The 144,179-nt window shown below is 41.3% G+C and overlaps 2 protein-coding genes across 6 annotated transcripts in view; one reads left to right on the top strand and one right to left on the bottom strand.

Moving 5' to 3' along the window:
* The window catches only part of arr (low-density lipoprotein receptor-related protein 6), a 172,474-nt gene extending 148,230 nt beyond the window's left edge, over positions 1-24,244 (top strand). The window contains exons 21-23 of one of the 2 annotated variants that reach the window (XM_053790208.2): positions 5,352-5,551; positions 5,823-5,923; positions 22,167-24,244. In XM_053790208.2, coding sequence (XP_053646183.1) covers positions 5,352-5,551; positions 5,823-5,923; positions 22,167-23,179 — 1,314 coding nt within the window. In that variant the 3' untranslated portion in view covers positions 23,180-24,244. The remainder of the gene's footprint in view (positions 1-5,351; positions 5,552-5,822; positions 5,924-22,166) is intronic. The other variant, XM_053790209.2, reaches the window with a different exon arrangement.
* Positions 24,245-61,158: 36,914 nt separating this feature from the next.
* On the bottom strand, positions 61,159-118,048 carry mRpS34 (mitochondrial ribosomal protein S34). 4 transcript variants are annotated; one of them, XM_070097622.1, is made up of 5 exons: positions 117,924-118,048; positions 117,138-117,380; positions 77,947-78,094; positions 67,193-67,405; positions 61,159-61,420 (listed from the first exon to the last, which is right to left on the bottom strand). In XM_070097622.1, exons 3-5 carry the CDS (start codon positions 78,046-78,048, stop codon positions 61,256-61,258), a joined length of 480 nt encoding a protein of 159 aa, XP_069953723.1. In that variant the 5' UTR covers positions 78,049-78,094; positions 117,138-117,380; positions 117,924-118,048; the 3' UTR covers positions 61,159-61,255. The 4 variants fall into 4 exon arrangements, with proteins under 4 accessions (XP_069953723.1, XP_069953722.1, XP_069953721.1 ...); XM_070097621.1 differs by having other exon boundaries at positions 117,234-117,380; XM_070097620.1 differs by lacking the exons at positions 117,138-117,380; positions 117,924-118,048 and adding an exon at positions 109,385-109,518.
* Positions 118,049-144,179: the final 26,131 nt, after the last annotated feature.

Genomic DNA, 144,179 nt, shown 5'->3' with positions numbered 1-144,179 from the left:
CTATACTCTTAAGTCTAGTATAGATGCAAGTGGAGCTTCACAGCTCCTCTGACTCAGAATAAAAGTTATTCTGAGAATAACAGTTATTCCGGCAACTCAGAATAAAAGTTATTCAAGTTATTCTGAGTCGCCACTATCAGCTGTGGGAGTTTACACCTTGTTTCTCCACCGTGAAAAAGAAAGTAAAATACTGTAAATTAGGTATAGTATTATAAAATTACTATACAGTATAGTACAGTGGACCCCCGGTTAACGATATTTTTTCACTCCAGAAGTATGTTCAGGTGCCAGTACTGACCGAATTTGTTCCCATAAGGAATATTGTGAAGTAGATTAGTCCATTTCAGACCCCCAAACATACACGTACAAACGCACTTACATAAATACACTTACATAATTGGTCGCATTCGGAGGTGATCGTTATGCGGGGGTCCACTGTATTATATTGTAGTATTACACATTACAGTACCCATATTCTTAGTGTCTGTTTGTCTTCTGCATCAGCAGAACAGATCTGCTAGTTCAGAAAACCGGATGATTGTAAAAAACTAATTTTATAATTTGGAAGCTTTGGATACTTAGCAATGTCATACACCCTGTCTCCCTGTTAGTCTTAACTACCTGTTCAGCAAGTGTATATCTGACATTTTCTTCTCTTTTTCTCAAACATACAAGGTAGCAAGTGAATTTATAAACTTCCATTTGTCTTAATAATCTTTTTCCTGTAATGCATATTTTCCAATTTAGAATGTCTAGTGTGAAAAATAATTGTGGGGGCCAATGGTCCCTGAAGTCATCACTAGAAACAAAGACTTCAATGAAATTACTAGAGACCATGATTTGACAGGTTCTGTATAGTGGGTGTAGATATGTATAATAAGAATTTCATGATCAGTAGTCTTATACAACCAGAGGATGAATAAAATAGGTGAGGATGGGAGCTGAAAATCTTAGGCGAACAGGTTAGTTTGGACAGGACAGCTTGATTATATTTTCGAGGATTGAATTAGATAAAATATATTACTTGATTTATAAGTAAAATTTAGCAGCAATCACAGACATCTGACATCTCATTTGGCACATATAATTGCAACATTTTCTAATGCCAGTTATACCATATACAGTGGACCCCCGCATAGCGAACTTAATCCGTGCAAGAGGGCTGGTCGTTATGCGAAATGTTCGCTATGCGAATTAATTTTCCCCATAAGAAATAATGGAAATAAAATTAATCCGTGCAAGACACCCAAAAGTATGAAAAAAAATTTTTTTTACCACAAAAAAATGTTAATTTTAGTACACACAAACTGAAAAAGGCATGCACAATTACATGACACTTACTTTTATTGAAGATCTGGTGATGATTGATGGGATGGGAGGAGGGGAGAGAGAGTGTTAGTGTTTAGAAGGGGAATCCCCTTCCATTAGGACTTGAGGTAGCAAGTCCTTTTCTGGGGTTACTTCCCTTCTTCTTTTAATGCCACTAGGACCAGCTTCAGAGTCACTGGACTTCTTTCGCACAACTTATCTGTCCATAGTGGCCTGTACCTCTCGTTCCTTTATGATTTGTCTAAAGTGGTTCACAACAGTGTCATTGTAACAGTCACCAGCACGGCTTGCAATAGCTGTGTGAGGGTGATTTTCATCAAAAAAGGTTTGCACTTCAAGCCATTTTGCACACATTTCCTTAATCTTTGAAGTAGGCAATTCCTTCAATTTCTCTCTCCCCTCCTTTGAACCAGTTTCCCCAGGTCTGGCCTCTTGCTCTTGAAGTTGATCTATCAGCTCATCAGTGGTTAGTTCTTCATTGTCCTCCTCCACCAACTCTTCCACATCCTCCCCACTAACCTCCAACCCCAAGGACTTCCCCAATTCCACAATTGATTCCTCAACTGGTATACTACTCCTCTCAGGGTTACCCTCAAACCCTTCAAAATCCCTTTTGTCTACACATTCTGGCCACAGTTTCTTCCAAGCAGAGTTCAAGGTTCTCTTAGTCACTCCCTCCCAAGCCTTACCTATAAGGTTTACACAACTGAGGATATTAAAGTGATCCTTCCAAAACTCTTTTAGAGTCAATCCAGTGTCTGTGGTCACTTCAAAGCACTTTTGAAACAGAGCTTTTGTGTACAGTTTCTTGAAGTTGGAAATGACCTGCTGGTCCATGGGCTGCAGGAGAGGAGTGGTATTAGGAGGCAAAAACTTCACCTTAATGAAGCTCATGTCCCCATAAAGTCGCTCTGCCACGTCTGTAGGATGACCAGGGGCATTGTCTAACACCAGGAGGCACTTAAGGTCTAATTTCTTTTCAGTTAGGTAATCTTTCACATTGGGGGCAAATGCATGGTGTAACCAGTTATAGAAAAATTCCCTAGTGACCCATGCCTTACTGTTTGCCCTCCACAGCACACACAAATTATCCTTGAGGACATTCTTTTGCCTGAACGCTCTGGGAGTTTCAGAGTGATACACTAATAAAGGCTTAACTTTGCAATCACCACTAGCATTGGCACACATCAACAAAGTAAGCCTGTCTTTCATAGGCTTATGTCCTGGGAGTGCCTTTTCCTCCTGAGTAATGTAGGTCCTGCTTGGCATTTTCTTCCAGAACAGGCCTGTTTCATCACAATTAAACACTTGTTCAGGTTCCAGTCCTTCAGTTTCTATGTACTCCTTGAATTCATGCACATATTTTTCAGCCGCTTTGTGGTCCGAACTGGCAGCCTCACCATGCCGTATCACACTATGGATGCCACTACGCTTCTTAAATCTCTCAAACCAACCTTTGCTGGCCTTAAATTCACTCACATCATCACTAGTTGCAGGCATTTTTTTAATTAAATCGTCATGCAACTTCCTAGCCTTTTCACATATGATCGCTTGAGAGACGCTATCTCCTGCTAGCTGTTTTTCATTTATCCACACCAATAACAGTCTCTCAACATCTTCCATCACTTGCGATCTTTGTTTCGAAAACACAGTTAAACCTTTGGCAACAACAGCTTCCTTGATTGCTGTTTTCTTGCCCACAATAGAAGCGATGGTTGATTTTGGTTTCTTGTACAACCTGACCAGGTCGGTGATACGTACTCCACTTTCATACTTATCAATGATCTCTTTCTTAATTTCAATGGGTATTCTTACCCTTTGAGGTGTAGGGTTGGCACTAGAAGCTTTCTTGGGGCCCATGGTCACTTATTTTCCACAAACAGCACCGAAAACACTGTAATAATACGAAATATTCCGAGTGTATGCTTGAATGTTACCGCGGAGGCTAGCTGGTAAACAATGGGACGGGCGGCACATGTGAGGCTGGCTGAGGGCCCACATTGGACGCGTCTCGGACGAAGGTCGCTGAGCGGGTTTTTGTCCACTATGCGGGGCAAAATTTTAGCGAACAAAGCGTTCGCTATGCGGATTGTTCGCTATGCAAGGCGTTCGCTATGCGGGGGTCCACTGTATACTAAACTCCAAAAAAAAAAAAAAAAAAAAAAAACCCTACTCAGTGATCAGTCCTCACACCCCATTAAGATAACTGCTGTTGTCTAAAAGAACATGAAAGGAAATAACTACTGGATTTTTTTCACCTATTTCGATTGGAAGTAGGAACCGGCATGGAGAAGAGTAGGTCTTATTTGTTGACATCCTGGTAACCTGATCACAAGTATGTCAACACCCAACTGTTCTTAATAGTGTTAGTTTCAAGTATGTCAACACCCAACTGTTCTTAATAGTGTTAGTTTCAAGTATGTCAACACCCAACTGTTCTTAATAGTATTAGTTTCTCAAAAAAAAAAAAAAAAAAAAAAGTGTGATTTTACTAGTGGGAGCTATATTGTGATATCTAGTTATATATTTATGTAGGTTTTATTCATAAATCAGCAAATACTGGAATATTTGAGGCATGTAAACACTTGACAAGGTCTCTTAAATAATCTCCCAAATTAGAAATAACTAATTATTGGCACCCTGTTACACTTCCAGAATGTTAACTTTTATTTCCACTGTTTCTAATCTGTTCTTCTGAAATGCTTACTGGATAACTAAATTGATGTAAAATATTGATACTTATTGAGGAGGTTAAATGCAAACGAGAAAGATTTCTATACATTACTCCAAATGAAACAGGACCATAGTACAGTGGACCCTCGACTAACGCTATTAATCCGTTCCTGAGAGCTCATCGTTAGTCAGAATTATTGTTAGTCAAGTTAATTTTCCCCATAAGAAATAATGGAAATCAAATTAATCCATGTAGGACACCCCAAAGTATGAAAAAAAATTGTTTTTACCACATGAAATATTAATTTCAATACACACAAACTGAAGAAGACATGCACAGTTACATGACACTTACTTTTATTGAAGATCTGGTGATGATTGATGGGATGGGAGGAGGGGAGAGTGTTGATGGTCTTAGTGTTTAGAAGGGGAATCCCCTTCCATTAGGACTTGAGGTGGCAGGTCCTTTTCCGAGGTTACTTCCCTTTCCTTTAAATCTCTCAAACCAACCTTTGCTGGCCTTAAATTCACTCACATCACCACTAGTTTCTGGCGTTTTTTTTTTTTTAATTAAATCGTCATGCAACTTCCTAGCCTTTTCACATATGATCACTTTAGAGATGTTATCTCCTGCTATCTGTTTTTCGTTTATCCACACCAATAACAGTCTCTCAACATCTTCGAGTACTTGCGATCTCAGTTTCGAAAACATAGTTGCACCTTTGGCAAGAACAGCTTCCTTGATTGCCGTTTTCTTGCCCATAATAGTAGCGATGGTTGATTGGGGTTTTATGTACAACCTGGCCAGCTCGGAGACACGCACTCCACTTTCATACTTAGCAATGATCTCTTTCTTCATATCCATAGTAATTCTCACCCTTTTTGCTGTAGGGTTGGCACTAGAAGCTTTCTTGGGGCCCATGGTGACTTATTTTGCAGGTGCAATCGCTAAAAAGACTGAGATAATATGAAATGTTCCGATTGTATGCTTGGAAGCGACCGCAGTGGCTGGCTGGCTTGTAAACACTGGCCAGAAGTGGACGCGTCTCAGACGGAACGAATAGTGTTGGTCGAGTTTTTTAGCGCTAGTCGAGGCAAAATTTTTGCATTAAAATGTATCGCTAGTCGGATTTATCGTTAATCGATGCCATCGTTGGTCGAGGGTCCACTGTATTGAAGATGTTGGACAGTTTAAATGCAGTAATTTATCTTGTTAATAGATGATGAGAGGTCATCCTTGCCACAATGGGAGTGAGTGTATTATCGTTAATCGATGCCATCGTTGGTCGAGGGTTCACTGTATTGATGATGTTGGACAGTTTAAATGCAGTAATTTATCTTGTTAATAGATGATGAGAGGTCATCCTTGCCACAATGGGAGTGAGTGTAGTCACCTGTGTCTTGAGAGAGATCAGCAACAGCGGTGTGCATGCCCTGAAGGCAAGACTCTGGCAGATGACTTGAAGACGTGCATCAACCCTCCTAGCTGTCAACCTGAAGAGTTTCGCTGCCACTCAGGATCAGTTGATTGCATTCCACTTAAATGGCGGTACGTGCTGCTTCTAATATATACCTGTGCTACATTGATAAAGATAGGTTGCATGAAGTTATTTTAGCACAAATAGGACCAAAAGTAAGCTTGTAGGGTTAAGTTGAGCATAGTAGCGCAAGATAGTCTAAAAGATCTTATATTAATAATTAACAAATGGTTACAGTGTATAGTACAGTATTGTATTATCAGCAAGTAGTTTTATTTAGTAAACTTTGTTGACCGTTTACATTTCTCTTTGATATAACTTTTGTTTATCATTTCTTTTCAGATGTGATGGACAGTCAGAGTGTGAGGACAAGAGTGATGAGCTGAATTGTCCTCTGCCACCTTGTCAGTCTCAGTTTCGCTGTAAAAATAGTCAGTGCATTGGTAAGTGGTTTAATATTTTTAAGCCTGTAGGTGATATGCCTTGCAATATGTATAGCTAAAATTTGTCACTGTTATTCTAAATGCAGCCTGTTACTAATACAACCTAATGCTCGACTTACGAACATCTGGGTTACGAACATTCTCTCCTAAGAACATGGTAATCTCAAACCAGTTAATTTCTTCAAGCTGATTTGCTATACAAACCTTAAAAAAAAAAAAATTGCCAAATTCATTGATATGTTGTATACATTTGTTTCGTGCATGTGTGGGGGAGATCATGTTTGGTAGAGATTGATCAAGAACTATAGATTTGATAATTTCAATTTTATTAAATTTGTATTCTATGTACTTAACAATTCACAAACAGGTGAAATTATTTACAAATATTTATATTGTACATATTAACTGTTTTCTATTTATTCAATAAATGCATTGATATTTTGTTTATATTTATTCATGTGTGGAGAGCTCATATTTGGTAAAGTTTGGACAAGAACTGTATATCTAATAATTTCAGTTTTGTTAAAGCTGAATTATCAGTATTTTTCCTGTAGAGATCTGTTTGCTGATAGTTATGTAGCTCACTTGAGCAGTTGACAGCTGAGTTGTATGTTTATCAGCATGAAACCTCTCAGATATGTACAGTAGACCCCCAGTTTTCATAATTAATCCATTCCAAAAGGTTAGCTGAAATTGAAATGGCTGAGAACCGAAGTAATATTCTCAGTAGTACCAGTTACCAGTAACCAGTTATAAACATTGCATGTTTGTATGCTATGTAATTTTTTTTTTTTTAACAAGTCAGCTGTCTCCCACCGAGGCAGGGTGACCCAAAAAGAAAGAAAATCCCCAAAAAGAAAATACTTTCAGCACCATTCAACACTTTCACCTCATTCACATATAATCACTGTTTTTGCAGAGGTGCTCAGAATACAACAGTTTAGAAACATATACGTAATAAAGATATACAGCATATCCCTCCAAACTGCCAATATCCCAAACCCCTCCTTTAAAGTGCAGGCATTGTACTTCCCATTTCCAGGACTCAAGTCCGGCTATATAAAAATAACCAGTTTCCCTGAATCCCTTCACTAAATATTACCCTGCTCACACTCCAACAGCTCGTCAGATCCCAAATACCATTTTGTCTCCATTCACTCCTATCTAACACGCTCACGCATGCTTGCTGGAAGTCCAAGCCCCTTGCCCACGAAACCTCCTTTACCCCCATCCTCCAACCTTTTTGAAGATGACCCCTACCATGCCTTCCTTCCCCTACAGATTTATACACTATGTCATTCTACTTTGACCCATTCTCTCTAAATGACCAAACCACCTCAACAACCCCTCTTGAGCCCTCTGACTAATACTTTTTTTTAACTCCACACCTTCTCCTAATTTCTGCACTCCGAATTTTCTGAATAATATTTACAACACACATTGCCCTTAGACAGGAGATATCCACTGCCTCCAACCGCCTCCTCGCTGCAGCATTTACAACCCAAGCTTCACACCCATATAAGTGTTAGTACTATTGTACTTTCATACATTCCCTTCCTTGCCTCCATAGATAATGTTTTTTGTCTCCACATATACCTCAATGCACCACTCGCTTTTTTTCCTTCAATTCTATGATTAACCTCATCCTTCATAAATCCATCCGCTGACACGTCAACTCCCAAATTTCTGAAAACATTCAGTTCTTCCATACTTCCCAATTTGATATCCAATTTTTCTTTAGCTAAATCATTTGATACCCTCATCACCTTACTCTTTTCTATGTTCACTTTTACACACACACCCAAACTCGTCCACTAACCTTTGCAATTTTTCTTTAGAATCTCCCGTAAACACAGTATCATCATCTAAAAGTAACTGTGTCAATTCCCATTTTGTATTTGATTCCCCATAATTTAATCCCACCCTTCTCCCGAACACCCTAGCATTTACTTATTTTACAACCCCATCTATAAATATATTAAACAACGATGGTGACATTACACATTCGTGTCTAAGACCTTCTTTTACCGGGAAGTAGTCTCCCTCTCTTCTACACACCCTAACCTGAGGCTCACTATCCTCATAAAAACTCTTTACAGCATTTAGTAACTTACTACCTATTTCATATACTTGCAGCATCTGCCACATTGCTCCCCTATCTACTCTATCATATACCTTTTCTAAATCCTTAAATGCAATAAAAACTTCCCTACCTTTATCTAAATATTGTTCACATATATGCTTCAATGTAAACACTTGATCTACGCATCCCCTACCCACTCTGAAACCTCCTTGGTCATCCACAATCCTACATTCTGTCTTACCTCTACTTCTTTCAATAATAACCCTACCGTACACTTTTCCTGGTATACTCAGTAAACTTATTCCTCTATAATTTTTACAATCTCTTTTGTCCCCCTTCCCTTTATATAAAAGGACTATACATGCTCTCTGCCAATCCCTAGGTACCTTCCCCTCTTTCATACATTTATTAAACAAAAATACCAACCATTCCAGCACTATATCCCCCCTGCCTTTAACATCCTGTCATGATCCCATCAGTTCCAGCTGCTTTACCCCCTTTCAAACTACATAATGCCTCACGCACCTCCCCCACACTCGCATCCTGCTCTTCTTCACTCCTAAAAGATGGTATACCTCCCTGGCCAAGGCATGAAATTACCGCCTCCTTTTCTTCAACATTTAAAAGTTCCTCAAAATATTCTCGCCATCTACCCAATACCTCCATCTCCCTTTCTACTAACTCCCCTACTCTGTTTTTAACTGACAAATCCATTCGTTCCCTAGGCTTTCTTAACTTATTTAACTCACTCCCAAAATTTTTCTTATTTTCATAAAATTTATTGACAATGCCTCTCCTACTCTATCATCTGCTCTCCTTTTGCACTCTCTCACCACTCTCTTCACCTTTCTTTTACTCTCCATATACTCTACTCTTCTTATAACACTTCTGCTTTGTAAAAACCTCTCATAAGCTACCTTTTTCTTTTTTATCACACCCTTTACTTCATCATTCCATCAATCACTCCTCTTTCCTCCTGCACCCACCCTCCTATAACCACAAACTTCTGCCCCACGTTCAAATACTGCATTTTTAAAACTATTCCAACCCTCTTCACCCCCCCCCCCCACTCATACTTGCACCAGCTCTCCTTTCTGCCAATAGTTGCTTATATCTCACCCGAACTTCCTCCTCCCTTAGTTTATACACTTTCATCTCCCTCTTACTTCTTGTTGCCATTTTCCTCTTGTCCCATCTACCTCTAACTCTAACTGTAGCTACAACTAAATAATGATCCGATATATCAGTTGCCCCTCTATAAACGTGAACATCCTGGATCCTATCCTTCAATCTTTTATCCACCAATACATAATCTAACAAACTACTTTCATTACGTGCTATATCGTACCTTGTATATTTATTTATCCTCTTTTTCATAAAATATGTATTACTTATTACCAAACCTCTTTCTACACATAGCTAAATTAAAGGCTCTCCATTTCATTTACCCCTGGCACCCCAAATTTACCTACTACTCCCTCCACAACATTTTTACCCACTTTAGCATTGAAATCCCCAACCACAAGTATTTGCACACTTGGTTCAAAACTCCCCTTGCATTCACTCAACATTTCCCAAAATCTCTGTCTCCTCTACACTTCTCTCTTTTCCAGGTGCACATACGCTTACTATAACCCACTTTTCACATCCAACCTTTATTTTACTCTACATAATCCTTGAATTAATACATTTATAGTCCCTCTTTTCCTGCCATAGCTTATCCTTCAACATTATTGCTACTCCTTCTTTAGCTCTAACTCTCTTTGAAACCCCTGACCTAATCCTATTTATTTCTCCCCACTGAAACTCTCCCACCCCTTTCAGCTTTGTTTCACTTAGTCAGGACATCCAGCTTTTTCTCATTCATAACATCCACAATCATCTCTTTCTTATCATTCGTACAACATCCACGCACATTCAGACATCCCACTTTGACAATTTTATTCTTATTCTTTTTAGTAATTATTACAGGAAAAGGGGATACTAGCCCATTGTTCCCGGCATTTTAGTTGACTTTTACAACACGCATGGCTTACGGAGGAAATATTCTTGTTCCACTTCCCCATGGATATAAAAGGAAAAGTAATAAGAACAAAAACTATTAAGATAAAATCAAAGAAATCTCAGATGAGTGTGTATAAATAAACATGTACATGTATGTGTAGTGTGACCTAAGTGCAAGTAGAAGTAGCAAGACGTACCTGTAATGTTGCATATTTATGAGACAGACAAAAGACACCAGCAGTCCTACCATCATGTTAAACAATTACAGGCTTTCGTTTTACACTCACTTGGCAGGATGGTAGTACCTCCCTGGGTGGTTGCTGTCTACCAACCTACTACCTGTGTAATGTGTTATATAATTTTGAAGAAAATTTTATAGTATATGGATTAATGAAAATGTCTATATTAACCTTAAATAAGACATTTAATGTGCCCTTGAGTGATTATTATTAAACATACATAGTAGTAGATAGTTGGTAGTAGGTTGGTAGACAGCAACCATTCGTGGAGGTACTACCGTCCTAGCAATTGAGTGTACAAAGGAAGCCTGTATTTGTTTTACAAGATGGTAGGATTGTTGGTATCTTTTTTCTGTCTCGTAAACATGCAAAATTTCAGGTACGTCTTGCTACTCCTACTTACACTTAGGTCACACTACACATATATGTACATGTTTATGTATACAAACTCACCTGAGTTTTCTTTGATTTTATCTTAACCCTTTCAGGGTCCAGAGGCCAAATTTCAAAGGATGCACCAGTGTCCAAGAATTTTCAAAAAATAATTTTGTTATTTTTTTCTTATGAAATTGTAGAGAATCCTTTTCTGAAGGTAATAAAACAAAAAGTATGAAATTTGATGGAAAATTGGCGAAATTATGCTCTCGCGAATTTTAAAGTGTCAGCGATATTTACGCATCGGCGATTTTGCGAACTTTGACTCCCATTTTAGGCCAATTACATTATTCAAGTCGACCAAATTCTTAGCTATTTCACTAGTATTACTTCTATTCTATCAATTGAGCACAAGAATTCACCAAGTCAACTGTTTCAACTACAAAATAAAGTGATCGGAAATTGGTAATTTGGCCAATTTAATGCAAAGTTCAAAATATTCCAATTTCAAAATAAGGTCCAGAATAAACAAAGCAGGCATTCCTGGCACTTAACTAACATTTCATCTGTTCATTAGTTACGTTTTCAGGTTTTACTAATGAATTACATTTTTATTTTTTATTCACATAATGAATTTTTATTCAAACCAAAAAATAGAAGATTTGCTGTTATGCATTGGTGAACATATATTAGACCCACCAGCAGGCGTATATTAGACGTGTGAGGTCATTTGTTTACTCTTGAACATCAGCAAAAATTTAACATTTCCACTACTTTGAGCTTAGTTTCAAGCCATTTCCAGTAACAAAGCCAATCAAAATCATCTCTATTTCTGTAATATATCTTCCATTCTATCAAACGAGACCAAGAAAGGAGAGATACTTGAGGTAGATACTTGAAGTGATGTATTGGAAAAGATGTTGGAAGCATGTTTGGCAATAGAGTTGGTGGGGAGGACTATATATCTCTTCTTGGCAGTGTCTTCTCTGGGTGTGTTGAAGATGTTTAATGCCTGCCGTCTGCAGTCTCTGATGAAGTGACGAGGATAGTGGAGTTTAGAAAATACTTGTTCAATTATAGGGCATTCTTCCTCAAGAAACTCATTGCTGCAGATTCTGAGTGCACGCAGGAAGAAGCCTATAATTACACCACATTTAGTTTTGGTGTCGTGGTGAGAGTAGAAGTGGAGAAGATCGTTTTGGTTGGTTGGTTTTCAATAGACTTTAAAATGAAGTTTATTGTCAGCTTTGCAGAGAAAAACATTAAGGAAAGGAAGAGTGTTGTCGACTTCTTCTTCAAGTGTGAACTGGATTGAGGGTTCGACCTGGTTGAGCTTGTCTTGGAGAGCTTGAACGTTGAAGCGCCTGGGAGTTATGAGGAGAGTGTCGTCAACATAACGGAGCCAGGTGACAGTCGAAGGAATAATGGTGGAGAAACGCTCGGCTTCCAGATGTTTCATGTATAAGTTCGACAGGACGGCACTGAGTGGGGAGCCCATGGGTAGACCAAAAGTCTGTTGAAAGAGGTGATTTTCGAAAGAGAAACATGTAAAGCCGACACATAGTTCAACGAGGTCGATGAAATCGCTGGCTGGAATAGGAAGATCAAGTGAATCGTCAATTTTTCTGCGCAGATCTATGGCTTGTGTAGTAGGTACTTTGGTGAATAGGGAAGTTACGTCAAGGCTGGAAAGTTTCTTGTTCCTGATGTTGATGTTGCGAATGCAACGTAACTTCCCAACCAACCAACCAAAACGATCTTCTCCACTTCTACTCTCACCACGACACCAAAACTAAACGTTGTGTAATTATAGGCTTCTTCCTGCGCGCACTCAGAATCTGCAGCAATGAGTTTCTTGAGGAAGAATGCACTATAATTGAACAAGTATTTTCTGAACTCCACTATCCTTGTCACTTCATCAGAGACTGCAGACAGCGGGCATTAAACATCTTCAACACACCCAGAGAAGACACTGCCGAGAAGAGATACATAGTCCTCCCCACCAACTCCATTGCCAAACATGTTTCCAACATCTTTTCCAATACATCACTTCAAGTATCTACCTCCACAACCACGACCATCAAGGACATCACCAGTAGTAGACAGGACAAGCTTCCATCCTCTGCAGGGGTATACATAATCCCTTATAATGACTGCAACAAATTATACGTGGTGCGAAACATCAAGAGACCTCCAAGCACGTATTTCAGAACACCAATACGCAAGCAGGACTGACGATACAAGGAATGCCTGTGTACAACATTGCAATTCACACAACCATTTAATTAACTACAGAAACTCAAGACTTATCGCCACAGAAGACAACACTCAATACCGAAGAATCCTGGAATCATCGCTTATCTCTATAACCAACAATTTCAACCAGAACAATGGCTTCTATAACATAGCTGAACCACTTGCCAAGAAACTTCTTCATCGATATCCCACATAAGAACATAGAACACTGCAGAAGGTCTACTCATAACTTGTCCAATACCCCTGCCAAGCTACCCAAGACTCTATAACCCCACCCGGCAGATCATCAGATGCAGCATTCTCCACCTGACCTCAACATTCTGAACCTGACTATAAATACTCCTGTTCCTTCCACCCCAGGTAGATCTGTTTGTGACTTGAAAAAGCCCACTGTGTGGGTGAAACGTTGTCAATAAAGGATCACATTAAACTGCATATGTGTTTGTTTCCAGGGTTATTATTGAAAGAATTAGAGGTAAGACATAGTGTAGGGTTGCAGATGAGCAAGGAGGCTTTAGAGTGGGTAAGGGCTGTGTAGATGTGAAGAATATATGTGAACAATACGTATTTAGATAAAGGTAGGGAAGTTTTCATTGCATTTATGGATTTAGAAAAGGCTTATGGTAGAGTGGATAGGGGAGCAATGTGGTAGCTGTTGCAAGTGTATAGAATACGTAGTTTTTATGAGGATAGTGAGGCACAGGTTAGGGTGTGTAGGAGAGAGGGAGATTACTTCTCGGTAAAAATAGGTCTTAGACAGAGATGTGTAATGTCACCATGGTTGTTTAATGTATTTATAGATGGGGTTGTAAAAGAAGTAAATGCTAGGGTGTTGGGGAGAGGGGTGGGATTAAATTATGGGGAATCAAATACAAAATGGGAGTTGACACAGTTACTTTTTAGTGATTATACTGTGCTTATGAGAGATTCTTAAGAAAAGTTGCAAAGGTTAGTGAATGAGTTTGGGAGGGTATATAAAGGTAGAAAGTTGAAAGTGAACATAGATAAGAGTAAGGTGATGAGAGCATCAAATGATTTAGATAAAGAAAAATTGGAAAGAGGGAGTATGGAAGAAGCAAATGTTTTCAGATATTTGGGAGCTGACTTGTCAGTGGATGGGTTTATGAAGGATGAGGTTAACCATAGAATTGATGAAGGAAAAAGGTGAGCGCTGCGTTGAGGTATTGGAGGGGACAAAAAACGTCATCCATGGAGGCAAAGAAGGGAATGTATAAGAGTATAGTGGTACCAACACACTTATATGGGTATGAAGCATGGGCTGCAGATGCTACAGCAAGGAGGCAGCTGGAAGCAGTGGAGATGTCCTGTCCAAGGGCAATGTGTGGTGTAAATATTATGCAGAAAATTTTGTGTGTGAAAATTAGGAAGTGTGGAGTTAATAAAAGTATTAGGCAGAGGGCTGAAGAGGGGTTGTTGAGGTGGTTTGATCATTAAGAGAGAATGGATCAAAGTAGAATGATTTGAAGAATGTATAAATCTGTTGGGGAAGGAAAGTGTGGTAGGAGTCATCCTCGAGAAGGTTGGAGGGAGGGGGTAAAGGAGGTTTTGTGGGTGAGGGGCTTGGATTTTCAGCAAGCATGCGTGAGTTGTTAGATAGGATTGAATGGAGACAGATGGTTTTGGGGACCTGACGAGCTGTTGGAGTGTGAGCAGGGTAATATTTAGTGAATGGATTCAGGGAAACCGGTGATTTTTATATGGCCAGACTTGAGTACTGGAAACAGGAAGCACAATGCCTGCACTTTAAAGGAGGAGTTTGGGGTATTGGCAGTTTGGAGGGACTTCTGAACTGTCGTATCTGAGCGCCTTTACAAAGACAGTGATTATATATGAATGAGGTGAAAAGGGTTGAATGATGAAAGTATTTTCTTTATGGGGATTTTTCTCTTTGAGTCACCCTGCCTCAGTGGGAGATGACCGACGTGTTGAAAAAAAAAAATAGCAAATAAACATTGCATGTTTATATGCTGTGTAATGTGTTCTTTATATAATTTTGAAGAAAATATCATAGATGGATTAATGAAAATGTCTATATTAACCCCTTGACTGTCGCAACCCCAAATCCTGAGGTGTCTCCTGGTGTCGCAAAATCCTCCCCCCCCCATTATTTTTTCTATGAAATGATAGAGAATCTTTTCCCTATTGTAATGACACCAAAAGAACGAAATTTGATGGAAAACTGACGGAATTACGCTCTCGTGAAGTTAGTGACCTCAGCGATATTTATGAATCGGCGATTTCCCCCACTTTGAGCCCTATTTTGGCTAATTCCAATGTTCCAGTTGACCAAACTCATAGCTATTTCTTTAGAACTCCATTTTTTCTATCGATTGAGTACAAGAAACTGCCCATTTACTGATTTCAACTACCCAGTAACGTGGTCAGAAATTTGCAATTTGGCCAATTTCACGAAAATTAAAAAATATGACAATTTCAAAATAGGGTCCAGAATGAACAATGCAAACATTCCTGGCTCTAAAATAACATTTTCTTTGTTCATCAGTCACGTCTCCAAGCTCCTTTGATATTACTCTTGCTTTCTATTTTGAATTTTTATTCAAACAAAAAATAGAAGATTTACTGTTATGCAGACTACTGCAATATTGTAATAATTGTATAAATAATGTCAACCCATTCATGACTGCATATTAGAATGGTTAGTTTCACATTTATTAGAAAATGACATCATTTGTTTTCTTTTGAACATCAAAAATCAAACATTTCCCCTTACTTTGAGCTCCATTTGAAAGTTCTTTTCATAGTAAAACCAATCAAAATCACCTCTGTTTCTATAATATGTTTTCCATTCTGTCAAATGAGACCAAGAAAATGAAAATACAACCATGAATACTGTACGAAAATAGACCACAAAGTCAGCATTTTAATTTAAAAAAATGGTCGGAGTTTTTTTTTATCATCATGCACTGCGTGCTGCAGGATTTTTTATATGGTGCACACTGACCACACAGACCCATTGTCTCACATGTGGGCCTGCCAGCTTTCTCCTGCTTGATTTGAAGCTGCTAGAATTTATAAGTATATATACGCCAAACACGGTGGCTCGTAAGACGTAGATATATGACCGAAAGAGTCAAAGGGTTAATGTAAAATAAGACATTTTAATGTGCCCAAGAGTGATTATTTTATTATTACATATTAGTATTATTACTATGGCATTAAGACTAGAGGACACTCTTAGTGAACAAGTAACAAAGGCATGTTTATATGCTATGTAATGTGTTTCTTATATAATTTTGATGAAAATATCATAGATGGATTAATGAAAATGTCTATATTAATGTAAAATAAGACATTAATGTGCCCAAGAGTGAGTCCCGAATGTACGAGCGGCCCAGGCATATGCGTCTGGTACCAACAATTTCCGAGTGGATGTATGAAACCCAGGGGGAAATTTCACTGAAAAAAGTGCTCGAAATCTGAATTGTACGATTTCTTCACCGGCTGAAAACCTGGGGTCCACTGTATGTGTATTCATATTATGCAATCATATTGTTCTTTGTGCAAATATCTTATGTCTAATGGTGACAAGGAAAATTTTTATTTCTTTTTTATTATTAACACATTGGCAGTTTCCCACTAAGCAGGGTGGTCTAAATAAGAAAAACTTTCATCATTCACTCCATCACTGTCTTGCCAGAAGCGTGCTTACACTAATTATAAAACTGCAACACTAACACTCCTCCTTCAGAGTGCAGGGACTGTACTTCCCATCTCCAGGACTCGAGTCCAGCCTGCCAGTTTCTCTGAATCCTTTCACAAATGTTACCTTACTCACCCTCCAAAAGCATGTCAAGTCCTAAAAACCATTTGTCTCCATTTGCTCCTATCTAACACGCTCATGCATGCTTGCTGGAAGTCCAAGCCCCTCACACACAAAACCTCCTTTACCCCGTCCCTCCAACCTTTCCTAGGCCGACCCCTACCCCGCCTTCCCTCCACTACAGATTTATACACTCGCGAAGTCATTCATTCTATTTTGTTATACCTAAAATTTTCTTTCTCTTGCATGTTGATTTAGAAATGGTAGAGATGTTTTATGTAGCTCAGCGAACAGTAGACTGCTGCGTGTTGTCTGCACAGCTGACACCATCATGTTTCACCAGTTTTATCATTTATAATAGTGAAAATGAAGCACAGTGGACCCCTGCCTTACGAATGCATCGCGTTACGTTAAATCCGCCATACGAAGCATTTAAACGCAAAAATTTTGCCTTGCGTCACGATAAAAAACTCGCCTCACGTGATTCGTCCGGGGCGCATCCCACGTGTGGGCTCAGCGCCAGTGTTTACAAGCCAGTCAGTGCGGTCGCATCTATGCATACATTCGGCACATTTCACATTATCACAGTGTTTTTAGTGCTTGTAACTGCAAAATAAGTCACCATGGACTCCAAGAAAGCTTCTAGTGCCATCCCTGTGGTAAAAAGAGTGAGAATTAGTATGGAATTGAAAAAAAGAGATTAAGGAAATGTGTGCAAAGTGGGTTGAACTGCAAACCTTTACGGATGAAACACAGCTACTGCAAGCCGTGTTGGCAACCTGTACAATGACAATGTTATGGCCCATTTTAGGAAAGTCTTGAAGGAACGGGAGATACAGAGCTCTACGGACAGATTTGTTGTGCGATAGAGGTCCAGTGACTCTCAAGCTGGTCCTAGTGCCATTAAAAGAAGAAGGGAAGTAACCCCGGAGAAGGACTTGCTACCTCAAGTCCTAATGGAAGGGGATTCCCCTTCTAAACAATAACTTCCACACTCTCCCCTCCTCCCATTCCATCAATCATCACCAGATCTTCAATAAAGATAAGTGTCATGCATTCTATTCTTAGTAGAGTAGTAATTGTGCATGTCTTCTTCAGTTTGTGTGTATTAAAATTAATATTTCATGTGGTAAAAAAAAAATTTTTTTTTCATACTTTGGGGTGCCAGGAATGGATTAATTTGATTTCCATTATTTCTTATGGGGAAAATTAATTCGGCTAACGATAATTTTGGCTTAAGATGAGCTCTCAGGAATGGATTAATATTGTAAGGCAGGGGTCCACTGTATTTATCATACCTTAAATTCCTTGTTTTATTGTTTGGTGATAAAGAAATGTTTGGAAAGGTTGTATGACAAGTGAGCAGTAGACAGGTGTGTGTGCTTTGTTTATCATCTGACACCATACATACATTTGATCAGCTGACCCACCAAACATTTCACTATACAATTTTCTTGCTTATAATTATAATAGATACAAGGAAGTACAGTGGTACCTTGACTTACGAGTGCCCCAACTTATGAGTTTTCCAAGTTACGAGCCGTCGCTCATTCGATTTTTTGCTTTGAGTTGTGAGCCAAAATTCGAGTTACGAGCGAGCTTCAGATATGCTGCCGCTCACAGGAGATGTAAATATTATGACTACTAAGCAGTAGTCATATTGCCATCAGCTTATACTCAACACCACTATATAATTTTCTCATAATAGATACAAGCAAGTATTTTATCATACCTTAAGTTCCATGGCCTATCCTCTCTGTCTCCCGAGGCATGGGTGTGAAGCTTGGGTTGTGAATGTTGCAGTGAGAAGGGTGGAGGCAGTGGAGATGTCATGTCTGAGGGTAATATGTGATGTAAATATTATGCAGAGAACTTGTAGCTTGGAGTTGAGAAGGAAGTGTGGAGTTACTAGAAGTATTATGCAGAGGGTTGAGGAGGGGCTGGTGAAGTGGTTTGGACATTTAGAGAGGTTGGAGCAAAATTGGATGACTTGGAGCTTTTTTAAATCTGTATTGGAGGGAGGGAGTAGAGGCAAATGGTTTTTGGGACTTGGCAAGCTGTTGGAGTGTGAGCAAGGTAACATTTTATGAAAGGATTAAGGGAAACCAGTTAGCCAGACTTAAGTCCTGGAGGTGGGATGTACAGTGCCTACACTGGGAAGGAGGGGTGGGAATATTTGCAATTTGGAGGGGCATCTGAACAGTAGTATCTTCATGCCTCTGGCAAGACAGTGATAGAGTGAATGGTGGTGAAAGTGTTTCTTTTTCAGGTCACCCTACCTTGGTGGGAGATGGCCAGTGTATTAAAAAAAATTAACATTCTAATGAAAACATTTTAAGTAAATATGCATTATGAGAGGCCTCTGTGTGAGGTTGGGTGGAGGGGTTGTTGTTTTTATTTATTTTGTGTGTGCATTTATTATTATTTATTTTATATATATACATGTTAACCTCCAGGGTTTGTTACCTGGACCTCAGCAATGAGAGTGGCTACTCTCACCGCTGGGCAACGTGACCAGTGCATCTTTATGTTGTGTATCTTTATACGTATATGCTTCTAAACTGTTGTATTCTGAGCACCTCTGCAAAAACAGTGATAATGTGTGAGTGTGGTGAAAGTGTTGAATGATGATGAAAGTATTTTCTTTTTGGGGATTTTCTTTCTTTTTTGGGTCACCCTGCCTCGGTGGGAGACGGCCGACTTGTTGAAAATAAATAAATATATATATATATATATATATATATATATACTATATATATATATATATACACACACACACACACACACACACACACACACACACACACACACACACACACACACACGGGCAACAGTAACAACGGGAAGACCAGAACAAGCCCCTGGTTCACCCGACGGTGTAAGGAAGCAAAAACAAAGTGCAATAGAGAATGGAAAAAGTACAGAAGGCAGAGAACACACGAAAATAGGGAGATCAGTCGCAGAGCCAGGAATGAGTACGCACAGGTAAGGAGGGAGGCCCAGCGACAGTATGAAAATGACATAGCATCGAGAATCAAGACAGACCCGAAACTGTTGTATAGCCACATCAGGAGGAAGACAACAGTCAAAGACCAGGTGATCAGATTAAGGACAGAAGGTGGAGAACTCACAAGAAATGATCAGGAGGTATGTGAGGAGATTTAAGGAAGTTTTTACAGTAGAGACAGGAAGGGCTGTGGGAAGACAGAACAGAAGGGAACATCAAGAGGGAATATACCAACAAGTGTTGGATGACATACGAACAACTGAGGAGGAGGTGAAGAAGCTCTTAAGTGACCTTGACACCTCAAAGGCGATGGGACCGGACAACATCTCCCCATGGGTCCTTAGAGAAGGAGCAGAGATGCTGTGTGTGCCTCTAACCACAATCTTAACACATCCCTTGAAACTGGGCAACTACCTGAGAAATGGAAGACAGCTAATGTAGTCCCCATATTTAAGAAAGGAAACAGAAACGAGGCACTAAACTACAGACCTGTGTCTCTGACATGTATTGTGTGCAAAGTCATGGAGAAGATTATCAGGAGGAGAGTGGTCGAACACCTGGAAAGGAACAAGATTATAAATGAAAACCAGCATGGGTTCATGGAAGGCAAATCTTGTATCACAAACCTCCTGGAGTTTTATGACAAGGTAACAGAAGTAAGACATGAGAGAGAGGGTTGGGTAGATTGCGTTTTCCTAGACTGCAGGAAGGCCTTTGACACAGTTCCCCACAAGAGATTAGTGCAGAAGCTGGAGGATCAGGCACACGTAAAAGGAAGGGCACTGCAATGGATAAGGGAATACCTGACAGGGAGGCAGCAACGAGTCATGGTACGTGAAGAGGTATCACAGTGGGCGCCTGTTACGAGCGGGGTCCCACAGGGGTCAGTTCTAGGACCAGTGCTATTTTTGATATATGTGAACGACATGATGGAAGGAATAGACTCTGAAGTGTCCCTGTTCGCAGATGACGTGAAGTTGATGAGAAGAATTAAATCGGACGAGGATGAGGCAGGACTGCAAAGAGACCTGGAGAGGCTGGACATGTGGTCCAGTAACTGGCTTCTCGAATTCAATCCAGCCAAATGCAAAGTCATGAAGATTGGGGAGGGGCAAAGAAGACCGCAGACAGAGTATAGGCTAGGTGGACAAAGACTACAGACCTCACTCAGGGAGAAAGACCTTGGGGTGACCATAACACCGAGCACATCACCGGAGGCACACATCAACCAAATAACCGCTGCAGCATACGGGCGCCTGGCAAACCTGAGAATAGCGTTCCGATACCTTAATAAGGAATCGTTCAAGACACTGTACACTGTGTATGTTAGGCCCATACTGGAGTATGCAGCACCAGTCTGGAACCCACACCTGGTCAAGCACGTCAAGAAGTTAGAGAAAGTACAAAGGTTTGCAACAAGGCTAGTCCCAGAGCTCAAGGGAATGTCGTACGAGGAAAGGTTAAGGGAAATCGGACTGACGACACTGGAGGACAGAAGGGTCAGGGGAGACATGATAACGACATACAAGATACTGCGGGGAATAGACAAGGTGGACAGAGATAGGATGTTCCAGAGAGGGGACACAGGGACAACTGGAACCTGAAGACTCAGACGAGTCACAGGGACGTTAGGAAGTATTTCTTCAGTCATAGAGTTGTCAGCAAGTGGAATAGCCTAGCAAGTGAAGTAGTGGAGGCAGGAACCATACATAGTTTTAAGAAGAGGTATGACAAAGCTCAGGAAGCAGAGAGAGAGAGGATCCAGTAGCGATCAGTGAAGAGGCGGGGCCAGGAGCTGAGTCTCGACCCCTGCAACCACAATTAGGTGAATTAGGTGAGTACACACACACACACACACACACACACACACACACACACACACACACACACACACACACACACACATACACACATACACATGTTGTGCCATATAGGTAAAACTTGCAATTTTGGCTTAAATTTGTGTATGCAGTAATTTTGCAAAAATCATTCTGAACCTAATGAAAAAAATATATTTCACTGTTTGTTTATTAAATTATTGTAAACTTATTTAAAATATATTTAGTTGGATTAGGCTAAATTAAATTGTGCTTGTTATAATAAGGTTAGGTAAGTATACACAAATAAGCCACACACACAAGAGAGGAGCTTACGACGACATTTCGGTCCGACTTGGACCATTTACAAAGTCCATTTATGGTCCAAGTCAGACCGAAACGTCGTCGTAAGCTCCTCTCTTCTATGTGCAGATTATTTGTGTATTGTTCCAGTCAGGGTATTGTGCCTTTTTTTTGTTATTTAAGGTTAGGTAAGTTTTCTAAGATTCTTTTGGTACAAAATTATTAATTTTTACGTTAACATAAATGGAAAAAAGAAAGGACTTAATTTTAAAAGAGTTCTTACTAATTGACCAGTTTTACCTATACAGCATGACATACATAGATTTCTTTTTTCTTCTTCTTTTTTTTTTTTTTCAGAAAAATCTCAGATTTGTGATGGTAAAAGACAGTGCAGTGATGGAAGTGATGAAGTAGGGTGCTGTGGTGAGGGTCAAGTTATGTGCGTGTCAACAGGACAGTGTGTGGATACTGCTGTGCACTGTACTGGAGGTCGTCGCCCATGTCCTGATAACCCTGATCATGCCCTATGCTCCACCTGGGTGACAGATCCTCCAGATGTAAATGGAGCTGCCAGTAAAGCTCCATATATTGTGGGAGTAGTGGTATCTGTGGTAGTGCTAGTGTGTGTCGTGGCCTTGGTGGTATATTATCAACGGAGACCATCTCTCTTGGATGATCATGAACTAGAACCTCATCCCAAGCCATCTCAACCCAGACAGTATAAGATAGTGATGACTTCTTGGGGTAAAAGTTACTCATCAGTTCCAGGTGAACCTCCACAGAGAGATCCCCACTTGACCATTGGTGTTGGTGGTCCCTCAGTACCTGGGATGTGTAGAGGCATAATTAATCGGGGTGCAGTGGCCAGAGGGATGTTTGATCCTGCTCCAGTAACAGGGGCATCATCATCTTCCTCTTCTATGACTCACTATCCCAGAGAAACACTTAATCCTCCGCCCACTCCTGTAGCAGAGAATAGAGGTCGGTGTCAGGAAACCCACTGTTGCTGCAATTTACACCACATCCCATCCTCAAATTTCCATTCCTACCGCCACTATAAGGCTCGTAACAGGCCACCCCCTCCTACCCCATGCTCTACAGATGTTTGTGATTCAGACATTTACTCGTCGGCAGTGTCCCCACGTAGAACCCATTGTTACACTCCAGGTTCTACCACATATTACTCCTCCCCACCCATGACAGATTATGATTCAGATCCACACCCACCGCCTCCCACCCCACAAATGCAATATATGTGTGACCTCACGTCCTGTCCCCCTACTTCTTGTCCACCCTCACCATCCACGGAACGTTCCTACTGCACTCGTGCCCCGTGCCCTCCTCCACCCTCCCCAATAGCATCTGACTGAAGCGCCTCATTTGTAGTTTGTACTTGTAAATAAAAACTGCTTCACAGTCACTGTTAAAGCAATTTATATTGTTATACCTGTTTAATGTCCTCATTTAGTTTCTATGGAGTTGTTACCTTCACTCAGGGGAATTGTTAGACAAGCCTCCTGTTTGATTGACTGAGTCAGGGAGCATAAACTGTAATTTTTATTATAAATCATTCATTTAATAAGTACATGGAAAGTACAAAGCAATTAACATATGTAGTTCAGTTACTGCTGCTTGCCTTTTAAATGTGATACTTGGCTTCCACCTGGCAGCCTGGATGGATTGCCAGTTTGTAACTTTGAGAGCAAAAAGTTAGGTGTCAGGTGCAAATTATTGGCATGGCAAGGAAAGGGTCATTGTGGTGGAGGTTCTTCACTGCCATGTTATTTACATTGTCATTTAAAATTTCAGAATTTTTTTTGGCAAACTTGTAATTTCCTCTCCCAGGATCCTTCCCTGCCCTTGGGTCATATTTTTTTAACTGTGGACAATTTGGGAAATGGATGCTTCATACAGTCTGGCTTTATAGAATGTATAACTTTTTATTAAAGAATAATACCATTGACAAATCCTGAATTTCAGAAGTCTGGCGTCTTTGGAGCCAGGAATCTCGGCAGCACCAGACCCGTCATTCCCATAATTGTAATACCCACCTTTTGTATGCATGGTGCACTCTCCAGCAGTGTTTTGTATCCATACCCATCTGCTCACTTTTGTAAGACAAATACCACAAGTGGCTTATATTTTGTATTATTTCTTTCATGTAATATTTTAACTTAAGAAGCATGGCTGGAATGCATTATCAGTTAAACTATCATTTTGTAGTTTTTTTCACACACACACACACACACACACACACACACACACACACACACACATGGGGCCAGGAGCTTGGACTTGACCCCTGCAACCTCAACTAGGTGAGTACACACACTCACTCTCACACACTCTGTCTGTCTCTCTCTCAACGTACCAGCCGTATCCCACTGAGGTGGGGTGGCCCAAAAGAAAAAATGAAAGATATACATATATTACACATGCATATATACATTATGCAAATCACAAACAGGCGATCTTAACTGTGCAAGACAAGCTATGGGGGTCTGGGCAGATTTTCAGCTCAAGTACTTTTACACATTTCCGTGTGTCATCAGGAGCTATGCAGTGTTGCAAGTAGGGCAGTGCAATGACATCAGCTGTAGATGGTGTCACTGTACTGCCCTACTCTGAGAAAACCTCCCCTCATTTCTCCTGTTGCTACTCTTGCAACATTGTATAGGTCCTGATGATGCACAATGTTGCAAGAGAAATGAGGGGGAGGTTTTCTCAGAGTAGTGCAGTGCAGTGACACCATCTACAGCTGGTGTCATTGCACTGCTGTACTCTGAGAAAACTTCCCTCTTGCAACATTGCATAGCTCCTGATGACGCACGGAGACATGTGAAAGTACTCGAGCTGAAGATTTCCATCCCCCCATGGATTGCCTCGCATATATACATTAGTAATGAAATGGGCATGTGACCCTAGTCATAGAGGATGATGATAAAGTAAATGAGGCTCCATGTTTCTGTGTTCCTTTTGATGAATTAACATTTTTTAATTATTATTAAATAAGGGTGCAGTAGTGAATTTTATGAATGTGTAATTAAGATTGCCATTGAGAATGCATGGATGATAGTTTTTCCAGTAGGAAACTTTAACTACTTGAAGTGTCATTTTCTTGTCTTTCACTTGGTCCGATCATTGTATGTGGTCACCGCACCTTACATGCTCCCCAGGAAATTACTGTATTTTACAATTCCAAAAAATATGTACTATATTAATATTTGTACATTGCATCTTCTTGACCCTTAAACTGTGGCAGAATTTTGGAAAATTTAAAATTCTTTTCTTACCATTTTAAAGTTTTTCAGAGTAGAAAAGGACAAAAAACAATTGGTTTAAAACTTTTTGATTTATTGAATGTTAAAATTAATGGAAAATGCCACAGCTACATCATCGTAATTTCCTTTTTTACTTTTTAGTTTTCGTTTTTTTACTTTTTAAGTAAATATCTATACTTTTTCAGAATTTTTGCTTGTTTTGAAGTGTGTGAGGCTACATACAACATTTTATAATGAGTAGTAATAATTGATTTTTCAAGTTGATTTGGTACTAGAAGCGGGTAGAACACGTTCATTATATCCACAGTTTCAGTATTCACTATAAATTTCTGCCAATAAATATGTTGTCTTATTTTTAATGATTGTTTTAGTGTTTCAACACTTAGTACAGGGAACTATTATACTACAATTATTATAAGGTGGAATATTCTTGAGAAGATGGAGATCGGTACAGTAGTGCATCACACAACTTACAATATGCATCTTGACTGGTAAGGCAACTGGTGGTGTCAGTGATGCTGGTGGTCTCACATGTAGTGTTGGCAGGGTATCTAGAGGTGTCACATGTGTTAACAAAGTGGTATCTGGGCCACTGGGGATACCTGTGTGGCATGTTTACACTTCATATAAAATTTAAATTACTGGTTTTCACTGTCACCAAATCAACACTTCCCAGCCAGCCACTGTAAGAATAGCTTGCTGAGGCATGTTGCCCTCCACCGCCCATTGCTCACCCAACACAACAGCTAGTGATTTTTTCGTTAGCCTGGAGAGGTGCCTGGCAACCCAAACAAATGACTGAGAGAGAAAATCATAGTAATCAGCAAATTTGAAGGCAGGAAAAAGTTGGGGGTAATGGATACATCATACTCATTCATCATTTAAGTCAGACACGGTTTAAGGGTTAAATGAAGACTTTTGAGCATTATATAGTATGTGTGTGGATTGTAAGTGGCATTATTGAAGCCGTAATTTTGATAAATATAATAAGACTTGAGTTAGATGGGAAGATGTGTACCTAGAGAGAATAGGCATGACACTCCCAGAAGTGATATTACATAGTAATGAATTTTACTAGTGACATTATATTTTTCACTTCTGCTTCATTTGTTCACAAGGCTAGAAGAGAAGGGTGTATAGGATGGCTAGTTTTGAACAACTAGCAATCACTTGCCATCAGCAGCATGAAGGTCAGGCAGTCTTGCCATCAGCAGCATGAAGGTCAATCAGTCTTGCCATCAGCTGGATGAAGGTTAGTCAGCCTTGCCATCAGCAGGATGAAGGTCAGTCAGCCTTGCCATCAGCAGGATGGTGAGTCTTGAATGTGTTGAGGTTGAGTGCTGTCTTATATGTATTGACTGCCTCACATTGGGTTACCCAGTAATTACATACCTATTCTAGGGCAAGTACCTTCATTCTCATGAAGGGTTCATGATCCAAGGAATCAGGGCTGCCTTCCCTAGTTAATAATGTAGTTACACACAAATATTGTTTTATTATTGTAGATGTGCTCAACCTATGAGGGTCAATGCCTGCAAAATGGGAGATTATCATGTTTGATCCCAGAATGGGGAGGGTGGCATCAGTTCCTTGGAGGAAAAGCCCATAGCCAGTATCATGGCAGCCTCTACTGGGTTGTTACCCAGCCTTCCAGCATTAACGACAACACCTGCAACCTTCACACTCAACTTCACATGAATGAAAACTGACCTTCACCAATGTCTTAGATGAGCATTTTGATTACTGCAACCAAGGATATGTCCACAATTTAGGGCTAGTTATATGTTCATCTTTTTATTATGTACAATTGTTTACAATTAGAAATTGTCTTTTAAGAATTTTGTTTGAATTGTTTAGTACTAAATACACAAGAAACCTCCATATTACAGCTAAGAATGTAATTCTAATTGTTTTGGTATACTTTGCTATTATCATGAGACAGTAGTACCAAAACCCAGTTGCCTTAGGTGTTATGAGCTGCAAATGTAGTGTGCAGTCTGTATTATAAGTTAATTTATGTGCCATAATCAATATTTATTTTATCTCTGTACTTAAGGTTTCCTATCACTGTGTATGTGCATGCATGCATGTCCATACATGCATTGTGTGTGTGTGTATTGTGTACACACACACAAGTTTTATCGGTAGTATGAGGCAAACTTAATGTTTCAAGTTTCGTAAACACTATGCAAATAATCACTGTTTTTTCATTGTTCAATTTTTATTTTACTTAAATACCAAATTGTTTTAAGTATTTTACGATACTGTGTTGAGTTGACTCTTACTATCGGCAATGTCTCATAAAAAACGTGTTTCAAAATCTTTACTCCTCTTCTTTGTAGATAACCCATGCAATCAGCTTTCACACACTTAGACAATCACTGGAGGCCTTCTTTGTGTGAAAATGATTACGATAATGGATGCAAGCTCAGAGTGTAACCTGTTAAGATAGATACTTTGGTATACATTGAATAGAAAAATATAGATAATTTGTGACCTAAGCTTTGTTGTGAATATGTTGATTGAATGACATATTACCAGGAGGAAGTGGCAGCTCAGAGGGTGTTGCTATGTTAATATATCCTTTATAGTGTTGGGTAGCTTTTTATCTCCTAAGAACTTTTATCAGCTACACATTGAAGCTACCTCATTATCTTGTAGATAAGGCTGTCACAAAACTTTACTTAAAAATATCCGAATGAACTGGACTGCTATCTTCTTAAATGCTGTAATTTGTGTTATAAGCCATACATGTATGTGGCTATATATGTTAGGCCAAAGGAATAAAATATACAAAGAAATTAATGGTTTCTCATTGGCATACACTTGACCCCATAATTTACCATTAAGGAAGTAGGTTTAGTATGAATTGTTCAATGATGCATGCCTGGGCATGCATGCACTTGCAGAAGTAGAGTTCTAGCTCTTGGCCCTGCCCCTCTACTGGGAGGTATATACTTGTGAAACCAGTTATGGTACAGATATCCATGTGTAAGATTTTCTTGTTATGGGTATCTTGTATGCAATGTTTCAAGTGGCAGCAGTAGACAACAATGAGAGCCAAAGCAGATCAATAACATTATCTTCTTAAGACAATACCAAAGTACAGTTCTCATGTTACTGTTTATTAGCAGACTCTACCCTAGTGCACATATCAGGTTTGATTTTAACTGATGAAGGGTATTTTAACTATGAATTTATGTGGGTGTACTAAATGACCTCATTTTCTATTTTTGTGTATATAATACAGAACAGGCCAGAGCAGGTATGGCAGGACAGGACAAGCTAGAGCAGACAGGGCAGGACAGGATAGGGTTGGGTAAGCAGAGATTGGTAAAGAGTTTAAGATTCAAAATTTACTCTTGCAGCAGTCTTCTAACCCCCTTCCTCCCTACACACTTCTGGAACAGGTACCGTCTCCCTCCCTTCCACCCTCCCATTCTCCATCACTCCATTTAAGATGTTTTTATCAATCTTTTATTTAGGCTAAGACCCACCCAACAATCATACCTCAGCTTTTTCATTGCAACTCAAAACTAAATTCCTTTATAAAGGGTAAATCTTAACTCAAGCCCATTGTAACTCAAAGGACCACAGTACTGTAATGAGTACCTGTGTGAATCATTTTTATTTGAGGTAGTCTGTGAATGGTTAGGATGCATGCGAGTGCAAATCATTATCAAGAATGATAACTAAAAAGGCACAATACCGTGACTGGAACGATACACAGATAACCCGCATATAGAAAAGTGGAGCTTATGATGACATTTCGGTCCAACTTGGACCATTTACTAAGTCACACTAACGAAAAGGAGAGGAGGGAGTATACAGTGGACCCTCAGTTAACGCTGCCATCAGATAGTGATAAAATCGGATACCGATGCGTTTTTGCGTCAAAATATTGGCTCCGCTAACGATGAAAAACTCAGTTAAGGACATTCGTCCCGAACATGTCTGCACGGCCTGAGCCCATGTACAAGGTAGTGTGCCATTGTTTACAAGCCAGTGAAGACGTTTCCACGCGTACATGCAATATATTTTGTATTATTCCATTGTTTTTAGTGCTTGTAACTGCTAAATAAGCCACCATGGGCCCAAGAAAGCTTCTAGTGCCAGCCCTGTGGTAAAGAGGGAAAGAAGCACAATAGAATTCAAGAAAAAACTTGTGGCAAAGTACCAAAGTGGAGGAGGAAGAGAATGTGCCTTCTGCAGTGATTCAACGATATGTACAATACTAAATCAGCAGGTATTGATAAAGGCTATGGTGCCAGCCAGCGATAAAGTGTAGAATTAACAGTGTAGCAAGTAAGTGATAGAAAAATGACACGAAAGTAACTCTCCAATGTTGTTGGATGTGTATAGGGCCACTGAACATACGCTGCCCTGCTACCTTCCACCACCCTAAACCTCTGCCAGCATCTCCTCCATCAAACTAAGTAATTAAACTAACATCTCCTCCAAGGAGAAGAATTCTGTTCCACTTCCCCATGGAGATAAGAGGAAATAAACAAGAACAAGAACTAGAAAGAAAATAGCAGAAAACCCAGAGGAGTGTGTATATATATGCATGTGTAGTGTGACCTAAGTGTAAGTAGAAGTAGCAAGACGTACCTGAAATCTTGCATGTTTATGAGACAGAAAAAAGGACACCAGCAATCCTACCATCATGTAAAACAATTACAGGGTTTCGTTTTACACTCAATAAAAGTAAATATAAAAGGACGCCAATGGAAATACGTCACTCTGACTATTTTGGGTTATCCTAGGTACTTTACACATATGCTGCTATGTATGATAATCTATGTATGTAATTGTATTTGTGTATACCTGAGTAAACTTACTTATTTATAATTAAATGTAAATATTTATTTATAAATTACATACATTGTGTGTATAGGGGTGGTGGGTTCTGCTGCTGCCTCGCCACCACCACTGTGTACGGCTTCTCTGAGTGGCCCTTATAAACCTTGCAACAACAACAACACTTACTCCTCACATACATTATGACATATTTTATTCATTCTAGAGTATATACAGGTCTCCCTCAACATTCGCGTGCTTCACACATTCGCGAATTCCCAACCGCCAAATGATATATAAGTGTACCGCCACGAGTCCTTACTACCCTCCCTCCGACCCCTGCAACTGGCAGCCAGCCCTCCCACCACTGTGTGGTGAGTGTTTTGTTTGTTTATTATTTGCTATTAAACTACTGTATAAATAATGTAAACCCATCCATGACTGCATATTAGAATGGCTATTCAGACAGGTATTGGAAGGTGACATGTGTTTACTCTTGAACACAGCAAAGAATCAAACATTTCTGCTACTGCTAATAATAATATTAATATAATAATAATAAATATGATAGAATTGAAGAAGGAAATTGTACAAAAATACGAGGGTTGAAGCAGTGGTGGAGGAAGTGGTTGACACATCGTCAGTGTGGCTTTGTTTATGCTGGAGTGAGTATTAGTCTCCGTGCTCTTCCAAACATTTCACAATAATTCATTGTATTTGGTGCTTGTAGATTGAGTGTGACTGGAGTGGTTGAGGCAGTTATAGATGCAGTGGGTGAGGCAGTGATTGAGACAGTGATATTTACTAACATATATGTTATAAATAATAATAGTACATTATGAATAACATTTATTATTATTTTTTTTTTTTTTTCAACAAGTCGGTCGTCTCCCACCGAGGCAGGGTGACCCAAAAAAAGAAAGAAAATCCCCAAAAAGAAAATACTTTCATCATCATTCAACACTTTCACCACACTCACACATTTTCACTGCTTTTGCAGAGGTGCCCAGAATACAACAGTTTAGAAGCATATACGTATAAAGATACACAACATATCCCTCCAAACTGCCAATATCCCAAACCACTCCTTTAAAGTGCAGGCATTGTACTTCCCATTAGTAGGTAGTAGGTTGGTAGACAGCAGCCACCCAGGGAGGTACTACCGTCCTGCCAAGTGAGTGTAAAATGAAAGCCTGTAATTGTTTTACATGATGGTAGGATTGCTGGTGTCTTTTGTCTGTCTCATAAATATGCAAGATTACAAGTACGTCTTGCTACTTCTACTTACACTTAGGTCACACTACACATACATGTACACGTTTATTTATACACACTCATCTGAGTTTTCTTTGATTTTATCTTAATAGTTCTTGGTCTTATTACTTTTCCTTTTATATCCATGGGGAAGTGGAATAAGAATCTTTCCTCCGTAAGCCATGCGCGTTGTAAAAGTCAACTAAAATGCCGGGAACAATGGGCTAGTAACCCCTTTTCCTGTAAAGATTACAAATGGGAGACGACCGACTTGTTGAAAAAAAAAAAAAAAAAAAAATGTACTATTATTATTTATAACATATATGTTAGTAAATACCACTGCCTCTACCACTGCCTCACCCACTGCCTCTATAACTGCCTCTACCACTCCAGTCACACTCAATCTACAAGCACCAAATACAATGAATTATTGTGAAATGTTTGGAAGAGCACAGAGACTAATACTCGCTCCAGCATAAACAAAGCCACACTGACGATGTGTCAACCACTTCCTCCACCACTGCTTCAAAACTCGTATTTTTGTACAATTTCCTTCTTCAATTCTATCGTATTTATTATTATTATTATTATTAGCAGTAGCACAAATGTTTGATTCTTTGCTGTGTTCAAGAGTAAACACATGATGTCACCTTCCAATACCTGTCCGAATAGCCATTCTAATATGCAGTCATAAATGGGTTGACATTATTTATACTGTAGTTTAATAGCAAATAATGAACCAACAAAACACTCACCACATAGTGGTGAGAGGGCTGGCTGCCAGTTGTGGGGGGTAGTAGGGACTCACAGTGGTATTTAATAACATACATGTTATTAAGCCATAACGTATGTATTTAGTACAGTTTACGACGTTTTCATGTATTTTATGATTGTTCATGGTTCGACAAGTTAAGGAAGCAGTATTGTATTATATTTCCCTACAATATATTGGGGCACCAAACATTCGCGAGGCTCTTGATCCCCTAACCCTCGTGAATGTTGAGGGAGACCTGTATATCTTGTTTCTATGTTATTAACCCTTAAACTGTCCAAATGTAGACCTACGTTTTTTTAACATTTTAAAGAATGTAAAAAAATGTAGATCTTTATTTTTTTTTTTTACATTTTAAAACGTGTAAAAAAAACTTTTATCTACATTGTTTTTTTATTTGAAAATATGTAAAAAAACGTAGATCTACTTTTGGAGCACTACGGATTTGAACGTCGATCTGTTGGGACAGTTTAAGGGTTAATATTGTTTATTATGTCATATTAGATGAATTGTGATAGATAAATAAGCCATAGAGTTTATAATAGCGTCATATTGACGTACTATTTTGTCATGCCTCTTGACAGCAGGAACGGATTAATTGGATTTCCATTATTTCTTATGGGGAAAATTAAATCGGATGACGATAAAATTGGTTAATGACAAGGTCTCTGGAATGGATTAATATCATTAACTGAGGGTCCACTGTACAGTGGACCCCCGGTTAACGATTTTAATCCGTGCAAGAGGGATAATTGTTATGCGAAATAATCGTTATGCGAATGAATTTTCCCCATAAGAAATAATGGAAATAAAATTAATCCGTGCAAGACGCCCAAAAGTATGAAAAAAATTTTTTTTTACCACATGAAATGTTAATTTTAATACACACAAACTGAAAAAGGCATGCACAATTACATGACACTTACTTTTATTGAAGATCTGGTGATGATTGATGGGATGGGAGGAGGGGAGAGCATTATCTTCTTACTGTTTAGAAGGGGAATCCCCTTCCATTACGACTTGAGGTAGCAAGTCCTTTTCCGGGGTTACTTCCCTTCTTCTTTTAATGCCACTAGGACCAGCTTGAGAGTCACTGGACCTCTGTCGCACAACAAATCTGTCCATAGAGCTCTGTACCTCCCGTTCCTTTACGATTTGTCTAAAATGGGCCACAACATTGTCATTGAAATAGTCACCAGCACGGCTTGCAACAGCTGTGTCAGGGTGATTTTCATCTATAAAGGTTTGCAGTTCAACCCACTGTGCACACATTTCCTTAATCTTTGAAGTAGGCACAATGGATTCCACAACTGGCATAGGCTTCTCAGGGTTAGCCCCAAACCCTTCAAAATCTTTCTTAATTTCCATACTAATTCTCACCCTTTTTACCACAGGGTTGGCACTAGAAGCTTTCTTGGGGCCCATGGTCACTTATTTTCCAGAAACAGCACCGAAAACACTGTAATAATACGAAATATTCCGAGTGTATGCTTGGATGTTACCGCGGAGGCTGGCTGGTAAACAATGGGACGGCCGGCACATGTGAGGCTGGCTGAGGGCACATTGGACGCGTCTCGGACGAAAATCGGTAAGCGGGTTTTTAATCGGTATGCGCGGCAAAAATTTTGCGATAAAAGTAATCGGTATGCGGAAAAATCGCTATGTGATGCCATCGTTATGCGGGGGTCCACTGTATATAGGCCAGGAAGTGGTAGTGGTCCCTCCACTACCACCTCCTGGCCTAAACATACTCCCTCCTCCTCTCCTTTTCATTAGTGTGACTTCGTAAATGGCCCAAGTTGGACCGAAATGTTGTCGTAAGCTCCTCTCTTCTATATGCAGGTTATTTGTGTATCGTGAATGATATTATGGTCTTTAGCTTTCTATATTATTAATAAAGATTTTGTTATTTATTATTTTTTTTACCTTAACAGCCATTTCCTGCTGAGGTTGAATGACCCAAAGGAGCAAACATTCACCATCATTAATTTAATAACTGACTTGCCAGAAGTACACTGACATCACAATTTGGATTACTCTCTTGACTGCAACTTCTCCAGAGTGCAGGCACTGCCCTTTCCACCTCCAGGACTCAATTACAGTTACCTTGCTCACACTCCAACAGCATGTCCATTAAAAACCACTTTGTCTTATTCACTCTCCGACAAGCTCACACAAGCCTGCTGGACACTCAAGCCCCTAAAACTCAAAGCCTCTTTTATCCCCCTCCCTCCAAATGTTCCTGGGATGACCCCTAACTTTCCTGCCTTTCAACCCAAATTTATACACATTGTCACCCTATCCCTCATCTCTTTAAATGCCAAAACTTCTTTATCCCTCTTAACTAAATTGAGGGTGACCCCACACTGCCTTTAAACATTTTCACTGTATCCTGTGTAGATCTGTCATTGATGTCAGTGTCACTCATGTAGATCTGTTAAGTTAGCTCCCTCAAATGGGCCTGTGCAGTGCATGAAGGAAAAAGCAAAGCTGGCCTTGTGTTTGGTTTAAAATAGCAACTTTGAGGTGTTTTCCATTTTTTCTTTCTCGGTAGCAATGGATAGAAGAGAAGACATACTAGTAAAATAGATATGATATTGGTTGGTTTCAGATGGGAAGTAGCTTCAACAGATGTAAATACCAACCTTTTACACAATTTTTTTTCCTTTCCATCACCCCATCTTGTCTGGATATTCATCATGGTATCCAAACAAAGTGCAGGTAAGACTGGGAAAATTAAGCATGAAACTATGCTTATTTAACCCTTTCAGGGTCCGTGCCGTAGATCTACGGCTTTACGTTGAGGGTCCAAACCGTAGATCTACGCCATGAGCTCAGCTCACTGATAAGCTGTGAGTGGTAAATTTGGGCCCAGTTATGAAAGAATACATCTGTGGTATGTGTGCAGCACACAGTGTATTATGAGAGAAAAAACTGAGACCATGATTTTCGATTAAAACAGCATATTTACAGTGTTTTTTCCAATTGTATTTGCGATTTCTTGGTCTCATTTGATAGAATGGAAGATATAGAAATAAGAGATGATTTTGATTGGTTTTAGTACTGGAAATGGCTTGAAACTGAGCTCAAGTAATGGAAATGTTAAATTTATGCCAATGTTTAAGAGTAAACAAACAACCTCACACATCTAATATACGCCAGCTGGTGGGTCTAATATGCATTCACAAATGTGGTGGTGATATTTATACAATTATTACAATATTGCATAACAGTAAATCTACTTTTTGGTTTGAATAAAAATTCATTATGTGAATAAAAAATCAAAATGGAATTCATCTGTAAAGTCTGAAAACATAACTAATGAGCAGACGAAATGTTAGTGCCAGGAATGCCTGCATTATTTATTCTGGATCCTATTTTGAAAACGGAATATTTTGAACTTTGTGTTAAATTGGCCAAATTACCAATTTCCGATCACTTTATTTTGTAGTTGAAACAGTTGACTGGGTGATTTCTTGTGCTCAATCGATAGAATAGAAGTAATACTAGTGAAATAGCTAAGAATTTGGTCAACTGGAATAATGTAATTGGCCTAAAATGGGAGTCAAAGTTGGCAAAATCGCCGATTCGTAAATATCGCTGACACATCAAAATTCACAAGAGCATAATTTTATCAATTATCGTACTTTTTGTTTTATTATCTTCAGTAAAAGATTCTCTACCATTTCATAAGAATTTTTTTTTTTGAAAATTCTTGGACCTTGGTGCACACTTTGAAATTTGGCTTCTGGACCCTGAAAGGGTTAAAATAAATTAGAGGTAATCAAGATGCTGAATGGTGGTGTCATGGAAATAGCATGATTGTTAAGCATTAGAAAATCAACAATTTTGTTCAGTCCAAGTCAGTGAGACAAGGCTTGTGCAATGAGTAACTCTCATTGTGACAGTGAAAAGAATGAGCAATAGGTTATTACAACTAAATAAAGTTTACTAAATGTATGGATTGAAAAAGCAAACAAAGTTGATCCACTTGATAGCTTTAATATTAGGGAAAAAACCCTATCATGCTATAAACTGTGAGAAGGAAGGTCAGCCCAAAAACAAGTGGTAATGTAGTGCTGGATGGTTTAACACTGGTGCAGAACCTAGTATCCTCTAGGGCACTAAGTGTGGCCTTTTTAATGAAATTTTTTTCTTGAAGTTTTTTATATGCCGTAGGGCCTTGCTTTACAGTGGTCTGCTAATACAGACATTTCAAATTATGACCAAAACTTGCTATACAGCTCCCCCTGCCTAACTTTGTAATGTCACTGCACCCACCCAGTTTGTTTACATTCTCTATGAGCACCACGTCTCTCCATTATGTCGAAACTTTCCAAAATTTCAAGTGTTTTAAAGTTATTTCATGTTTTATATACAGTCTCTCCTCACTTAGCGATGTACTCGTTTGCTGATTACTCGGACTTAAAATGAGCTCTCTGATCATTATCTACATACCTAAATAATGCATATTAGAGCAGATTTCCTCTATTCTGTTTATTACAATATACAGTACACTGGGATGCTTGAATGACAAGAAACAGATGATTGCTGATGTTATGAATGAAAAGAAGTTGGATGTCCTGGCCCTAAGTGAAACAAAGCTGAAGGGGGTAGGGGAATTTCGGTGGGGGGAAATAAATGGGATTAAATCTGGAGTATCTGAGAGAGTTAGAGCATAGGAAGGGGTAGCAGTAATGTTGAAGGATCAGTTATGGAAGGAGAAAATAGAATATGAATGTGTAAATTCAAGAATTATGTGGATTAAAGTAAAGGTTGGATGCGAAAAGTGGGTCATAATAAGCGTGTATGCACCTGGAGAAGAGAGGAATGTAGAGGAGAGAGAGAGATTTTGGGAGATGTTAAGTGAATGTATAGGAGCCTTTGAACCAAGTGAGAGAGTAATTGTGGTAGGGGACCTGAATGCTAAAGTAGGAGAAACTTTTAGAGAGGGTGTGGTAGGTAAGTTTGGGGTCCCAGCCAGGTGTAAATGATAATGGGAGCCCTTTGATTGAACTTTGTATAGTAAAGGGTTTAGTTATAGGTAATACATATTTTAAGAGAAAGATGATAAATAAATATACAAGATATGATGTTGGGCGAAATGACAGTAGTTTGTTGGATTATGTATTGGTAGATAAAAGACTGTTGAGTAGACTTCAGGATGTACATGTTTATAGAGGGGCCACAGATATATCATCACTTTTTAGTTGTAGCTACACTGACAGTAAAAGGTAGATGGGATACAAGGAGAATAGAAGCATCAGGGAAGAGAGAGGTGAAGGTTTATAAACTAAAAGAGGAGGCAGTGAGGGTAAGACATAAACAGCTATTGGAGGATAGATGGGCTAATGAGAGCATAGGCAATGGGGTCGAAGAGGTATGGGGTAGGTTTAAAAATGTAGTGCTAGAGTGTTCAGCAGAAGTTTGTGGTTACAGGAAAGTGGGTGCGGGAGGGAAGAGGAGCGATTGGTGGAATGATGATGTAAAGAGAGGAGTAAGGGAGAAAAAGTTAGCATATGAGAAGTTTTTACAAAGTAGAAGTGATGCAAGGAGGGAAGAGTATATGGAGAAAAAGAGAGGTTAACCCTTAAATGGTCCAAATGTATATATACGTTTTTTCAACATTTGAAAGTATGTAAAAAAATGTAGATCTTCTTTTTTGTTGTAAATTTAAAAATGTGTAAAAAAAACTTTTATCTACATTTTTTTTGTTATTTTTGAAAATGTACGTAAAAAACATAGATCTGCTTTTGGAGCACTACGGATTTGAACGTCGATCTGATTGGACCGTTTAAGGGTTAAGCAATGTAAAAAGAGAGCAAATGAGAGAGTGGGTGAGATGTTATCAACAACTTTTGTTGAAAATAAGAAAAAGTTTTGGAGTGAGATAAACAAGTTAAGGAAGCCTAGAGAACAAATGGATTTGTCAGTTAAAAATAGGAGAGGAGAGTTATTAAATGGAGAGTTAGAGGTATTGGGAAGATGGAGGGAATATTTTGAGGAATTGTTAAATGTTGATGAAGATAGGGAAGCTGTGATTTCATGTACAGTGGACCCCCGCATAACGATCACCTCCGAATGCGACCAATTATGTAAGTGCGTTTGTACGTGTATGTTTGTTGGTCTGAAATGGACTAATCTACTTCACAATATTCCTTATGGGAACAAATTCGGTCAGTACTGGCACCTGAACATACTTCTGGAGTGAAAAAATATCGTTAACCGGGGGTCCACTGGATAGGGCAAGGAGGATTAACATCTTGTAGGAGTGAGGAAGAGCCAGTTGTGAGTGTGGGGGAAGTTCGTGAGGCAGTAGGTAAAATGAAAGGGGGTAAGGCAGCTGGGATAAAGATAGAAATGTTAAAAGCAGGTGGGGATATAGTTTTGGAGTGGTTGGTGCAATTATTTAATAAATGTATGGAAGAGGGTAAGGTACCTAGGGATTGGCAGAGAGCATGCATAGTTCCTTTGTGTAAAGGCAAAGGGGACAAAAGAGAGTGCAAAAATTATAGGGGGATAAGTCTGTTGAGTATACCTGGTAAAGTGTATGGTAGAGTTATTATTGAAAGAATTAAGATTAAGACGGAGAATAGGATAGCAGATGAACAAGGAGGCTTTAGGAAAGGTAGGGGGTGTGTGGACCAGGTGTTTACAGTGAAACATATAATTTTTTTTATTTTTTTTTATTATCACACTGGCCGATTCCCACCAAGGCAGGGTGGCCCAAAAAAGAAAAACTTTCACCATCATTCACTCCATCACTGTCTTGCCAGAAGGGTGCTTTACACTACAGTTTTTAAACTGCAACATTAACACCCCTCCTTCAGAGTGCAGGCACTGTACTTCCCATCTCCAGGACTCAAGTCCGGCCTGCCGGTTTCCCTGAATCCCTTCATAAATGTTACTTTGCTCACACTCCAACAGCACGTCAAGTATTAAAAACCATTTGTCTCCATTCACTCCTATCAAACACGCTCACGCATGCCTGCTGGAAGTCCAAGCCCCTCGCACACAAAACCTCCTTTACCCCCTCCCTCCAACCCTTCCTAGGCCGACCCCTACCCCGCCTTCCTTCCACTACAGACTGATACACTCTTGAAGTTATTCTGTTTCGCTCCATTCTCTCTACATGTCCGAACCACCTCAACAACCCTTCCTCAGCCCTCTGGACAACAGTTTTGGTAATCCCGCACCTCCTCCTAACTTCCAAACTACGAATTCTCTGCATTATATTCACACCACACATTGCCCTCAGACATGACATCTCCACTGCCTCCAGCCTTCTCCTCGCTGCAACATTCATCACCCATGCTTCACACCCATATAAGAGCGTTGGTAAAACTATACTCTCATACATTCCCCTCTTTGCCTCCAAGGACAAAGTTCTCTGTCTCCACAGACTCCTAAGTGCACCACTCACTCTTTTTCCCTCATCAATTCTATGATTCACCTCATCTTTCATAGACCCATCCGCTGACACGTCCACTCCCAAATATCTGAATACGTTCACCTCCTCCATACTCTCTCCCTCCAATCTGATATTCAATCTTTCATCACCTAATCTTTTTGTTATCCTCATAACCTTACTCTTTCCTGTATTCACCTTTAATTTTCTTCTTCTGCACACCCTACCAAATTCATCCACCAATCTCTGCAGCTTCTCTTCAGAATCTCCCAAGAGCACAGTGTCATCAGCAAAGAGCAGCTGTGACAACTCCCACCCTGTGTGTGATTCTTTATCTTTTAACTCCACGCCTCTTGCCAAGACCCTCGCATTTACTTCTCTTACAACCCCATCTATAAATATATTAAACAACCACGGTGACATCACACATCCTTGTCTAAGGCCTACTTTTACTGGGAAAAAATTTCCCTCTTTTCTACATACTCTAACTTGAGCCTCACTATCCTCGTAAAAACTCTTCACTGCTTTCAGTAACCTACCTCCTACACCATACACTTGCAACATCTGCCACATTGCCCCCCTATCCACCCTGTCATACGCCTTTTCCAAATCCATAAATGCCACAAAGATCTCTTTAGCCTTATCTAAATACTGTTCACTTATATGTTTCACTGTAAACACCTGGTCCACACACCCCCTACCTTTCCTAAAGCCTCCTTGTTCATCTGCTATCCTATTCTCCGTCTTACTCTTAATTCTTTCAATTATAACTCTACCATACACTTTACCAGGTACACTCAACAGACTTATCCCCCTATAATTTTTGCACTCTCTTTTATCCCCTTTGCCTTTATACAAAGGAACTATATATAAGTGAACAGTATTTAGATAAGGCTAAAGAGGTCTTTGTGGCATTTATGGATTTGGAAAAGGCGTATGACAGGGTGGATAGGGGGGCAATGTGGCAGGTTACTGAAAGCAGTGAAGAGTTTTTACGAGGATAGTGATGCTCAAGTTAGAGTATGTAGGAAAGAGGGAAATTATTTCCCAGTGAAAGTAGGCCTTAGACAAGGATGTGTGATGTCACCGTGGTTGTTTAATATATTTATAGATGGGGTTGTAAGAGAAGTAAATGTGAGGGTCTTGGCAAGAGGCGTGGAGTTAAAAGATAATCATAAATAAAGTGGGAGTTGTCACAGTTGCTCTTTGCTGGTGACACCGTGCTCTTGGGAGATTCTGAAGAGAAGTTGCAGAGATTGGTGGATGAATTTGGTAGGGTGTGCAAAAGAAGAAAATTAAAAGTGAATACAGGAAAGAGTATAACAAAAAGATTAGAGGGAGAGAGTATGGAGGAGGTGAACGTATTCAGATATTTGGGAGTGGACGTGTCAGCGGATGGGTCTATGAAAGATGAGGTGAATCATAGAATTGATGAGGGGAAAAGGGTGAGTGGTGCACTTAGGAGTCTGTGGAGACAAAGATCTTTGTCCTTGGAGGCAAATGTATGAGAGTACAGTTTTACCAACGCTCTTATATGGGTGTGAAGCATGGGTGATGAATGTTGCAGTGAGGAGAAGGCTGGAGGCAGTGGAGATGTCATGTCTGAGGGCAATGTGTGGTGTGAATATAATGCAGAGAATTCGTAGTTAGGAGGAGGTGCAGGATTACCAAAACTGTTGTCCAGAGGGCTGAGGAAGGGTTGTTGAGGTGGTTTGGACATGTAGAGAGAATGGAGCAAAACAGAATGACTTCAAGAGTGTATCAGTCTGTAGTGGAAGGAAGGCGGGGTAGGGGTCGGCCTAGGAAAAGTTGGAGGGAAGGGGTAAAGGAGGTTTTGTGTGCGAGGGGCTTGGACTTCCAGCAGGCATGCGTGAGCGTGTTTGATAGGAGTGAATGGAGACAAATGGTTTTTAATACTTGACGTGCTGTTGGAGTGTGAGCAAAGTAACATTTATGAAGGGGTTCAGGGAAACCGGCAGGCAGGACTTGAGTCCTGGAGATGGGAGGTACAGTGCGTGTACTCTGAAGGAGGGGTGTTAATGTTGCAGTTTAAAAACTGTAGTGTAAAGCACCCTTCTGGCAAGACAGTGATGGAGTGAATGATGGTGAAAGTTTTTTCTTTTTCGGACCACCCTGCCTTGGTGGGAATCGGCCAGTGTGATAATAATAAAAAAACAGTACACTATGGTATAAACATTTAAAAATGTACTAAAAATGTCATAAATGGTGTAAAGGTGACATTAAAGCAATATCAGAGATTCAAATTCAAATTTTATTCTCTGTAAGTATTACAATGCTGAGTTTACAGAATTTGGTTATTGTGTGGTTTACATGTAGTAAAATAATAATTACAGAGTGTACCACTAGAACGCCTAGCATGGCTAGGCATTTCGGGCAGACTTATATTAAATCTTAGGTTTAAAATGTTACAGAATTATGAGATAAGTTGGTATTATGGCTAAGTGACTAAATACTAGTTGTGAGTTTAGCAATGTGAATGCTTTTGTTTTGGCACTATACATAGTTTCAGTATTGGAGTATCACAGGCCAACTTTTGACTAGTTAAGATTCATTATTTTGAGATTGAGATTGAGATTTCTGTTTATTTATTTATTTACAATTTGAGCACACATACAGAGGTACAAAAAAATACAGATAAGAGCAGCATGCCAAAGCCACTTATACTATGCATAGCATTACGGGCTGGCTTAAAATTAACTTAGCAATGATGAAATCAGTGATAAAACATTAATGTAAACAGATTACTATAAAGCACAAGTGAGTATTACAAAGACAGGTCATATGGTTGCATGCATTGTTGTACATTCAGTCATATGGAGTATTCTGTTAGGTAGTGTATTTAAAAAATAATAGTTAGATTGGGTTTTAGGTTTAACATTTATGTGATATAATTGTGAGAAACATTTAAGATATACAATTTATAAAGTTCAGTTATTCAGTATTTATTTGGTTTTGGGTGAGTAAGTGATCTTTGAGAAGAGACTTGAATTTATAAACAGGTAGTGTTTCTTTTATATTTACAGGTAATGAATTCCAGATTTTAGGGCCTTTTATGTGCATTGAGTTTTTGCATAGTGTGAGATGGACACGAGGAACATCAAAGAGTGATCTGTGCCTTGTGTTATGGTCATGTGTTCTGTTGAGGTTGGCAAGATGTTTGAGGGGAGGGTTAATATCAGAGTTAAGTGTTCTATGTATGTAATAGGTGCAGTAATAAGTATGGATGTTTTGTATGGTGAGTAGGTTTAGTGTATTGAATATTGGTGGAGTGTGCTGCCTGTAGTGAGAATCTGTTATCATTCTAACTGCAGCCTTTTGTTGGGTAATTAGTGGTCTGAGATGGTTAATTGTTGTTAAGCCCCATGCACAAATTCCATAGGTGAGATAGGGGTAAATAAGAGAGTGATATAGGGCCAGGAGGGCTGACTGTGGAGCATAGTACCGTATCTTCGATAGTATGCCTACAGTCTTGGAAATTTTCTTAGAAATTTGTTGTATATGTGTATGAAATTTGAGTCTATTATCAAGGTGGATTCCTAAGAATTTTCCCTCTGTTAGCTTTGTGATAGGTGATCCATTTATCATTATGTTAAGAGGGACATCTGTAGCTCTGTTACCAAACTGAATGAAGTAGGTTTTGTCAATGTTTAGTGTAAGTTTGTTAGTCCTCATCCAGGTAGATATTTTCTGTAATTCGGTATTTACAGTATTGGCTAGCGTGACTGGGCTCGGGTGGGAGAAGACGTATGTAGTGTCATCTGCAAATAGTGTGGGTTTGAGTAATTGCGAAGCATTTGGTAGGTCATTTATGTATAGGAGAAAGAGAAGAGGGCCAAGGACACTTCCCTGTGGGACACCAACTGTAATTGGTTGTGCAGAAGAGTTTGCCCCATTTGCGTACACATATTGGCTTCTGTTGCTGAGGTATGACTTGAGGTAGTTGAGGGAGTGCCCTCTTATACCATAGTGTGACAATTTTACGTGGAGCAAGTCATGGTCAACTGTATCAAAAGCTTTACGTAAGTCAATGAAGATCCCCAGTGGGACTTCTTTTTTCTCTGTTGCAGTGTATATATGTTCTAGCATGTGTATAATAGCATCATTAGTATTTTTATTAGGCCTGAATCCAAATTGGCAGGGGTTGAGTATGTTTTGGGAGATAAGGTAGGAGTAGATTCGTTTATGAATTAATTTTTCAAAGATTTTTGAGAGAGGGTGTAAGTTGGATATTGGCCTATAGTTATTCAACTCTGTTTGGTCTCCTCCTTTGTGAATCGGGGTGACCCTTGCTATTTTGAGTACTGTAGGGAAGGTGGAGGATTCAATGGATTTGTTAAAGAGTGTTGCAATGATTGGTGATAGCACTTGTGACACTTTTTTGTATATAAAGGGTGGTAAGGTATTTAAATCTCCTGCCTTGTTTTTTAGTGCGTTGATAATAAGGGAGACTTCGTATGGGTTAGTCGGAGCTAGGAACAGTGTGTTCGGGTAGTTGCCGGTGAGGTAGTCATTTGGTGGGGTATCTGAGCTTGGGATTTTATTGGCAAGGTTTTGTCCTATAGTGGAGAAGAAATCATTGAGTCTGTTTGCTGTTTCAGTTGGTGGGAGTTGGGGTTCATCTGATTTTGCTAATTTTATTTCGCTATTTCGTGATATCTTTTTTGTTCCCAGAATTTCTGATAGGGTTTTCCAGGTCTTTTTTATATCACCTCGTAAGTTGGATAATCTGTTCTCATAATACAATTTTTTTGCCCTTCTTATCAGGCTGGTTAGGATTGACGAGTAACGTTTTGTTTGGTCTCTGGTTATGTGACCCATTCTGTACTGTTTTTAATATTGGTGTTTTGTATTTATGGATTTGAGAATGCTGGGTGTTAGCCAGGGACTGTTCAGTCTCTTAGCTGTCATCTGTTTAGTTTTTTTAAGGCAGTGCTTGTTATAGAGGTATTGGGTCTTTTTTAGAAAATTATTAATACATTCGTCAATATCTGTATAGATTTCTAGCTCAGTGTGCCAGTCAATGTTTGCTACTGCTGTTGTGAAGTTATTAATGGCTGCCTCATTGTGAAGTCTGAAGGTGACTTTAGTAGTGTCTTGGGGTAGTTTACCAAGAGTTGTTATGAGGAAAGTAGGGTAGTGGTCTGTGGTATTATCTGTAATTATGCCTGATTTTAAAGGGGATATGGTGTTGGTCCAGATGTGGTCAAGTAGGGAAACACTAGTCTCTGTAACTCTTGTAGGTTTTGTTACTGTTGGTAGCAACATACAGTTACTCATTGTGTTTGTGAATTCAGTAACGTGTGGGTCCTGGTCTTGCAGGAGATTTATATTGAAGTCACCTGAGAGTAGTAAGTGATCTTTGTTCATGCGTGCATCAGTTATCACACTTCCTAGGTTTTGACTAAATTGGCTAATGTTTGATTGTGGAACTCTGTAGATGTTTATCAATGTGAGAGGTTTTTGTAGGTACATATGTATTTGGATTTGAATTTGGCTATTATATATTCCCCATGTTCATCCCTTGTGCAAGTATTAGTGATACATTCTAGTTGGTCTGAGTAGTATATGGCTGTGCCACCCCCTTGTTGGTCTGGCCTACAGTTGTGTATGGCTGTGTAACCAGGAATGGCATAGACAGCTGTACTATCAGGCTTTAGCCAGGTTTCAGTTAGTGTAATGATGGACATATTGGCATGTAAGGAATTTAGTAATGCTATGAGGTCATCGTAATGCTTGCTTAAAGATCTGATATTGTAGTTAAAGATAGTTATGTTGTTGTTGGCACTGAGAAGTGCCTTTGATTGTTCTGCAGTGTAGTAATTACAGTAACTGTTTGATTCATTTAAGTCATTAAATAAGAGGTTGGTATCAGGATCAATGCTTGTAATCATAAGATTTGTAGTGAATCTATAGTTAGAATTAAGTATAAAACAAAGTAAATAGTCTTAAGCTAAAAAATAGCACCTGAATTATTTAACAAATGTAAAATAATGAGCTAAGGTAGTTTTTTTTTTTTTTAACCTAAAATAAAGGAGACAATATAAAAGGGACTAATACAAATAAAGTGATGATCAAATAATGGAGCTTGGGAATATGATAGTAGGTAGTACTATAAAGGTAATTCTTTAAAGTTAGAATTATAGTATAAAATTATAATATAAAAGGGACTAATATAAGTTGTGGTGAACAATAAAGTGATAATCAAATAAATGAGCTTTGGAATATAATGGCAAAATTGTGAACTTATTCTACTTTAGCACCTGAGAATAGCACCTTGATTATTTTAACAATTGTGAATATATAAACTAGGGTAGTTATATAAAGCTAAAATAAAGGAGAAAATATATAAGGGACTAAAATTAAGTAATGGTAAACAAAGTTAAATGGACAGATGGTCACTATGAAATAATATTGGTTTAGGAGTAAGATTTGATTTGTAATATTAAATAAATTGAGCAGTTTATTGCACAATAAAAAGTAAAAAAAAAAAAAAAAAATGGGTGAGTGAGTGCAAGTGTGAACCACCAGGTGGTATTCGTATTATTAGTTGACAGGGTGTATCAGGGAGATAAGATGTTTTCTGATGGTAGTTTTGAAGGTGATGAATGTGTCTGCAGTTTTGGAATTTTCAGGTAGGGTGTTCCAGATTTTAGGGCCTTTGACATACATTGAATTTTTGTAAAGATTTAGTCGGACACGGGGAATGTCATAGAGATGTTTGTGTCTGTGGGTTCTGTAACAACTATCAAGAAAGTGTTTTAGGTCAAGGTTAATATTGGAATTTAAGGTCCTGTAGATGTAGATTGCACAGTAGTAAGTGTGGATGTACTGAACAGGGAGTAAGTTTAGATCTATGAGGAGTGGGGGGGGGTGTTGCCAGGGATGGGATTTAGTGATTATTCTTACTGCGGCTTTTTGTTGGGTTATTATTGGCTTTAGGTGTGTTGCTGCAGTTGAACCCCAAGCACAGATAGCATAGGTGAGGTATGGATATATAAGTGAATGGTATAGTGTGAGAAGGGCAGTTTGCGGCACGTAGTATCGTATCTTGGAGAGGATCCCAACCGTTTTGGATACTTTTTTGGTTATGGGTGCTGAAGTTCAGGTTGTTGTCGAGGTATAGGCCTAGGAATTTGCCCTCATTATGCCTGGTAATTAGAGTGTTGTCGATCTTAATGTTAATTTGCGCATCTCCTGCTCTGCTACCAAACATAATATAGTAGGTTTTGTCAACGTTAAGCGTAAGTTTATTGGCTGTCATCCAAGTCGATATTTTGATCAGCTCATTAACAATGGTGTTGAGGGTTGCAAGATTAGGGTGAGAGATGACATAAGTTGTGTCGTCAGCAAAGAGAATGGGGTTCAGGTGTCAAGATACGTTTGGAAGATCATTGATGTATATGAGGAAGAGCAGGGGACCAAGGACACTTCCCTGCGGAACTCCAGTATCAAGTGGCTGTGTTGTTGATGCTGTGTCTTTAATGGTGACATACTGATACCTATTAGTAAGGTAAGATTTGAAATATGCAAGCGCATGGCCTCTTATACCATAATGGTCAAGTTTGTGGAGTAGGATGCCATGGTCTACTGTGTCAAAAGCTTTTCTTAGGGCAATAAAAATTCCTAGTGGATATTCCTTATTTTCCAATGCTGTGTAAAGCAGATCTAGCATTTTTATAATTGCATCGTTAGTGCTTTTATTTTTCCTGAATCCAAATTGGCAGGGGTTGAGTATGTTTTGTGACGTTATAAATGAATATAGTGTCCTGTGCACGAGTTTCTCAAAGATTTTGGATAGCAATGGTAAGTTTGATATTGGCCTATAGTTTTTTAAATCTGTAGGGTCACCACCTTTATGTATTGGTGTAACCTTTGCCGTCTTGAGTAGTTTCGGGAAGGTGCTAGCTTCTAGTGACTTGTTAAAAAGCAATGAGATAGCATGTGAGAGGACATGGGCCACTCTCTTGTACAATAATGGTGGGACATGAGACAGATTCCCTGAGTTATTTTTAAGTGACTTTATAATCTCGGTGACTTCCGTGGGCTCAGTCGGAGGAAGATAGAAGGAATTTGGGAAATTCCCATCTAGGTAGTCCCCGGCATGGGCATTGGTACGTGGAATTTTATTGGCGGGATTAGAACCTATGGTTGAGAAGAAGTCGTTTATCTTGTTAGCTGTGTCGGTGGGTTGCAGTGGTGTTTCATTAGGACAATATTGTTGTTTTTTTCAGTTTGTGGGTCCCTAGAATCTGAGAGAGTGTTTTCCAGGTCTTTTTTTATATCTCCTCTTGTGTCAGTGAATCTACTGGAGTAGTATAGTTGTTTGGCTTTCTTTATTACTTTGGTGAGGACTGATGAATAGTGTTTAAGAATATCTTTGTGTATTAAGCTCTGTCTATATTATGGTTGACATAAACCCACTACCATTATAATACACTCCTCATATAGCGACGAATTCGTTTATCAATGCGGTATTAGAAACGTAACTCCGTCATGAAGTGAGGAGAGGCTGTATACTCTGATAATTATATTTATGTGGACCTGTACCTAAATAAACTTAGTGTTGGCATTCAGGTTCACATTAAAATCATTAAGAGTGTCTTATTAGTCTTGAGGATGCCATATTAATAATAATAATCACTCTGAGGCACATTAAATGTTGTATATTACGTTAATTTTTTATTATCACACTGGCCGATTCCCACCAAGGCAGGGTGGCCCAAAAAAGAAAAACTTTCACCATCATTCACTCCATCACTGTTTTGCCAGAAGGGTGCTTTACACTACAGTTTTTAAACTGCAACGTTAACACCCCTCCTTCAGAGTGCAGGCACTGTACTTCCCATCTCCAGGACTCAAGTCCGGCCTGCCGGTTTCCCTGAACCCCTTCATAAATGTTACTTTGCTCACACTCCAACAGCACGTCAAGTATTAAAAACCATTTGTCTCCATTCACTCCTATCAAACACGCTCACGCATGCCTGCTGGAAGTCCAAGCCCCTTGCACACAAAACCTCCTTTACCCCCTCCCTCCAACCTTTCCTAGGCCGACCCCTACCCCACCTTCCTTCCACTACAGACTGATACACTCTTGGTCACTCTGTTTCGCTCCATTCTCTCTACATGTCCGAACCACCTCAACAACCCTTCCTCAGCCCTCTGGACAACAGTTTTGGTAATCCCGCACCACCTCCTAACTTCCAAACTACGAATTCTCTGCATTATATTCACACCACACATTGCCCTTAGACATGACATCTCCATTGCCTCCAGCCTTCTCCTCGCTGCAACGTTCATCACCAATGCTTCACACCCATATAAGAGCGTTGGTAAAACTATACTCTCATACATTCCCCTCTTTGCTTCCAAGGACAAAGTTCTTTGTCTCCACAGACTCCTAAGTGCACCACTCACCCTTTTCCCCTCATCAATTCTATGATTCACCTCATCTTTCATAGACCCATCCGCTGACACGTCCACTCCCAAGTATCTGAATACATTCACCTCCTCCAATCTTTCATCACCTAATCTTTTTGTTATCCTCATAACCTTATTCTTTCCTGTATTCACTTCTAATTTTCTTCTTTTGCACACCCTACCAAATTCATCCACCAATCTCTGCAACTTCTCTTCAGAACCTCCCAAGAGCACAGTGTCATCAGCAAAGAGCAATTGTGACAACTCCCACTTTATGTGTGATTCTTTATCTTTTAACTCTACGCCTCTAGTTGCTGGAATAATTAGTTTAAAGTTCAGTATGGTACCTGGAAACCTAAAATTTTCTCTTCCCTAATCAGTTTGGTTTTCATAATAATTCTTCTACCATTGACTCCTTAACCTGCTTAGATAAGCTCATGAAGTCTATGCAAGCATCACCTTCAAGTTTATGCATATGCTTCTCCCTTGCACTTCCAGGATTGCTCACATTCCCTTATGGGTGCCATGGTAAGTATTGAGAGATGAGATGATGAAAATGTAAGAAATCGGTCCAATAACATGCTCACATAAAACTTTCTTACAAGCTGGTCAGAATCACTTAGATAAAAGTTGGATTAATTTTGGCCTGTGTAGGCTCCTTTAAAGATTTACTGGAAAAATTTAAATACAGCCTCTCCTCACTTAACGATGGAGTTCCATTCCTAAGACCACGTCAGTAAATAAATTTGTCACTAAGCAAGGAGCATACTATGATGGTAACCATATTTGATATTGTTTTAATGTCACCTTTGCACCATTTATAACATTTTAGTATACAGTGGACCCCCATGAATTCATGGCTGTTTCCTTAGAACCTAACCAATATTTGTTCACAGAAATTCCTGCAAATTTGCAGAATTTTTTTTTTTAAAGCTAAATATAATTTACCTCTTCAAGGGGGGCTCCTTGGCGTGGTGAAGAGGCTCTTGGTCTGAGGAATTAGACCTATCGGTCTTCTTCCTCAGACCGAACCTAATTACCCCCCAATCTCCCCTCCCCTATCCCATCCTCCCCTTTTTCCTTTATTCCTCCTCCTCCCCACTCCTCCCTTTTGCCCTTCCTCTTTTTGTCCTTTGGGATTTCTCCCACAGGCGCGCTAGTTCCTAGGTAGGAGAAAGGATACCGGGGTCCATCCCATTCCGTTGAGGTTCTTAGCGGTGGCGTAGTTTGCCGTGGAATCTGGATTGCCTGGGGATGTCCCGATCCCTCTCCGGTATCCCGGAGTAGCTTTGGGTGTCTTTCGGGCGACGAGTGTATCTCTGGAAGCCACCTTTCGGATTCCGGGGGTGGTGGCCGAAGGAGGTATGCTTTGTGGCGGATATCCGGCCGCCCTCTCTTTTGTCCACCGAGGTAGCTCGGCAGATGTGAGGTTGCTATCCCGGATTGTTAGTTTACTAGCATGATGGGTAGGGTATGGCACGGGTTCCATGCTGCATCTGCGCTACTTGCGGTGCTGAGGTCCTCTTGGGCGCGGAGGGAGATTTCTGGCCCTTTCATTCCTCCTAGGACCTATCCCTCCCCGGTCCCCCCTTTTTTTTTTCTTTTTTTTTATTTTTATTTTCTTTTCTTCTTTCTTTTTTTTCTTAAAAACAAAAAGAAAGAAGTAACCTAACCATGGCAGCCCTAGTCCATGAACCTGGTACCCCCGGGCCCCTTCTTGATACCGCACCCCGTTCTGACCCCGCCTCATCTTTGGACCACTCTTCAGACATTCCTCATGCCTCTGTACCTATTGCCGGTGCTGTTTCCTCACCCGCTTCAGGTACTGAGGCCTCGACTGACTCCTTCGATTTATCGGACCTTCGCTCTCCTCTGACTATGCTTCCGGCCTCTCCCTCTACGGTGCGGCAATTTTCAAATCGCCGACCCGTTCCACGTCGGACCAACTCTGGTCCCACGCCTAAACGCCAACGACAATTACCTGCTGATGATACTTCTCCACCTTCTCGTTCTTCTCAGAAACGATCGACACGTCCTTCACTACCTTTCCACGCTCAGTTTCAGACTGAACAGTGGACTAAATTCTTCACTTTACGACCAACTTCCTCTACTGCCTATCTTTCTGACCATAGTATTGGCAAGGCACTCCTACGCCATGTTGGTAAAGATATTTCTTTTCATGCTCTTAAGAGCGGTACGCGCATCATTACCGTACAGAATGCTACCCAGGCTCATGAGCTCTCTCGTCTTTCCCATATCGATACTGTTCCTGTCACTCTTGAAAAACATCATTCCCTCAATTCTTGTAGTGGTACCGTCATTCTGCCCCATACCATAGTTCAACAAAATTTCCAGACATGTGGCACTGACATTCTAGAACAGCTGGAACTCCAAGATCTCCCAATCCTCAAGGTAGACACTTACGTTCTTCCTGCCCGTGGGCGGAGACGATACCCTAGCAATGTGGCTCGTTTAACTTTTGACAGCCGAGAACTCCCATCCTCAGTTTATATAGCAGGACATCGGTTACAAGTTCGAAAGGTGATCCCTACACCACAACAGTGTAGAAATTGCTGGCGATTTGGCCATCCAGCGAAATATTGCAGATCTATCGCCGAATGCCCAGTCTGTGGTGCCGATGACCATTCTAATACGTCTTGCAATCGATCTCCCTCTTGCCTTAATTGTCATGAGGCTCACCCTTCGTACTCTCGCCGTTGTCAGGTCTATTTAAACGAGCGGGAAATCCGTTACCTCAAAGAGACAGAAGGTCTCCCTTATGCCATGGCAGTTTCTCATCTCTGCCTCCAAGGGAGACTCCCACGTGTTTCTTATTCCCGTGTTTCAAAACGTCCCCCCACTTCTAGTATCCCATCTTCTACACCCACCTCTGTGGTTACCTCTCCCATAATCACTCCTGTATCTAATCCTTTTGCTGTCCTCGGCTCAGACATCCCTACTTCAACGCCTCAGTCTAATCTCGCTTCTTCGAGTTCTCTCTCACAAGCCTCAGTATCGACGAGACCTCGTACGACACCTCCTCCCAATCGTCCCTCTACTTCTCAAAAGTCAAAAAAAGGTCCGGTAACACCTCCTACCCATCTTCCACCTCCTCATTTTACCCTCCCTGTCTCTGTCCCTAGTTCTTCCCCTCTCACTGGCTCAGTTACAAGTGCAGAGGTTCACCCTCCTCCTCGTAATGTACCTTCCTCCCCTGTTCCCTCCCAAGTTTCTTCCTCTTCTGCCACCTCCCAGGTTCCTGCCTCTTCTGTCCCCTGCCACGCTTCTCCAGTTCCCTCCACCCTTTCGCCCCCCCCTACCTTGGTACAGTCCAATACAGTTCCAATCTTTACTCATCCTCCCCCTACCATTCCCAATATTGTCTCCCATACGACATCTCTGAATTCCGAAACACTTGAAGCAATCTCTGAATATATTGCAGAGACCAAACCATCAATGGACACTGATCCACCTTCCGCTCTTTCTCTCTCCTCTGCTCCATCTGCGCAACTCCTTTCTTCACAGCGCACCGTTCCTTCGCTGCTTGAACATTTTCCACTGCCTCCGCATGTGGACTTTTCTAACCCTTCTAGTCCGTAGGAACCCTTACCTGCGGATTTCAAGTATCTTTATCATTGCCAATCATGGCCTATTTACAGTGGAATATACGCGGCCTCAGGGGTAATCGGGGTGAGCTTCAGATGTTACTCTCCCAGTTTGCCCCTGTTGGTGTTTGCTTACAGGAACCAAAATTACACTCTGCTGTTATTTCTCACATCTCGGGCTATAATTTATTGTATTCTTCAGATCCTTTTCCTGATGGGACCTTTAATGAAAGTGCCCTTCTTCTCCGCACTGATATTCCGTACCATCAGCTATTTGTTCATACTTCGCTGCATTACACAGCAGCCCGTATCCACTTACATAGGTGGTATACGCTCTGTTCTTTATATCTCTCTCCTTCTCGGGCATTATCTATTCCGGATTTTGCCTTCCTTGTTTCGTCATTACCGCCACCGATTCTGTTACTTGGTGATTTTAATGCCCACCATTTCCTCTGGGGGGGGTCTCACTGTGATTCCCGTGGAATTCAGTTAGAGGCTTTTCTTGCCACCCACCCCCTCCATGTTTTAAATACAGGTACTCACACCCATTTTGATCCTCGGACTCATACTCTCTCTTGCATCGATCTCTCAGTTTGCTCTTCCTCCGCCGCATTAGACTTCACTTGGTCTGTTCTCCCGGACTTACATGACAGTGATCATTTCCCAATCATTCTTACTTCCCCTTCATATTCGCCACCTCTTCGCACCCCACGCTGGCAATTTAATCGGGCAAATTGGAACCTTTACTCACACCTAACTGTTTTTAAAGAGGTTCCTTCTTCGTCCTCCATCGATGAGCTTTTACACCTCTTCTCGTCCTCCGTTTTCACCGCAGCTTCTCATTCTATACCCCAAACTTCGGGCAGGCATCCTCAGAAATGCGTGCCTTGGTGGTCTGCTTGTGCTCGTGCAGTACGTTTGAAACGCGCTGCATGGGGCAGGTACCGGTACAATAGAACCACAGAGCGACTCCTTGATTTTAAACAGAAGCGTGCGATCGCTCGCCGTGTCATCCGTGACGCTAAACGCACTTGCTGGCGAGATTATGTCTCCACCATCACCTCTGCTTCCTCTATGAGTGCAGTCTGGAAAAAAGTACGAAAACTGAGTGGTAAATATTCTCCTGACCCGGCTCCTGTTCTGCGGGTTGCCGGTGTTGATATAGCAAACCCACTAGATGTTGCCAATGAAATTGGCAATCATCTGGTCCGTATTTCTCAGGGACTCCATCTATGCCCCTCATTTCTTTCCTCAAAGTCTGCCAGAGAGTTAGCACCCTTGGACGTTTCTTCTCTCAGAGACGAACAGTATAATGTGCCTTTTACACTTCAAGAACTGGAGGCAACACTCTCAGCTTGTCGATCATCGGCAGCTGGGCCCGACGACATTCATATTCGTATGCTACAACATTTACATCAGTCAACCCTTGCAGTCCTATTACGCCTTTACAATCTTATTTGGTCACAAGGAGTTCTTCCACAGCTGTGGAAATCCGCCATTGTTCTCCCTTTCCGCAAACCAGGCACTACGGGACATGAAACCTCCCACTATCGTCCCATTGCTCTTACCAGTGCAGTTTGCAAAGTAATGGAACGCTTAGTAAATAGACGTTTAGTGTGGTATTTAGAGACACACAACAGTCTCTCCACTCGTCAATATGGCTTTCGTAAGGGACGTTCTACCATAGACCCCTTACTACGCTTGGATATGTATGTTCATAATGCCTTTGCGAATAACCACTCAGTTATTGCCATATTTTTTGACCTTGAGAAGGCATATGACACAACTTGGAGGTATAATATTTTAGCCCAAGCCCACTCCTTAGGCCTTCAAGGCAATCTACCATCCTTCCTTAAGAACTTTTTAACTGACAGGCATTTCCGTGTTCGGGTTAATAATGTGCTCTCCCCGGACTTTATCCAAGCTGAAGGTGTCCCCCAGGGATGTGTTCTGAGCACAACACTTTTTCTCCTTGCTATTAATGATTTGGCCTCTAGTCTTCCATCAAATATTTGGTCATCACTCTATGTTGATGACTTCGCTATTGCCTGTACAGGCGCTGACTGTCACCTCCTTACAGTTTCTCTCCAACATGCAGTCGACCGTGTTTCCAATTGGGCCACCACACGTGGGTTTAAATTTTCCAGCACTAAAACCCACCAAATCACTTTCACTAGACGCTCTGTCATCTCCGATTATCCTTTGTACCTCTATGGCTCCCGTATCCCTGAACGCGATACAGTCAAGTTTCTGGGCCTCCTCTTTGATCGTAGGTTATCCTGGAAACCTCACATTACCTCTCTGAAGGCAACTTGTCACAGCCGGTTGAACCTTCTTAAAACCCTTGCTCATCTTTCGTGGGGAGCTGATCGTCGAACCCTCCTTCGCCTACATTCCACCCTTATTTTATCGAAACTTGATTATGGTGACCAGATCTATTCAGCGGCATCTCCTGCTACTCTCTCTAGCCTTAACCCCATTCATCACCAAGGATTACGTTTATGCCTTGGTGCTTTCCGCTCTTCCCCTGTCGAGAGCCTCTATGCAGAAGCGAACGTTCCATCCTTATCCGATCGCCGTGATGCCCATTGCCTGCGCTACTATGTACGCTCTCATGATCTCCGCAATCCTTCCATTTATAGAATGGTCACCGATATTAGTAGACATTCTTTATTTGTTCGCCGCCCCTGTTTACTCCGTCCCTTCTCTCTTCGCCTTCATTCGCTCTTGTCTTCTCTTCAACTACCACCTTTCTATGTACATGTAGCATCTCACTTTTCCCTACCCCCCTGGGAAGTTCCAGCTGTTCGAGTCTGTTCTTTCTCCCTCCCTTGCTCGAAAGCCCAACTGTCTACGGTCGATTCCCGCTCTCTTTTTCTTGACCACTTTCACTCTCATTCTCATGCCATTGCTGTGTACACAGATGGCTCTAAGTCTTCTGACGGCGTAGGATTCGCAGCAGTGTTTCCGGACAGCGTCGTACAAGGGCATTTACTATCTTCGGCTAGTATTTTTACTGCTGAATTATATGCCATCCTTACAGCACTTATCCGTATTGCATCTATGCCTGTGTCATCATTTGTGGTTGTCTCAGACTCCCTTAGTGCTTTACAGGCTATACAAAAATTTGATACACCTCACCCCTTAGCCCTCCGTATCTAACTTTGGCTACGCCGCATCTTTACCAAGCATAAAGATATTGTTTTTTGTTGGGTCCCTGGTCATGTTGACGTACAGGGCAATGAACAGGCAGACACTGCTGCGCGGTCAGCAGTACATGACCTACCAGTTTCTTATAGAGGTATTCCATTTACGGACTATTTTGCTGCAATATCTTCCCACCTTCACACCCGTTGGCAACAACGTTGGTCTACTATGCTCGGCAACAAACTTCAGTCTATTAAACCGAGTATAGGTTACTGGCCGTCTTCTTATCACCAGTGTCGAGGTTGGGAGACTACTCTCTCCCGTCTTCGCATTGGCCATACTCGTCTTACTCATGGATATCTCATGGAGAGCCGTCTTGCTCCTCTCTGTGAGAATTGCCAAGCTCCATTATCAGTCAGCCACATTCTGTTGGACTGCCCACTTTATCAACGAGCACGCAGAATTTACCTCTGTCGTCGTCTTCGCTCCGCTGCTCTCTCTTTACCTTCCCTTCTCGCTGATGGACCCACCTTTCATCCGGACTCTCTCATTGACTTTTTGACAACGACTGACTTACTTCACAAATTCTGATACCTTCAGCCCTTTCTACTTCAATCTCTTGCTACCCTCTACCCCAGTACTATCCCCTGCCCCGCTGTTTTCTGTAACCTGCTGATCATCCCCCCTCCCTTCTGCCATCCAATTCCCTTGCTTCCTTCCCTACCCTGCAGCGCTGTATAGCCCTTGTGGCTTAGCGTTTCTTTTTGATTATAATAATAATAATAAATATAATTTAATAACATAAATATTAACGTAAACTCTGCAAAATTTCCACATAAAATATACAGTGGAACCTCGGCTTACAAACTTAATCCGTTCCCTGACCTTGTTCGTATGCTCAGTCAATTTTCCTCATTTAAATGCCATTAATTTGTTTCCAGTGGAATTCCTGCTGTCTGGATGCACGACAAAATAATGCTAATATTAAATCAGTGACTTATTTATCTATCACAATTCATCTGATATGACATAATATAAATCACATAGAAACCTGATATACACTCTAGAATGAATAAAATGTCATTACGTATGTGGCGAAAGTGGTCGCTCCCGCAATGAATATCTCCCCTTCAGAGGTGTTATAAGAGAAAATGGAGTTTGTGAGGATAACTGCATAAGATCACTACTTTCATAAGGAAAATAACTGGTGTACGTACCTTGGAGAAAAAATGCTGGCGGAAAAGATAGGCATGTGCTGTCAAGAGTTCATTTTGTCCTTTTTCTGTCGCTACACTTTATTACTGACCTTAACTGGTATGTACAATTTTTATTTCACTTCATTTTAGTATTGTACATATCGTATGCTGGTCCTCCCTGGCTAAGTCCTTAACCCTCGCACTTAGAGTGTGTTTATCTATAATTTCCTGCTTCAATTCCATGGAAATCATCCTCTTTTTCTTCTCAGCACTCTCCTTTGGACCCATGGTAAGAAAAAAGAAATTTGGCAAAATAATTTCATGAAACTTAAGGAAAATATGAGACTTTCTTCCACCGCGAGGTAAACTCTGTCAGCACATGTGCACTGCTCAGCATTGTTTTGGTACTCTATTATTATGTTTATGTATTATAATACAGTGGCACCTCGGCTTATGAACTTAATCCGTCCCATAACCTTGTTTGTATGCCGAGTCAATTTTCCTTATTTAAATGGCATTAATCTGTTCCAGCGGAATTCCTGCTCTCGGGAGGCATGACAAAATACACCTACCATCCGACTTATGACCGTGTTTTTTATGCCAAATTTCTGGGAAATAAACAACTATTTGTGTTGTACACAGTATTTATCCTAAACCTTATAGTATAAAATACAATACTAACAACATAAAAAGGAAAGTAAAACATGAAATACCAAAATAAAACAATGTCATTACAAAAATGTTTGTTGATATTCAGTAGTAAAGTTCGACTTATGACCGAACTCGATGGTAGGTGTACTTCAATATGACATTAATATCAACTCTATTTCTTATTTATCGATCACAATTCATCTAATTTCACCATCACTCAAGGAATGCACAACAGGTGCATCATTGTCAATGTTCAGCATTAACTTTATTAGCACACAGTCAAGATGAGTAAATAGAATTGATTGCTTGGGTACATTTATTCTTTTAGTGGGTTGGATTTGTGAAGGACCTGCTTAGTATGGGCCAACAGGCCACCTGCAGTATATTATTATTAATTTAGGGAACTGGAGCACAGATTAAGAGTCCCTCACTTGAGGGGGGTAGGCTACTTTATTCCAAAACATAGTAGAGTTCTGTTCCAGTCTGAAATAGGCGACAGTTATATACTGTCGGAAGGGAGAATGTATTCACGTTCCTCTTGGATACAACAATTCTCACTTAGTTGTCCAAGGTGTTTTCTCTTCTGTACCAAGATACCATTGTGTTAGTTCCCCTGTGCTATATAATATACTGTATTGTCATTTGGGGGTCTAGAATGGATTATAATTATTATTCTGTATGGGAAAAATTGCTTTAGTAGTCTGACATTGGAATGAATTAAATTTGGACATATATACCCCCCCCCCCTCACACCAGAAAAAAAAAAAAAACATTTATGGCATTTACAAAAAAGTCCCCAGTGTTGATTTCATGGCATTTATCTACATTAAATTTGATCACCTATTATTGCTCAATTTATCCTTATAGGTTTAGTACTCTTTTTTATTATAATCCTATTGAGATGTAGTCTTTATTATGCCAAAGATTTTTTGCAAACATGTTTATTCTTTCAGGTTGGGCAAGTACAGATCCTTTCTATGAGGACATTTTTTTTTTTTCTTTTACTACAACAAGTTTTTCTCAGTCCCTAATCCATTTTAAGTTTATCCTTCGTATATTTTGAAGTTTTCAAATTACTTTTATTGGGGGAACTATTTATTTATAGATGATACAGAGAAGTACAATTATTAAAGTGCAATATGCCAAAGCCCCTTGTATGCAGAGCATTATGGGCAGGCTTAAAATTAACTAAGTAATGATGTATTCAGTGGTAAAAACATTATTGTAAACAGGTAACAATTTAGCACAAATGAGTATTATAAAGACAGGTCATATGGTCATTTACTGTGCATTCAGTATTCTGTTAGGTAATGTAATTAAAAAATAACAAAGTTTGATTGGGTCACAGGTTAGACATTTATGAGATACAATTATTCAGTTGTGGGTGAGTAAGTGATTTTTGAGAAGAGACTTGAATTTATAAACAGACAGTATTTCTTTTATATTCACAGGTAATGAATTCTAGATTTTAGGGCCTTTTATGTACATTGAGTGAGATGGATACGAGGAACATCAAAGAGTCATCTGTGCCTTGTGTTATGGGAGGGTTTATATCAGATTTAAGTGTTCTATGTATGTAGTAGGTGCAGTAATAAGTATGGATGTTTTGTAGGTTTAGAGTTTTGGTGGAGTGTGCTGCCTGTAGTGGGAATTTGTTATTCTGACTGCAGCCTTTTGTTGGGTAATTAGTCGTCTAAGATGGTTTGTTGAGCCCTATGCACAAATTCCATAGGTGAGGTAGGGGTAAATGAGTGATATAGGGCCAGGAGGGCTGACTGTGGAACATAGTACTCTATCTTTGATAGTATGCCTACGGTCTTGGAAATTTGTTGTATTTGTGTTTGAAATTTGAGTCTATTATCAAGGTGGATTCCTAAGAATTTTCCCTCTGAGCTTTGTGATCCGTTTATCATTATTTTAAGAGGGACATCTGTAGCTCTGTTAATGAATTAGGTTTTGTCAATGTTTAGAATGAGTTTATTAGTCCTCATCCAGGTAGATATTTTCTTTAATTCAGTATTGGCTAGCGTGACTGGGCTCAGGTGAGAGAAGACGTATGTAGTGTCATCTGCAAATAGTGTGGGTTTTAGTTGCGATGCATTTGGTAGGTCGTTTATATATATGAGAAAGAGAAGAGGGCCTACGACACTTCCCTGTGGGACTCCAACTGTAATTGGCTGTGTGGAAGAGTTTGCCCCATTTGTGTACACATATTGGTTGCTGAGGTATGACCCTCTTATACCATAGTGTGACAATTTTATGTGGAGCAAGTCATGGTCAACTACAGTGGACCCCCCCCATAACGATTACCTCCGAATGTGACCAATTATGTAAGTACGTTTATGTTTGGGGGTCTGAAATTGACTAATCTACTTCACAATATTTCTTATAGGAACAAATTCGGTCAGTACTGGCACCTGAACATACTTCTGGAGAGAAAAAATATCGTTAACCGGGGGTCCACTGTATATCAAAAGCTTTTTGTAAGTCAATGAAGATTCCCCAGTGGGACTAACTTTTTCTCTATTACAGTGCATAATAATATCATTACTAGGTCTGAACCCAAACTGACAGGGGTTGTGGGAGATGAGGTAGGAATAGATTCACTTATGAATTAATTTTTTTAAGATTTTAGAGAGAGGGTGCAAGTTGGATATTGGCCTCTAGTTATTCAAGTCTGGTCACATCGTTTATGGATCGGGGTGGCCCTTGCTATTTTGAGAACTGTAGGGAAGGTAGAGGATTCAATGGATGTGTTAAAATGATTTGTGATGCTTTTTTGTATATAAAGGGTGGTAAGGTATTTAAATCTCCTATCTTGTTTTTTTTAATGTGTTGATAATAAGGGAGACTTCAGTTTGAGTTAGGAACAGCATGTTCGGGTAGTTGCCAGTCATTGGGTGGGGGGTATCTGAGCTTGGGATTTTATTGGCAATTTTTTTTTTTCCTATAGTGGAGAAGAAATCATTAAGTGTTTGCTGTTTCAGTTGGGGTTCATCTGGTTTTATTAATTCAATTACGCTATTTCGTGATATCTTTTTTGTTCCTAGAATTTCTGATAGGGTTTTCCAATTCTTTTTTATGTCACCTTATAAGTTGGATAATCTGTTCTTGTATAATTTTTGAGCCCTTCTTATCAGGCTAGTTAGGATTGACAAGTAACGTTTCGTTTGGTCTCTGGTTACGTAACCCATTCTGTACTGTTTTTCATATAGGTGCTTTGTATTTATGGATGCTGGGTGTTAGCCAAGGACTTTTCAGTCTCTTAGCTGTCGTCTGTTTAATTTTTTAGGGCAATGCTTGTTACAGAGGTATTGGGTATTTTTTTAGAAAATTATTAATACATTCATCAATATCTATATAGAGTTCTAGCTGTGTGAAGTTATTAATGTCTGAAAGTGACTTTAGGAATGTCTTGGGGTAATTTGCCAAGATTTATTATGAGGAAGGTAGGGTAGTGGTATTATCTGTGATAATGCCTGATTTTAAAGGGAATATGGTGTTGGTCTAGTAGGGAAACACTAGTCTCTTGGTAGCAACATGTAGGTCCTGGTCTTGCAGGAGATTTATATTTAAGTTACCTGAGAGTAATAAGTTATCTTTGTTCATGTATGCATCAGTTATCATACTTCCTAGGTTTTTCACTAAAACGGCTAATGTTTGACTGTGGTACTCTGTAGATGTTTATCACTTCGAGAGTTTTTTTTTTGGATTTTCATATAATCTACCCATCTCTTTTGACCTTTAAAATTATTGTAATAGCTTAATTATACAAGCACAAGGTTAAGGAAACAATATTCACATTCCAGTTTTGATACAATAGTAAAATTCATATACTACATTATTTTTACAAATAATCTAAATTAAATAGTATTCCAATATGAAAAGAAGCACTTAAAATACACCTTCATACAGCTGTGGGCTGTGTGGAGTAGTTAGTCCAATGGATACCTCAACATTGGGTTCTTCTCCTTCTTCAGCAACACGACTATTATTATTTTTGTTAGCCATTTTAATCTGTAGTACATCCGAGGCATGTCCTTCCCTTTTTGCTACAAACTGAAAAGTACATTGAAGATATGAGCATTTCCCCAAAATTAACTTTAATTTATAGAAATCACTAAACCCATGGGAGTCATTCAGCACTCTACAGGAAAGAAGAGACAAGGGCACTGGCAGAAAGAGTGAGTGTCACAGCTACTGTAACAAATCATTATATTTTCAGTAAAGGTAAGACCATCGGACAGAATAAGCATGTGAGGGCTTTGATGTATATCAGCTTACACTTGTTTATTCTCAGACTTGGCCTACCTTGAGCATTCCTAGTTATAAGCTTGTGACACCACTGTGTATACTGACAGTTTCACATCCTCCAAAGGAAGAAGTGAGACATGTAGGTGTAATTCCTAATGTGATCCAAGGCCAATTATTTTAAGTTGTATGCTCTTGTCCATACAGATAATATTTTTCATTACTCTATTATTTATTTAAAGTGCATTACAAGTAATTTTTCAGTGCTGTATGAACCTTCTGGGATTAGAACTTTGTTTTCATTAAAATAATTTAAACATCATTCACATTGTCTATGACATATGTTAGCTAACATAAAACACTTCTGGCTATGCAAGAGTTTCCATTTTTTTTTACAGTTCAGGTCCTTTCAATCCACCACAGGTATTTACCAGTCCCTGACTACTTTACAGTGCCAACTCATGTTTCATGAGAATACAGTACTGGTAATGTTGGTCCTCATTGACCTTCAAACCACAATTTGGCTTGTTTATTATTACTAACATCTCTAAGTTGTTGGACCATGAAGGTCAAATAACAGATCATGGCCTCTTCATAAAAGCTTTTACCAGGCCACCAAAAATGTTCCCAGATACACAGTAACAATGAACCCATAAGGAGCAGCTGTAGATGAGGAATATACAGTACCTGGTCCCTATAACCTATTATTACAATCATGAAGAAGCACTTTATGACTGGTAGCAAATTTAGCCCTAGGGAATCCCTTGCAAAGTGATGTTTCATAGTTACTATTCTCCTGCCAATATCCAGCTATTTTTTCCACCAGCAGTGTGGAGAATGGGGATGAGGTTTGAAAAATACTTCCCAGTTTCCACACCCTTTTCCAAAAGGGGCAGAGGGAGTCAGAAGAAATGCAGGCACTGACAAATCTGTGTAACTGCACATAACACTCATGTGTATGCACACTTTCTTTAAACAGTGTAATTACACATGGTGACCCCTATCTAGTGTGCTTTAAAAATAATAACTTGGACACAACCAGGGGTTCACTAAGGTTATTTTTAAATGTGTTTTCTTTGGGAACATGGATTTACAAGCGAGGTGGCCAAGATGGAAATGAGAAACAGAAGTGTCAGCGAGATGAAAAGCAGAGCAACATTTCACAAATAAACCACCCCATTGAAGAAGCAACCTTTTGTACCAAGATACCATGTGTTGCAGTGTCTGACAAGATGAACACTGCAACACATGGCATCTTGGTACAGAAAACACCTTGGACAAGCTTTTTTTTTATCCATTTTGATGTTCAAGCAACCTTTTAATGACATTTCCATCTCTCCTGGATCACTATCAAGTTATAACCGAAAAAGGAGGGGGGAAGAAAGATAGAAGACTGATAATGTGATTAATCTTTTAATATTCTTTTGCCTACCAACTTATCTTCCTTTTCTCAATTATGACCAGGATAGATATGTCATTAAAAGAAAATTCTCCAAAGTGTGTTAGTTATGAATTATTCTAACCAAAGTATTGAGGCTTTCTAGGATGGTTGCATTGGCTGTTTCTTGAGAATGAAAGACATACTACTGAAATAGCGATCATTCTGATTGTTTCAGGATGAAGTAGCTTGAAATTGGGGTAAAAGTAGCAGAAATAGATTTTTTTCCAATATTCCTGAGGATAGGTAAGGTTGATATAATTTTTTTTTTTTTACTAGGTCTGATTCACTTATTGGGACACCACAAACCATGACTAATCATTCCTGGATGTATTTTCAAGAAATCAGTTAAAGCTTTGACTTTGTGTGAATTAAAAATAGAGGGCAAGTGTAATATAGGAGAGGCCTGAGGATGTGATTAATGAACAGAAGACATGTTACTCGAGTGCCTGAAATGTCTACATTGTTTATTTTTTAAATTAGAATCTTTTTAATTTTAAAGTTTGCAAAATTACCAACTTCTGTACACTTGGAGAGTAGTCTTGATAATTGAATGGGTGGTTTCTTGTGTCAATAAATAAAACAGAAGGCACACTAGTAAAATAGCTAAGAATTTCATTGAAATTGTCAATGCATAAATTATGCTCAAACTGCTTACTTTGTGCCTGCATAATTCCATAACTTTTCTATCAAATTTTTGGTGCCATTACCTTCAGGAAAAGATTTTCTACCATTTCAAAAGTTTAAATCCTGGCATTATCAGCACTTTTAACCTGGGGGCTTCTAACAGTGAGGTTTATTTCAGGGGTACCGATAGCAAAAGGTTAAAATGAATGTGGGAAAGAGCATGGTGATGAGAGTAACAAAATCTAGGCAATGCAAGACTGAGTATTAAATTAAAGGGAGGAAGTAAATGTGTTCATATTAGTGGGAATGGACCTATTGGCAGATGGGTCTGAGAGATGAAATGAACCACAGAAGGAAAAAAAAAAAAAAGTAGGAAATTTACTGAGGCATCTATGGAGACAAAGAATTTTATCAGCAAAGGTAAAAAGGGAAATGTAGCAGAGTATAATAGTACCAACATTGTCACATGGGTGTGAAGCATGAATTTTAAATGCTACAGTGAAAGAAGGCTGGAGGCAATGGAGATGTTTTTGAAGATAATGTGTGTTATGAATATACAGAAAATTTGGAGCACTGGGTTACAAAAATTATAATTCAAGAGAGCTAGGAAGGGGTTACTGAGGCAGTGTGGGCACTTAGGATGGAACAAATAAAATGATTAAGACAGTACATAAATCTAGGAGAAGGGAAGGAGGGGTGGGGATCATCCCAGGAAGGGTTGAAGAGGAAGGTTTTGAGTGCTAGGGGTTTTAACATCAGGCTTGTATGACTGTATTAGATCAGAGTGGAGGCAAGTGGGTTTTTGGGAACTGACATGTTGGACTGTGAGCAAGGTAACATTTATGAAAGGATTCAGGAGAAACAAGCGAGAGGAGAGATGGGAAATACAGTGTCTGTATTCTGAAGGAGAGCAATCTGAACTCTGGTTCAATTCAAATTCAAAGTTTATTCTCTATAAGGATTACAATGCTGAGTTTACAGAATTTGGTTATTGTGCGGTTTACATGTAGTAAAATAATAATTACAGAGTGTACCACTAGAACACCTAGCATGGCTAGGCATTTTGGGCAGACTTAGATTAATTCTTAAATTTAAAATATTACAAATTATGAGGTAAGTTGGTATTATGGCTAAGTGACTAAATACTAGTTTCTGAGTTTAGCAATGTGAATGCTTTTGTTTTGGCACAATACATAGTTTCAGTATTGGAGTATCACAGGCCAATTGATACCACACACTTCTGACAAGACAACAACTGAATAAGTTTCTACATTTTTGGGGGGCACGCCCTTCCTCAGTGGGAGAGGGGTCAACGTGTTAAAAAATGAAAATGGCTAAAACTGTACAACAGAGGCAGAGAGTAGAAGCCTGACAAGAGAAATTGTGCACTGTAGAGTTGCAGACATGGCATTCAGGGCTTAAACAATAGTGCTTTGCAGGATGACCAAATTACCAGCAATATTAATATTCACTGCTATGAGAAAACAGCTCTGACACCAACCCAGCAAACAGACCACAAAGAAAGCGAGTAGCAATCATATTATTTTGGTTACATTGCTTAGATATTTGTGAACAAGAGGGAGGTCAGAGTAATGCCTTCACTATGGAAGTTGGCTGCTTATGTTTTCTGTGTGCTCTTCAAAAAAAAAAAAATGTAAGGAACAACAATTTAGGAATGGTGTCCTGCAGTTCAAATTTAGTTGGGCACAGCAATTGGAGTTTGGAAAGATCTTTAGGTGGCATGGCAACTTGCACGCATACAATGCGAGTCTGACTGCATATGTGGAAAGTGATCAAATAAACCGAAAACAGCGGTTTATCATAAAGTTTAATGTCACTGAACAACATACTGGCTATACTGGGTTGGAGTACAAAAAAAAAAAAAAAAAAAAGTCCAAGTACTGTAAAGGCAAGTCCAGTGAGTAGACTTTTGGATAGGTTTGAGATGGGTAAGGAATTGCCTTCACAACTTTCGTATAATAATAATAATATATCTATTTCTACAAGTACATGTACAAGGTATACAGGCCTAGCTGACATCAACGACAAGATAAGATAAGATAACATTTCGTTCGGATTTTTAACCCGGAGGGTTAGCCACCCATGATAACCCAAGAAAGTCAGTGCGTCATCGAGGACTGTAACTTATTTCCATTGGGGTCCTTAATCTTGTCCCCCAGGATGCGACCCACACCAGTCGACTAACACCCAGGTACCTATTTGCTGCTAGGTGAACAGGACAATAGGTGTAAGGAAATGTGTCGGAATTTCCACCCGCCGGGAATTGAACCCGGGCTCTCCGTGTGTGAAGCGGGAGCTTTAGCCACCAGACCACCGGGCCACCTGACATACTACTATATAGAAAGCTGCTTGTTATGCTGAGTATTTTGCGCAAATTAGGTCAGTTTTGTCCCAGGATGCTACCCACACCAGTCGACTAACAACTAGATACCCATTTCACACTGATAGATGAACAGGGACAGCAGGTGTCTTAGGGAAACACATCTCTAATGTTTTCCAGCCATACCGGAGATTCGAACTCTGGCCATCAGTATGTGAGCTGAGTGCGCTAGTGATCGAGCTCCAATTCATTCCAGTTTCCTACTACCTTGAAACTGAAAAGCACTTCCTAACATCTCTATAACTAATTTGTAAGGAATCAAGAGTGAATTGATAGACAATGGACTGACTGGGGAAGTTGGTTCTCTCAGGTGTTGGGATCTTTCAGAATAAGGTGACTTGCAGGCCTGGTCATCTGCCTCACAGGGCAGGTGACCAAAGAAGCAAAACTTGATAAAAAATATTAGGAATTATGTAGGTGCAAAGTTGGAAGTCTGGGTTCAATTTATGCATTAGCAATTTTACCCACTTTGTGTCCTATTTTAAACCAATTCTGATACATAATTCATAGCCATTTCACCTAATATGCCTTATGCTCTATCAAATGTGCATGAGAATCTTATGGTTCAACTATCAGAACCACTTTATAATGTGCACAGAAGTCAGCAATTTGGCTAACTTTACACAAAAATAAAAAATAAATAATAAAATAAAAGTCCACAATAAACACTGTAGGCATTCTAACCACTAGATCAACACATCCCCTGTTCATTAATCACATCCCCAGGCCTATATAACACTTCACTTACATTTTGAATCCATCACAAAAAAAAAAAAAACTGAATTTTTTACCCTATTTCTTGTATAATAAAATATAACCAAGAATAATTGGTCATGGCTTAGGCTGTCTCGGTAATTAAAGCAGACCTAGTAAAAACCCTCTTGCACATTCCACCCTGTGATGCTATATGATCCTTGTGGGTTTATGCTTACTTTTGATTACAATAATCTATGAAAATGGGAAAGTGCGAACTAATGACTATGATGGCAACAATGAGGAGAAAATATGCACTTTCAAAGCAGCAATGAGGTCATGATTTGTGTCTCAAGCTTTGTGGTTGTGAAGTTGTGAGAAATAATTTCACATGGTGGGTCACACTGCAGCATTCACTCACCTTAAGAAGAGGAGGCATCTCCATAGTGCGTGGAAAGATCTTCCGCTCGCGAGAAGTGTTAACACATCTTTGATATGCTTCCAAATATTTGGCCTCCTCATGTTTATGTATCAAACGGAAGTCAGTTTTGTATGCAGCTTTGGAGATATTCGCCACTCCGCAATTCTTCCCACGAAATACTCTTTCAACCAAAATTTTGCCCCTCATGTTATCCTGAAACACAAAATTGAAGATATTATTCTATACACATTTTTAGAAACAAAGAGAAACTACATAGCCTCCCCTCACTTAACCCTTTGACTGTCGCAAGCCCCTTTCTGAAACTGTCATTCTGTCAAAAAACATTTGAAAAAAAAAAAAAAAAAAAAGATATCATTTCTTATGAAATGATAGAGAATCTTTTCTCGATAGTAATACCAAAAGTATGAAATTTTCTAGAAAACTTACGGAATTACGCTCCCGTGAAGTTTGTGATCCTGGCGATACATGCACATTTTAGCTTTAAATAATGACCTTAGTCCATATATTCACAACTGCTAAAATAATCAAGGTGCTAAAGTGTAATACGTTCATTATTTTACTATTATATTCCCAAGCTCCTTTATTTGATCACCACTTTATTTGTTCACCACAACTTATTTTAGTCCCTTTTATATTGTCTCCTTTATTTTAGTTCATATATTTACGTTTATTAAAATAATTCAGGTTCTATTTTTTAGCTATAGAATATTTACTTTGTCTTATACTTAAGTCTAATTATAGATTCACTATAAATCTTATGATTATAAGCATTGATCCTGATACCAATCTCTTATTGAATGACTTAAATGAATCAACCAGCAGAACAATCAAAGGCACTTCTCAGAGCCAACAAGAATGTCAGATCTTCAAGCAAACATTATGATGAACTCACAGCATTACTAAAGTCCCTGAATACCAGTATGTCCATCATTATTCTCACTGAAACCTGGCTAAAGCCAGATGTCTATGCCATTCCTGGTTACACAGCAATACACAACTGTAGGCCAGATCAACAAGGGGGTGGCACAGCTATATACTACTCAATAATACTACTGTCAATGATACATGCACAAGGGATGAACATGGGGAATATATAATAGCTAAATTCAAATCCAAATACCTACAAAAACCTCTCGCAGTGATAAACATCTACAGAGTACCACAGTCAAACATTAGCCGCTTTACTGAAAACCTAGGAAGCATGATAACTGATGCACACATGAATGAAGATCACTTACTACTCTCAGGAGACTTAAATATAAATCTCCTGCAAGACCAGGACCCACACATTACTGAATTCACAAACACTATGAGTAACTGCTTGTTGCTACCAACAGTAACAAAACCTACAAGAATTACAGAGACTAGTGTTTCCCTACTAGACCACATCTGGACCAACACCATATCCCCTTTAAAATCAGGCATAATCACAGATAATACCACAGACCACTACCCTACCTTCCTCATAACTAATCTAGGCAAATTACCCCAAGACACTACTAAAGTCACTTTCAGACTTCATAATGAGGTAGCCATTAATAACTTCACAACAGCAATGACAAACATCTACTGGCACACTGAGCTAGAAATCTATACAGATATTGACGAATGTATTAATAATTTTCTAAAAAATACCAAATACCTCTATAACAAGCATTGCCCTAAAAAACTAAACAGATGATAGCTAAGAGACTGAACAGTCCCTGGCTAACACCCAGCGTCCTCAAATCTATAAATACAAAGCACCTATATGAAAAACAGTACAGAATGGGTCACATAACCAGAGACCAAACAAAACGTTACTCGTCAGTCCTACCCAGCCTGATAAGAAGGGCTAAAAAATTGTATTACGAGAACAGATTATCCAACTTAAGAGGTGATATAAAAAAGACCTGGAAAACCCTATCAGAAATTCTAGGAACAAAAAAGATATCAGGAAAAAGTACAATTGAACTAACAAAACCAGATGAACCCCAACTCCCACCAACTGAAACAGCAAAGAGACTCAATGATTTCTTCTCCACCATAGGAAAACACCTTGCCAATAAAATCCCAAGCTCAAATACCCCACCCAATGACTACCTCACTGGCAACTACCCGAACATACTGTTCTTAGCTCCGACTAACCCAACTGAAGTCTCCCTTATTATCAACACACTAAAAAACAAGACAGGAGATTTAAATACCTTACCACCCTTTATATACAAAAAAGCATCGCAAGTTCTGTCACCAATCATTGCAAAACTCTTTAACAAATCCATCGAATCCTCTACCTTCCCTACAGTTCTCAAAATAGCAAGGGTCACCCCGATACATAAAGAAGGAGACCAAACAGACTTGAATAACTATAGGCCAATATCCAACTTACACCCTCTCTCTAAAACCTTCGAAAAATTCATAAGCGAATCTATTCCTACCTCATCTCCCACAACATACTCAACCCCTGTCAGTTTGGGTTCAGGCCTAATAAAAATACGAATGATGCTATTATACACATGCTAGAACAAATATACACTGCACCCGAGAAAAAAGAAGTCCCACTGGGGCTCTTCATTGATTTACGTAAAGCTTTTGATACAGTTGACCATGATTTGCTCCATATAAAATTGTCACACTATGGTATAAGAGGGCACTCCCTCAACTACCTAAAGTCATACCTCAGCAACAGAAGCCAATATGTGTACACAAATGGAGCAAACTCTTCCACACAGCCAATTACAGTTGGTGTCCCATAGGGAAGTGTCCTTGGCCCTCTTCTCTCTCTCGTTTACATAAACGACCTACCAAATGCATCGCAACTACTCAAACCCACACTATTTGCAGATGACACTACATACGTCTTCTCTCACCCAAGCCCAGTCACGCTAGCCAATACTGTAAATACCGAATTACAGAAAATATCTACCTGGATGATGACTAACAAACTTACTCTCAACATTGACAAAACCTACTTCATTCAGTTTGGAAACAGAGCTACAGATGTCCCTCTTAACATAATGATAAACGGATCACCTATCACTCGAGTACAAGAAACCGCCCATTTACCAATTTTAACTGCCCAATAAGTGGTCAGAAATTGGCAATTTGGCCAATTTTACGCAAATTAAAAGATACCAATTTCAAAATAGGGCCCAGAATAAACAAATCAGACATTCTTGGCACTAGAATAACATATGCTCTGTTCAGTAGTCACGTCTCCAGGCCCCTCTTATATTACTCTTGCTTTCTACATGTATTTTGATTTTTTCTTCACACAAAAAATAGAAGATTTACTGTATTGCAGACTACTGCATTATTGTAAAAATTGTATAAATAATATCAGTGCACTAAATCAAAATCAAATCAAATCAAGTTTATTCTCTTTAAGGGTTACAATGTGGGGTTTACAGGATTTGGATATTGTGTGGTTTACATGTTATAAAATACTAATTACTCAGGGGGCCACTAGGACACCTAGCATGGCTAGGCATTTCGGGTAGACTTAGATTAATTCTTAACATTAAATCCTTACAGATTATGGTAATAAGTCTAGGTGACTATATTATAATTTGTGAGTTTAGCAATGTGAATGCTTTTGTTTTGGCACAATACAAAGTGTCTATATTGGAGTATCATAGGCAAACTTATGACTAGTTAGGATTCATTATTTTAAGATTAAGATTAGTATTTCTGTGTTTATAGTCAGTGGGTGGGTGAGTGAGTGTAATTGTGAACCACCAGGTGGTTATCATGTAGTTAGTTGTCGGGGTGTATCAGGGAGATAAGATGTTTTCTAACTGTAGTTTTGAAAGTGATGAGTGTGTCTGCAGTTCTAGAGTTTTCAGGTAGGGTGTTCCAGATTTTAGGTCCTTTGAAATACATTGAATTTTTGTAAAGGTTTAGTCGGATACGGGGAATGTCACAGAGATGTTTGTGTCTGGTGTTATGCCTGTGGATCCTGTCACAACTATCAAGAAAGCATTTTAGGTCAAGGTTAATATTGGAATTTAAGGTCCTGTAGATATAGATTGCACAGTAGTAACTGTGGATGTTCTGAACAGGGAGTAAGTTTAGATCTATGAAGAGCGGGGGTGTGTGTTTCCAGGGATGGGACTTAGTGATTATTCTTACTGCGGCTTTTTGTTGGGTTATTATTGGCTTTAGGTGTGTTGCTGCAGTTGAACCCCAAGCACAGATAGCATAGGTGAGGTATGAATATATAAGTGAATGGTATAGTGTGAGAAGGGCAGTTTGCGGCACGTAGTATCGTATCTTGGAAAGGATCACCACCGTTTTGGATACTTTTTTGTTATGTGTTGGATAAGAACATAAGAACATAAGAACGAAGGAACATTGCAGAAGGACTACTGGCCCATGCGAGGCAGGTCCAAGTCTCCTACCGGCTTAAGCCAATGCACCCAACCTAGTCAGGTCAAGTCACATTGACTTAAGGGAGGAACACGGCAACCGACCTTGTAGCACAAGCTATCAGGTCCAACTCACACCCACCCACATCCACTCATGTATTTATCCAACCTATTTTTAAAGCTACACAATGTTCTGGCCTCTATAATTGTACTCAAGAGTTTGTTCCACTCATCCACAACTCTATTACCAAACCAGTACTTTCCTATATCGTTCCTGAATCTGAATTTTTCCAACTTAAAACCATTGCTGCGAGTCCTGTCTAGGCTAGATATTTTCAGCACACTATTTACATCCCCTTTATTTATTCCTGTCTTCCATTTATACACCTCAATCATATCCCCCCTAATTCTACGTCTTTCTGCAGATTCAGGGCCCTTAGTCTATCCTCATAGGGAAGGTTTCTGATACATGGGATCAACTTTGTCATCCTCCTTTGTACATTTTCCAGAGAATTTATATCCATCCTGTGCAGCATAATCTAAATGAGGCCTAACCAAGGATGTATAGAGTTGAAGAACAACCTGAGGACTCCTATTATTTATGCTTCTTGATATGAAGCCAAGGATTCTGTTAGCTTTATTGCGAACACTTATGCACTATTGTCTTGGTTTCAGATTACTGCTAACCAGAACTCCTAAATCTTTTTCGCAATCCGTAATATTAAGATCTACATTATTTAGTTTATATGTGGCATGGTTATTGTCCTGTCCAACATTTAGAACTTTGCATTTGTCTATATTAAACTGCATCTGCCACTTCTCCGACCACTGCATCAGTCTATTCAAATCTTCCTGGAGTGCTCGAATGTCCTCGTCAGAATGAATTTGACGGCCTATTTTGGTGTCATCGGCAAACTTGCCGATGTCGCTCTTTATGCCCTCATCTATGTCGTTTATGTAGATTGTGAACAGCAGGGGGCCCAACACTGACCCCTGTGGAACACCGCTCGTAACGCTTCCCCACTCTGATTTCTCCCCATTTATGCAAACTCTCTGCTGCCTATTTGTCAACCATGCCTCTATCCAGGAAAAAATTTCTCCTCCTATTCCATGTGCTTTAATTTTCCTCAATAGTCTCTGATGTGGGACCCTGTCAAAAGCCTTACTGAAGTCCATATACACAATATCATATTCATTACCATGATCTACCTCCTCAAATACATTAGTGAAAAAAGTTAATAAATTCGTAAGGCAGGAACGCCCCTTTGTAAAACCATGCTGAGATTCGTTGATTAATTTATGCTTTTCAAGGTGGCTACAAACTGCCTCGGCAATTATTGATTCCATAAATTTTCCCACTATGGAGGTTAGGCTTATTGGTCTATAGTTCGAAGCTAAGGACCTGTCACCTGTTTTGAAAATAGGTATCACATTTGCCATTTTCCACTTATCTGGCACCATGCCAGTTTGTAGTGATATGTTGAAAAGATTAGCCAAAGGTGTGCTAAGCTCCTCTTTACATTCCTTTAGAACCCTTGCATACAGTTCATCAGGGCCTGGGGATTTGTTAGGTTTTAATTTATCTATTTGCCTAAGGACCATGTCACTTGTGACCCTAATCGTGCACAGTTTATTATCGTCCTGTTCTACATAATTTATCATTACTGGAATATCGCTGGTATCCTCCTGTGTAAAAACTGAGAGGAAGTGTGTTAAAAATTCTACACATTTCCTTATCACTGTCAGTGAGCTGACCCGAGGAACTTTTGAGTGGGCCTATCTTGTCCCTGATCTTACTTCTGTATACCTGAAAGAATCCTTTTGGGTTAGTCTTCGATTCTCTTGCAACTTTAACCTCAATCTCTTTTTGCTTTTCTAATTCCCTTTTTTATTTCTCTCTTTAACTGAATATATCGATTTCTTAATTGCCCCTCTCCTCTTTTGATTTGCCTATATATGCCTCTCTTTTGACCAATCAGATATTTTAATCTATTGTTCATCCATTTAGGATCATTTTTGTTTGATCTGATTTCCCTATTTGGAACATAATTTGACTGAGCAGCTAGAACTATGCCCTGGAAAGCATCATATCGGCAACCATCACCACCTACCTGACCCTTAGTCAGGTCATTCCAGTTCAGCCCACCTAAGTAATTTTTCAGGCCTATGAAATCAGCCAAGCGAAAGTCAGGGACGGAGACTTGATTGCCATTATTAGGGGAATTCCATGATATATTAAAATTGAGTGATTTGTGATCACTTTCCCCAAGCTCATCATTAACCTCAAGATTATTAATTAGTGTTTCCCTACTGGAAAGAACGAAGTCAAGGAGGTTATTTCCCCTAGTTGGCTCTGTCACAAACTGTTTTAAAAAACAATCCTAGATTGCATCAAGAAAGTCACCTGACTCTAAATTTCCTGTCAAATTGCTCCAGTCAATCTGTCTATAGTTGAAATCTCCCATTAGCACAACATTTTCGTATGTAGATGCCTTATGAATTTCGTCCCATAGAAGTTTACTGCACTCCCTATCAAGATTTGGGGCCCTGTAAATCACACCCAAAATTAGTTTTTCTCGGCCCTCGAGAAGCTGTAACCAAACAGATTCAGTGGCTGACGCTTCTAATTTAATATCTTGTCTAACACAACAATTTAAATTGTCTCTGACATACATCGCTACTCCACCACCTTTCCTGTTGACCCTGTCAGTGTGGAATAATTTATAGCCTTGTATGTGACATTCAGAGGACATCTCTCTATCTTTCAGATTGAGCCAGGTCTCTGTTATAGCAATAATATCTATGTTTCCTGCACTTGCAATTAATCTTAGCTCATCTATCCTATTTCTTACACTCCTGCTATTAGTATAGTAAACCTTAAGGGAGCTAGTCCCTTGCTGCCCTCTGCTGTCCCCCTTTGTTTGCTGACCTGATCTATTGTCTTTATTTATAACTTCATGCTGAATGCCTTTTATACATTTACTGTTTCCAACCCTAGTGTTGCAACCTGCTTGTTTCCCACACACACCCATACCTCTATCTTCCATCAGTTTAAAATCATAGGCATTTCACCAATGGCCTTCTCAATCGAGTCTGCAAGTGCTACCACCCCTGCCCCAGAGACATGTACCCCATCCCTTGCATACATATCATGTTTGCCATAAAAGTTGTTCCAGTTGTCAATGAATGGGATTGCAAGTTCCTTGCAGTATCTGTCTAGCCAGCAATTTACACCAATTGCCCTAGACAACCATTCATTTCCTACTCCCCTTCTAGGCAAGATGCTACATATGATTGGGATCCCTCCCTTAGACTTAATGAAATCTATAGCTGACCTGTACTTATCTAGCAGCTCTTCTCTCCTACCCTTCCCAATATCATTTCCACCAGCACTGAGACAGATAATGGGCTTGTTCCCATTACCTGACATTATCCAGCCTGTTGACTATGTCCCCAACACCAGCTCCAGGGAAGCACACTCTATCTCTCATCTTCTTATTCCTATTACAAAAAGCACGGTCAATATATCTTACCTGAGAGTCACCAACCACAAGAATGCGCTTACCTCCATTAGCAGGGGCAGTAGTACCCTTACCTTCACTGGCCACTGAAGTACATTCATCCTGAAGAACAAAGAAGCGATTTCCTACCTTCAGATCTTCACTCTTAACTTTCCTTACTCTGATGCGCCTCCCATTACTGTGAACCACTCGCCACTTGTAGCAGGTGCTGGGCTGCACCTCACTGCTGGTAGCCGTTGCTACCTCCCCAACTACAGCCTCCTCACAGCGAGAGACAGACTGCACCTCACTGCTAGAAGCCTCATTCCCCACAACTCCAGCCACCTCACACTCTCTCCCAGACCCATTGAGGTGGACCTTCAGCCTCCTAATCTCTTCCTGGAGAAGCAAGACCTCCTCCTTCAACTCTCCAACCTCAATTTTTAAAACACTGCAGAAGCAAGCCATGCTTTGTAACCGTCCACGCTAATCCCCAAAGCAGCTCAGTGTCTGTGACCTCACGTGACGACTGACCACTGACCACTCGACGACTGGGTGCTGAAATTTAGGTTGTTGTCGAGGTATAGGCCAGGGAATTTGCCCTCATTATGTCTGGCAATTAGAGTGTTGTCGATCTTAATGTTAAGTTGTGTAACATCTGCTCTGCTATCAAACATAATACTGTATAGGTTTTGTCAGTGTTAAGTGTAAGTTTATTGGCTGTCATCCAAGTCGATATTTTGAGCAGCTCCTCATTAACAATGGTGTTGAGGGTGGCAAGATTAGGGTGGGAGATGACATAAGTCGTGTCGTCAGCAAAGAGAATGGGTTTCAGGTGTTGGGATATGTTTGGAAGATCATTGATGTAAATGAGGAAGAGCAGGGGTCCAAGGACACTTCCCTGCGGAACTCCAGTATCAAGTGGCCGTATTGATGAGGCTGTGTCTTTAATGGTGACATACTGATACCTATTAGAAAGGTAGGATTTGAAATATGCAGGCACAAGGTTTCTTATACCATAGTGGTCAAGTTTGTGGAGTAGGATGCCGTGGTCAACTGTGTCAAACACTTTTCTTAGGTCAATAAAAATTCCTAGCGGATATTCCTTATGTTCCAATGCTGTGTAAAGCAGGTCTAGCATTTTTATAATTGCATCATTAGTGCTTTTATTTTTCATGAATCCAAATTGGATTCATGAATATAGTCTCCTGTGCATGAGTTTCTTGAAGATTTTGAATAGCAATGGTAAGTTTGATATTGGCCTATAGTTGTTTACATCTGTAGGGTCACCACCTTTATGTATTGCTGTCTTGAGTAGTGTTGGGAAAGTGCTAGTTTCTAGTAACTTGTTAAAAAGTAATGTAATAGCATGCGAAAGGACATGGGCCGCTCGCTTGTACAATAATGGTGGGACGCGAGACAGTTTCCCCCGAGTTATTTTTAAGTGACTTTATGATCGGGGTGACTTCCATGGGCTCAGTTGGTACAAGATAGAAGGAATTTGGGAAATTCCCATCTAGGTAGTCCCCGGCACAGGCATTGGTATGTGGGATTTTACTGGCGAGATTAGATCCTACATTTGAGAAGAAGTCGTTTATCTTGTTAGCTGTATCAGTGGGATGCAGTGGTGTTTCATGAGGTTTAGTTAGACCCCCCAGTTGATGTGTATTGGATGTGTGGTGTGATTTGTTTACTCTTGAATATTGGTAAAAATCTAACATTTCCGCTACTTTGAGCTCAATTTGAAGGTCGTTTTCGTAGTGAAACTAATCAAAATCACCATTATTTATGTAATATGTTTTCCAGTCTATCAAATGAGACCATGAAAACGAGAATACAACCACAAATACTATATGAAAATACACCTCAAAGTCGGGCAGCTGCCCATTGGCTCAGAGACCCTTGGCTCATGGGGAATGAGTGCATCTAAGTTCCTTGAGGAGCTAGGCAAAAGACTCATCAGGGTATCTAGGGATCTCACGGCAGCTAGCTTTCTGTTCCAGCGACTCAGCGCTGCTGTTCAGAGGGGTAATGCCTGCTGTATTTTGGGCACACGCCCCAGTTCTGAAGAGCTGGATGATATTTATGCCCTGCCGAGTTTGGCAATGTCAATATCTTATTTATGAACAATTTCTTTTTTTATTTCTACGGTGTTCCTTACTTTACCAAAGGACTGGCACTAGGAGCTTTCTTTGGGGCCATGGTGACTTATTTAGCAGTCACACACAATAAACAAGTGTCAAAAACAATGGATTATTATGAAATGTTTTGTATGACCTCATAGGATATATTCACTCACTGAGAAATAATGCGACACTGCCTGAGAATGCGTGTGGGAGGTGGTTTTGTCTGTGCGCTGGGCACTGAACAGGTTTCGTACCATCGACAAAAACAGAGGAAATTAACAAAAACAAAACCAATATACACCTACCATCCGACTTATGACCTGCTCGACTTACGACCACTCGACTTACAACCATGTTTTTTATGCCAAATTTCTGAGAAATAAACAACTATTTGTGTTGTACACAGTGTTTATCCTAAATCTTACAGTATAAAATACAGTACTAACAACATAAAAAGTAAAGTAAAACATGAAATACCAAAATAAAACAATAAAATAAAGTCATTACAAAAATGTTTTGTTGATATTCAGTAGTAAAGTTCGACTTACGACCGGTTTCTCGGAACCGAATTCGGTCATAAGTCGGATGGTAGGTGTATTGGCAAAAAAAAGTCAGAGAAAATAGAAATTGGAGATGGAGATCGACGAAAAGGGAGGGTCCATTGTATATATTTATTTATATGGGTTATGCCATAGTTAAAGGGTTAAACAGAGACTGCATTATACTGTAATCAAAAAATAATAAGAGCACGGTGCACATACTTCATCCTTATGAGGGTCTCCATTGTCCATTTCAGGTTGAGCGCTAACAATGCGGTAGAAGGTTGGCTCTGGGTACCTCTCAAAGCGACTCCTCACTACCATTCTACCCACGCCAAAATCTTTAAGAAGTCCAACTATCTCCCACAATCTGCAACATTTATATAACATTTATACACTGGAAAATTTGAATCACAGTAGTCTTGTATGAATCATTGATTAGAAGAATTAAAATAAATTGCAATCTGAAATACTGTAGCAAGATTAATAAGTTGAGGAAGCCTAGGGAACAAATGGATTGGATAGTTAAAAATAGGACAGGAGAGTTATTAAATGGAAAGTTAAAGGTATCAGGATGATGGAAGGAATATTCTGAGGAATTGTTTAATGTTGATGAAGATAGGGAAACTGTAATTTCGTGTATAGGGCAAGGAGGAATAACATGTAATAGAAGTGAGGAAGAGCCAGTTGTGATTGTGGGGGATGTGCATGGGGTAGTGGGTAGAATGAAAGGGGGTAAAACAGTTGGGACTGATGGGACAGATAGAAATGTTAAAAGCAGGTGGGGATATAGTTTTGGAGTGGTTAGTGCTTTTATTTAATAAATGTATGGAAGAGGGTAAGGTACCTAGGGACTGGCAGAGAGCATGCATAGTTCCTTTGTATAAAGGCAAAGGGGACAAAAGAGTGTAAAAATTATAGGGGAATAAGTGTGTTGAGTATACCTGGTGAAGTGTATGGTAGAGCTATTACTGAAAGAATTAAGAGTAAGACGGAGAGCAGGATAGCAGATGAACAAGGAGGCTTTAGGAAAGGTAGGGGGTGTGTAGACCAAGTGTTTACAGTGAAACATAGGTGAATAGTATTTAGAAAAGGGTAAAGAGGTTTTTGTGGAATTTATGGATTTGGAAAAGGCATATGATAAGGTGGCAATGTGGCAGATGTATGAAATAGGAGGTAGGTTACTGAAAGCAGTGAAGTGTCTTTACGAGGATAGTGAGGCTCAGGTTAGAGCATGCAGGCGAGAGGAAGATTATTTCCCAGTAAAAGTAGGCCTTATACAGGGATGTGTGATGTCACCATGGTTGTTCGATATATTTATTGATGGAGTTGTAAGAGAAGTGAATGCTCAGTGTTTGCAAGAGGTGTGGGAGTTAAAAGATAACAAATCTAACAAAGTGGTAGTTGTCACATGTGCTCTTTGCTGATGACACTGCTTTTGGGAGATTCTGAAGAGAAGTTGCAGAGGTTGGTTGATGAGTTTGGTAGGGTATGTAAAAGAAAGGAACTAAAAGTGAATGTAGGAAAGAGTAAGGTGATGAGGATAACCAAAAATTTAGGTAACGGAAGATTGGATATCATACTGGAGGGAGAGAGTATGGAGGAGGTGAATGTATTTAGATATTTGGGAGTGGACGTGTCAGCAGATGGGTCGATGAAAGATGAGGCGAATCATAAAATCGATGAGGGGAAAAAGGCGTGGTATAATTTATCTAACCAAAACTATGTTCAAATAAACTTGTAGAACAAATACTAAAATTCTGTATCAAACACTTAGCTTTGTTGCTATCGTAGCCTCTGACGATAGCAGCCTCCAATGATAGACAGTTGTTCTATGACCAATGTGGCTGAAGGGGAAAGGTATGATGAGTACAATTACCCCTAGGGGGTGTTGTGTCAGTGTTTCAATAACTGAATACTGACGAGAATCTATACTCACTTGTGTTGGGTGAAAAAGCCCGCCTATAACCGAGTGTATTGTAAATATAGAGAGAAATGAACCAACTATCTGCTGCACAGCTGACCTAGCTAGTCTCATTAATTACTAGACCTACCTGGGTATTTGTATCAGACCCATATTTGACTTGGATATAGGTGTCTTGATTGAAGCAGACGTGTTCTTTGAAGAATGTCGCACTACACTCCGTCGGGATAGCAACACTCATTGTTACACACTATTCATCAAGTTTTGTTTATTATTCAAAGTCTTATCACTAAAGAAGCTGTTGTCACTTCTCTGTAAGTGTTCTGCTGTCTTTTGAGATTCTTTTATGCACACAAATGTGCGATCACTATAGCCTTTGCTATTACAGTGTGACTCACGAGTTGCCTTGACTGAATCTAAAAGGAATCTACCCCGCAGCGTGCCCCGCTGGCTTGACTTGGCCCCATATACAGGATTCGTTGATACAAGCAGATTTGCCTTCCTTGCCAAACTGCAACAGTTTGCAACACAAATGCCTGATTTCTTGATATATCTAAATCACTGAGAGTTCATTCTGTCCTACATGTGAATAAAGTGTGGTAGAAGTTTCCCTGTACCGTTCCTGTTGCGGTACAGAGATTAATCACTCTAGTTAACTCAAATTGGTTGCAACACTGGTCTCTTGCAAAGAAGTCACATGACTTATGACTGGTACACGCTGGTTAAACATCTGCTTTGATGTGGAAGTAAACAAGATGCTTGCCCCTTCTGCGAGGGCTGGGCCCCTCAGGGCTGAAGGGGGGCCGATATCCCCTTCCTTGGAGAAAATTTCTCCACAAAAGGTGAGTGGTGCACTGAGGAGTCTATGGAAACAAAGAACTTTGTCCATGAAAGCAAAGAGGGGAATGTATGAGAGTATAGTTATACCAATGCTCTTGTGTGTGGGGGATGGGTGGTGAATGTTACAACAAGGAGATGGCTGGAGGTAGTGGAGATGCCATGTCTGAGGGCAATGTGTAGTGTGAATATAATGCAGAGAATCTGTAGTTTGGAGATTAGGAGGTAGTGCAGGATTACCAAAACTATTATCCAGAGGGCTGAGGAGGGGTTATTGAGATGGTTTGGACATATAGACTGGATGGAACGAAATAGAATAACTTTGAGTGTGTATAAATCTGTAGTGGATGGAAGGCAGGGAAGGGGTAGGCCTAGGAAAGGTTGGAGGGAGGGGGGTCAAGGAGGTTTTGTGTGCGAGGGGCTTGGACTTCCAGCAAGTGTGCGTGAGCGTGTTAGATAGGAGCAAATGGAGACAAATGGTTTTCAGGATTTGATGTACTGTTGGAGTGTAAGCAAGGTAACATTTATGAAGGGATTCTGGGAAACCAGCAGGCCAGACTTGATTCCTGGAGATGGGAAGAACAGTACCAGCACTCTGAAGGAGGGAAACAAACACATATGCAGTTTAACCCTTTGACTGTTTCAGGCCCCTCTCTGAAACTGTCATTCTATGTCGCTCAATTTTTTAAAAAAAAAAAAAAATTATTTTTTCTTATGAAATGATAGAGAATCTCTTCCCGGTGGTAATGACACCAAAAGTTCGAAATTTGGTCGAAAACTCATGGAATTATGCTCCCGCGAATTTAGCAGTCTCGGCGACATATGCGTATCGGCGATTTCGCCGACTTTGAGCCCTATTTTCAGCCAATTCCATTGTTCCAGTTGACCAAACTCATAGCTATTTCTTTAGAACTCCATTTTATCTATCAGCTGAGTACAAGAAACCTCCCATTTACTAATTTGGACTACCCAATATGGTGGTCAGAAATTGTCAATTTGGCCAATTTCACGCAAACTAAAAAAGATGCCAATTTCAAAATAGGGTCCAGAATAAACAAGGCAGACATTCGTGGCACTAAAATAACATATGCTCTGTTCATTAGTCACATCTCTAGGCCCCTCTTATATTATTATTGCTTTCTATTTTGATTTTTTATTCATACAAAAAATACCAAATTTACTGTTATGCAGACTACTGCATTATTGTAAAAATGGTATAAATAATATCAGTGCACTAGTGAAAGAATATTAGACTCCCCAGTTGACGTGTATTGGACGTGTGGTGTGATTTATTTACTCCTGAACACTGGTAAAAATCGAACATTTCCACTACTTTGAGCTCAGTTTCAAGGTCGTTTTCATCGTCAAAGTAATGAAAATCATCTCTGTTTCTGTAATATGTTTTCCATTTTATCACCTACGACCATGAAAACGCGAATACAACGATAAATACTATACGAAAATACACCTCAAAGTCGGCGTTTTATTCCAAAAAAACTATCATTTTTTTTTTCTCATTACGCAATGTGTGCTGCAGGATTTTTTTTATGTGGTGCACACTGATCACACAGACCCATTCTCTCACATGTGGGCCTACCAGCTTTCTCCCGCTTGATTTGAAGCCGCTAGAATTACTGAGTATATATACGTCAGAAACATTGGCTCGTAAGACGTATTTATACGTCAAAAACAGTCAAAGGGTTAATGTGATCCTTTATTGACAACGTTTTGCCCACACAGTGGGCTTTTTCAAGTCACAAACAGATCTGTTTGTGACTTGAAAAAGCCCACTGTGTGGGCGAAACATTGTCAATAAAGGATCACATTAAACTGCATATGTGTTTATGTTTCCATTGTGTCGGTATTTTATACCATTTATTTTCACTCTGAAGGAGGGGTGTTGGTGTTGCAGTTTTATAACTGTAGTGTAAGCGCGCCTCTGGCAAGACAGTGATGAAGTGAATGATGATGAAAGTTTTTCTTTTTTGAGCCACCCTGCCTTGGTGGGAAATAGCCAATGTGTTAATAAAAAAAATAACATTGGTATTAATAGTGTTGAGCTACAAGGAAGACACTGAAAGGGTCAAAATACATAGGGTACTTCTAGAACACAAAAAAGCATCAAAAATGCTAATTTAAATGTAAATGTGTATTCTTAACAGTAAATAATAAGGTAATTATATTCAACTAATAATGTGTTATTTAACCCTTTGGCTGTTGCAAGCCCATTTCTGAAACTGTCATTCCATGTCGAAAAATATACGAAAAATAAAAAAATTATTTTTCTTACCAAAATGTTAGGATTATTTTGCAGTGTGTTTTAAGCCTAAAAAAAAATTGTGCTTATTACTTATTGAGATACAGAGGCATAAAGTTGGCAGAAAATGAGCTGTGTATGGCAACAGCGGCGAATGCTGCTCACAGGTAAACTTTTTTTTTACTCCCATTCAAAGGTATCTTGCTTTTTCCACTACAGTGGACCCTCGACTTATGAAGGCCTCATCTAATGATAAAATCGACTTACGAAGCATTTCAGCATAAAAAATTTCCCCCGACCTACAAACAAAAACTCGACTTACATCATTCGTCCGGAATGCGTCCACATGTCCCTCTGGCCTGAGCGCGCCTCAGCTGCCCTGCCATCAGTTAGTGTGCTAGTGTTTACAAGCCAGTGCGGTCGCTTCCATGCATACATTCGGTACATTTTGTATTATTCCAGTGTTTTTAGTGCTTGTAACTGCTAAATAAGCCACCATGGGCCCAAAGAAAGCTTCTAGTACCAACCCTGTGGTAAAAAGGGTGAAAATTACAATCGAAATGAAGAAGATAATAACAAAGTATGAAAGTGGAGTGCATGTCTCCGAGCTGGCCAGGTTGTACAACAAACCCCAATCAACCATTGCTACTATCTTGGCCAACAAAAAGGCCCACTTTAGGAAAATCTTAAAGGAACGCAAGGTACAGAGCTCTATGGGCAGATTTTTGGTGCGACAGAGGTCCAGTGACTCAAGTTGTTTCCAGTGGCATTAAAAAACAAAGAACTGAAGTAACCCCGGAAAAGGGCTTGCTACCTAAAGTCCTTATGGAAGGGAATTCCTCTTCCAAAAAATAATAAACCTCCATCTCCCCTCCTCCCATCCCATCACTACATCTTCAATAAAGTTAAGTGTCATTTATTCTTCATTTAGTACAGTACATGCACAAGACTCAAGAAATCGTAATGACACGATTGCAAACAAACCATACCCCCGGCCGGGATTGAACCCGCGGTCATAGAGTCTCAAAACTCCAGCCCGTCGCGTTAGCCACTAGACCAGCTATCCACAATAAGATTCATCCAACTAGGTATATTTCTACACCATAGGAAGGTTAGCACAGGCACCACTGTGACCACAAATGCAAGTTTTTACAGACGAATCTCCAGCTAGCGTGGCCGTGACGAACTCCAGCTCAAGTCCCTTCACTGCCGTCAACATGACTCAAGAAATCGTAATGACATGATGGCTAGCTGGTCTAGTGGCTAACGCGACGGGCTGGAGTTTTGAGACTCTATGACCACGGGTTTAATCCCGGCCGGGGGTATGGTTTACATGCACAATATATATTATGCATGTATCCTCTTTTTTGTGTTTAGGAAAATGTATATTTCATGGGGTAAAAAAAATTTTTTTTCATATTTTTGGGTGTCTGGAATGGATTAATTGGATTTCCATTATTTCTTATGGGTAAAATTAATTCAACTAATGATAATTTCATCTAACGATGAGCTCTCTGGAACGGATTAATATTGTAAGTCGAGGGTCCACTGTACTTTATTTTTTCAGGTAACTTATGTGGCCTGTGAGACCAAAGTAAGGTGCAATGTACATATATACACTCATTGAATACCCGCTAGGAATTTTTATTGACCTAAGAAAAGCGTTTGACACAGTAGACCACGGCATCCTACTCCACAAACTTGACCATTATGGTATAAGAGGCCATGCGCTTGCATATTTCAAATCCTACCTTACTTATAGGTATCAGTATGTCACCATTAACCCTTTGAGGGTTTTCGTCGTACTAGTACGTCTTACGCGTAGGGGTTTTTGACGTACTAGTACGCATAAATTCTAGCGGCCTCAAATCTAGTGGGAGAAAGCTGGTAGGCCTTCATATGAAAGAATGGGTCTATGTGGTCAGTGTGCACAGTCTAAAAAAAATCCTGCAGCACACAGTGCATAATGAGAAAAAAAAAACTTTGACCATTTTTTTGGAATAAATCAGCGACTTTGCAGTGTATTTTCGTATGGTATTTATTGTTGTATTCTAGTTTTCTTGGTCTCATTTTATAGAATGGAAGACATATTACAGAAATTGAGATGATTTTGGCTGGTTTTACAATGAAAGGTGCCTTGAAATTGAGCTCAAAGTAGCAGAAATGTTCGATTTTTACCAAACTTCAAAAGTAAACAAATCGTGCCAAGCGTGCAATACACGTCAACTGGTGAGTCTAATATTCTTTCACAAGTGCACCAATAATATTTATACCATTTTTTACACTAATGCAGTAGTCTGCATAACAGTAAATCTTATATTTTTTGTGAGAATAAAAATTCAAAATGGAAAGCAAAAGAATATAAGAGGGGCCTTGAGACGTGACTAATGACTAGAGGAAATGTCATTTTAGTGCCAGGAATGTCTTTCTTATTTATTCTGGACCCTATTCGGAAATTGGCATCTTTTGAAATTTGTGTGAAATTGGCAAAATTGCTAAATTCTGACCACTGTACTGGATAGTTGAATTTCATAAATGGGTGGTTTTTTCACCCATTCGATAGAAAAAATGGAGTTCTAGCGAAATATTCATGTTTTTTGTCGACTAGTACAGCGAAATTGGCCAAAAATGGGGCTCAAAGTGGGCAAAATCGCCGATGCGTAAACATCGCCGAGACTGCTAACTTTGCGAGAGCATAATTCCGTAAGTTTTCTATCAAATTTCAAACTTTTGGTGTCTTTATGATCGGGAAAAGATTCTCTATCTTTTCATAAGAGAAAATAATTTTTTTTTTTTTTTAAATTTGGCCGACCCTGAGAACGAGTTTCGGAGAGGGTCTGTCGACCCTCAAAGGGTTAAAGACACAGCCTCATCAACACGGCCACTTGATACTGGAGTTCTGCAGGGAAGTGTCCTTGGTCCCCTGCTCTTCCTCATTTACATTAATCATCTTCCAAATGTATCCCAACACCTGAAACCCATTCTCTTTGCTGACGACACGACTTACGTCATCTCCCACCCTAATCTTGCCACCCTCAACACCATTGTCAATGAGGAGCTGCTCAAAATTCTGACTTGGATGACAGCCAATAAACTTACACTTAACACTGACAAAACCTACTACATTATGTTTGGTAGCAAAGCAGGTGTTGAGCAACTTAACATTAAAATCGACAACACTCTAATTGCCAGACATAATGAGGGCAAATTCCTAGGTCTATACCTCGACAACAACCTAAATTTCAGCACCCATATCCAACACACAACAAAAAAAGTATCCAAAATGGTGGGGATCCTCTCCAAGATACAATATTACGTGCCACAAACTGCCCTTCTCACACTATACCATTCACTCATTTATCCATACCTCACCTATGCTATTTGTGCTTGGGGATCAACTGCAGCAACACATCTAAAGCCAATAACCACCCAACAAAAAGCCGCAGTAAGAATAATCACTAAATCCCATCCCTGGCAACCCCCCCCCCCACTCTTCACAGATCTAAACTTACTCCCTGTTCAGAACATCCACACTTAATACTGTGCAATCTACATCTACAGGACCTTAAATTCCAATATTAACCTTGACCTAAATCACTTTCTTGATAGTTGTGACAGGACCCACAGGCATAACACCAGACACAAACATCTCTGACATTCCCCGTGTCTGACTAAACCTTTACAAAAATTCAATGTGTGTCAAAGGGCCTAAAATCTGGAACACCCTACCTGAAAACTCTAGAACTGCAGACACATTCATCACTTTCAAAACTACAGTTAGAAAACATCTTAACTCCCTGATACACCCTGTCAACTAACTACATGTAAACAACCTGGTGATTCACACTTACACTCACCCATCGACTATAAACACAGAAATACGAATCTCAATCTTAAAATAATGAACCCTAACTAGTCATAAGCTTGCCTATGATACTCCAATATAGACACTATGTATTATGCCAAAACAAAAGCATTCACACTGCTAAACTTACAAACTATAATGTAGTCACTTAGTCTTAATACCATAATCTGTAATAATTTAAAGTTTAGAATTAATCAGTCTGTCCGAAATGCCTAGCCATGCTAGGTGTCCTAGTGGGCCCCTCTGTGATTAGTATTTTAAAACATGTAAACCACACAATATAAAAAATCTGTAAACCCCGCATTGTAATCCTTATAGAGAATACACTTGATTGATTGTATACAACACAATAAGCACACAAACATAATTATCAATACATTGTTTACAAAACACGTTTACACAATACAAAAAATTTTTTATTACTATTGTTCTATAATATATATATACAAATGTACAGTCACTGGACATGTTCTTAGAAGCGCTGCAGCTTGTGGAACTCTTTGAAACATGGTTTCATATACAACGGTGTTTTACACTCCTCACACATAAAACGAGAGTGCCTGCATTTTTGTGGACTTCTTTTTTATGTGCACAGACAATACACCTCATCTGAGCAGTTTTCTTCATAGTAGTAGCAGACAATTGTGTTAGGTAGTTATCCTAGGTAAATGTGTCATCTAGGCTGGAATATTGCTGCACACTAACAGCACCTTTCAAGGCAGGTGAAATTGCATACCTAGAAAATGTACAGAGAACCTTCACGGTGCGCATAACGGAGATAAAACACCTCAATTACTGGGAGCGCTTAAAGTTCCTGAACCTGTATTCCCTGGAACGCAGGCAGGAGAGATACATGATTATATACACCTGGAAAATCCTAGAGGGACTAGTACCGAACTTGCACACGAAAATCACTCACAACGAAAGCAAAAGACTTGGCAGACGATGCAACATCCCCCCAATGAAAAGCAGGGGTGTCACTAGCATGTTAAGAGACCATACAATAAGTGTCAGGGGCCCGAGACTGTTCAACTGCCTCCCAGCATACATAAGGGGGATTACCAATAGACCCCTGGCAGTCTTCAAGCTGGCACTGGACAAGCACCTGAAGTCGGTACCTGACCAGCCGGGCTGTGGCTCGTACATTGGTTTGCGTGCAGCCAGCAGTAACAGCCTGGTTGATCAGGCTCTGATCCACCAGGAGGCCTGGTCACAGACCGGGCCGCGGGGGCGTTGACCCCCGGAACTCTCTCCAGGTAAACTCCAGGTAATTCCTTCCTTCCTACCTCCCCTACCTACCTTCCTTCCTTTCTTCTGGTTTCTATAATATATATACACATATACAGTCACTGGACACTTTCATATAACTTATTATCTTCAGCAAGCTCTTTTTGTGTGTGTGTTTACTTCTAAATGTGCAGCTGTCAAAATGACATCTTGTATCATTACTCACTCCCCCTACCGCCTGTCAAAACAATGGGGTCCAAAGCTGGCTTCCCCTCCATCCTCTTACCTAATTATCTTTCTTTCTCCTTCTTTCTATTTCTCTTTCATTCTCATTCATTCTTCTGGTATCCTGGGCATTGCTTTCAGTCACAAACTCCTCAAAACCATGAAATTGATCTTCATTGACACTTCCATCTATATTAGAGCGATCACTTGGGAAGAGAAGAGTCCCAGATTTACCAGGGAGTCACATATTTCTTACCGCTAGGCATGTTGAAATGGCATTCCCACAATGCACCACTGGCTCCCTGATTTTTTTATATGGCACACAATGACCATGGAGACCCATTCTCTCACATGTGGGCCTACCAGCTTTCTCCTGCTTGATTTGAAGCCGCTAGAATTTTGGCATATTAATACGTCAAACACACTGGTTCATAAGATGTATATATACGACCAAAACAATCAAAGGGTTAACGAAGACAAATTACACTGGCAGACACTTACGAGTGACAGTAAAAGTTATCTTCTCGGGGTCACCCTAACTTGGTGGAAAACAACACAAGTGTTACAAAAAAGTATTGAATGTCCTGATAAGGTATGGGACATCAAAAATTTTGCCAACAACTCTTCATTTAGGCCAATACCAATAATTATACCATCAAAATTAGCTGCTACCCACAGGTACTGATACCCACATTCAATTTCTGAGCAGTACTGATACCATCAAAATTGTCCAGTCCCACTAGCACTGATACTTTGGCATACCCCTACTGATGATGGCATACGAGGTAGTATTAAACAGTGGACTCCCCGAGTTTTGTGATTAATCCGTTCCAGAGAGTCTGCCAAAGGACAAAATTGCCGAATGGCGAAACCATTTTCCCCATAAGAAATAATGGAAATAATATTAATCCGTTCCAGACACCCAAAAATATTAAAATAAAGATTTACATACAGAAAACAATGAGAAATTAAGTACATACATATATAAAATAATAATATTACACTTACCTTTACTGAAGACTTCAGGGTGGATGGAAGACAGGAGGAGGGAAGAGGATGAAGGTGCACTATTTTTTAGAAGGGAAATCCCCTTCAATAAAGACTTCAAGTACCAAGTCCTTATCTGGGGTTACTTCCCTTCTTTGTTTTTTAATGTCACTAGGAACAACTTGAGAGTCACTGGACCCGTCGCACAAAATATCTGTCCAGAGCGCTCTGTTTCTGGTGTTTCTTTAAGATTTGTCTGAAGTGGGATACAACGTTGTCATTGTACATGTTGTCAAAATGGCTTGCAACAGCTTTGTCAGGGTGAAGTTTATCCATAAATGTTTGCACTTCAGTCCACTTTGCACAAATTTCCTAATCTTTGAAGATCAAAGGCACCTTCTTTCATCTCTCTTCCTCCTCCTCCTCTGAAGCAGTTTCCTGAGCTGTGGTCTGTTGCTGTTGCAGATGAAGGTCTTGCAGCTCTTTAGTGGTTAGCTATTCATTGTGGTCCTCCACCAACTCTTCCACATCCTCCAAACTCACATCCAACCTCATGGAGTTCCCCAGTGATGCAATACTTTCCACAACTGGCATAGGCTCCGCAGGGTCAGCCCCAAACCCTTCAAAGTCCCTCTCTTGTACACATTCTGGCCACAATTTTCTCCAAGCAGAGTTCAAAGTCCTGCAAGTCACTCCCTCCCAAGTGTTACCTATAAGGGTTATGCAATGGAGGATATTGAAATGATCTTTCCAGAACTCTCTTAGGGTCAATTCAGTGTCTGAGGTCACTTCAAAGCACTTTTGAAACACTACTTTGGTGCACAGTTTTTTGAAGTTTGAAATGACCTGCTGGTCCATGGGCTGAAGGAGAGGAGTTGTATTAGGGGGCAAGAACTTCACTGTAATGAAATGAAACTCCTCCACCATTTGCTCTTCCAAGTCTATAGGATGAGCAGGAGCATTGTCCACTACCAGGAGGCACTTGAGTTCTAATTTATTTTCCATGAGGTATTTCTTCTCACTGGCGCCAAACATTTCGTTAAACCAATCAGGGAAAATTTCACTTGTGACCCTTGCCTTGCTGTTAGCCTTCCACACCACACACAATTTACTCTTGGCGACACTTTTTCTTGAACACTCTGGGATTTTCAGAGTGACAGACCAGTAAAGGCTTCACTTTGAAATCCCCACTTGCATTACTACAAAATACGAGTTAGCCTGTCTTTTGTGGGCTTGTGTCCTAGGAGTGCCGTTTCCTCCTGTGTGATGTAGGTCCTCTTTGGCATTTTCTTTCAAAACAGGCCTGTTTCATCACAACTGAATACTTGTTGGGGTTTGAATTTTTCAGTGTCTACGTACCCTTTAAACTCCTGTACAAACTTCTCAGCCGCCCTTTTGTCTGAACTGGTAGCCTCACCATGCCTTACCACACTGTGTATGCCATAACGCTTCTTAAATCTCTCAAACCAGCTTTTGCTGGCTTTAAAATCACAAACATCACCACCTGTTGCAGGCAGTTTCTTTGTGCCTTTTCACGTGTTATCAACTGCATAATACTATCTCCTGCTAACTGTTTTTGGGTAATCCACACCAACAATAACCTCTCCACTTCTTCGGGGGTCTGCGATCTCTTTTTTGTCAGCATATCTACCCCTTTTTCAATAACAGCACGCTTTATTTCCTCTCCCTTCACCACGATCGAAGTGATGGTTGAATGGGGTTTGCCATACATCCTGGAAAAGCTCTGTAACACGCATTCCACTCATATTTTTCAATGATTTCTCTCTTGAATTCGATGGTGTTCCTCACTTTCCTTATCAAAGGGCTGGCACTAGCTTTCTTCGGGCCCATGGCGACTTATTAAGCAGTTGCAAGCAAAAAAAAAAAAAAATTATTATGAAATGTATCGTATGAACCCATGGGGTGATGGTCACTTGCTGGTAAACAATGGCATACTGACTGTGAATGGTGCGGGAGACTGGCTTTGCATGCACACTGACAGCAAACATGTACCGGACGGTTGCCGAATCATGAGGCCAATCACAAATCACAAGGCTATATTTTGGCAAAAAAAGTTGCCAAAAGTCAGATTTCATGAAAGTCACGGCTGCCAAATGATGGGGGTTCACTGTATAGTACTAGACAGATGACTTACATCTACAGTGGAACCCCGGTTTTCGCCCTTGATCCCTTCCAGAAAGTCAATCAAAAACCGGAATGGACGAAAACTGAAGTAATATTTCCCATAAGAACTAATGTAAATCCAGACACCCAAAAATATTAACAAAAAATACATTTTATAGAGAATAACTATGGTTTTACATACAGAAGACAATGAAAAATAAATATACAACTAATTTTAGTGGATAAATGAACATTTAAATCACCATTACATACATTTATTGAAGACTTGTTGGTGTATGGAAGAAGGCGAGGAGGGGAGAGGGAGGAGAGGTTATCTCTACCACCATCACTACCACCCTCTACCACAATCACTACTGCCCTCTACCAAAATCACTACCACCCTCTACTACAATCACTAACACCTTCTACCACAATCACTAACACCCTTTACCACAATCACTAACACCCTCTACCACTATCACAACCACTACCACCCTATACCACCATCACTGACAGAGGCAGACCGAGTCACGCATGTGTGAGTGGCTGTGTCCCGGACAGGCAGACGCGTCTGGTATGGATGATTTCCGAGCAGAGGTATGAAACCCATGGTAAAATTTTGCCCCCAAAAAAGTGGCCAAAATCCGAATTGTATGATATCCGCATCAGACGAAATTCAGGGTTCCACTGTATCTACTTGCAACCTTTTAAGTGATCACTGTGTTGATGGGCAAAGTGGGATGTAATGATCTTCCCAACTGTGCCTCTCTGTCGAGAAGGATGCCTGTTAGGTAGCTTCATTTTCTCAGCCAAAATAATCAACCTTAGGTCCTGACACATGGTTAAGGATACCAAAACTACTGTCAAGCTAGTCAAGCTTATATTATAATTACTATCATTGTATGTATCATATTTATGATACATTTTATGTTATTGGCATCTACAAGCAAACCATACTGCCAGTAACATCCTGCAATCTAGTGACGTTGTTACTTGGTGAGGAGAAATAATGTCACGGGAAAAATCCACAGAAAAAGTTAGGTTAGATTTCCACACACTGGATAACTACAAATAAATACGACTTTTTTACCTGGATTCTGTTATTCTCCATAAATATGCTTAACATGACATTATAATGTATTTTTCCATTGTGTCGGTATTTTATACCATTTTTTCCATTATGATGAATAATTGGTCTGCTAGTTTAGTCTTCCATTTAAGAAACCAAAATTTTATTCAGCATTCCCCTTATTTAATGCACGCTTACCTAAAGCTTCAACTTTGTCATGTTCCTGGAGGCCTATGTGAGAGGGAATCCACAAAAGCTGCACTATAAACTCCTTAATTTGTGTTCATGTGCCTAGTTTCATAAACAAGAATGCTACAGTCAAATCTCAGGCTATTTACAGCAGGTAAGATAAGATTTATTTAAATCTTGAACTTGGAGAAGGGTTAGCTGCCCAGAATAACCCAGTCAGCGTATCATCAAGGATTGTCTGTCTTATTTCCACTGTGATGCTTTAATCTTGTCCCCCAGGATGCGACTCACAACAGTCAACTTATACCTAGGTACCTACTTACTGGTAGGTGAACGGGGACAGCAGGTGTAAGGAAACATGTCCAATGTTTCCACCTGTTTACCTGGAGTTTACCTGGAGTGTGTTCCGGGGGTCAACGCCCCCGCGGCCCGGTCTGTGACCAGGCCTCCTGGTGGATCAGAGCCTGATCAACCAGGCTGTTGCTGCTGGCTGCACGCAAACCAACATACGAGCCACAGCCCGGCTGATCAGGAACTGACTTTAGGTGCTTGTCCAGTGCCAGCTTGAAGACTGCCAGGGGTCTGTTGGTAATCCCCCTTATGTGTGCTGGGAGGCAGTTGAACAGTCTCGGGCCCCTGACACTTATTGTATGCTCTCTTAACGTGCTAGTGACACCCCTGCTTTTCATTGGGGGGATGTTGCATCGTCTGCCAAGTCTTTTGCTTTCGTAGCGAGTGATTTTCGTGTGCAAGTTCGGTACTAGTCCCTCTAGGATTTTCCAGGTGTATATAATCATGTATCTCTCCCTCCTGCGTTCCAGGGAATACAGGTTTAGGAACCTCAAGCGCTCCCAGTAATTGAGGTGTTTTATCTCCGTTATGCGCGCCGTGAAAGTTCTCTGTACATTTTCTAGGTCGGCAATTTCACCTGCCTTGAAAGGTGCTGTTAGTGTGCAGCAATATTCCAGCCTAGATAGGACAAGTGACCTGAAGAGTGTCATCATGGGCTTGGCCTCCCTAGTTTTGAAGGTTCTCATTATCCATCCTGTCATTTTTCTAGCAGATGCGATTGATACAATGTTATGGTCCTTGAAGGTGAGATCCTCCGACATGATCACTCCCAGGTCTTTGACGTTGGTGCTGGGGATTGAACCACGGACACTAGGTATGCAAGGCAAAAGCATTGCCAACCGAGCCACGAAACATCTTACCGAGCCACCAAGAATAGGATAGGCGAGATTTGTCAGGAAACAAGATAAATGTTTCCCGAAGTGGGTCTTAGTCATATGATGACCTGCTACTGCAGCATTTGGTCATCTGACCGAGGCTTTCCACTGGCTTACCCCTCCATTCCTATAAAAATTACTGTTATAATTATAACCATGTCATACATATAGAGGTCAGTTTGCACAGGGTCTGAGGACAACAAGGATGTGATTAACACCCGGATAAAAATCACAACAAAATCTTATGTTAGGTAAGACAAGCTAAGATAAAAGGACACACATACAACTAATGTGACATTTTATTGTCATAACTTGCATCTGTATCTTATCCTTTTGACCTAACATTGTGTCGCTAATGCCACCAGTTTTAAAATCTTATGTAGCCAAACTCTCAACACCTATAAAAACTGTTATTTATTTTAATTTGTCTACAAGTCATATTTTTTTTATAGTGAATCCACTGACCTTCTTCCATAGAACGTGTGAGTTCGTCCCACCAGCTTGTAAGGCATTTTTTCCGATGGTTTTACTGAATTTTATTTCCCTTCGAACAGCGGTTTTCAGCACAGTACACTATTATTGTTGTTGTTGTTGTTGTTGTTGTTGTTGTTGTTGTTGTTGTATTTAAGGGGCACCAGAGGGAGAGCCGTAGTAAACTTTTGTCTCTAAAAGCCGTAGTAAATTCGCTTCTAAAAGCCGTAATAAACTCTTATCCCTAAAGGGGGGCCTCGGGCAAAAAAAAATGTAGCTTTTTTGTTTACCGTCCGATTTCCTCCAGTTTTGGTGCACAAGACAAAGTGTTTTCACTCTTCCTTGAAAATATTTATCAAAAATATACCTTAAACGACAACTGAGAAAAGACTGAAAAAGGACTGATTTGCTGAAAATGCCCTTGGGGGGCGAGTTATTCCTATATGGGACGACGTAAGGTTGTTTGGACACTTGGTGCCGAGAGAGCAATGCTTGTACGAATTTTACTCAACGCCTTTTCTCTAAATAACTTATCTTTATTTCACAAAAAAATAAAGTTTGTTAGTTCCTGGAATGTTGCAAAAAATCTGCCCTTTACTCCCACATAACTCCGAAAGTATTTGGAATATTTCCAAAAATAGCTTGTAGAAAAATAGAGAAATCATTATTCTACAATTTCTGTGAATATTATTCCATTTAATTAAGTAATAAAGGCAGAAATAGGTACCTTAGGTGAATAAGTTACTTCCGAGATATTGGCCGGAAGCGCCGGCCGGCCCACCGTCTCAAAAAAAAAAAATCGCGAAAATCGCGTTTATTTGGGTGTATTTCTTAGTAAACTGATGTTCTAGTGCAGTTATCCGCTTCAAAATACCGTTTTCTCTTACTCAGAGACCAAAGAATACGACATAGAGAGCAGTAACTCATTTATATCGAAATATTCCCAATAATCTCTCGCCATATTATGGCCTATTTTTTTTCAGTCTAGAGTATATAACATGTTTGTATGTCATTTAGAGTGTTTATTATATCATATTAGATCAATTCTGATAGATAAATAAGCCGTAGAGTTGATATATAAGCTGATATAAGCGTAATAATGAAGTGATTTCTCCTGGCTCTCTCTGGAGCGGGAACACTGCCGAGCGTTCCCATATGATTCCTGATTGTCTCTAAGTCTACGGATAAGCTCCGCCTTCTGTTTTATGATGCCAAATAGTCAATTATATTAGAAAGAATAATGCAAGAAAAAGCGATAAAAAACAAGGAAAATTTTTCCAAAATATATATGGGCTGTGAGCAGACTCGCTACCAATATCACCGTCACCTTACCTCATATAAATGACAATAATTTCTTGTAGAAACGTCGTAGAACATTCATTCTGTTCCCAACCTTGACAAAATTGACAGCAAGATATTCTGGACACTGTTCGTGAGCAATTTTATAAACATGATTTAGCTTCAGTTGTTTTACTCTGTCTTCAACATTCAGCATATCCAACTGCTGTAATTCATCCTGGCCTACATGTTCTCTTGGTCCCAGCCCCAGGATGAATCTTACGATTTTGTTCTGGGTGATTTGCAGTCTATCTTTCAGTTTTTTTGTCAAGGCAGAGTACCAAGAAGAGCAAGCGTAATCCATATGGCATTGTATAAGGGCTAGACATAGGGTCCTGCGAGCCTCAGTAGGTAGACACTGTGCTTGTCTATACAGGAACTTCAGTTTGGCATTCGCTTTCTTTACTACACTGTTCCCTATCAATTCTCCTGACATGCATGGGTCAAAGGGGATTCCCAGATATTTAACTGATGAAACCAAAGTGATGGACTCCCCATTACACTGAACATTAAAATTATTTACCCTTCTCAGTTTATGTTTCGTTCCAAAGAGAATGGCTTCAGTTTTCCCTAGGTGTAATGATAGTTTGTTGTCTACTAACCATTTGCTACTGGAACTGGAGTCCTGCAGCAAATGGTTAGTAGACAACAAACTATCATTACACCTAGGGAAAACTGAAGCCATTCTCTTTCGAACGAAACATAAACTGAGAAGGGTAAATAATTTTAATGTTCAGTGTATTGGGGAGTCCATCACTTTGGTTTCATCAGTTAAATATCTGGGAATCCCCTTTGACCCATGCATGTCAGGAGAATTGATAGGGAACAGTGAAGTAAAGAAAGCGAATGCCAGGCTGAAGTTCCTGTATAGACAAGCACAGTGTCTACCTACTGAGGCTCGCAGGACCCTATGTCTAGCCCTTATACAATGCCATATGGATTACGCTTGCTCTTCTTGGTACTCTGCCTTGACAAAAAAACTGAAAGATAGACTGCAAATCACCCAGAACAAAATCGTAAGATTCATCCTGGGGCTGGGACCAAGAGAACATGTAAGCCAGGATGAATTACAGCAGTTGGATATGCTGAATGTTGAAGACAGAGTAAAACAACTGAAGCTAAATCATGTTTATAAAATTGCTCACGAACAGTGTCCAGAATATCTTGCTGTCAATTTTGTCAAGGTTGGGAACCAAAGCAATCATAGTACTAGGGGGAGAGAGCACAACTTTGTAGTACCCACAGTCAGTGGCCAGGCTTCAAACACCTTTTATTGTACAGCAATAAAGAAATGGAACAGACTACCCACAAATGTCAAGGCCAGTCATAGCTTGAACCAGTTCAAGAAGACTGCTAAAAAGTGTCTGATGAATGAAGCAACAGAAAGGGAGGGGAATGATTTTCTATTTTTTAGCTAAAATACGTGTAAATTTTACCTTATCCCTAGTAATGACCCTCGTATTGTAGATAGTCGTAATGACCCTCGGGTAGTAGATAGTCTTAATGACCCTCGTATTGTAGATAGTCTTAATGACCCTCATGTAGTAGATAGTCTTTTTAGTATGATAATAAGATGTTATCTTCATTATAGAATAATAAGAAAATATTATAACCTTTATATTATAATAATAAGGTAAAAGGACCCCAATGGAAATAAGTCACTCTGTCTGACTTTTTTGGGTTATCCTAGGTTCTCTACACATATGCTGCTATGTATGATAATTCTATGTAACTGTATTGTGTATACCTGAATAAATTTACTTACTTACTAATTCTGGTACCATTGTGTTGCCAAAGAGTTAAGCTATTTTTCGGTATATATAACTCAACTTCCATAATTTTTCGATTTTTGGTTGAGCGCGCGCGGAAATTGCCTGAGGGCCCCAGTAGGGCTGCAGTAAACTCTGCATCCAAAAGCTGCAGTAAACTCTGCATCTAAAAGCTGTAGTAAACTCCTGTTCTTTTCCTCTTCTAGTTGGGAATATTTAAGGACTTCCGCTGTATTGAGTCTTGCTTCCCAGTGAACTGTTTGCCATACTCCTCGCACTTAAATCCGTCCATGTATCAAAGGTTGACACTTTGTTATTCTTCATCATTCATCAGTGTTCTTAACTCCATTAGTATCAGTTGTGGCATGAATGTGTCAGAAACCAGACAATGGAAATAAGTCACTATGTCCGACTTTTCTGGGCTATCCTAGGTATGATAATTGTACTTATGTGGACCTGTATACATGAAGGATGTTCCAGGGGTCAACGTCTCTGCGGCCTGGTCCATGACCAGGCCTCGTGGTGAATCAGGGCCTGATCAACCAGGCTCTTACTGCTGGCTGCACACAGGGCTGGATTTATAAGGGGGCAACCGCCCCGAGCCCCCCTGCCAGAGGGGCCCCCAGACAAAGGACTTCCGTTATAAAAAAAATGTAATAATAAAATAATTTGTTTAATAAAAGGAATTAACAAATAGTGCGTGAGGGGGGGGGATCAGAAAATAGAAAGAAAGGGTGCCCCCTCCCTCTGAATGACTTTACTTAACTATTTCTGGTTAGTGCCATTAGGTCAGAGGTAATCAGGGTGCGTGTGTGCATGTGCGTGTGTTTGTCATTAATTACATTGAAGACTGAGACTTATGCAACATAAGGCAATCTTTATCAAGAAAGCGTTTTGCCACACAGTGCTTTGATCAGTCTAATACAAAGCAGAAACGGGTAAGGAGAGGGGGTGTTTGAGGTAATCAGTCCCTCAGCCTGGAATCGATGTGTTCAGTCCATCAGTCTTGCAGAAAGTACAGCATATGGCTGGAGAAGTGGCTTATATACTGTAGTCAGGTGAATGGAAGCAGGAGGCGGGGGGATCACAGTGGAAACATCCACTAGTGTAAGTAGGTCTTCGTCCAAAGGTTGGACAAATATTGAAGAATTCCTTGTATCAAGTTCCCACGAGGTTGCAGTGGCTGACAAATGTGAAAAATCAGTCAGACACTTCAACATCATGGAAAGTTGATACAAGAAAATTCTCTGCTCTGGACTCTACTGTTGGTGATTCCTATATGAGCTCAATCTTCAGACGTCAGAAAATCGCCTGCTGCCCTCTCTCGGGTCTTGGCAAAGACAAAACACCTTGGAAGAAGCCACTTTCCACTACCAGATGTTTTTCTCCAATATGGCTCGTCAGTTGGTGTGAGCAGACGTACGTGTGCCCTCTCTCGGCGATTGGAGGAATATGAGGGTAAATACTGTGGGCATCCAGCTGGTTCGTGGGGCAATTTCACCGCAAGCTGCTCCTGTGCTGTTGCCATTAATCATCCAGGATACGTATGGTATTCAGGATGAAAAATTGTATGGTGTAGCACTTAATGGTGCATACAGGGTGTTTGTTAAGTTGTTGAACACCGGCGTCTACGAGCGGCTGGTAGAGAAATACCAGGATGTTCGAGTGGACGTCAATTCTATGGTGAGTGTCCGCCTTCATGACGTCTCCAGGCACTATACATGGGTTAGAGTGCGAAATGTACCGTTTGAGGCTGATGAAATGGACATACGCAATGTTTTTAAGGACTACGGAACCGTTCACCTGGCACATTATTATTATTATAATCAAGGGGGAAGCGCTTCACCTGGCACAGCCCCCTAAATCAAGCAAGTGGGTCACCTGGAAGGTGCATACGTGGGATACCCAGAGGGCACGTTTTCACTGAAAATGACGATACGGCACCCCATACCATCATATGTTATATTGGAGGCCTTCAGGACTCAGCTCATGGTGTCCTATGCTGGGCAACGTAGGACATGCAGGCGTTGTGGTGGTTATGATCACATTGCTGCATATTGTGAACAACAGACTCATACTTTGGCATGGTCTTATCTGAATGTATGTGTGCTGCTCGACTCCATGGGGAATGTACTGGGCAAGTTGGACGTGCTCTAGAGATACAGGAAGGACGTGGGCCTGGTCGTCTGTGAAGTGAGGAGGTGGAGGAGGCAGAGGCAGTGGCGGGTGCGGACCTGACGGCCCCTGTGGCTGGGGGCCCTGTGGGACCCATTTTGCCTGATGGTGGGGGATGGCATGGTTCGGCGGAGGAAGCCATTGACGAGGTCCTGGAGAATGTGCTCACCTCGCTTTTTCCCAGTCCGATGGGGAGGGCGAGTTGGTGACGAGGGCTGATGTGAGGAATGCTGCAGACCTGTGTGGGCAGCAAACTGAGCCCATCGACTTGGTGTCTCACGGGGCACTGTGCCCAGAGGGTGGGAAGGTCAGACATGTGGTGGAGGTGGAGGTTCACCGTGAGGTGTCACAGGAGGTGAGGATGGGAACAGGTGGAGTCACGCACAAGCGTGAGGCTGTGACATCGGATTCAGATGATGTCCTGACTCCAGCACAGAGGACTGGCAAGGTGGTGGTGGTGGAGGAGGATGGTGGTGGTCCCTTGGGGACTTTGGACCCGGAGCTGGACCGGGGAGGGGTTAGGGCTGCCAGTAGGGACATGCATAAAGGAGGTCCGAAAGGACATGGTGGCATTGTGAGGAAGGTGTCAAAGCACAGGGGGAAGAAACCACTGCTGGCCTAAGGTGTATGACAGTTAACATTAATGGTTTGCGCCAGGATGTGAAGCGTGTGTGGTTTGCAAGTTTCTTGTGCCAGCATAGAGTGGATGTTGTATTTGTGCAAGAGCACAATATCAAGGTGGGGCGTGTATTGGAGGTGAATGGTTATAGGGCTTTTGTGATGCAGACGGGACGCTTGAAGGGAGGGGTGGGAGTCCTACTCCGGGAGGCGAGCCCATTTGTGGTTAGTAGACGTGAAGGGGGGGCGAGGGGCGTATTATCAGAGTGGATGGATGGTGGATGGGCGAGTGAGTGGCGTTAGTGTGTGTGTACGCACTTGCAGAGAGTGATGCACGTCTGAGTGGATTTTGTGAGGGACGAGCTCGTTTATTTTTTCCGTTCTTTACCACCTGTTGCTATTGTGGGAGGGGACTGGAATTGTGTTATTCGCAGGGCAGACGTCCAGCCGCGTGGGGCAGGGCATTTTTCCACTATCCTAGGTGATCTTCTGAGAGATGTGTGTCTACGTGACGTATTTGGGGGTGGGGCTTGGGAGGTGGAGCACACTTTTGTTAGACAAGGATATGCGGCGAGGCTAGATCGGGTGTACATCACAAAGCAGGTTAGAGTGGAGTCCTTGCATACGGTGGAGGTGGAATATTCAGATCACAGGGCAGTCGTGGTAGACCTGGGGTGGGATGGGCTGGCCAGGAGGTGGAAGAGTTATTGGAAACTAAACACGAGGATTCTGAGTGATGAGGAGGGGCAGGGAGGATTCGAGACGTTGTGGGCAGAGCTCAGTGAGGAACGGCAGGGCATAGAGGATTTACTGGGGTGGTGGGACGGGGTAGCTAAGGCACGAATACGTAAGTTTTATGTGAGGGAGGGGAAACGCATGATGCAACAATCATATGGGCTCCTTCAGTACCTAGAGGGTAGGTTGAGGGATTGCTATGGGAGGGGTGGACACGGGGGAGTATATCCTGTAGAGGAGATAGAAACGTTGAAGGGAAGGATTCGTGCGCTGCAAAATGAACGGTTTAATGCGGTGCGTGTGCAGGGGGGGTTGAGGAGGTGTTATGGGGCGATCGACCATCGGCGTGTGTTTTACGAGGTCAGCAGCGACGTCAGACGGCCACAGAGGTTGGTAGGTTAATCGTTCACTCTGAAGTGGGGGATGATCGTAAAGGGCAAGTGTTGAGGACGACTGAGGGAATGAGTGGTTATGCGGATGCATGGTATGAGCAGTATTTGGGACGTAGTGCAGTGGGAGGTGCAGCATTGCATAGTGTCTGTGAGCTAGTGCCATGTTCATTGGGGCGTAGTGATCGAGTAGCGCTGGGTGGGAAGATAGATGAGGGCAAGGTTTGGCGGGCATTAGTGAGTATGCGTACGGGAAAGGCTCCAGGGATTGATGGATTACCCTGTGAATTTTACCTGCAGAATTGGAAGTTAATGTGTGGATTCCTGGTGGAGTTGATGAATATCATGAAGGAGAAGGGGGTGTTGGGGGAGTTGCAAGCCACAGCAGTGGTTGTTCTGGTCCCAAAGGGAGAGGTCCAGAATACCCTCAAGGATTATCGGGCGATATCTTTACTTTGTGCGGATTACAAATTGTTTGCGAAAATACTGGGAAATCGCCTGAAATGTGTCGTGGGGCGTGTCGTATCTGGAGGGCAATATGGGTTGCCTGGCAGATCTATGGTCGAGGGTCACGGATGTCTTAAGGGGTTTGTAGAGGATTTGGGGGGAAAAGGTGGGGGCTTACTTGCTTTGGATTGGCAGGGAGCTTATGACCGTGTGGAACGGGAGGCGTTGCGGCAGATCCTTCTAAAGCAGGGATTTGGGGAAGAGGTTGTGGAATGGGTGGAGACATTGTATCAAGGGGTGCGGGTGCATGTGCAAATTAATGGTCGCATAGGGGAAGCAGTGTGTATGGGGCGGGGTCTCAGGCAAGGATGTCCACTATCTCAAATCCTGTTTGCCTGTGTTCAAGACCCTTTTTACAGACTCATTGAGGCACGTATCTGTGGGGGCGTGGGGACAGGGGAGGTGGGGTGTGGGCCGGGGATTGTAGGATACGTCGACGAGACGACGGTACTTGTGTGGGAGGGAAATAGTTTGAGAGAGGTGGGAGAGGTCATTCGTACGTTTGGGGAGGCTACGGGGATGAGGGTTAATGTGGAGAAATCTTGCTTCTTAAAGTTGGAAAATTGAAACTGGCAGGGGGATTGGGATGCTGGTGTGGAGTGGAGGGTGGTGGATAGCTTAAAGATATGTGGAATAGTGTTTATGGAGAATCAAGTGCGGTCGAGAGAGGTGAACTCAGAGCGTATTGTGGAACGAGTGCAGCATAGATTGGGGAATTTGCGTCCATATCATTTGACATTGTTGCAGAGGGCCATCGTGGTAAACACATTACTATACAGTAAGGTTTGGCATGTGGCGACAGTTTACCCCATAACGGGGCAAGGAATTACGAGAATTTTAAAGCAGGTGTTTAGGTTTATATGGGGTTCTGGGTGTGATTGGCTGAGGAGGGAGGTGGTAATGCTGCCGGTACGTCAGGGGGGGTTAGGGTTATTGGATCTACGGCGTTGGGTAAAATGTGTTTTCTTACGAAGGGAATATGTACGGGTCGGGTGTGGGGGGGGTTAAAGCTTCTGTATGAGGGAGTGCAGAGGTGGTATGTGGGTGCAGAGTTGAGGGAATGTGAGGAGGTGCTGCGTACCCTCATGGTCCTACGGGAGCCTGGCAAGATTCGCATAGGGGTTTTGGCGAGAGTAATTGGGAGCCGGGTGATGGTGCCAGTGGAGGGAATATACCCCATGTATGGGTGGGGAGATATTTGGTGTCATTTTCGTAAGTTAAAGCTGAGACCTCGGGTGCGAGAGGTTATGTTCCGTTTCCTGCATGGCATTTTGCCATCAGAAGCGGTCCTGTGGGCGAGGCGAATAGTAGAGGAGAGTGGGTGTGGAGTGTGTGGTGGCGAGGATACGGCATATCATGTGGTGTATTTGCGAATGTTTGGGGAATGTTAGGGATTGGATGAGTAGGATTGTCAGGCTAGTGGGAGGCTGGCATAACCGGTGTTGAGAGCGCTCGTTTTGGATGTGGGAGGGGTGCCAGAGAGTACACAACGTGCATTGGCATATTTAATGGTAGATTTCGTGTATGTGTCTTGGGGTATGCGTGGGAATGGGGATTGGGTGGCGAGGAAACGGGTAGTGGCAGCTACTTTTTATAGGACGGTTTGCAGGAACAGGGAAATATATGGATCGCAGTGGGAGGGAGCCTTCCCTGTAGGTTATCGTAGTTTAACTATTGGGATCTTACTCGCTTTGTAGTGGGAGGGGGGGTTGTCATGGCTGGGGCAAGGATTGAGAATGTCATCCGGGGTTTCAATGGGCTCACCGTTGGGAGTGTGTGTGTGTGTGTGTGTGTGTGTGTGTGTGTGTGTGTGTGTGTGTGTGTGTGTGTGTGTGTGTGTGTGTGTGTGTGTGTACTCACCTATTTGTGGTTGCAGGGGTCGAGTCTTAGCTCCTGGCCCCGCCTCTTCACCGGTTGCTACTGGGCCCTCTCTCTCCCCGCTCCATGAGCTTTATCAAACCTCGTCTTAAAACTGTGTATGGTTCCTGCCTCCACTACGTCATTTTCTAGGCTATTCCACTGCCTTACAACTCTATGACTGAAGAAATACTTCCTAATATCTCTGACTCATTTGTGTCTTCAACTTCCAATTGTGGCCTCTTGTTTCTGTGTCCCCTCCCTGGAACATCCTGTCTTTGTCCACCTTGTCTATTCCACACAGTATTTTATATGTCGTTATCATGTCTCCCCTGACCCTCCTGTCCTCCAGTGTCGTCAGGCCGATTTCCCTTAATCTTTCTTCATAGGACATTCCCCTTAGCTCTGGAACTAACCTTGTCGCAAACCTTTGTACTTTCTCTAGTTTCTTGACGTGCTTTATCAAGTGCGGGTTCCAAACAGGTGCTGCATACTCCAGTATGGGCCTGACATACACGGTGTACAGTGTCTTGAACGATTCCTTACTAAGGTATCGGAATGCTGTTCTCAGGTTTGCCAGGCGCCCATATGCTGCAGCAGTTATCTGGTTGATGTGTGCTTCCGGAGACATGCTCGGTGTTATACTCACCCCAAGATCTTTCTCCTTGAGTGAGGTTTGCAGTCTTTGGCCACCTAGCCTATACTCGGTCTGTGGTCTTCTGTGCCCTTCCCCTATCTTCATGACTTTGCATTTGGCAGGATTAAATTCGAGAAGCCATTTGCTGGACCAGGTGTCCAGTCTGTCCAGGTCTCTTTGAAGTCCTGCCTGGTCCTCATCAGATTTAATTCTCTTCATTAACTTCACATCATCTGCAAACAGGGACACTTCTGAGTCTAACCCTTCCATCATGTCGTTCACATATACCAAAAATAGCACTGGTCCTAGGACCGACCCCTGTGGGACCCCGCTCGTCACAGGTGCCCACTGTGATACATCATTACGTACCATGACTCGTTGTTGTCTCCCTGTCAGGTATTCTCTGATCCATTGCAGTGCCCTTCCCGTTATATGCGCCTGATGCTCTAGCTTCTGCACTAATCTCTTGCGAGGAACTGTGTCAAAGGCCTTCTTGCAGTCCAAGAAGATGCAATCAACCCACCCCTCTCTCTCGTGTCTTACTTCTGTTATTTTATCATAAAACTCCAGAAGGTTTGTGACACAGGATTTGCCTTCCATGAATCTGTGCTGGTTGGCATTTATACTCTTGTTCCGTTCCAGGTGCTCCACCACTCTCCTCCTGATAATCTTCTCCATAATTTTGCATACTATACACATCAATGACACAGGTCTATAGTTTAGTGCCTCTTTTCTGTTTCCTTTTTTAAAAATGGGAACTACATTTGCCGTCTTCCATACCTCAGGTAGTTGCCCAGTTTCCAGGGACGTGTTGAAGATTGTGGTAAGTGGCACGCACAACATATCTGCTCCCTCTCTAAGGACCCATGGGGAGATGTTGTCCGGTCCCATTGTCTTTGAGGTATCGATGTCCCTTAGCAGTTTCTTCACCTCCTCCTCATCTGTATGTATGTCTTCCAACACTTGTTGGTGTATTCCTTGCTGGTGTCCCCATCTGGTCTGTCCCCCCAGAGTCCTTCCTGTCTCTACTGTAAATACTTCCTTAAATCTCGTGTTGAGCTCCTCACATACCTCTTGATCGTTTCTTGTGAGTTCTCCACCTTCTTTCCTCAGCCTTATCACCTGGTCCTTGACTGTTGTCTTCCTCCTAATGTGGCTATACAGCAGTTTCGGGTCAGATTTGACTTTCGATGCTATGTCGTTTTCATACTGTCGCTGGGCCTCCCTCCTTATCTGTGCATACTCGTTTCTGGCTCTTCTACTAATCTCCTTGTTTTCCTGGGTCCTATGCCTCCTGTACCTTTTCCATTCTCTGTTGCACTTAGTTTTTGCCTCCCTACACCTTCGGTTAACCAAGGACTCGTTTTGGTCTTCCTATTATTTCTGTTTCCCTTGGGAACAAAACTTTCCTCTGCCTCCTTGCACTTTGTTGCCACATATTCCATCATCTCGTTTACTGATTTTCCTACCATTTCTCTGTCCCACTGAACCTCCTGCAGGAAGTTTCTCATACCTGTGTAGTCCCCCCTTTTATAGTTTGGCCTGACCCCTTCAGTTCCTGTTACCTTCTCCACTTGTAACTCTACTATATAATCAAAACTCAGAACCACATGATCGCTAGCTCCAAGGGGCCTCTCGTAAGTGATGTCCTCAATGTCTGAACTGCTCAGGGTGAACACAAGATCCAGTCTTGCTGGCTCATCCTCCCCTCTCTCTCTGGTTGTGTCCCTGACATGTTGATGCATGAGGTTTTCAAGTACCACATCCATCATCTTGGCTCTCCATGTTTCGGGACCCCCATGTGGCTCCAGGTTTTCCCAGTCGATCTCCCTGTGGTTGAAATCGCCCATTACCAGTAACTTTGCTCTGCTCGAGTGAGCTCTTCTTGCCACCTCAGCCAGTGTGTCCACCATCACCCTGTTGTTTTCTTCGTACTCCTCTCTTGGCCTCCTGCAGTTCTGTGGTGGGTTATACATCACTCCAATGACTACTTTATGTTCTCCGGACTGAATTGTACCTACAATGTAGTCTCTTTCTCCAATCATGTCCATGCCTTCCATTTCCTCAAATCCCCATCGGTGTTTTATGAGCAGTGCAACCCCTCTTCCCCCTCTACTCCTTCTATCTTTCCTCAGGATCTGATATCCCATTGGGAAGATTGTGTCTGTTATTGTCTCAGCGAGTTTTGTTTCTGTGACTGCTATGATGTCTGGGGATTTTTCACTGATTCTTTCGTTCCACTCATATTTATTCGTTATTCCATCCGCGTTTGTGTACCAAACTTTCAGTTTCTTTTCTATCATTGTGGTCATGCAAGAATATTGGGGTTGGGGGAGCGAGATCCTTGGTGGGGGCCTATATGGGGCTGTGGTGTAGGTGGGGTTTGTGATGATGGGGGTGGGGTCAGAATGCCCATAAGGGACAGCTGTTGGGGTGAGGTTTGTGATATGGGGGTTGGTGGCAGAGGGAACAGTGAGTGGGTTGTAGTATAGGTTGCTCAGTTTCGTTGGGAATGTCGTGGTTGGAGTCTTTTGGTGGGAGATTCTGTGGGGTGTGTGTATGTGTGTGTGTGTGTGTGTGTGTGTGTGTGTGTGTGTGTGTGTGTGTGTGTGTGTGTGTGTGTGTGTGTGTGTGTGTGTGTGGCTTAGATGGAAACGAGGGAAGGTTCAGTGTGTTAGTAGGTGTTAGGAGGTACGTGTGATGCTAGCTGGTTTAAGTGTGTGATCCAGTTTGATAGTGGAGAATTTAGGTTTATATCTTTGCATGCGTGTCCCATGGGATGACTGTATTACCCTCTGTGTATATAACGCCTTGCTATGCTTGGTCACTTACCATCACACCTCTGTCAGAGGGTTGAGGTAAATATTATTGTTTAGAGGTATTGTATGCATGTATGCAGTAAGAATGCTTGGGTGTGGTTTGTTGTGATTGAGATACTGTTGCGATGTGACAGACTTATATGCTCATGTACAGCTGGGAGACTGAGAGACAGTGGTGGTTGCCTAAATGAGGGAGAAGAGGGGGATGGGGTGTAATAGAATGTTTTGTTATAGGAGACAGTATTGAACGTTGCCCTATTAAGGGCTCATCTCTGAATGGAGGTTAATGAGATAGGATTATATACACATATAAGGATTACGGGGTCATTTTTCAAACTGTTCATACTGTGTACCTTGTGTGTGGTGAGAGGAGGCATGTATCAACTTATTGTTTAATGTCACTTTGTTTTATGTAAAAATTTATATATGTTTGGTTTTGGTACATTTAAAGTGTATATTGATTTAGGTCACAACCCTGGTACTGTTTTTGTTAAGTGCTATGTTCTTGATGCAAGTTTTTCATGTATAGTTTACAGTTACATATACAGAGCTTATACATGCAAGTTTTGTAGCATTTTTTGTCACGTATATTCAGGTGTGGGTAGTAAATCGTTTAGTTACAAGGATGGTGTATTTCTTATTATAGCTTCATGTTTAGTAATTTCAGTCAATCATGTATGATTACATGTATATTGTATACCTGTGCTCTAAATAAAACATACAAAATTAGGGGATGAATAGCTACGGAATGTTTAGGTACATAAAATGCTAATATTACAATGTACAGTAAGGGGCCAAAGCATTAGTTTATATATAAAAACTTTTGTATATACAGTTTCATACAAGATATGAATACAAATGTCAGTTTTGGCTAGTGGCAATTTTATTATGTATGTTCAGGGGTAGGTTGTCATCCGTTAGTTATAAGGATGTTTTCTTATAAATGTTTCATGTATTGTGATTACGTCGATGTGTGATATGCATGTATACTGTATATTTAAAAAATGAAGAACCAGTACCACTACCAGATGTTTCTTCTGAGGACCCGCCCTCATTCCCAAGTACATCTGCAGAAAATAAAAAGAACATACCGAAACAAGATAGTAAAGGCTATGAATCACCACAACCACATTCTATAGATACTTGTGTAGACATGGACAGTGAAGCGCCACCATGTGATTCAGACCCAGCCATGTGGTTTCCTGTCAGAGAAAAGCTTGTGTCCTTTTGGTCAACTGTCACCATAGATACCGAAAGCGTGACACCAAAGATATTAATAAATACACATCGGTAATTATTATATAGTGTAGATGGAATATATTACAAACTGAAAATTATAGTCAGTTATTCTTAAAGTCAATAAAACTGAGAAAAATAAGACGTCTGCTTTGTAACCAAACTTTTTTTTTTTTCAAAAGCTGCTGTTCATCATTCATTTTAGTTCATTTCTTATTTGTAATTCAATTTAATTTTCATGTTTAGGGCCCCCCCAAGCCTTAAGTGTCCATGGTCCCCCCAAGCCTAAAGTGTCCCGGGCCCCCCAAGGTCTTAATTCGGCCCTGATCAAAACTAAGTACTAAACCCACAAGAGATGTCAAATACATAAGCCCAACATCAAGGAGACGGTTTTCAAATTCAAATTCAAAGTTTATTCTCTATAAGGATTACAATGCTGAGTTTACAGAATTTGGTTATTGTGTGGTTTACATGTAGTAAAATAATAATTACAGTGTACCACTAGAACACCTAGCATGGCTAGGCATTTTGGGCAGACTTAGATTAAATCTTAAGTTTAAAATATTACAAAATTATGAGGTAGGTTGGTATTATGGCTATGTGACTAAATACTAGTTTGCGACTTTAGCAATGTGAATGCTTTTGTTTTGGCACTATACACAGTTTCAGTATTGGAGTATCACAGGTCAACGCGAGTCCATGGACATTGTTCGTTAGAATTACAAATATGTGGCTTTGGGCTAGTGTCCAGGGAGTTTCAAATATCAAGTGTTAGTCAATTAGAAATTACCAAGTGACAACCATCCCCTACCCCCCTCCCCATCACCCTCCCACCAGTAACAACTAACTACTCACCCTCAAACCCCTCCACCAGCAGCCAACCCCCGACCCTTCCGCTAACGACCTTCCCCCTCCACAAACAACCACTGACGACATCATCCCCTCCCCTCCTCCAGGTCAATGGCGCCATTTAGCCATGGAGGTCAAGAATAGTGGCGCCACTAGTCACTCCTCTGCCATCCACCACACCATCAACACCTCCAGCTCTTCCAGTTCCATCAACTTGGATTACTCCAATTTCATGGTAATTTTTGATAGATCAGCTATTTTAGCAAATTTTCTTTCTACAAAATGTTGAAGAAAGCATTCTAAATGCATAGACTTCAAACCATTGCTTACTGCAGTTCATGAATAATCTTTGCAGACATTGTTTTGGGGTGTTGCTGCTGGTGATGACATCTCTGAAGACTTGCAGCTGCCCACAACACGGACTTCACCACACAGCAGCTGCCCACAACACGGACTTCACCACACAGCAGCTGCCCACAACACGGACTTCACCACACAGCAGCTGCCCACAACACGGACTTCACCACACAGCAGCTGCCCACAACACGGACTTCACCACACAGCAGCTGCCCACAACACGGACTTCACCACACAGCAGCTGCCCACAACACGGACTTCACCACACAGCAGCTGCCCACAACACGGACTTCACCACACAGCAGCTGCCCACAACACGGACTTCACCACACAGCAGCTGCCCACAACACGGACTTCACCACACAGCAGCTGCCCACATGGGGAATATCTTCAACCTACAAGATTCGATTCACTTAATAGTATTTTAATTATCGCAGCAATGTTCAAGGAACACCAAAGAAATATGAAAAAGAAATAACTGAGGCAAGCCTCAACTGCTGTATTTGTCAGCAGGACAACATTCACACAATTCGGGAGCTTTAAGCTCGGAGGAAAAAAAAAAAAAATATACCTACCCCAACCCTACTAACAATAGCAGTAGTGAGGCTATCCGCCTCATTACAACTATTATTAATAGTTTGAGGTATAATACATTTTTAAATTTCCTGACCTTGTGTTTGTATTAGCTTCCTGACAAGTGTTGAGACACTGGACAGTACAACATTCACTCAGCCTGTGTTAAACTTAAGACATGATCACCTCTTGTCTCTAGTGTTCTGTTTAATTGGCGCAGAATCCTCCTGACACACAAGTTGGAGGGTAGATTCCGTAACATATTACAACCTAGCCAAACCTACTATACCTTAGACGCCTATATTTAACTGGAAAAAAAATTTAGTCAACTTACACTACTCTCCTCTGAATCAAACCTGACACTTTCATCGACCTGTCCCAAGACTTTACCTTCCCCCCCCCTCCCATCCAAACTATTTTACATGTGTGATCATTTACCCAAATAAAATTTCCCATATCTATTATCCATAGGGATTATACACAGCTTGGGGAATGTTAACATCAGGTTTGATCCAAGGAAGAGGAGGGTACTTGCAACTGTACTAGTGAAGGTATCTTGATACAAAGGCACTCCTTTAAGGGCATCCAAATTTAACATGTAGTTAGTTAGGATCATTAAGACAACATTATATTTCCCCGACACTTCCACGTCCCTTATAACCCATAGTGTTGATTGTTAGTCTAGTGTGCTATCTAACTAGTTGGAGGCCTGCCGTATACCAATTTCCTAACTCACACTACTATGCTAGCCTGAATTCATAGCATGCCTTACCTGCCAGTTACGGCTGGCATCCTAGGCACAGCCTGAGGACCAATACATTCAAGCCCCCCAACTCTCTACTTCTCTATTTTTTCTGGATTTCTAATCCAGCAGGGTTAATAATCCTATTCTCACTAATAGCAATCTAAATCCCCCCCCCTAACTATACTCAACAAAGGATTCACTAACATGATGACTAACACTTCACTTCAGATCGGAGGTTTTCATTATTTTCATCACTAACGTACTGTTGCCAGAAGAGTTAGACTTCACTACTTACAAACTATCAAACCAACTGCAATTTTGAACGCTAATACTTTTATATTTATAGGAACCTGAACGCCGCTTAAATTTTCCGAAATGATGAAATTGTGTAAACTCAATGAATCAATATTTAACTTTGCACAGTTTGGCCAAAGGCATAAAAAACGTAGAACACCCACCACAACCACTACCCAAAGCCCGAAACCCACCAACATCCCCACGGAAACCACGTGCAATAACAGATTGCACACAGCTTCTGAAGGTCGTTGGTGGGTTCCAAGGCCCACAGTTCTACGTAATCTATGCCTTCGGGGGAGATTACTCTCCCCTGCTATATGCATTCATAATGCATATAGCAGATTCTCCAGTTCTATTAACCTAACTACCTAAATATAAAACCAACAATGGAGAAGCAATTCGAGATGATCTTTTGAGTTCTCTTGGACGAGTATCAAGTCAGACCAAGGGTCAAAAAGTATAATAGGCCATATGACAGGTCGCAAAAACCATGGAAGCGGGGGTTAAATTATAAAGGACCAAGTTTCAAAAAACAGTTGTAGTGGTATAGACCGTAGTAGTAGTAGTATAGGTAGTACTGGTAAGATTAGCGGTAATACCAAGGGTGGCAGTGATAATGCTAATGGTGGTAGTATTAGTACTGGCAATAATAGAAGTGCTGGTAGTCAGTCTAGCAGTAAGTCCTGGTAGTAGTGGAGGTAGTAGTGGAGGTAGTAGTAACATTATAGTAACAATATTCGTAGCTGAAACAGTGTCAAGACTAAAAACATTGGGGAAATTGCGACAAGTTAACCTCCAATAATGTTCAACAGGAGCTTACAATAGACACGAAAAGAAACTCCAGTATTCCTGTTGGCCAATGCTAGGTAAGAAATTAGAAGTAAATAAAAAGTTTGGCTAAGAGACTGATCATCTTTTATCAAGGTTGGAAGGTAGAGCTCAAAATTAACTCTCCAATTTAGTCACCTGTGTAGTCGACAGATAAAGCCTACTCCCCAAGCGAAACATTTCATGAATAATGATACCTATCAATATATCTCTTTTACCAATCTGGTATTGTACACCATTTAGGGAAATCTGGTCCAGGAAAAAAGGTATCAAAACTAAGGCCAGGTGTAGTCGAAAGCTGTCTCAAAACAACCCAGGTTATACCGAAACTTCAAGTTTCCTCCCCAAGTGTCAGTTTTTTGAACTCGCTAAACAAAGCAACATTAGACTTGCTAAAGACATAAAATACGTCGAATACCCACCGCAACCACTACCCAAAGCCCGGAACCCATCAACATCCCCTTAGAAACTGCAAAAAAGATTCCACACAGCTTCTGAAGGTCGTTGGTGGGTTCCAAGGCCCACAATTCTACGTAATCTATGCCTTCAGGGAAGATTACTCTCCCCTGCTATATGCATTCATAATGCATATAGCAGATTCTCCAGTTCTATACCTTCCCTATCCTACTTAACACCTAATTCTATAAGTTATTTTGATAGTAGAAACTAAATAATTGTAGACCTACAAAGTGTTATGTATATACACCACAACTATGCAGCCTACTCCAGGTATAGGCCTTATTAATTGGCAGAGCAGTGGCGGTGCATGAGGATCGGATGAAGGGAGGTGTGAAAATTTGTGTGGACTGCCTCCAAGTGAGTCGCCTACCCTGGCAAACTCTGTTGACACCGAGCTCTGAGATGGGTACCTCAGCCTCACAAGTGGCTTATAGGACAGATTTTCACAAATGATTGATGTTGCAAGAAAACTCGCCTGCATGCACGTATAAAGGACTAACTTACTTGGTGTTGCAGCATGTATCCTGATCTTCAACTTCCCTAAGCTTAGCCTTAGCCCCTTTGGACTTCCCCTCAGAAACCACATGCAACCGGGAGCCTTAATTCCTGCAATATTCAATCGTTATTAGTGTCCTGCCTGCACCTCAGAAATTCCTTTATCCAAGAGGGTATGCATCCCCTAGTATAATTATGCAGACACGGACACTAGCTTCCAGACTGCCTTGAGACACTGGTACTTACTGGGCATGCTCTGCCTGTTGCACACCGGGCCCACAGATCAAACTCACTCACAATCTCCCCAGACACTGGCCAGAAATCTACGAGATAAAGTGGAGGTCTTGTCTTACTGTATGGGCCTGACGGAGGTCATCTACGGTACATCGAGGTGACTCTACCAGATTTCCCCAGGTCTAAAATGTGAAGACACGTGGGGGGCGCCGTCTGCTGATCACGGCACGTCTTGTCCAGTTGGTGTCTGTCTTAAGAAGAACGAGCTGCTCTCTCTTCCAGACCCTCGTCTCTTCGTTCAAACTAGGGCTGCCAGTTCTCCCTAGCTAACTTATCCTAGTTTGCCTACATTATCGGCCTATTACTACCTATGTTAAGGTCTTAGGTCTACATTATTATTGTCTACAGTTGCCTCAATGATCCTAATATTAGTGTACTACCAGTAAAACTACCTACTCCTTCCCTGAAGGGTAAATCTATAAATTAAATAAGCTTACCAACAATCCCCACCAACTAGAGAGAATGCTGTTTGTTTGGGAGGGTTTAAAGGCCAGCCAGCTCAGCCGTCCCATTACGGCTATGCTGGGACCCCTTCGTACATCGTATCTGTCCTGTGGAACTTTAGGGACCAAATAAATTTCCACAGGAGGTAAAGGTAAGATCAAGGTGGTTAGATAAAATCAAGGGGGCCTAGATAAGATCAAGGGGTCTAGATAAGATCAAGGGGGTTTAGGTAAGATCAAAGGGGGTCTAGGTAAGATCAAAGGGGGTCTAGGTAATATCAAAGGGGGTCTAGGTAATGTCATAGGGGGTGTAGGTAAGATCAAAGGGGGTCTAGGTAAGATCAAAGGGGGTCTAGGTAAGATCAAAGGGGGTCTAGGTAAGATCAAAGGGGGTCTAGGTAAGATTAAAGGGGGTCTAGGTAAGAGCAATGGGGTTCTAGGTAAGATCAAAGGGGGTCTAGGTAAGATCAAAGGGGGTCTAGGTAAGATCAAAGGGGGTCTAGGTAAGATCAAGGGGGTCTAGGTAAGATCAACGGGGGTCTAGGTAAGATCAAAGGGGGTCTAGGTAAGATCAAAGGGGGTCTAGGTAAGATCAAAGGGGTCTAGGTAAGATCAAAGGGGGTCTAGGTAAGATCAAAGGGGGTCTAGGTAAGATCAAAGGGGGTCTAGGTAAGATCAAGGGGGTCTAGGTAAGATCAAAGGGGGTCTAGGTAAGATCAAAGGGGGTCTAGGTAAGATCAAAGGGGTCTAGGTAAGATCAGTCAGTCTACAAAGTCTCTGTATAGCCCAATTTCAAAACAAATGCTCCCTGAACGCCGCTTAAATTTTCCAAAATGATGAAATTGTGTAAACTCAATGAATCAATATTTAACTTTGCACAGTTTGGCCAAAGGCATAAAAAACGTAGAACACCCACCACAACCACTACCCAAAGCCCGAAACCCACCAACATCCCCACGGAAACCACGTGCAATAACAGATTGCACACAGCTTCTGAAGGTCGTTGGTGGGTTCCAAGGCCCACATTCTACGTAATCTATGCCTTCGGGGGAGATTACTCTCCCCTGCTATATGCATTCATAATGCATATAGCAGATTCTCCAGTTCTATACCTTCCCTATCCTACTTAACACCACCTAATTCTATAAGTTATTTTGATAGTAGAAACTAAATAATTGTAGACCTACAAAGTGTTATGTATATACACCACAACTATGCAGCCTACTCCAGGTATTGGCCTTACTAATTGGCAGAGCAGAGGTGGCGCATGAGGATCGGATGAAGGGAGGTAAAGGTAAGATCAAGGGGTCTAGATAAGATCAAAGGGGTCTAGATAAGATCAAAGGGGTCTAGATAAGATCAAAGGGGTCTAGATAAGATCAAAGGGGTCTAGATAAGATCAAAGGGGTCTAGATAAGATCAAAGGGGTCTAGATAAGATCAAAGGGGTCTAGATAAGATCAAAGGGGTCTAGATAAGATCAAAGGGGTCTAGATAAGATCAAAGGGGTCTAGATAAGATCAAAGGGGTCTAGATAAGATCAAAGGGGTCTAGATAAGATCAAAGGGGTCTAGATAAGATCAAGGGGGTCTAGATAAGATCAAGGGGGTCTAGGTAAGATCAAAGGGGTCTAGGTAAGATCAAAGGGGTCTAGGTAAGATCAAAGGGGTCTAGGTAAGATCAAAGGGGTCTAGGTAAGATCAAAGGGGTCTAGGTAAGATCAAAGGGGTCTAGGTAAGATCAAAGGGGTCTAGGTAAGATCAAAGGGGTCTAGGTAAGATCAAAGGGGTCTAGGTAAGATCAAAGGGGTCTAGGTAAGATCAAAGGGGTCTAGGTAAGATCAAAGGGGTCTAGGTAAGATCAAAGGGGTCTAGGTAAGATCAAAGGGGTCTAGGTATGATCAAAGGGGTCTAGATAAGATCGAAGTGGTCTAGATAAGATTAAAGGGGTCTAGATAAGATCAAGGGGGTCTAGGTAAGATCAAGGGGTCTAGATAAGATGAAGGGGTCTATATAAGATCAAGGAGTCTAGATAAGATCAAGGGTGTCTAGGTAAGATCAAGGGGTCTAGATAAGATCAAGGGGTCTAGATAAGATCAAGGGGGTCTAGACAAGATCAAGGGGGTCTAGACAAGATCAAGGGTGTCTAGACAAGATCAAGGGGGTCTAGACAAGATCAAGGGGGTCTAGACAAGATCAAGGGGTCTAGGTAATCAAGGGGGTCTAGGTGAAATCAAGGGGGTCTAGGTGAGATCAAGGGGGTCTAGGTGAGATCAGGGGTCTAGATAAGATCAAGGGAGGGTTAGGTAAGATCAAGGGGGGTTTAGGTAAGATCAAGGGGGTCTAGGTAAGATCAAGGGGGTCTAGGTAAGATCAAGGGGGTCTAGGCAAGATCAAAGGGGTCTAGGTAAGATTAAAGGGGTCTAGGTAAGATTAAAGGGGTCTAGGTAAGATTAAAGGGGTCTAGGTAAGATTAAAGGGGTCTAGGTAAGATTAAAGGGGTCTAGGCAAGATCAATCAGTCTATAAAGTTTCTGTAAATATATAGTGTATAGCCCAATTTCAAAACAAATGACCCCCCCCCCCTCCAAGACTCTGGACTCGTAAGCGCTAAACCCACTGAAAATATTTTTGGGACTTCAAAGCATAAAATTACTTGGCCAGGCCCTCTACAACCCTACTGAAAATAGGAAGACGTGGGTAATTCCACTTTTCTGAGGAATTGTTATGGATTTTTCCGGCTATAATGTATTCTGCCTAAGGAAAATTTATCCTGTCATGTGAAGCTAAAACTGGCTGTGTAGTTTTAAAAATAAGTTAGACAAATGAGAGGTTGTGAGATGGACCTGCCTAACATGGGCCAATAGGCCTGCTTCAGTGCTCCTTTCTTACGTCTTAATAATGTATATGCCTAATTTAATAGGCTCTCCTTACACCCGGCATCAATACCTCTACCATTACCCTCAGCACACTAAACTATCTCATTTATAATTGTTAATCCGGTAGATTAACACAGAATTACACAATCAAGTCAGGATGAAATCCATGACATTTTTATTAGGGTATTTATACTGCCCCAGGATGCGACCCCTACCAGTAGGCCTGCTCAGGGCCAGTAATCCTGCTGCAGTGTTCCTCCTTTATGTGAACAGTGCCAATGGATATAAGGTAACATGCCCACTTGTGCCCGGGATCGAATCTCGGTTATTCAGTTGACGCCACTACCAACTAAGCCATGATATATCACTTACACATTTCATCTCTGCTTCCTACGATCTTGAAGGATGGGTATGCACTGCATTATGAAGATATTACACCAACTAAAGCTTCCTAAAATTTAATCAAGTCTTCAATTCTAAGTTTTATAATTCATTTCTCCAATTTTTATTCCCACCCCATTCAAGGTAACCTATAGAATAAATTCCTCTATTTCCTGGCCAGAGATTTCATCTCTGGTCGGGAGATAAGGTAATACTTCCCACTAAGCTACTTTTGATATCAGTTGCTTAAAATCTTTCCTATACTCTCCCCGCCACCTTCCCACCTAATACAATTACTATCTGCTTCAATAACCAAACTTTAGTGGACTTATAACCTGGAAATACTTTTCAAGTGGGCCCTGCCCACCTCTAACGACGTCTCCAACTGCTACATCTCCATATAACACAATGTTATGGGTCAGGCCATTTACTAGTGTGGTTGCCGTGTTAATGTTGCCGTGTCAAGGTTGCCGTGTTAATGTTGCAGCAGACAGCACTACTCAGACTGGTCAAAGTTGTTGCTGTGTTGATCAATATTGCAGTAAACAGCCAGGCACAGCAATCCCCAGTTACCACACCTGAAACAAAACACATTCACATTATAACCATGAACATTACACACATTTATAGGCAAACATTACTATGTAATATAAACTATTAACATTACTGCCTGACTGATACCCATTAATGTTTAACATAGTAAAGCTATCTTTTCCTTTAATAAATATTTCTTTCACATAAACATGATGATTAACAATTTGCTTACATGGAAGTGTATATCTCGATCACAAGGCGCAAGTTCCTTAGATCAAGAGACCTTCACTATGTTATTTCTCAATAATGGAACAAAATAGCCAAGAACTGGATACACCATTATGGGTTATGTAACGCCTAGTGTGAGTTATTGTTTGATCAGAGGAAGGGGCGTAGCTCCAGGTCCTCGCATCAAAACCCTTCCACTAAGGTCAATCACCCCCGCCCCCCCCCCCTCAAACATTAGACACCCAAGAAAATTAAGACTATTAAAATATTAATAATTTGGTGATCAAACTGGTGGGGACCAGAAGCTGCAGCTCAACTCTGCTGTTGTACTGACAAATACGTCACCAGACAATACTTACATTATTTAGGTGTATTAAAAGGATGAGGAAGCGGTAAAGCCAGCCGGGGGGGCGGGGAAAGGAGGAGGACCAACACGTCTCTTTTGTACGATCACTGAATTTCAACTGACCTTAGTGCCCTCGAGGTTGGTCACTGTCCTGACCTTCACTATAACACAATCACTGATAACCTGACTAACTCTGACTACCACCACTAGATGGCACTACTACACCACCACTACCATCACTAGATGGCACTGCTACACCCTCACTATCAATACTACTCATGGTGGAGCGCTCAACCCGTGGGGGCCATGGACCACCTGGGAGGATAACTTTACACTCAGGTGACGTAGATCACATTCCTTGGATCAAGAGACTCTCACCACCACCTTCAAGGAACCTCTCTCAAGGCCACCACTCATACCACCAGAGGCGCTGAACTCAACTACTATTGTACCACTAGTACCAGGGCCGGATTTATAAGGGGGGGCAACTGCCCCGGGTCCCCTGCCAGAAGGGCCCCCAGACGAAGGATTTCCTTTATAACAAAATGTAATAATCAAAAAATTAGCTTAATTAATAAAATAAATTAACAAATAAAGTGTGAATGGGGGCATTATAAAATAGAAAGAAAGGGTATCCTCCACCCTCTCTCCCTTTGAATAACTTGACTTAACTATTTCTGGTTAGCGTCAGTTTAGGGGCAAATGACCAGACCATGAACTCAGAGGTGACCTGGAGTTTACCTGGAGAGAGTTCCGGGGGTCAACGCCCCCGCGGCCCGGTCTGTGACCAGGCCTCCTGGTGGATCAAAGCTTGATCAACCAGGCTGTTGCTGCTGGCTGCACGCAAACCAACGTACGAGCCACAGCCCGGCTGATCAGGAACCGACTTTAGGTGTTTGTCCAGTGCCAGCTTGAAGACTGCCAGGGGTCTGTTGGTAATCCCCCTTATGTATGCTGGGATGCAGTTGAACAGTCTCGGGCCCCTGACACTTATTGTATGGTCTCTTAACGTGCTAGTGACACCCCTGCTTTTCATTGGGGGGATGTTGCATCGTCTGCCAAGTCTTTTGCTTTCGTAGTGAGTGATTTTCGTGTGCAAGTTCGGTACTAGTCCCTCAAGGATTTTCCAGGTGTATATAATCATGTATCTCTCCTGCCTGCGTTCCAGGGAATACAGGTTTAGGAACCTCAAGCGCTCCCAGTAATTGAGGTGTTTTATCTCCGTTATGCACACCGTGAAGGTTCTCTGTACATTTTCTAGGTCAGCAATTTCACCTGCCTTGAAAGGTGCTGTTAGTGTGCAGCAATATTCCAACCTAGATAGAACAAGTGACCTGAAGAGTGTCATCATGGGCTTGGCCTCCCTAGTTTTGAAGGTTCTCATTATCCATCCTGTCATTTTTCTAGCAGATGCGATTGATACAATGTTATGGTCCTTGAAGGTGAGATCCTCCGACATGATCACTCCCAGGTCTTTGACGTTGGTGTTTCACTCTATTTTGTGGCCAGAATTTGTTTTGTACTCTGATGAAGATTTAATTTCCTCGTGTTTACCATATTTGAGTAATTGAAATTTCTCATCGTTGAACTTCATATTGTTTTCTGCAGCCCACTGAAAGATTTGGTTGATGTCCGCCTGGAACCTTGCAGTGTCTGCAATGGAAGACACTGTCATGCAGATTCGGGTGTCATCTGCAAAGGAAGACACGGTGCTATGGCTGACATCCTTGTCTATGTCGGATATGAGGATGAGGAACAAGATGGGAGCGAGTACTGTGCCTTGTGGAACAGAGCTTTTCACCGTAGCTGCCTTGGACTTTACTCTGTTGACGACTACTCTCTGTGCTCTGTTAGTGAGGAAATTATAGATCCATCGACCGACTTTTCCTGTTATTCCTTTAGCACGCATTTTGTGCGCTATTACGCCATGGTCACACTTGTCGAAGGCTTTTGCAAAGTCTGTATATATTACATCTGCATTCTTTTTGTCTTCTAGTGCATTTAGGACCTTGTCGTAGTGATCCAATAGTTGAGACAGACAGGAGCGACCTGTTCTAAACCCATGTTGCCCTGGGTTGTGTAACTGATGGGTTTCTAGATGGGAGGTGATCTTGCTTCTTAGGACCCTTTCAAAGATTTTTATGATATGGGATATTAGTGCTATTGGTCTGTAGTTCTTTGCTGTTGCTTTACTGCCCCCTTTGTGGAGTGGGGCTATGTCTGTTGTTTTTAGTAACTGTGGGACGACCCCCGTGTCCATGCTCCCTCTCCATAGGATGGAAAAGGCTCGTGATAGGGGCTTCTTGCAGTTCTTGATGAACACAGAGTTCCATGAGTCTGGCCCTGGGGCAGAGTGCATGGCCATGTCATTTATCGCCTGTTCGAAGTCATTTGGCGTCAGGATAACATCGGATAGGCTTGTGTTAATCAAATTTTGTGGCTCTCTCATAAAAAATTCATTTTGATCTTCGACTCTCAGTCTGGTTAGCGGCTTGCTAAAAACTGAGTCATATTGGGACTTGAGTAGCTCACTCATTTCCTTGCTGTCATCTGTGTAGGACCCATCTTGTTTAAGTAGGGGCCCAGTACTGGACGTTGTTCTCGATTTTGATTTGGCATAGGAGAAGAAATACTTTGGGTTTCTTTCGATTTCATTTATGGCTTTTAGTTCTTCCCGCGATTCCTGACTCCTAAAGGATTCTTTTAGCTTAAGTTCGATGCTTGCTATTTCTCTGACCAGTGTCTCCCTACGCATTTCAGATATATTGACCTCTTTTAGCCGCTCTGTTATTCTTTTCCGTCGCCTGTAAAGGGAGCGCCTGTCTCTTTCTATTTTACATCTACTCCTCCTTTTTCTTAGAGGAATAAGCCTTGTGCATACATCGAGTGCCACCGAGTTAATCTGTTCTAGGCATAAGTTGGGGTCTGTGTTGCTTAGTATATCTTCCCAGCTTATATCGGTTAGGACTTGGTTTACTTGGTCCCACTTTATGTTTATGTTATTGAAGTTGAATTTGGTGAATGCTCCCTCGTGACTAGTCTCATTATGTCGGTCTGGGGCTCCACGCATACATGTCTGAACCTCAGTTATGTTGTGATCTGAGTATATTGTTTTTGATATGGTGACATTTCTTATCAGATCATCATTGTTAGTGAAGATGAGGTCTAGTGTATTCTCCAGTCTAGTAGGCTCTATTATTTGCTGGTTTAAATTGAATTTTGTGCAGAGATTTAAAAGCTCGTGTGAGTGTGAGTTTTCATGAGAGCTGCCTCCTGGTGTTATTACTGCAACAGTATTATTTGCTATATTCCTCCATTTTAGGTACCTTAAGTTGAAATCCCCCAGGAGCAAGATGTTGGGTGCAGGAGCTGGAAGATTTTCCAGACAGTGGTCAATTTTTAACAGCTGTTCCTGGAATTGCTGGGATGTTGCATCCGGAGGCTTGTAGACTACCACAATGACTAGGTTTTGGTTCTCGACCTTTACTGCTAAAACTTCCACTACATCATTTGAGGCATTAAGCAGTTCTGTGCAAACAAGTGACTCTGCAATGTACAGGCCAACCCCCCCCCTTTTGCCTGTTCGCTCTGTCACATCTGTATAGGTTGTAACCTGGGATCCATATTTCGTTGTCCAAGTGATCCTTTATGTGGGTCTCAGTGAAAGCCGCGAACATTGCCTTTGCCTCTGCAAGCAGTCCACGGATGAAAGGTATTTTGTTGTTTGTTGCTGGCTTTAGACCCTGTATATTTGCAAAGAAGAATGTTATCGGACTGGTGGTATTGTTGGTACTGGGGGGGGGATTTTTTTTCCGGCATTAGTATCTGTATCTGTTGGTTTGGAGTGGAGGCCATCGACTGTGGTTCCACTCCAGGAATGACTGGATTTGGTGTACGATTTCTGCCATTTCCTGCCAGTTTTTTTTCCTTCCTGGCACTAAAAAAACTCTCCCTCTTGAGTGGCTGTGGCTACCCAGGTTTTCCCATGGCCTGGATGTTTTATATCTTTTTGTCCCCTTTAGATGGTATGCCTGGCAATTTAAGTTATAGCACAGTCTTTCCTGTACTGAAGAGGTACACAGTTCAGGGTGAAAAAGCTTACAGGAAGGGAGTTTGCATTTTCCTGTTGTCATATGGGCATGGCATTTTCTAGGGTGGTCATAGTTGCACGTCCCATCTGTTTTTCCAGATTTCCCATGCCAGCAGATACCAAGTGCATAGTATATGCACAGGCTTGGTTTCCATTTGCCTTGGGTTTCTGTGACTGTATTCCCTGTTGGTGCATGTTTCCCTGTCTTACTTCTATCCTCCCTAGCACCAACAATGGAGCTCCCACCAGTTGTTTTTGGTAATATATCCTCACTATTGCTAGTGGAGTCCTCTTGTTTGCTATTTCCTGCGGTATTTCTAGTTTGCAATATTGGTTTTATCTTATCTTTGACTACACTTGTTTCCCTACTATGGCTCCTGTCCCCTATGAGGTCATTTATATGTATTCCTTCCTGCGTATAATTCCCGACTACCTGGACAAAATCTCCAGCTTCACCATTACTGTCTCCCAGGACAGCATCTCCAGCTTCACCATTACTGTCTCCCAGGACAGCACCTCCAGCTTCACCATTACTGTCTCCCAGGACAGCACCTCCAGCTTCACCATTACTGTCTCCCAGGACAGCACTATCAGCCCCACATTTACTGACTACCAGGACTTCATCTCCAGCCTTACAGTTTCTGACTACATGGCCAGTATCAAGGGCAGTACCATTCAGCCCAGACTTTTTATGTTCCCATCTGTTGTAGAAAGCTTCCAGGTTTTCTATGAAAGCAGCTTTGATGTTGTCCTCTTTTAATACCCTTGCGATTTTAGTCCACAGATTTATCTCATTTGGGCATACCCAAAAACATTTCCCTGTTTTAACACTGCTTGTAGCTAGTTCTTGGATATCTGCACAAGGGGCGTGACACCAATTTCCACAAAAATGACAATTTACCCATGTGGAAGCCCGTTTGTTTGACTGACCACAGACTACACACAGCTTCATAATGATTTGAATGGTTGATTTACTGCAATTCTACTAGCAACCTCTTGAATATTCTATTAATAACCTCCTTAAATGAAGCTCTAGCTATTTGTATTTCTGTTTCTAACTGTTTTTGTATATTGGACAGCTTACCGTGCATGTTCCTGATATATATTTAATGTTTGTGTTTATAAGGGCGCCTACAACCCCATCCGTTTACAGTCTCCAATGAAAGTTTTCTGCAATTTTGCCTGCCTTGAAAGGGGCCATTAGTGTAGAACAATATTTGAGCCTAGAGAGAGCAAGCAATTTGGAAAAATCATCATTGGCTTGGCATCCCTAGTTCTGAAGGTTCTCATTATCCATCCTATCATTTTCTTAGCAGATGTGGTAGAAACATTGTTGTGATCTTTGAAAGTAAGATTCTCTGACATTATCACTCCCAGGTCCTTCACATTAGTTTTTTGCTTTATTCCGTGATTGGAATTTGTTTTATATTCTGATCCAGTTTTTATTTCCTCGAGGTTTCCACAGCGGAGTAATTGAAATTTGTCTTCACTGAACTACACATTGATTTCTGAAAAATCTCCGCTTGGAGATTTGCAGTGTCCTCAAATTCTGGTATCATTAGCAAAGGAGGACACAGACTTACATCTCTGTCTATGTCAGATATGAGGATGAGGAACAGGATAGGAGCGAGTACTGTACCTTGTGGAATAGAGCTTTCCACTGTAGCCACCACTGACTTTACTCAGTTTACTATTACTCTGTGTTCTGTTTGTTAGGAAGTTATAGATCCATCTACATACTTTTCCTGTTATTCCTTTATCACGCCAAGTGTTTCCTGATATGATGGCCCGAAGCTGGAGCTTTTGGTCATCTGACTGAGGCCTTATGCTGGCTTACCAGTCCACCCCTTTAAAAAGTACGGCTATGATTATAACCATATTTTAATCATTTTTACACATGTTACTAAATACGATAATTGTGGGAAATTACCTGCAGCAGGTTTACAGGGTATTACCTGAATTATTACCTGCAAGCAATTTAGGTGAGGTAAGTGGGAGTCACAGCAGGTCACCAAACTGTCACTCCCTCGATGCCCACTCCCTACCACTCCCACACAAAAAAAGCTAGACCTAACATTAATAATTACAATATTAAACAGTAATACCAATAATGGTAAATTATAAATTAATGTGGACTGAATATGAGTTTAGGACCTGACTGCTAGAAATGGTTAATGGGAATATTTTTATAGAGACTAGGGAAGGTTTTCTCCTAACCATATCATTAGAACAATAAATTTTATACACATTAACTTACCATTTGACACAGGAAGACACTTAATGCTGATGGAACACCCCCTTTTGCTACCACTTCTGCTAGAATTTACGATGGCGAATGCAAAAACTACTGTACCTTATGGGTAAGCGTCATTTAGCTAAAGTGTGTTGCTGGGAAGAATTGAAATCCTCTATTTTTCCATCCTTGTTGCCGAATTATTTATCTCAGTTCTTCAGCAAAAACATGTCAGCAATTTCTAAATTATGGATTGAGGCCAATATACACCAATTGACCTTCATGAACGCCTGATTACATTTCACAATTCAGCCCAGTGTTCACACATTAAATTCATTATGGTGCCTCTCTTGTCCGTGTCACATAGCAGCTGTTCTGCACCCCCCCACCTGGAGACCTGGAGTTTACCTGGAGAGAGTTCTGGGGGTCAACGCCCCCGCAGCCCGGTCTGTGACCAGGCCTCCTGGTTGATCAGAGCCTGATCAACCAGGCTGTTACTGCTGGCTGCACGCAATCCAACGTACGAGCCACAGCCCGGCTGGTCAGGTACCGACTTTAGGTGCTTGTCCAGTGCCTGCTTGAAGACAGCCAGGGGTCTATTGGTAATACCCCCTTATGTATGCTGGGAGGCAGTTGAACAGTCTCGGGCCCCTGACACTTATTGTATTGTCTCTTAACATGCTAGTGACACCCCTGCTTTTCATTGGGGGGATGTTGCATCGTCTGCCAAGTCTTTTGCTTTCGTTGTGAGTGATTTTCGTGTGCAAGTTTGGTACTAGTCCCTCTAGGATTTTCCAGGTGTATATAATCGTGTATCTCTCCCACCTGCATTCCAGGGAATATAGGTTCAGGAACTTCAAGTGCTCCCAGTAATTGAGGTGTTTTATCTCCGTTATGCGCGCCGTGAAGGTTCTCTGTACATTTTCTAGGTCAGCAATTTCACCTGCCTTGAAAGGTGCTGTTAGTGTGCAGCAATATTGCAGCCTAGATAGAACACGCCACCTGAAGAGTGTCATCATCAGATTGGCCTCCCTAGTTTTGAAGGTTCTCATTGTCCATCCTGTCATTTTTCTAGCAGCTACGATTGATACAATGTTATGGTCCTTGAAGGTGAGATCCTCCGACATGATCACTCCCAGGTCTTTGACGTTGGTTTTTTGCTCTATTTTGTGGCTGGAATTTGTTTTGTACTCTGATGAAGTTTTTAATTTCCTCGTTTTTTTTTTTTTTTTTTTATTATTCGCCGGTATTTTCCTCGTGTTTACCATATCGGAGTAATTGAAATTTCTCATCGTTGAACTTCATATTGTTTTCTGCAGCCCATTGAAAGATTTGGTTGATGTCCTCCTGGAGCCTTGCAGTGTCTGCAATGGAAGACACTGTCATGCAGATTCGGGTGTCATCTGCAAAGGAAGACACGGTGCAGTGGCTGACATCCTTGTCTATGTCAGATATGAGGATGAGAAACAAGATGGGAGCGAGTACTGTGCCTTGTGGAACAGAGCTTTTCACCGTAGCCGCCTCAGACTTGACTCTGTTGACTACTACTCTTTGTGTTCTGTTTGTGAGGAAATTATAGATCCATCTACCAACTTTTCCTGTTATTCCTTTAGCACGCATTTTGTGCGCTATTACGCCATGGTCACACTTGTCGAAGGCTTTTGCAAAGTCTGTATATATTACATCTGCATTCTTTTTGTCTTTCAGTGCATCTAAGACCTTGTCGTAGTGATCCAATAGTTGAGACAGACAGGACCGACCTGTTCTAAACCCATGTTGCCCTGGGTTGTGTAATTTTTTTTTTATATTTTATTTAAGACAGTACAATACATGAAATAAATAAAAGAATATGGTATCAGTTCTTCCACAGAAATTCATAATTCCCTTGTTAGAATACATTGGAAATTCAACTGTGTACGTACACAAACTGTTCCCCTCCCCCATGTTATTATATCCCTATCCTAAGTTATATAATGGAACACAAGATTTCACATATATCTACAAAATTCATACCATGTACATTATTAGACTATGTGCAAAGAACCCTAGACCTACCATATGCATTAGTGCCTCACTTTTCATGTTATTTATGTTTTCCAAACGCTCATTATAGATAAACAGGCACACACATAACAAGAGATCAATCACAACTTTCAGTAATGATTCCACCACCCAGTTTACTGTCTCTCAACAATGATACATCTTAGCAGCACAGCGCTGTCCATAATTACGTTACCAACTCACCCACGCCCGTGGGTGAATAAAAAAGAATCCAAAACCAAACAAAGTACCACTCAGTACACCTGCACTCCTTCCTGCTTAAACGAAAAACCCCTTGTCGACCTGTAAAACGTGCACAATACGCGACTCACAATTATGACACTGATATATTGTACACATACTAAAGTATGCATACACATGTGATAACAAGATTAATAGTGTATGTACTCATTTACCTTTACATCCAACACAGCTCCATTCACAAAATCACGCTGATACACTGAGCATTCAATCTAAGCTTTGATTGTGTAACATCAAGACAGATCTGTGCTCACTCTAACCACCCCATGGGGTTTAAGTGTGCTCCGTCTTATGTCGGTCATCCACAATTGGCACTCTTTACATATGCAAATTAGAAAACAATTGAGAAAACATTACCTACATGACACTAATATGAAACTACAAATACATCTTCGAAACATTTACCTTAACAGGTACTACACTTGCCATATATGATAAGCTATTGTCACACTCAGACATTTGGAATATACAAATGCAATGAAGCACCTTGTAAGTATTATATGACTAATACACCATACGCTGTCACCCATTTCCTGGGTCTGATCATACATGCCCTCACACACAAGTGTAATGCGTGCACATACATGAAAGTATATTCCCGCTTAACAATACACGTATTACTTACACTCACACACCTGCATATGAATGTCAATGTTTGTGTTCATCACTAACCCTATTATACCAGGGTATAACACATTAACTGAATACAATGATGACTTGTAAGCATTGAACTATTCTTCACCTCACACACTCTTCCTTCACACCATCCTATATTCATGCGTCAGTTCACATTCGTCTCTCAACCCTTGAGTAGAGAGGACGTGTGCTGCTGCTACTCCCTGGTGTTGACTGGGTGCAGTAATATTTTCACAACATGGCGCAGGCTTGTCGCCGGCGGGTTAATACAGTCTGTATTGAATTAACCAGTGGAGCTATCACGGGGCCGTCTATGGAGTTACTTCTACCAGCAATAATTAGAGACACCTACGGCGTAGTTACTGAAGAGATTTGTGGACTTGCCTTGAATGGCACGAAGAGGATATTTCTTAAATTCAATTCGGCGAGTATGTATGAGGCAGTGGTGAACAAGTTTCAGGCAGTGGCCATACCTGTGAATCATGCTGTCACGGTGAGGATGCATGATGTATCAAGTTACTTCACTTGGGTGAAGATCAGGAATGTGCCATTCGAGGCGGATGCATCTGACATAAGGTTTGCCATTAGTAAATATGGGACGGTACATACGGTCACTGCAGGAAGGTGGTCAGCTGGTACGTATATGGGGATACCTGAGGGTACATACTCTGCAAAGATGATGATACGACATCCTATACCGTCGTATGTGGTGATGGGCGATTTCAGAACTCAGGTATTTGTGACATATGCAGGGCAACGACGCACTTGTCGTTTGTGCGGGTCGTATGAACACCTGGCAGTGCAATGTGGTAGAGGACGTGGAGACAACGACCTGCAACAACGAAGAAACGTAGAGGAGAGGAGAGTGGATCAAGAGCAGCCTTTTTCGACACTGCCTCCACAGAGTGCGTCATGGAGTGAGGAGGTTGAGAGGGCAGAGAAGATGGCAGGTGCTACGAGTGGGGGGACTCCCCTTCCTTGGACGTGGTTCAGGCATTGGAGGAGATCATCGCGGAAGTGAATGATAGCAAGGAGGAAGCATCGATAAGGACGACGCTTGTGGACATTTTGGGCACGGGGCCTTATCAGGAAGAAGGCACGGTCCTGGATCTTGAGACTACTATAGAGGATGGCGGGGCGAAGGTAGTTCGTCCTAAGGTGTGTGACAAGGCTGTCTTGTCGGTGAATACGGTGGAAGTTGAGGTTCATCGTGGTGATAAGCTTGATGACGAGATGCAGGTCGACGGTACGACTCGAAAGCGCGCAGCAGCGCTTTATGATTCAGATGAAGTGCTTACGCCCACACAACGTTCAGGGAAGAAAACATGGGCGGATGTCATGCAGAGGGGTTCAAAAGACACTCAGGGACAGGGATCAAGTAAGAGTGCACAAAAAGGGGGGAAGGGATAAGAGTGCAATGAGGCGATCAGGTGACAAAAAGGTTGTGTCAAGAGGGAAACCTTCTTTGTCGGCTTTAAGTGCTTGACATTAAACATCAATGGTTTGAGGTCGCAGAGAAAGTGTAAGTGGTTTAGGGAGTTTTTGGAGCGTCATGGTGTTGACGTTGTGTTCTTGCAGGAGCATAATTATAGACATGGTTATGAGTTGAAGGTGGAGGGATATAAGGTGTATGTTGAGCATGCAGTCAGATTGAAAGGCGGTGTGGCTATATTGGTAAAGGAAACTAGCCCGTTGGTTGTCAGGCATTGTGAAGGGGGGGAGGGGAGGGTGATACGTGTGGATGGATTGTGGGGTCAGGTACAGATGACGTTGGTGTGTGTGTATGGCCCGGCAGAGGGTGACGTACGTGTTAAGAATAAATCTGTGAGGGACGTGCTGGTTTACTACTTGCGTGGATTGCCTGGGGTAGCCGTGATAGGAGGTGATTGGAACTGTGTGATAAGGTGTAAGGATGTGGAACCGAGGGGGGCGGGGCATTGTATGGGAATATTGAGAGAATTGTTATCAGGGGTGGGTTTGATCGATATCTGTGGGGGGAGGAGGTAGAGCATACATTTATTAGGCGTGGGTATGCTGCTAGGCTCGATCGTTTGTACGTACCCAGAAGGGTAGTAATACATAGGGTGAGGGTGTTGGATGTGGTATTTTCTAATCATAGGGGTGTTTTGGTGGATTTGGGTTGGGAGGGGTTGCCACGAAGGGGTAGGGGGTATTGGAAGTTAAATGTAAAGTTGTTGCATGAAGTCATTTAAACAGTTTTGGGAGGGGTTGGAGGCAGAAGCACCTGGGAATGGTGATCTGGTTAGTTGGTGGGACTCGGTGGCGAAATCAGGTATTAAGGATTTTTATGTAAGTAGTGGGGGGAAATATAATAGGTTAAAGTATGGGTTTCAATCTTATCTTGAGGGGCAGTTGAGAGCTTGCTATGAACGTGGGAGGGTTAGTTGCCCGGTGGGAGATATTGAGGGATTAAAGGAGAGCATTAGGGATTTGCAAATAGAAAGATTTGATGGTGCACGCGTTTTGGCGGGGTTGGAGGAGGTATTATGGGGTGATAGGCCATCGACGTGTGTTGAGAGGACAGTGTAAGAGGAGAGCGGCTACGGAGATGATGGGATTAACTGTTCATGTGGGGATGGGAGGGTATAGGGAAGGGCAGGTATTGATGTCGACTGAAGGTATGAGTGGATATCTTGATGCATGGTTTAGGTCATATGCACAACATGTGGGCATACGAGATGATGCTTTAAGGGAAATGGGTGGTTATGTGCAATGCAAGCTTGATGGTAGAGATAGGGAGACTTTGGAAGGACAGATTACGGAAGGGGAAATTTGGCAAGCTATAGCAGGTGCAAGTTTAGGTAAGGCAAGTTTAGGTGTAGACGGGTTGCCTAATGATTTTTATGTTAAGAACTGGGAAGTATTGAGGAGATTTTTAGTCAGATTGTTCAATGTAATGAAGGAAGATGGGGCAATGGGTGAGCAGCAAAGGACTGCTGTTGTTGTATTAGTGCCGAAGGGTGGACAGACCACGGTAGAAGATTACCGTGCAATATCGCTTATGTGCGGTGATTATAAGTTATTTGCAAGGGTATTAGGGAACAGAATCAAACAGGTTTTAGGTAAAGTAATTGATAGAGGACAATATGGCATACCGGGTAGATCAATGTATGAAGGGCATGGAGTTATTAGGAGTTTTATAGAGCATAGGGGGGAGGGGGGAGGGGGTGTTTTGGCTCTGGATTGGAGAGCTGCTTATGATAGTGTAGAAAGGGATGCATTATGGAGTTTTATGCGTTGGTTGGGTTTCGGGAGGGAAATTGTTTCTTGGGCAAAAACTTTGTATTTGGGTGCAGTTATGAGAATACAGGTTAATGGACGACTAGGTGGTAGCATACAGATGGGAAGGGGTTTGCGACAGGGATGCCCTCTGTCGCAAATTTTGTTTGCATGTCTTCAGGAACCCTTTTATAGGGCAGTTAGGTGGAGTATAGCGAGAGCGAGGGTAGGTCTTGCACGAGAAGGGGGAGCGGGTATAGTGGGTTACGTGGATGATACGACTGTCTTGGTGAAGGATGTGAGGGATTTACATAAGGTAGGAAGGGTGATAGACGTTTTTGGTGAGGCTACGGGGATGAAAATTAATGTAGTAAAGTCCAAGTATTTGGATCTAGGGGATAGCATACATAATGGTGAGACTGTAGAGGGCGAGTGGCGTGTGGTGGATCAGTTGTTGATATGTGAGATAGTGTACATGCGGAATGATAGGGATGCACAAGAGGCAAATTCGAGGACCACCGTGGATGGAGTTTTGAAAAGATTGGGAGGTTTGAGCGCAGAGCAATTAACGTTGCATCAAAGGGTTATAGTCACGAATGTCCTGTTGTATAGCAAGTTATGGCACGTGGTGGCAATATATCCGTTACGACGGTGTGAGGTGCAATGGTTGCAACTGCGGGTATTCAGATTTATATGGGGATCGGGTTGTGACTGGCTAAGTAATTGGTTGGTGTCGCTTCCCGTTAGCCAGGGGGGGCTGGGGCTTATACCTCTTGAGAAGCGTATGTTGAGTGTGTTTCTAAAAAGGGGGTTTGTGAGGGAGGGGGTGAGCGGGGGCGCCTTGAAAGACTGCGCATGGATATGCAACGGTGGTGGAGGGGTAGGGATTTAATGTTTGGGGAGGCTATGTTGCGAGTTTTACTGAAGGTAAGGGATCTGAAACAGCTTAAATTGAAGGTTCTTGAGAGGGCGGGGAGGGGGGGGTCTGTGGTGGCGGCAGTTGAGGGGGCATACCCTATGTATGCAAGGGGTTCTGTATGGAAATGTCTTCAACAACTACGTGTAAAACCAAGTGTCAGGGAGGTAATGTTTAGGTTTTTACATGGGATCTTGCCGTCTGGGGTTGTGTTATTTAATAGGAGATTAAGGGAGGGTGGGGAGTGCAAAGCGTGTAGATGTCCGGAAACTATATTTCACGCGGTGTACTTTTGTACTTGTTTAGAAGATGTGAGGGTCTGGCTAAGTAGAGTAGTTAGGTTAGTGGGTGGGGAAGGGTTACAGGTGTTGCGGGTGTTAAGTTTAGATATAGGTGGGTGGAGTCAGCAGGTGGTGAATGCGGTTGCGTATGTGGTCACTGATTTTATTTATATATCTTGGGCAATGAGGGAGGTGGGAGTCGAGGAAAGGATAAGAGTGTTAGGGGCCACGATGTTTAGAACAAAGTGCCGCAATAGGGATCTTTATGGGGGAAGATGGGAGACAGCATTTACTGAAGGTTATCGTAGATTTAGGTTGAAGGATTTAAGAGATTTAAGTGTAAAGTAAGGGGTTGCGGCGGGCTAGTTTTCTTGAGTATGGAAATGTGTATAGATGTTAGAGTGTGTGGTATGTTTGGTAATATAATAAATAAGCTTCTGTTGTGATGTGAGTTTGGTCTGGGTAGTTGTGTAAGATATGTTTTTCACATTGTTTTTAAGAAGGTTTTGAATACAATATGTAAGTAGTGTTGTTGCACTACATTATTGTGTGTATAATGTGTGAGAGGGTACATCTCACAGTATTTGTGTGTTTGATGGCTTGAGGTGACACAAGGCATGACCTAAGTATGTCTGGATTCTCCTTTTGTCCTCAAAGGTGTTATACAAAGATAGTACTGTGGTGTATGTGATGTGTAGGTTTATATGTATTCAACACATGCTTGTTGTATGTTCCCTTTTCGTTACTTTGTTTCAATTGTCATTTCAATGTACTTTGTATAGCATTATACAACGGTATTATTTTAGGTAAATAATAAGTGTAACATATTTTGTCGGAGCGGGAGTGGTTACAGATGTGCAGTAGCGGTATACGTCTTGTGTTTTTTTTATTTTTTTTATTATCACACTGGCCGATTCCCACCAAGGCAGGGTGGCCCGAAAAAGAAAAACTTTCACCATCATTCACTCCATCACTGTCTTGCCAGAAGGGTGCTTTACACTACAGTTTTTAAACTGCAACATTAACACCCCTCCTTCAGAGTGCAGGCACTGTACTTTCCATCTCCAGGACTCAAGTCCGGCCTGCCGGTTTCCCTGAATCCCTTCATAAATGTTACTTTGCTCACACTCCAACAGCACGTCAAGTATTAAAAACCATTTGTCTCCATTCACTCCTATCATACACGCTCACGCATCCCTGCTGGAAGTCCAAGCCCCTTGCACACAAAACCTCCTTTACCCCCTCCCTCCAACCTTTCCTAGGCCGACCCCTACCCTGCCTTCCTTCCACTACAGACTGATACACTCTTGAAGTCATTCTGTTTCGCTCCATTCTCTCTACATGTCCGAACCACCTCAACAACCCTTCCTCAGCCCTCTGGACAACAGTTTTGGTAATCCCGCACCTCCTCCTAACTTCCAAACTACGAATTCTCTGCATTATATTCACACCACACATTGCCCTCAGACATGACATCTCCACTGCCTCCAGCCTTCTCCTCGCTGCAACATTCATCACCCATGCTTTACACCCACATAAGAGCGTTGGTAAAACTATACTCTCATACATTCCCCTCTTTGCCTCAAAGGACAAAGTTCTTTGTCTCCACAGACTCCTAAGTGCACCACTCACCTTTTTCCCCTCTTCAATTCTATGATTCACCTCATCTTTCATACCTGGAGTTTACCTGGAGAGAGTTTCGGGGGTCAACGCCCCCGCGGCCCGGTCTGTGACCAGGCCTCCTGGTGGATCAGCGCCTGATCAACCAGGCTGTTGCTGCTGGCTGCACGCAAACCAACGTACGAGCCACAGCCCGGCTGATCAGGAACTGACTTTAGGTGCTTGTCCAGTGCCAGCTTGAAGACTGCCAGGGGTCTGTTGGTAATCCGCTGACACGTCCACTCCCAAATATCTGAATACATTCACCTCCTCCATTCTCTCTCCCTCCAATCTGATATCTAATCTTTCATCACCTAATCTTTTTGTTATCCTCATTACCTTACTCTTTCCTGTATTCACTTTTAATTTTCTTCTTTTGCACACCCTACCAAATTCATCCACCAATCTCTGCAGCTTCTCTTCAGAATCTCCCAAGAGCAGTGTCATCAGCAATGAGCAACTGTGACAACTCCCACTTTATGTGTGATTCTTTATCTTTTAACTCCACGCCTATTGCCAAGACCCTCGCATTTACTTCTCTTACAACCCCATCTATAAATATATTAAACAACCACAGTGACATCACACATCCTTGTCTAAGGCCTACTTTTACTGGGAAATAATTTCCCTCTTTCCTACATACTCTAACTTGAGCCTCACTATCCTCTTCACTGCTTTCAGTAACCTACCTCCCACACCATACACCTGCAACATCTGCCACATTGCCCCCCTATCCACCCTGTCATACGCCTTTTCCAAATCCATAAATGCCAAAAAGACCTCTTTAGCCTTATCTAAATACTGTTCACTTATATGTTTCACTGTAAACACCTGGTCCACACAATCACTCAGTTTTAATATATCATGGAATTCCCCTAATAATGGCAATCAAGTCTCCGTCCCTGACTTTCGCTTGGCTGATTTCATAGGACTGAAAAATTACTTAGGTGGGCTGAACTGGAATGACCTGACTAAGGGTCAGGTAGGTGGTGATGGTTGCCGATATGATGCTTTCCAGGGCATAGTTCTAGCTGCTCAGTCAAATTATGTTCCAAATAGGGAAATCAGATCAAACAAAAATAATCCTAAATGGATGAACAATAGATTAAAATATCTGATTGGTCAAAAGAGAGGCATATATAGGCAAATCAAAAGAGGAGAGGGGCAATTAAGAAATCGATATATTCAGTTAAAGAGAGAAATAAAAAAGGGAATTAGAAAAGCAAAAAGAGATTATGAGGTTAAAGTTGCAAGACAATCGAAGACTAACCCAAAAGGATTCTTTCAGGTATACAGAAGTAAGATCAGGGACAAGATAGGCCCACTCAAAAGTTCCTCGGGTCAGCTCACTGACAGTGATAAGGAAATGTGTAGAATTTTTAACACATACTTCCTCTCAGTTTTTACACAGGAGGATACCAGCGATATTCCAGTAATGATAAATTATGTAGAACAGGACGATAATAAACTGTGCACGATTAGGGTCACAAGTGACATGGTCCTTAGGCAAATAGATAAATTAAAACCTAACAAATCCCCAGGCCCTGATGAACTGTATGCAAGGGTTCTAAAGGAATGTAAAGAGGAGCTTAGCACACCTTTGGCTAATCTTTTCAACATATCACTACAAACTGGCATGGTGCCAGATAAGTGGAAAATGGCAAATGTGATACCTATTTTCAAAACAGGTGACAGGTCCTTAGCTTCGAACTATAGACCAATAAGCCTAACCTCCATAGTGGGAAAATTTATGGAATCAATAATTGCCGAGGCAGTTCGTAGCCACCTTGAAAAGCATAACTTAATCAACGAATCTCAGCATGGTTTTACAAAGGGGCGTTCCTTCCTTACGAATTTATTAACTTTTTTCACTAAGGTATTTGAGGAGGTAGATCATGGTAATGAATATGATATTGTGTATATGGACTTCAGTAAGGCTTTTGACAGGGTCCCACATCAGAGACTATTGAGGAAAATTAAAGCACGTGGAATAGGAGGAGAAATTTTTTCCTGGATAGAGGCATGGTTGACAAATAGGCAGCAGAGAGTTTGCATAAATGGGGAGAAATCAGAGTGGGGAAGCGTCACGAGCGGTGTTCCACAGGGGTCAGTGTTGGGCCCCCTGCTGTTCACAATCTACATAAACGACATAGATGAGGGCATAAAGAGCGACATCGACAAGTTTGCCGATGACACCAAAATAGGCCGTCGAATTCATTCTGACGAGGACATTCGAGCACTCCAGGAAGATTTGAATAGACGGATGCAGTGGTCGGAGAAGTGGCAGATGCAGTTTAATATAGACAAATGCAAAGTTCTAAATGTTGGACAGGACAATAACCATGCCACATATAAACTAAATAATGTAGATCTTAATATTACGGATTGCGAAAAAGATTTAGGAGTTCTGGTTAGCAGTAATCTGAAACCAAGACAACAGTGCATAAGTGTTCGCAATAAAGCTAATAGAATCCTTGGCTTCATATCAAAAAGCATAAATAATCGGAGTCCTCAGGTTGTTCTTCAACTCTATACATTCTTGGTTAGGCCTCATTTAGATTATGCTGCACAGTTTTGGTCACCGTATTACAGAATGGATATAAATTCTCTGGAAAATGTACAAAGGAGGATGACAAAGTTGATCCCATGTATCAGAAACCTTCCCTATGAGGATAGACTAAGGGCCCTGAATCTGCACTCTCTAGAAAGACGTAGAATTAGGGGGGATATGATTGAGGTGTATAAATGGAAGACTGGAATAAATAAAGGGGATGTAAATAGTGTGCTGAAAATATCTAGCCTAGACAGGACTCGCAGCAATGGTTTTAAGTTGGAAAAATTCAGATTCAGGAAGGATATAGGAAAGTACTGGTTTGGTAATAGAGTTGTGGATGAGTGGAACAAACTCCCGAGTACAGTTATAGAGGCCAGAACGTTGTTTAGCTTTAAAAATAGGTTGGATAAATACATGAGTGGATGTGGGTGGGTGTGAGTTGGACCTGATAGCTTGTGCTACCAGGTCGGTTGCCGTGTTCCTCCCTTAAGTCAATGTGACCTGACCTGACTAGGTTGGGTGCATTGGCTTAAGCCGGTAGGAGACTTGGACCTGCCTCGCATGGGCCAGTAGGCCTTCTGCAGTGTTCCTTCGTTCTTATGTTCTTATGTTCTTATGCTCTCTGCCAATCCCTAGGTACCTTACCCTCTTCCATACATTTATTAAATAATTGCACCAACCACTCCAAAATTATATCCCCACCTGCTTTTAATATTTCTATCTTTATCCCATCAATCCCGGCTGCCTTACCCCCTTTCATTTTACCTACTGCCTCACGAACTTCGCCCACACTCACAACTGGCGTTATTCCTCCTTGCCCTATACACGAAATCACAGCTTCCCTATCTTCATCAACATTTAACAATTCCTCAAAATATTCCCTCCATCTTCCCAATACCTCTAACTCTCCATTTAATAACTCTCCTCTCCTATTTTTAACTGACAAATCCATTTGTTCCCTAGGCTTCCTTAACTTGTTTATCTCACTCCAAAACTTTTTCTTATTTTCAACAAAATTTGTTGATAACATCTCACCCACTCTCTCATTTGCTCTCTTTTTACATTGCTTCACCACTCTCTTAACCTATCTCTATTTCTCCATATACTCTTCCCTCCTTGCATCACTTCTACTTTGTAAAAACTTCTCATATGCTAACTTTTTCTCCCTTGCTACTCTCTTTACATTGTCATTCCACCAATCGCTCCTCTTCCCTCCCGCACCCACTTTCCTGTAACCACAAACTTCTGCTGAACACTCTAACACTACATTTTTAAACCTACCCCATACCTCTTCGACCCCATTGCCTATGCTCTCATTAGCCCATCTATCCTCCAATAGCTGTTTATATCTTACCCTAACTGCCTCCTCTTTTAGTTTATAAACCTTCACCTCTCTCTTCCCTGATGCTTCTATTCTCCTTGTATCCCATCTACCTTTTACTCTCAGTGTAGCTACAACTAGAAAGTGATCTGATATATCTGTGGCCCCTCTATAAACATGTACATCCTGAAGTCTACTCAACAGTCTTTTATCTACCAATACATAATCCAGCAAACTGCTATCATTTCGCCCTACATCATATCTTGTATACTTATTTATCCTCTTTTTCTTAAAATATGTATTACCTATAACTAAACCCCTTTCTATACACATCTTGTGTATTAATATCAATTGTGATGTTAGGATAGCAGTAGGCTTTTATAACTATTGTCGAGTAGTTATTTAAAAGAACAATGGTGTGTTGTTAAGCAATATGGTGAAATGGGTTTTAAAAGGGGGGGGGGGTAAGTTAACTGTCTGAATTTACTGAATGCAGTTTTTCAGTGAGTATATTGTAATTAGCGGTTGGGATGGGGTAAGAGGATTGTTTTTATTTTGTATTAATTTACAGTCTTACATTGTTTTTAATGGAATTAAATCTAATGGCATAATAAATCTATAAGTTGAGTGAAGAGTATATATTTGACATTTACTGAATAGGTCATTGTTCTTCTGACATGCCTAATATTGTATAAACTTGTATATAGTATAAGGGTTCAGGGATAAAAACTGTACAAGGGATGAGAGAAATTTTGTGTAAGGGGATCGACACCATGCCTAACCCTTCTAGGGTAGGGTAGGTGCCTGAGCCCGAGCCTTTAGCTCATAAGACTGTCATTCCCATTTGCCCCCTTGGGGTGGGGATGGCAGACCAGAGAGGCCTAGCTTGTGGCTAGGCCTGGGGACAGTTGGTCCCAAAGATGAGGAGGTACTTGTGCCTCCTCCCATGGGAGACTTAGGTCTCAGACACTCCCTAAAGAAGGAGCCAAGGCCGGGCCACCACTTGGAAAAGGCCCGGGCCGGGAGAATACCGGCGAATCTTTAATAATAATAATAATTGTGTAAGGGCACAGCAAAACGTACAGTATGTTTAGATATGAAGAACTTATATTGGCTATGTATAACCCGATATATATATGTATTGTCTGTTTTTAATAAAATATAAAAAAAAATATTCATGCGTACTTCACATTTACTTACCCAATCACCACCACACACCACTGGAAGGGAGGCTAGCCCATTGCATCCCATTAACCTACAAATTCCATAAGTCACGCAGCCGAAAATCCCGGTAACTCTCCGTAAACTCTGTGTTCCATCCCCTTCCATATACTTCCTTATTGCGACATTTAGTTCTATAAAAAGTAGCTGCTAACACTTTAATCCTTTCACCCTCTCCTACTTCTCTCATTGCCCATGAAGTGTACACAAAATCAGTTACTATATATGCCACCGTATTTTTAACCTGCACACCCACCCCATTAATGTCTAAACTTAACACTCTCAACACCTGCAACCCCCCCCCCCATAAAACGAATAGCCCGCCCTAACCATTCCCTGACCCTCCCTATGCTTTCACAAAAATACACTACGTGAAAAATGGATTCCAATTCACCACACGCTCGACATTCCCCTCCTTCCCGGAGCTTGCGATTGAATAAGACAGTCCCTGACGGCAAAATCCCGTGTAAAAATCTATACATTACCTCGCATACCCCCGGCCTGATGCGCAACTTCCGGAGACGTTCCCATATGTTGCGCCAGCCATACATCAGGTATGCTCCTTCCACGGCCGCTACTTCCTACCCCCCCCACTCTCTCGATTACACGCAGCTTAATTCTATCTGGATTTCTCGCCACCATCAAAACTCGCAGCATCGCCTCCCCTACTCGTAAATCCTTCCCAGTCCACCACCACTTTATGTCCTCGTGCACTTTCTCAATCCTTCTCCCATTTTCCCCACCCTCTCGTAGAAAACTCCGTTTCACATAAATACTCATGATTCTTCATTCCAGCGGTATGAGCCCCAGCCCACCATGGCCAATCGGCAGAGTGATTACCCCTCTGCTTAACCATTCACAGCCTGATCCCCAAATAAAACGAAATACCCTACGCAACAATTTCGTAACCTCTCGACGCAATAATGGATACATTGCCGCCACATGCCATAATTTACTATATAAAAGCATGTTTGTCACGATTACTTGTTGGTGCAACGTTAGATGTGCAGACCTCAAACCTCCAATTCGTTTTAATACACTATCTACAACCCGCACTGAGTTCACCTCATGTGCCATCATTGGCTCACGAGCATACACAATCCCACATATTTTAAGTTGGTCGACCACATCCCACCTACCCCTCATACTCCCATTCATTTGATCCCAATTTTCCACCGCCATGAATTTAGTCTTCTTAGCATTAATTCTCATTCCAGTTGCTTCACCAAAAATATTTACGATTCCCTCCACCTGCAGTAAGTCAACATCATCTACCAAGACTGTAGTATCATCAACATAACCCACAATACCAGTCCACCCATCTCTCTCATAACCCCCAAACCCCCCAAAAAAACTAGCCTGCACCACCCTATAAAAAGGATCCTAAAAACACGCAAACAATAATTGTGATATGGGACAGCGTTGCCTCAATCCCCTACCCATCTGAACCGGCTCGCCTAACCGACCATTGACCTGCACACGCATAATTGCCCCCTTATATAAGGTCTGAGCCCAAGTGATGATTTCATCCCCAAAACCCTGCCAACGCATGAACTGCCATAATGCACTTCTTTCAACACTATCATATGCAGTGACCCAATCTAAAGCAAAGATCCCCCCCCTCCCACCATCTCTCTCCTTTCTATGAATCCTCGAATCATCCCATGCCCATCGAACATGGACCTGCCTGGTATCCCATATTGTCCCCTATTTATAACTTTTTCTAGTACCTTTTTCAGTCTATTCCCCAATAACCTCACAAACAACTTGTAATCACCACACATAAGCGAAATTGCTCTATAGTCCATAATCGTTGATGGATCCTCTTTTGGCACCAAAACCACCACTGCCGTCCATTGCAATTCTCCTATAACCCCGTCAGTCTTTAAGATGTTAAATAACCGAACTAGAAACACCCTTATCATGTCCCAATTCATCACATAGAAATCATTTGGCAGCCCATCAATACCAGGAGCTTTACCTAAGCTCGCCCCTGCCAGAGCCTGCCATATCTCACACTCTGTAAGAGGCCCTTCCAATGCTTCTCTATCTTGCGGACTAAGCCTACACTGCATATTGTTACCGAATTCCCGTATTGCCATATTACTTATCCCAACGCTAGACATGTAATTCCTAAACCAAGCATCAATATACCTGCTCATGTCCTCCGTCATCACCAACACTTGGCCTTCAAGATAACCTTCTCTCCCTTTATGCACTGTTAACCCCATCATCTCCATGGCTGCCCTCCTCTGCCACTGTTCCCTTAACACACACGCCGAAGGCCGATCCCTGTAGAGAACCTCCTCCAAACCTCCAGGCACACATGCACCATCAAATCGATCATTATGCAAACCCTTTATACGTTGCTTTAAATCCTCTATTTCCTCCACAGGGTATCTTGCACCATCACCCACATAACAATAGCATAACTGTCCTTCAAAATACCCCTGAAGCCCATACAACAGTTGCTTACTTTCCCACCCAAGCCGAACATAATAATCCTGGATACGTTTCTTAGCCACCACATCCCACCACCCAATCAATTCACCATCCCCAGGAGCCCCCGCTAACAAACCCTCCCAAAAAGACTCAAAAGATTTTCTATTTTCCTCCCTTTTTAACAATTTAACATTCAATTTCCAATAACTACGACCCCTCTTATGTAAACCCTCCCACCCTGCGTCCACGAGAACCCCTCTATGATCAGAAAACACTACATCTATGATACTCACACTATTAACTACGATGGTGCACAGCACATACACTCTATCAAGTCGCGCCGCATATCCACTACGTACAAAGGTATGCTCAACCTCTCCCCCACCCACCACGTCCATTAATCCCACCCCTGACATTAAATCTCCCAATACACCTGAAAAGTATCCACTTCCCCGAGGCTCTACATCCTTACACCGGATCACGCAATTCCAATCCCCGCCTACAATAGCTACTTCAGGGAGTGACCTCAAATAATAAATTAACACCTCTTTCACAAAGGTAGCTTTTACACGCCCATCATTCTCGGCTGGACCATACACGCACACAAATGCCACCTTCACCCGTCCCCATAGTCCTTCCACCCATATTATCCTCCCCTATCCCCTTCACTACGTCTCACAACAACGGGGCTAGTCTTCCTGATCATGATGGCTACACCACCTTTCAACCGAATAGCGTTCTCTATATACATGTTATATCCTTCTATCTGCAATTCACTGCCACATTTATGATTGTGTTCCTGTATGAACACAACGTCCACATTATTACGCACCAATAAATCATGTAACCATACACACTTTCGTACAGTTCGCAAACCATTAGTATTTATTGTGAGGCACTTAAAATCGACAATGGGGGTTTTCCTTTCGACACTGAATGTTTTTCACTAAATTTTTTGTTTCCAATTTTCCCTTCCCCCCCCCTTTTGAAGCACTCCTGATCAACCCCTGAGCTTGGGGTGCACTGGACCCTCTCTGTGCCACATCTGCCCATGACTTCTTCCCTGATCTTTGGGATGGCGTTAACACATCATCGGAATCTGAAAGTGTAACAGAGCGCTTTCGCGTTACACTTTCCATCTGCATTTCGTCTTCCACAGTACAATCCTGGTGGATTTCCACCTCCACCATTTGTTTCAGCAAGGCGTCAGTGGCGCCTTGCACGTCGTGTTCCACGTCTGCCGTCGCAGCCTGTCCCAAGTCTAGGGATGGTGCCGTCACAGGACCCATGCTGTCCTCCGTAAATAATTCATCTAACACAGAGACAATGGATTTCTCCACGTCATTGGCTTGCTCTTCTCGCAAAGCCATTCCCACCTCTGGGTCCGCCTCCAAACGAGGCGACACTTCCGGGAGTGTAGCACACACCTTGTCCATAGACCTCTCAACCTCTTCGCTCCAAGACAATCCTGAGGGTTGCACAGACACTTCAGGCACATCTTGCCTTACACCTTCCTCCCCTAGATCCTTGCTCTGTTGCTCAACCCTGGCACCTCGTCTCCTTTCACACTGCACTGCCAAATGATCGTATGCTCCACACAACCTACAAGTGCGGCATTGCCCTGCATAAGTCACAAATACCTGAGTCCTGAAGTCTTGCAGGATCACATATGAAGGGATTGGATGTCGTAATGTCATTTTTACCGAAAAAGTTCCCTCAAGTATTCCTTCATATGGGCCATCAGACCACCTCCCTGCTGTAGCCATGTGTATGGTGCCATAATTACCCAGGGCAGCACGTATGTCAGTCACATCAGCCTCAAAGGGTACGTTTCTGACTTTTACCCATGTATAATGGCGGGATACATCGTGTAGCTTCACAGACACCGCCTGGTTAGCCACTAGATTAACCTCCTGATACTTGTCGACGACCGCCTCGTAAACTTGAGCTGAGCAAAACTTGACAAAGATTCTCGTCACACCACTCATTGCTACACCGCACAAATCCTCGTTGGCGATACCATAGGTGTCTCGGATTATCGCTGGCAATAATATCGCCGTTGATGGTCCAAGCACTGCCCCACGAGTTAATTCCAAACACACAGTGTTGACGCAGCGTCTGCCTGCCTGCGCCATGTTGAGAAAATGGAACTGTCAGCGAACAGCTATAGAGGGCAGCAGTGTAGAACACGTCCTCTCTACTCAATGGCTGAGAGACATGGTTGTGTAATTGATGGGTATCTAGATGGGTGGCGATCTTGCTTCTTAGGACCCTTTCAAAGATTTTTTATGATATGAGATGTTAGTGCTATCGGTCTGTAGTTCTTTGCTATTGCTTTACTGCCCCCTTTGTGGAGTGGGGCTATGTCTGTTGTTTTTAGTAACTGTGGGACGACCCCCGTGACCATGCTCCCTCTCCATAGAATGGTAAAAGCTCGTGATAGGGGCTTCTTGCAGTTCTTGATGAACACGGAGTTCCATGAGTCTGGCCCTGGGGCAGAGTGCATGGGCATGTCATTTATCGCCTGTTCGAAGTCATTTGGCGTCAGGATAACATCAGATAGGCTTGTGTTAATCAAATTCTGTGGCTCTCTCATAAAAAAATTCATTTTGATCTTCGACTCTCAGTCTGGTTAGCGGCTTGCTAAAAACTGAGTCATATTGGGACTTGAGTAGCTCACTCATTTCCTTGCTGTCATCTGTGTAGGACCCATCTTGTTTAAGTAGGGGCCCAATACTGGACGTTGTTCTCGACTTTGATTTGGCATAGGAAAAGAAATACTTTGGGTTCTTTTGATTTCATTTATGGCTTTTAGTTCTTCCCGCGATTCCTGACTCCTATAAGATTCCTTTAGCTTAAGTTCGATGTTTGCTATTTCTCTGACCAGTGTCTCCCTACGCATTTCAGATACATTGGCCTCTTTTAGCCGCTCTGTTATTCTTTTTCGTCGCCTGTAAAGGGAGCGCCTGTCTCTTTCTATTTTACATCTACTCCTCCTTTTTCTTATTCAAATTCAAATTCAAATTCAAAGTTTATTCTCTATAAGGATTACAATGCTGAGTTTACAGAAATTTGGTTATTGTGTGGTTTACATGTTGTAAAATAGTGATTACAGAGTGTACCACTAGAACGCTTAGCATGGCTAGGCATTTCGGGCAGACTTAGTTTTATTCTTAATTGTAAAATATTACAAATTATGAGGTAAGTTGGTATTATGGCTAAGTGACTAAATACTAGTTTGTGAGTTTAGCAATGTGAATGCTTTTGTTTTGGCACAGTACATAGTTTCAGTATTGGAATATCACAGGATTCATTATTTTAAGATTGAGATTAATATTTCTGTTTATGGTCAAATGAGTGAGTGAGTGTAAGTGT

Source organism: Cherax quadricarinatus, chromosome 58 (assembly GCF_038502225.1).
Source record: "Cherax quadricarinatus isolate ZL_2023a chromosome 58, ASM3850222v1, whole genome shotgun sequence".
Lineage (NCBI taxonomy): Eukaryota > Metazoa > Arthropoda > Malacostraca > Decapoda > Parastacidae > Cherax > Cherax quadricarinatus.
The sequence above is the reverse complement of the archived record's forward strand: the minus strand, read 5'-3'. Positions and strand labels throughout refer to the sequence as shown.

What these genes read in the sequence shown, in the direction of transcription:
- mRpS34 (XM_070097619.1), bottom strand. Translation starts at nt 94,166, where the DNA reads ATGCCTTACAAGCTGGTGGGACGAACTCACACGTTCTATGGAAGAAG. An exon ending in CACACGTTCTATGGAAGAAG is followed by an intron (nt 78,095 to 94,119) that starts GTCAGTGGATTC and finishes TAAATGTTGCAG; the next exon opens with ATTGTGGGAGATAGTTGGAC. An exon ending in GAGACCCTCATAAGGATGAA is followed by an intron (nt 67,406 to 77,946) that starts GTATGTGCACCG and finishes TTTGTGTTTCAG; the next exon opens with GATAACATGAGGGGCAAAAT.